The sequence below is a fragment of the Hypomesus nipponensis genome, chromosome 14 (genome assembly GCF_054491055.1).
Source record: "Hypomesus nipponensis isolate SF chromosome 14, ASM5449105v1, whole genome shotgun sequence".
Classification (NCBI taxonomy): domain Eukaryota; kingdom Metazoa; phylum Chordata; class Actinopteri; order Osmeriformes; family Osmeridae; genus Hypomesus; species Hypomesus nipponensis.
In genome coordinates this window covers 7,167,255-7,311,433 of record NC_140374.1, presented here as the reverse complement: position 1 = coordinate 7,311,433, position 144,179 = coordinate 7,167,255, and the positions used below count along the sequence as shown (strand labels likewise).

The 144,179-nt window shown below is 41.7% G+C and overlaps 5 protein-coding genes and 1 long non-coding RNA gene across 11 annotated transcripts; 1 reads left to right on the top strand and 5 right to left on the bottom strand.

Moving 5' to 3' along the window:
• Positions 1-24,656: 24,656 nt before the first annotated feature.
• Positions 24,657-27,877, bottom strand: LOC146258464 (uncharacterized). Its single transcript, XR_014729716.1, has 3 exons — positions 27,804-27,877; positions 25,801-25,896; positions 24,657-24,729 (listed from the first exon to the last, which is right to left on the bottom strand). It is a non-coding gene; the product is annotated as an uncharacterized LOC146258464 (long non-coding RNA).
• A 21,012-nt stretch (positions 27,878-48,889) lies between these two features.
• On the bottom strand, positions 48,890-58,627 carry acte1 (actin, epsilon 1). The gene is made up of 9 exons (XM_084671231.1): positions 58,488-58,627; positions 56,965-57,115; positions 56,370-56,498; positions 55,963-56,073; positions 55,697-55,781; positions 55,232-55,393; positions 54,822-55,013; positions 50,057-50,238; positions 48,890-49,261 (listed from the first exon to the last, which is right to left on the bottom strand). The coding sequence occupies exons 2-9, from the start codon at positions 57,091-57,093 to the stop codon at positions 49,118-49,120; spliced, it is 1,134 nt and encodes a 377-aa protein (XP_084527357.1). The 5' UTR covers positions 57,094-57,115; positions 58,488-58,627; the 3' UTR covers positions 48,890-49,117.
• Positions 58,628-67,138: 8,511 nt separating this feature from the next.
• guca1g (guanylate cyclase activator 1g) lies at positions 67,139-71,271 on the bottom strand. The gene is made up of 5 exons (XM_084672145.1): positions 69,986-71,271; positions 69,698-69,847; positions 69,529-69,619; positions 68,345-68,773; positions 67,139-67,244 (listed from the first exon to the last, which is right to left on the bottom strand). Exons 1-4 carry the CDS (start codon positions 70,181-70,183, stop codon positions 68,652-68,654), a joined length of 561 nt encoding a protein of 186 aa, XP_084528271.1. The 5' UTR covers positions 70,184-71,271; the 3' UTR covers positions 67,139-67,244; positions 68,345-68,651.
• Positions 71,272-71,351: 80 nt separating this feature from the next.
• Positions 71,352-93,676, top strand: LOC146258461 (transmembrane protein 263-B). Its single transcript, XM_084672146.1, has 3 exons — positions 71,352-71,549; positions 72,231-72,336; positions 91,842-93,676. The coding sequence occupies exons 1-3, from the start codon at positions 71,544-71,546 to the stop codon at positions 92,120-92,122; spliced, it is 393 nt and encodes a 130-aa protein (XP_084528272.1). The 5' UTR covers positions 71,352-71,543; the 3' UTR covers positions 92,123-93,676.
• A 4,138-nt stretch (positions 93,677-97,814) lies between these two features.
• chst1 (carbohydrate (keratan sulfate Gal-6) sulfotransferase 1) lies at positions 97,815-119,907 on the bottom strand. Of its 5 annotated transcripts, XM_084673234.1 has the most exons (4): positions 119,780-119,907; positions 119,549-119,639; positions 113,785-113,820; positions 97,815-99,593 (listed from the first exon to the last, which is right to left on the bottom strand). In XM_084673234.1, the coding sequence occupies exon 4, from the start codon at positions 99,550-99,552 to the stop codon at positions 98,272-98,274; it is 1,281 nt and encodes a 426-aa protein (XP_084529360.1). In that variant the 5' UTR covers positions 99,553-99,593; positions 113,785-113,820; positions 119,549-119,639; positions 119,780-119,907; the 3' UTR covers positions 97,815-98,271. The 5 variants fall into 5 exon arrangements, with proteins under 5 accessions (XP_084529360.1, XP_084529359.1, XP_084529358.1 ...); XM_084673233.1 differs by lacking the exon at positions 113,785-113,820; XM_084673232.1 differs by lacking the exon at positions 113,785-113,820 and having other exon boundaries at positions 119,549-119,871.
• Positions 119,908-134,972: 15,065 nt separating this feature from the next.
• On the bottom strand, positions 134,973-137,701 carry LOC146258459 (uncharacterized). Of its 2 annotated transcripts, XM_084672837.1 has the most exons (3): positions 137,299-137,701; positions 137,047-137,132; positions 134,973-136,756 (listed from the first exon to the last, which is right to left on the bottom strand). In XM_084672837.1, exon 3 carries the CDS (start codon positions 135,720-135,722, stop codon positions 135,327-135,329), a length of 396 nt encoding a protein of 131 aa, XP_084528963.1. In that variant the 5' UTR covers positions 135,723-136,756; positions 137,047-137,132; positions 137,299-137,701; the 3' UTR covers positions 134,973-135,326. The 2 variants fall into 2 exon arrangements, with proteins under 2 accessions (XP_084528963.1, XP_084528962.1); XM_084672836.1 differs by lacking the exon at positions 137,299-137,701 and having other exon boundaries at positions 137,047-137,290.
• Between the last annotated feature and the right edge of the window lie 6,478 nt (positions 137,702-144,179).

The following is a 144,179-nucleotide window of genomic DNA, read 5'->3' as shown; positions in this document are numbered from 1 at the left end:
AATGCAAAAAACAACCCGTTATCTGATTTGATGTGCTTAAACATGGAAATCGGGAAGTAATATAGTGTGTGGAAATCTTCTTTCTCAATTTTGCATAGATTTTTGTGTTGTGACCCGGAAGTTGCTCCCACGAGCTTGACAGTTACATATTCAGGATGTCAGCAGAGGGCGCATAGGAGAGCAGATGAACGATAAAATTGCTCGCAGAGCAATAGAGCTTCAATGCAAAATTTGATTACATCGGACTGAAGCATGTTTCCAGAGTCTCATCAGCCACCTCACAAAATAAAGAAGGTTCTACCAAAGCCTGTTTAAGGATTTATATTAGTGCTGTCAAACGATTAAAATATTTAATCGCGATTAATCGCATTAATGTCATAGTTAACTCGCGATTAATCACAATTAATCGCACATTTGTATCTATTCTAAATGTCCCTGATTTCTTTTTGTCCCAATCTTTTTTCAAATTTTAATGCTCTTATCAACATAGAAAAGTGGTTCGGATTGCTTTGTGCAAATATTTTTTTTATTGAAAACAACATTGCAATCGCCTGGCTTTGACGAGGGGGCAGAGAATTCGCATCAGCTGTGTGCTTGGCCATCAAGTGGTATTTCAGACTGGACGTGCTGCGATGATAGCTCAGTTTACAACGACAAAACACACAGATCACTGGTCTTGTCAATAGAACCATTTGGCAACTTTTTAAAAGCAAACTTTCCATTCAGAATCTTATTGGCATCCATTTCGGCATCTCGCGCTCGTCATCCACTCAAAACGTAACGTTAGCCTACTACCAGAGAATGTCTAATATCCGTAAACGGGCTCTGCTATTACTCTTTAGCCAGCTTGCAAGCCAAACGAGTGTTTGGCGTGCCTGTTGTTTTGTTTCCGGTCTAGCTAGATCCGGTGTGGTGTTGTAGTTTTTCTAACGTCGGTAGTTGTTGCAACAGCATGTGAAAAAAACTACAAAGTTTGCTAGGCCAAAAAGAGCGTTAATCGCGCGATAAAATAATTGACGCCGTTAATTTGGGTTTGCGTTAACGCCGTTAATAACGCGTTAAACTGACAGCACTAATTTATATATTATATTAGACATATTATATTAGACATTCTGTGGTTCTACACCAAATTTGAATATTTTTCTAAGAAAGTCAGCGACCGGATATATTTTATAAATTATTTTAAAGTGAGTTTCTTTGACTTGGGGAAATGGGCCATTTACTGAATTTGAAATTGGATTTTTTTATGGACAATGCAACCATATTCGGAACCTGTACACACAATCCTCTGTTATAAAAAAAAAGATTTAGATTTCAAAGCATCACTAATATAGGTATTATTACATTTACTGTCAAATAAAGTACAATCGTTAATAAAAACATTTAGTAAAGGTCTTATTCTTACATATAACAATGTGCTTTGAAATAATGGTATCGGTATTGCTTTACAGATCTTGTTGTATTCTCTATAAGTACAGTTTAAATTATATTTTTTGAAGAATGCTTTATATTCAAAAAGGTTACCAGACATCTAAATTATAACATCATTCACAAACACAATGCATAACTAAACACAATTCATACCAATCTATTTAAACAATGATTTCCTATTGATTACAATGAACCTATTGTTCCATAAGGCTCACATTTTTTAAGATATACATTTTTAGGCTCAAAGTTGATAGGCTCTGAAATTTTTAAGGTCCAATTTTTTAGGGGGCTCAAATTTGAGCAACCTGAATTTCCGAGTCTTGAATTTTTGGGACAGATTTTTTTTTAAATTGAAATGTATATTCAGACGTAAATTCGGTATTTAAATTTCAATATTAATTATTCAATGCCTTTTAAAATTCAAAACATGTCACTGATTTGCTTTCGTACAAATGGCAGCGCACCCTCTGCTGCCATCCTGAATATGTGGACCAGAGTGACTGTCAAGCTCGTGGGAGCAACTTCCGGGTCACTACACAAAAATGTATGCAAAATTGAGAAAGAATATTCCCACACACTATTTTACTTCCTGATTTCCATGTTTAAGCACATCAAAGAAAATCAGATAACAGGTTGTTTTTTCGTTTTCCGTTTTCTATTGTCAAAAAATAAAAAACGGAAAATGGGTTGCTTTCCGTATTTTGTTTTCCTATTTCTAAATGGTAATCTCGGAATAGCTTGTTTCCCGAATCCATTGGCCGCGAAGTACACAGACCGTTTAGCTAGCTGCACAGTCTGTGGTTCACGAGAAATAGCTCGCCTCATCCAACGTTACGATGTTGGAGTGACTAAGGCTCTGTTCGAAATGTCTTAAAATGCGTCCTTCCTTCCTTCCTTTTAAGACAGCGAGGTCTGTTCGAAATGTCTTAAATTTTCTCTTCCTGTCTAATAAGATACCTTGAAATACGTCACATAACGGTCATTTTTTAAGAGATCATATGAGCTGCCTTGCTGTCTTAATGGCGGCACGTATTACCCATAACTCTGTGCGCGGGGTTACCGTGAGCAACAAGTTAAACAATTCTTTGACCGCCATTGCTCTAAGTTTTTACAATTCATATTTCAGCTAAACGGTACTTGTAAATCAGCATCTGAATAAAAATGTATCGAGAAGTGGGCAGTGTAGTTGCTGAAAATGTACTTATTTTATTGATGACACTCCTAATTTGTAAACTTGCTCCGACTTTTCGATAACGTACAGTAGCTAGCATCGCAGTGCAGACACTAGCTAGTTGCTGCGTTTTATCATAATCCTATCAAATGAGTGAAATACAAACACAAATGTTATGAGCTACTGAGCCTATATCTAATACATGTTTAAATACAGCTTAACTTGACTTAGTGTGACAATAAACTCAATGCAATTGACTGCCGTCTGACAAAGCGCGCTAGTGCGAGCACATAACTACATGCAGCGCGATGACATACATCCCGTCTTAATAGGCTGTCCAGAAATGCTTTTTCATTTTAAGAATGTGGCTGCATTATTTGACTCATAAATAACATTTGTAATCAATCATCCTATTTACATTTTAATTTTCTTCTTTAAGACTGCTCATTCTTTCACTTAATTAAAATGAAAACGAAAAAGACATCTGAAATTTAATTTTCAAAATATGCCCCAGCAAATAGATACCAAAATTCAATTTGAAATGTAAAATTCGAAAATGAAAATGCATTTCCAGAAATGCGTTTGCATTTTAAGAACGTGGCTGCAAAATCGTGACCACAATTCAAATTCATATGCATTTCCAGAAATACATTTTCGTTTTCGTGTTCTGACCGCAAAGAACTGCCCATAATTCGAAAACAAAAATGCATTCTGAGCGGCGCAGCAGAGTGACGTCAGTAGCCTCTCTTCTTCAGCTCCCTGCTGACCGAGCTACCCATCTTGTTCGGTAGGGGGCGGTGTGCACATACACATTGCATTACATGACAACATTTGTCGGGAAATTGACTGAATTGCCGGGTCTTTAGAGGATGCATCACAGATTATGGCGCTCCCTGAAATTGTGCAGATACTGAAAGAATTAGCTGAGCTGGTAGAAACCAATAATATATCTGAGTCTGATGCCCGTGACCGAGTAGAACAAGTCACAGAGAGCTTGGCTGCATACTGGGACGACCAACCATCCACATCCCGTTCGAGTCCATCGAAAACTATTTATTAAATGGTTTAAAAATAAAGGACAAAGCGGAGCTGTGTCGGAGGATGCAAAGCAACGGATTTATGGAGCTAGAAAGCTGACAAAAGTATCTGAATTTGAATATGAAATATCTGAAATATTTGTGTGTCGAATTTCATAAAACTGAAATATTTTGAATTATGGGCAGTTCTTTGCGGGCAGAACACGAAAACGAAAATGCATTTCTGGAAATGCATTTGAATTTGAATTGTGGTCACGATTTTGCAGCCATGTTCTTGAAAATGAAAATGCATTTCTGGAAATGCATTTGAATTTGAATTGTGGTCAAGATTTTGCAGCCACGTTCTTAAAATGAAAACGCATTCCTGGAAATGCATTTTCATTTTCGAATTGTACATTTCAAATTGAATTTTGGTATCTATTTGCTGGGGCATATTTTGGAAATAAAATTTCAAATGTCTTTTTCGTTTACATTTTAATTAAGTGAAAAAATGATTGATGATTTATGTTTGGTGATAATGTTGATAATTGATTAACCTATAGGCAATTGATTAACCTATAGGCAATAAATCAATAAAAACAGAAATGTTCCAGTATTTCATAAATATCTTTGTCAAAAATTACCTCAGAAACTTCAAACTTGTTTCACATTCTTCTACTACTATCTAAACAAGTCATCCAAGCTTTAGTTTGGTGATAAAGACGATTATTGATAAACCAGGGCCATAGAAATAAATCAATAAAAACACAAATGTTCCAGTATTTCATTTACATTACATTTATTCATTTAGCATACGCTTTTATCCAAAGCGACTTCCAAGAGAGAGCTTTACAAAGTGCATAGGTCACTGATAATAACAACAAGATAGCCCCAAAGCATTGCGGGTAGCCAAAACAAGAAGCACACATTGTGAACAACCAAAAAATAAGTGCCAAAGGGAAGAACCATAAGAGCATGTAGTTAAGCGAGTTACAATTAAACAACATGAATCTCTAAGTGCAAGTGTACCTGTAGAAAAAGCAGCAACAGTAAAAATAAAAATAACATTAACTAAAATAGAATATTTTGCAGCAAATACAACAGTTTAAATCAGTTGCCACTAACCAACGAGAGCAACAAGTCTCTAAGCAAGAGTCATTCTGATCCTTGAGGAAACTAGCATTGGGTTCAGCAAACCATTCCTAAGTACCGTTGTACTCCCGGAACAAGTGCGTCTTGAGCCTTCTCTTGAAGGTGGAGAGACAGTCTGTGTCTCTGATGGAGGTGGGGAGTTGATTTCACCACTGGGGGGCCAGGCAGGAGAAGAGCTTGTGTTGGGACCGGGCGGTCTTGAGCGGTGGGACCACCAGGCGGTTGTCTGAAGAAGACCGTAGGTGGCGGGTGGGGGTGTAAGGCTGCATTTCCTCAATATCTAAAAATTACCACAGAAACTTCCGACCTGTTTCACATTCTTCTAATACTATCTGACCAAGTTGTCCAAGCTTTGGTTTGGTGATAAAGTTGATCATTGATTAATCCATAGCCAATAAATCAATAAAAACACGAATATTTTAGTATTTCCTCAATATCTTTGTCAAAAATGAACATAGAAACTTCAAACTTGCTGCACATTCTTGTACTACTAGCTGACCAAGTTGTCCAAGCTTTGGTTTGCTGATAAAGATGATTATTGATTAACCCATAGCATATATGCAGAAATTGTTTACAATATTTTAAGGCTTCAACCAGTGCTGCTCAAGCAGAAAGACGGGATCAGGGAGAGAAAGAGGTAGATTTGTAAGGCTTTTAAGAAAGAGTAGGAGAGGATATAATACATATGTTGTAAAAAAAAAATAAGTTGTGTAACGTTCTGTGTAACGACCAGGGTCGTACTGGCCATCGGTAGACTTGGGAGATTTCCCGAACGGCCAGTCAAACAAATGGCTGCTACGGCCACGGCACTATTCAAGAAAAAAAATCCTAATAGTTTACGCTCACTGTGAGGACGGCCTTAATACCATTTCTAAAACTGGTTGTTCCCATCCTTGATTGTGATTGGCTATATCGCGTTCCATGCCGTTAAAATCCAACATAACCTTACAGGCAGTCCTCATAACATTCTTTAACATTCCATATGACTGCGCATCGAATATTTCAAATAAGAAAAGAGGGCAAAGGTGTCCCTCTGGCTGTTGCGTGGCAACAATTTATGTAGGAACTATACTTTGTAGTGGCGGAATAATGACGGTTTATTATTAAACTCCGCTTTGCGTCGTGCCTGACAACTCCCCTTACCTGTTCTAAAATCAGCGCAAAACACGGCCTCTTGGGGTTTATTGCTTAATCAACTGTTTAACTGGAGCAATCCAAAATCCAAAGGGTGGGGGTGGGCATTCCCCCCGTGTAAACTTGAACGGTGCACTTGTCCGTCCATTTTACAGATCGCGATTGGTCAATCGTTGGTCAAATCAATAGTTTTCCGAGTACAGCCAATTCGTTGGAGCTATTTTAGCTAACATCGTTGTTTCTAAAGGAGAGACTATGACAGGTGCAGCACTGCAACTGTACACAAGAGTCAGTCTGTTATCAGGGTTATTATATGGACATTTGGAATATGGAACAACTTATTATTGTTCTTTTGCAACATCAAATAGCAGATGCAGAAACAGAGACATGTATGGAAAAAGAAAGTGAGGGAGAAAGTGGAGGGGGGGGCAAGCCGGTCTGTGTTTCAAAGTCCCGGGTTGTTTTTCAGTCCCAGTCTGACCCTGGTAACGACCCCCCCCCCCCCAGTAGTTTGCTGCTGCTCGTCGGACGGCTTAAATCCGAATCAAGTCCAAATAATGGATGTTGCACCGGTCTTTTTCACCAGCTTTCGCTTTCAGCCATAGCTACTCAAGATGATTAATACGATGATGCGTTGCAGCTCGTGGCTCTAAATTTTGCGGGTAGATTGCGTCCTACATGTATAATCGCAATAGTGCAATAGAATTAAAATCTCTATAGTTGGCCAATGTTGTATCGTTTATATTGCATATCGTTTGTATCGCCCATTCCAAGTAAATATATTGTAATATTTACGATTACAGGTAAGAACGATATATAAATGTATCGACCCCCCCGACCTGTTGTTTTTACCTCTTTTGGGGGTGGGGGGGGGGTCCAAGTCCTAATTAGGGGGGTCAAACCCCCCCCGTAATTCGCACACTGATCTTATCACTATTCCCTCTTGCAGGGGAAGTAAGACAACCGTTTCATTCTACACATCAGTTTTAGTATTTTTAATTGTAAATGACCAGCAACAAATTTATGTTTTTAAATCTATGCAATATTCATTAATAATAAATAGGCATTTTAATATAAAATATACAGAGATATCAGTTGTAAAAATTAGTTAGTAAGCTGACCCATCTTCAACTGACGCAAGCAAGCACAACCTACAATTTCTCCAGAAATTGTACCCTGTGTAGTTTCCTGTTACAATTGCAGAAACACTCTGATTGGATATTTGAGTTCTACTTGAGTTATCAGAAGGTGTCATTCAAAGATGACTGGAGTAAGCTATGTGTGTGTGTGTCTGTGTGTGTGCGGCTCACTTGTCGGTAGAGTGCACAGATGTGCAGGGCTGTGTTTCCAGAAGCGTTTTGAATACTCATGTCTGCTCCGTAGGACAGCAGATATTCCAAGTGCTTTATGTGTCCATACCTACAGGCCTGGGACAACAGACAGACACAATAGAGTTTACTCATATCCAAGCATAAAATGCTGTAATGACATGTTCAGATCATGAGGTGTCACACTGCCCTCTGAGGATATTTAACAAGATGTTTCTTCACTTCAAATGATTTAGACCAGCTTGCTTATCCACAAAGGCAAACAATTAAACCCTTACTCTAGATGAATATCAGATTTTTTAAAGATCTTAAAACCAATAATATTTTTAAAGCATTGGTTTTGTCTTTTATTTACACACTGTGAGACACTAAAGGCCAGCTTGATAGTTTAAAGTTGTATGTATTTCTTCACCAAGAATAATTTATAAACACTCTAGTGGGTCTGTAAAACCACTTCACCTGTGAAACGTGCCAAACCTGCAATAAAATGTATGGTGGGGTAGGTACAGTAGGTAGGTTCTGTATTGATCCTCAAGGGGAAAATTGTGGCAAAGCAACCAGCAAGAAGTCACCAATTGGTGACCAATACCGATTACCAATGCAAAATCTGTGCAAAATATATATATTTGTAAATAATAGTTAGACACAGGCGCCACCTGGTGTATCTCATGCCAGCCGTTCTCATCATGGCAGCTCAGCGCGGCGTGGGCTCGGAGCAGCAGCTCACAGCAGGCTGGGTCTCCCCCTACCAGCACCGTGTGGTATAGAGACGTCAGGCTCTGGCTGTCCTTATAGTTGGGCGAGGAGCCCAGGTCCAGCAGAGCCTGCAGGGGGCGATAAAGAGGCTTAGAGAGGATGGTCAGCACAGAAAACTGAGGCTTGTAGAGGAAATTCTGGCCCTAAGTATGAAAAGTAATGTTAAATCTTAAATAAGGTTTGAATATAAGCTTCTTTGTTCATTGATAAAGGACTGCAAGTAACTAGTTTTAAGTGAAGTGTAAAAGGCTGAGGCTCTGCAGGATACTTTGCTCTGTAGAATGGATGTAGCAGATCCTCTTAAGGTATTTATGATACCTAACTAAGAGCCAGAGGGTCTTAGTTCAGTGTGTCTACAGGTATAAACAAGTTAAATTTAAGACTTTAAGACCTTTTAATACCACTTCTAAATGAAATTTAAGATCAAACTTACAATGGAAATACAAATCAAAAGTGGAAATATACAGTAATCTTTCCAAATAAACACACTGATGTCTTTTCAAAATGAACAGTATAGTAAAATGACAATAATCGGTTAAGTTTAAGAACATTAACTAAATGTTTGTAATTGCTCATAGGTCAGATAGCATTATTGGCTTTGGATTTCCTAATGTAACATCCACAGTTGTAGCGTTGACATCGTTGCTAGCGATGGAAATGTTGGAGCAGAAACTAGCACTTGCAGACTTCTGGCGTGCCCTTCATAGTCCTTAACCAACCTTAACCAAGAATACTCAAGTTTTGTCAAGCCATTTGTAATTGAACTTTCATTTCCCCGTGTTTCAAAGTTGAGTGGCTCTCAACCATTGCCAATGCTTTACGTCATCAAAATCTGCGCAGTAGGCTACGCTCTGACCTAACCATAGAGCAGTGGTTCCCAATCCTGGTCCTCGGGACCCCCTGCCCTGCATGTTTTAGATATTTCCCTGCTCCAACACACCTGATTGAAATAAATGGGCCTGATAACGACAAATGTCTAAAACATGCAGGACAGGGGGTCCCGAGGACCAGGATTGAGAACCACCGCCATGGACAACGCAGCAACAACAACAAAAATTCGACCTGACAGAACAGGTTGCCTGCATTTTTGCAGTGACATACTCAAAACATTTTTAAGACCCATCCAATCTGAATTTAAGACAATTTAATACTTTTTAAGGCCTTGTTTTAAGGAAAAGTGATTTAAGACTTTTTAAGGACCCGTGGCCACCCTGTAGTTAGGTCTGGGGGTTGGGGGAGATTGTTATCGCAGTTGAGCCAGCTAACCTAACCCTTTGGCCAAGGTGATGGCCAAGACATACATCCTGTTTGTAGAGTGGCCCACAGGTGCACACCACAGCAAGATTAGCGAAGCAAACAAAAGTTGAAAACACAACAACATTAACACACAACATTAACAAACACGAAACATTTATAAAAACACTACATTTCAAAAACCTAAAAAAATCTACTACTTACAACACAAGAGCATTGGTTCACACCCCCAACATCAGCAGAGAACATCGCAGCATTAGCCGAGAACACAACAGCATTAGCCAAGAACACCGCAGCATTACCCGAGAACACAGCATTAGCACAAAGCACAATGACATTTGCAGAAACGCTACATTTCAAGTTCACACCAAATTGTTCTCCAGACCACTAGGGGCAGTGCATGCAAAGTGGGGTGTTTTACCTGTTGATGTAAAATCAAGTGAAGTAAATTAACTCTACGGCACCCCGCTTACATACCTCTTGGAGGTTTGCTATCGAACATAACGCAGTACAACATCACTGAAACTAAGAGAGCGATTTTGTAAAACATATAATTATAATTCAAATAAAACCAACTTTCATTGGTGAATTTAAGTTGTGTTCTTGTTCTTGATTTGAATGATTTCAAATTGACCGACTGTCAAAAAGTTCGTTTTTATTTTGGTGAGAACCCAAATAATTCCACTTTGCACTGCCCCTAGTGGTCTGGAGAACGATTTGATGTGAACAGAGAATGTCTAATATAGAGAGAACTGCCACTCTCGGGAAACTTCCGGGTTCTGAACTGGTTGAAATTCCATGTGAGGGCGCTAACGAGCGAGTGCAGAAAGAATGGAGATCTATGGAGCGGTACCCCTCAAAATCCACTTTTCTCGGGATATAATTTTTTGTCCAGTAATTTGAATTCTGAATTCGAAAGGGGAGGCCAAAAAAATACACACTGCCGGGTTTTTTTTAGATTTTTTGAAAGTCGCCTTTCTGTTCTAAAAAGCTTTTGAAAATGTCATTGACGTCATATACATCGTACGACCAGAGCTACTGTTTGACGGCAAGCTCTGGTCACTTACTTTTTTCTCTCAGGGCATCGACAACACAGCTGACAGGTTAGGCTCTCCCTGTCAATACACATGCTTGAAAGAGTTTTGGCTTGCTAATGTTGTTGCTAATGTTGCTAATGCTCCGACATTCTGATTCCGCTTCGGATGCCATCAAGCGGGAGCTCTGGTCGTATCAGTCCTTTACTAACCAATCAGCATTCAGTAGCAGAATGCTAGCGTGTTATGTACAACAACGACTCACCATGTAAGAAATCAAAAGGACATAAGTACTCGTTCATTCAATTTTCGACCTATAATCCATGTTGAACATGCACAAACTACAATCAAATCGGAGGTTTTTCAACGACAATCAGGCGAAAGAGACAAATTTAGCCGTTTAGCTCCATAGACTCCCATTCAACATGCACTCGCTCGCAATCACCCCCAGTGGAACTCTGGTGGAACTGCAGCCAAATTCGGTACAATGGGGTTTAATAGGGAGTGGCAAGGCTCTCCTTAAACAGGCTCTGATGTGAACTTGAAATGCAGCGTTGCTGCCAAGCCCCCACCCCTCGCCCTGAAGCAACGGCCCCGGTGGATGTAGGTGGTATTGCATTTACGGTTAGGTTCCCGTGTCTTCCGGTCGTTTTTATTCTATTAACTCCAGTCAACAAATCCAAAACTATCTCCCCCAAAAAAATGTGTTCGATTTTCGAACCTGGCTCATACTACTAGCTTTTTCATAGAATAATTTTTCTTGATTTTTGCTAAGTTTGAAACCAATCCGAAATGGGTAATGAGCAGCCCATTTATTTGCTTACGTCAAGAAAAGTTGCCTGGAAACGTGTTCGCGGATACGAACAGGGGACGAGCACAAAAGGGAACATCAGCAAATCGCTGATTTAGGCTACCTGAGCTGAATGAGAAAGTGCTTGATAATCTACAGTTGCCTGCCTTTATTGTAGCACGTTTTACAAATGGTTGCATACATACATGACGGTTGTTTGTAGAGTTTATGTCCGTTATTTTAAAACAGATTTAACCATTTCGTAATGAACGCTATTATGCTCACGGCATGACAAACGTAATAATATAATTAGTTGTAATATCGTGGCATGTTACGGCGTCATTATTGATTGTTGACATGTTATTCTGGAGCAAAAACGAATATGAATAAATCATGTCTGATAGCCACAATATGGTCGTTATATTGTTATAACTTTATGTCAACACTAACGATGGCATTAACAATAAGCTAGTAATAGTAAACAACACATCATTATAATAGTAACATAGGTAGGCTAATAATAGGCTTAATTTAGCTTGCTTTGCAAAGCTAGAACAACGACGGAGCCAGATATATAATTTTACCGTAATACAGTTTATTTATCCGACACAATACAGCAGTCAAACTATAAACATGAAGCAAAAAGAACAACGTATAGGCCCTGCACGTATAATACTACAGTACTAATAGTATTGATCTTCGTAACGTTCACATGTATCTGCTTCTTGATCGGACTTGTACCATATTCTGACAGTTTTCTGCTATGCCTAAGCTCTAGCTCACAAGTTCGCGACTGGTTGTCGCAAAGTATGACGTATACAGCTTGCACGAGTTTCGTAGCTATGAACAAGCTTCTGCGCAAGACCGGACGAGTCGGTCTGGAAAGATGGCGCGGTCCATTTAGAGCTCTCGCTTGCCTCACTGCGCCACTGAGCACTTTTCATAGAAAATCTTGGAAGACAGAAGTAGCTGTCTCTAGTTATATTAACTCTATGGCTCGTAACCATATAAATCTATGCTCGCGACTAATTGTCGCAAAGTATGACGTGTACAGCTTGTTGCAAGCATGCACAAGGTCTCGAAGCTAGGGAAAAAAAGAGCCACTGGCTGTTTATCAATCCACGTTTTTTTCCGTTCTTGTGTTCTTGCAAACTCGTTTGACGTAATCTTTTATTGCCCAAGTACGGTTCCGATCCAAAGAACACAAGTCACCAAGAGCGCCAAAAATACCTGGAAATGTTCCTGATCCGCCCCTTTTATCGAGGATGCATCAGATGGTGACTTGACCAGTGAGAACGCTTCTGATTTCCCAGAAGTCATTGCAAGATGTCATGCGAGGCGGACAAACCTCACAACTGTAATTTTTTACTTTTCATATTTCAGCTAAACGGTACGTGTAAATCAGCATCTGAATTAAAATGTGACGAGAAATAGGCAGTTCAGTCGCTGAAAATGTTCTTATTTTATTGATGAAACAGCTAATTTGTAAATTTGCTCCGACTTGTCGATAACAAGTTGTCGATAGGTACTGTAAGTTAGCAAGGGCTACAGAAAACGTAAAATTACAGGGAGACGGACCATTTTTTTGCTTTGTTATCTAGTTTTTGTAGTTAGTCAGTGTTATCATAATGCTGCGAGTCCAGGAAAACCCTAACCATCTCAATTCATTTTCCGTCCTTGCAAGACCATTCTCGCAAGGAGGCTTGCCAGAACGTTCTTCAAAAGAATGTACTTGCGTTCTCAGCGTTCTTCGGATTGATAAACAGCCACTGTTTAAAGCTAGACCGGAAATACACTCGCGCTCTCGCTTGCCTCACTGCGCCACTGAGCACTTTTCATAGAAATGAATGGGGACGCCATCTTGGAAGACAGAAGTAGCTGTCTCTAGTTATATTAACTCTATGATTTGGACCCTATTGACTCGGTCTGGCCGTTCAGTGGGTAAGTCAGATTTTGCAAGTTACTTTGTAACTGGCCAATCAGCAAACAGAGGGAGTGGCTGAGAACGATGACATTGATGTCACGCGCTAGTTTGTGTTGTAGTTCCGTAATGGCGGCGGAGAAAGATGCGAGCCAAGCCATTCAGTCCGTTGTGGCAACGCTGCCGAATATCCAACAGCTAAAGCTGGAGTAAGAACAAGTTTTGTTGGTGGCCATGATGTTGTGGCCCTCCCTCCCCACAGGGTTCGGGAAAAGTTAGATTTTCCAGCTACGGCAGCTAGCTCTGTTACAGTAGTCGTGAAGGAATTGGTTAGGGCGGACGCTAGCAATTGGTTATGGCAGCTCAGAGTGGCTCTGGGCTGATCCAATAGTTTTAAACTTCAACAGAGGACCCGCCTTCAAGGATGTTAACGTTTGTCAATGGAGAGATCCCAGACCCTCTGTACAAATGCAGATCCAGATCCAATAGTTTTAAACTTCAACAGAGTACCCGCCTACTATGGAGGACCAAACTTGCCATATTTAAAAATGAATGAATGAATAAATAAATGTCCACATCCATGCATTTAGACATAAATAAATGAATACATGTACTAATTAATGCACAATTGTCAATCAATATTACCTTATAATTTACATGTATTTATGTATTTATTTGTGTATTTATTTATTCATTCATGTATTCATTCATTTATTAATTCATGTGTTCATTCATTTATTCATTCATTTATTCATTCATTCATTTATTCATTCATTCATTCATTCCTGTATTTCTTCTTCTCAATATGTTAATGAGATGTGTCAATCAAAATAGGTAGGCGGTATTTGACACACCATTGGCTAATCGTTTTCCACGCTTTGTATTTGATTATGTAGCCTTACATCCATCCTTGCTGTCATGGACAACATAGCCTACATGGACAGGCTGGCCGACCTTGTTGAAAATAAATATTTAATTCACCATATATGATATTTGGATAAACAAACATGTTATAAAGATTTTACTACGTTAGTTGTGGGCTATCACTTAACACCCAACTTCACTACGCTGACCGGCCAACCATGTGTTTACCCCGATAAAAACGTAAACATTTTAAAATAAAAAATCCTGATTGTTGATTGTCAAACCAACATATTTGTCCTGTGTGTAAGAGCGAGATAGACAAGATGAAAAGTAGCTTAGTCCTAAATGGAGTTGTATGCCCCATAGCACATATTTTACAAAGACTACGGCAACAAAAGCCAAACGTTGCCACGTTATGTTGGGAATGGGATGCCATTGCGACCGTTATTGTTGGAGCAACAAGTTGCCTAAATAGCCTGTAGCCTATGCCATGTTTATGTACATGTCAGCTTTACATGTAGAAAAGAAAATCTCAGAGAAGGTGAAAGGCTTGGTGACCGGCGTGGAGAAATGCGCGTCTAGTGTGAACAGCATCGCGCCATTCGTAGTATATTGTGGCGCTCCAGGGCGCTTTGCAGCCAGTGTGTCCCAGGCGTTAGCTAGATTGAATCTATGGCTCTGGATTGATTGCAATGTCTGAACATCAGTTTCCACGCCTACTGGCCTCCTCTCATTATCATATTGGGAAAAATGAATGAATGAATGAATGAATGAATGAATGAATGAATAAATGAATAAATAAATGAATAAATAAATGAATATATAAATGAATGAATGAATAAATCAATACATCAATAAATCAATAAATGAATACATAAATGAATACAAAATAAGTAAATACATAAATGTAAAAATATATGTAACTATTGATTGACAATTGTGCATTAATTAATATATATATATTCGTTTATTTCTGTCTAAATGCATGGATGTGGACATTTATTTATTCATTCATTCATTTGTAAATATGGCAGGTTTGGTCCTCCATAGCCTACAAGGAAGTCAACGCTTGTCAATAGGCTCTGTCAGAGAATGTCTAATATAGAGAGAACTGCCACTCTCGGGAAACTTCCGGGTTCTGAACTGGTTGAAATTCCATGTGAGGGCGCTAACGAGCGAGTGCAGAATGAATGGAGTTCTATGGAGCGGTACCCCTCAAAATCCACTTTTCTCAGGATATAATTTTTTGTCAAGTAATTTGAATTCTGAATTTTAAAAGGGAGGCCAAAAAAATACACACTGCCGGGTTTTAGATTTTTTGAAAGTCGCCTTTCTGTTCTAAAAAGCTTTTGAAAATGTCATTGACGTCATACACATCGTACGACCAGAGCTACTGCTTGACGGCAAGCTCTGGTCACTTACTTTTTTCTCTCAGGGCATCGACAACGCAGCTGACAGGTTAGGCTCTCCCTGTCAATACACATGCTAGAAAGAGTTTTGGCTTGCTAATGTTGTTGCTAATGTTGCTTATGTTCTGACATTCTGATTCCGCTTCGGATGCCATCAAGCGGGAGCTCTGGTCGTATCAGTCCTTCACTAACCAATCAGCATTCATTAGCAGAATGCTAGCGTGTTATGGGCAACAACGACTCACCATGTAAGAAATCAAAAGGACATGAGTACTCGTTCATTCAACTTTCGACCTATAATCCATGTTGAACATGCACAAACTACAATCAAATCGGAGATTTTTCAACGACAATCAGGCGAAAGAGACAAATTTAGCCGTTTAGCTCCATAGACTCCCATTCAACATGCACTCGCTCGCGATCACCCCCAGTGGAACTCTGGTGGAACTGCAGCCAAATTCGGTACAATGGGGCTTAATAGGGAGTGGCAAGGCTCTCCTTAAACAGGCTCTGGCTCTGTGCACAATCGTACTGACGAACTTCCGCTGTAGCCGCAATAGGGCAAATCGGCTTCAGGTTTACTGGAGACCATCACCCGAGTGTCCAAAGTGCTCAGCTTTAGTAGATGTCTTCAAGCCCTGCCTAAAGTAAGCGTCAGTGACGTCCATCGCATCGTAAATGCTTTCTCCCCTGCTCCAACAAGCAAGCGGGACAAGGGATTCAAACTGTACATATCCAATTATCTGCACAACTATGAGGGTAAGTAGTTTAATGTGGTGTTCCGGTCGGCTAGCGGCTAAGCTAGTTAGCGATGTGTTCATTTTTAGTGTAGTATAGAAGCTTGTTTTTCTTTATTTGAAACGCCAACTGTCCGTTTTTATGTATTATCATTTGGATTTCTGCCCCTCTCAGTTTCTAAAAAAAATCAGGACACAGGGGAAGTTGTGGTCAGGGCATTGTGCTACAGGTTCATGCGGAAAGCTGAGAAACCTCACAGTCTGAGTGTATGGTGATGGCGATTGATAAGTTCAAGTTCAGCCAACACTCATAAGCTTGTTACTTTAATAGCCCGGCGTTCCTAATGTTCCTGGGAATTTAGCTTAAGTCAGTTACGTTTATTATAACTCCCAAAAATAATGATCTTCATTAGGCAGGTAAGTTTACCTAGCTGATCCCCTCTGGGTTAAATGCGTTCCTATTCAAGTTTTCCCCAACTCAGTCATTTACTTCGATGCAATCTTGTGTTTAAGGTATTAGGCTATCATGTTTCAAAGAAAAACGATTATGGATCTTGATTTAATGCAGTTGGCAATGGCATATTATACAACATACTGTAATCCAACATATAGAAATGAATGACATTTGATCTGTCATTATAGAATATTAGATATAGAACATATTGTAATAACAAGATTGTGTCCTAAAAGAATGGTTAAACAGTGAAGAATGGTTAAACAGTGAAGTTAAGATAAATAAGTATTTTCTCTGACATTTTACTTATGCAGGTGGTACTGAAAGATTCCAGTCCTGTGGAGCTGCTTCATCACAGCTGCACGTGTTGCTGGAGCATTAACTTGTAACTGTATTCTGCATAACTTGATAGGGTGTAAAGCCAGGCCTTTTGATGTGCTTTCTGCTAAACCAAAGTGTAGAGCAACCAAAGATGGTGTAAGGTAAAACCTGAATATTGTCTATGTATTCCAATATGTTGCCTGTTTGAATTAAAATACCTGTGTGGATTGAGTGTTAAGTGGCACAATCCACAATCCACACAGGTATTTTAATTCAAACAGGCAACATATTGGAATACATAGACAATATTCAGGTTTTACCTTACACCATCTTTGGTTGCTCTACACTTTGGTTTAGCAGAAAGCACATCAAAAGGCCTGGCTTTACACCCTATCAAGTTATGCAGAATACAGTTACAAGTTACTGCTCCAGCAACACGTGCAGCTGTGATGAAGCAGCTCCACAGGACTGGAATCTTTCAGTACCACCTGCATAAGTAAAATGTCAGAGAAAATACTTATTTATCTTAACTTCACTGTTTAACCATTCTTCACTGTTTAACCATTCTTTTAGGACACAATCTTGTTATTACAATATGTTCTATATCTAATATTCTATAATGACAGATCAAATGTCATTCATTTCTATATGTTGGATTACAGTATGTTGTATATTCTAAAACTAGTTGTTCCCATCCTTGATTGTGATTGGCTATATCGCGTTCCATGCCGTTGTAAAATCCAGCATAACTTCACAGGTTTTTAACATTCCATATTACTGCGCATCGAATATTTCAAATTGAAAAACACTGCAAAGATGTCGATCTGGCTGTTGCGTGGCAACGATACGTTAGCATAACTCCGCTTCGCGTCGTGCCTAACAACTCCCCTCACCTGTTCTAAAATCAGCGTAAACCACGGCCTCTTGGGGCTTATTGCTTTAATATGCATTATATGCATATAATGGCAATATTGCCATTGCCAACTGTATTAAAGGGGCAATTGACTGGGCTTTTGGGGTATTTCACACTGTTCCTTAAAGTCTCCAAATAGGGTATGTAACATTGGTTGGGTTGAAAATGGCCCGGGTGCTGTTGTATGCCCACTGACAGATCCTCTGAAATGTTCCCTGGAAAAAACACTAGCTTTTCTGCTTTTATGATATGCTCATTAATATTTAGATAAGCTGCGCGCTGATTGGTTGGTTTTCAACGAGTGAAGCTGGGGAGCAAAAACGCAACACGGCCAACAGCAGCACTCGCTGAAACACCGAAGTTGGAGACTTGAAATAAAAACGTGCAAATAAATCTATTGTGTCTACACAACACTGTTTTCAACAGATTGACTGTATATAATTTGAAATTATAACATTACTTGTTTCCACTTCTGTTGTTGAAGCAAACTGGATTGACTTGGGTGGGTAGAACGTTAGGCTACAGCTTAGCAACCAAACCATATCGTGATTCTACTCGGCTTCAGTTAGCTAGCTAGCTCTAAATAACTTGCTGAAAAATAACATGACAAAGATCTGGACAAACATGCATCTTGAATTGTAGATTTACATTACACAGGTTATTTATTTGAATGAAACAGTCAGGAACATGAATCAACGTTAGCCTAATTTAGCCTAGTTTATTGGCAATGGGGCTATCACACATTCTACCTATGCTCTTGCGTTAGCAAGCTAAACTTGTTTACATGCCTACAATCTAGGTGTTACTAGTAACAGTTACTAGCAATGCTAACGTATCCTGTATCAAGCACCTGCCTTTCTCCAGTTCTTTCAAATAGATTATCTAGACAGGCTTTAGCAATAAGCCAGACTGCTGTTCGTTTTCTGGCTATTTTTCGGAAGCTTCCCTTCTAATGCCGACTACAGCTAGTCTAGCTAGAGTCATTTGATGTGTGTAGAAACTTGTTTAGGATTCTACCTGGTATGCTATATACAGTAAACGTTAGCATTGCTAATAACTGTTAGCACAACATCATACTGTCTGTCCTTATAGCTTGCGGTTGCAATGAGCATACGGTCGGAACAGCACCTCTTTCCAGGTTCAGTTACCTAGCAAATCCTGCTTGCAATTGTCCAAGGTTGTCAAAACTGTCTTTGGTGAAATTTTCAGAGCAACTGAATGATTGAGTGTTGCAGTTAACTTCGCCGGGATCTTCTCAGACAACAGCAGCCATGCCTTTTGAATGTTTGGCTCCTTGGGAAGAACGTTCTTCTTTGTAATTCCTTATAAGTAGCCTACACAGAGCAGCGCGTAGCTAAACTGGTATTGGACTATAGACTAGGGTGACCAGAAGCATGACCCTGAAAAGGAGGACACTTGGGTCCAAAAAGGAGGACAAAGGGTCAAAAAGGAGGACAACCCCAAAAAGTTGTTGACGGGGGGGGGGGGGGGGGGGTTAATGCGTTAATGCGACAGAACTTACAGAAGGTATGATATTGATCTTTGCTGCTCTTATGGCAAAGTGGAGTTCTGAACTCCACGTAGGTTAGAAGGAAGTCTTCCTTTTTGGCATCGGAAAACTTATGCGAGTGGTAAATTGCGACGGTGGGCAGGAAGGGTCAAAAAGGAGGACAAGAGGGCGAAAAGACGGACACGCAACAGCGGTCCGGACAAAAGGCTGGAAAACCGGACTGTCCGGCCGAAATCCGGACGTCTGGTCACCCTACTATAGACGCTACCTCGGGCTGGTCTGTATGTAAATTCTGGGGCGTAACAAAGATACAGACCAGAGCCAAAAATGGCGGTCCCCGGTCCTACGTCAGACCGGTAGCTTTGTTGAAAAGCTAGCGTTTTACAGCCAAATTGTTTCTTTTTGAGATTTTAATAGGAAAGAAGTGTCAATGGACTTGGATATTCATTTTTTGGTACACAACTTTGGTATGTTCATTTTACCCACCGAACTGTCGTTATTCAACTATGACAAGGTAAAATCGGTTTTGCAGTCAATTGCCCCTTTAAATCAAGATCCATAATTCTTTTTCTTTGAAACATGATAGCCTAATACCTTAAACACAAGATTGCATCTAAGTAAATGACTGAGTTGGGGAAAACTTGAATAGGAACGCATTTAACCCAGAGGGGATCTGCTAGGTAAACTTACCTGCCTAATGAAGATCATTATTTCTGGGAGTCATAATAAACGTAACTGACTTTAGCTAAATCCCCAGGAACATTAGGAACGCCGGGGTTATTAAAGTAACAAGCTTATGAGTGTTGGCTGAACTTGAACTTATCAATCGCCATCACCATACACTCAGACTGTGAGGTTTCTCAGCTTTCCGCATGAACCTGTAGCACAATACCCTGACCACGACTTCCCCTGTGTCCTGATTTTTATTAGAAACTGAGAGGGGCAGAAATCCAAATGATAATACATCAAAACGGACAGTTGGCGTTTCAAATAAAGAAAAACAAGCTTCTATACTACACTAAAAATGAACACATCGCTAACTAGCTTAGCCGCTAGCCGACCGGAACACCACATTAAACTACTTACCCTCATAGTTGTGCAGATAATTGGATATGTACAGTTTGAATCCCTTGTCCCGCTTGCTTGTTGGAGCAGGGGAAAAAGCATTTACGATGCGATGGATGTCACTGACGCTTACTTTAGGCAGGGCTTGAAGACATCTACTAAAGCTTAGCATTTTGGACGCTCGGGTGATGGTCTCCAGTAAACCGGAAGCCGATTTGTCCTATTGCGGCTTCAGCGGAAGTTCGTCAGTACGATTGTGCACAGAGCCTATGGAGCGAGGCCAGACTCTCTGTACAAATGAAATGTAAGAGAGTCTGGTTAGGACCAGGCTAGGGCTTTATGGTTGTTCTCCAACACTACCGAACGACCTGTAGCACGACCTTCGGTATTGACTGATCACAGAGTACTCTGTGCATTCTTAAGTTGTAGCCTACAAACTAAATAAATTGTATTGAAACTGCCATTCTTGACTACATCTATTTTCTTTCACAGGCTCTCACTGGTATTTGTGAATATACCGTTTTTTCCAGAAAATAAACCGCATTTTCTATAAGCCGCACCCCACCAGAATGGGAGCTTTGTGTTTGTAAACCTGAGTATAAACCGCACTGGAATATATGCCGCGCTTGATTCTGGAACACTGATACCAAGCAATGCACGTGTATAGGCGATCTTACAGCATGCCGTTGTGTAACACACGAGTGTAACACTTCGAAAACAAAAGTAAGTGCGTAATGAATGTTTCCTACTGCCCGGGAAAACTAAAATCTACCTGTAGAGGGAGTTCAAAATAATTCCAACGGTCACCAAAGCGCAAGTTATTTTTTCGAAACATTAGCTAGCTAACTTTAGTTAGCTTCCAGGCTAAGTTAGCTAGCATAATACTTGTAGCAATGCTACTACCATGCTCGTGTTACGGTAGTCTTATAAACATCAGTCAAACTTCATAGTTACTGTTTACTCATTAATACACTGTTGAGATTGTATAACACTTTCTCAATAATTTATTAATTAATACCACATATGTAGCTCAGACATCCATAGACATGAAGAGTAGACGCCGCATTGACTGCTGAGCGCGAGAAATGCGGCCGCCATCTTGGAAAGGGAAAATTCCGAGTTGCTTAGCATCAGAATAAACATGATACCAGCACTGTGCAGCATATTCCTGCTCAAATTGGCAGACAATCGCAAACAGGGCTCTGGGGATTACTTTTCACAGGTAAAATGTAGCATACTATTGGTTTTATTTTGTGAAAATAATAACCATGTCCTGTATCCTGTATGACCTTTGCAGCAAAGCAAACCGCATGAAAATGAGTTCGGTATGATTATTAAAATGTGCTGACAGCTCATTGCCCGAGCCAAACAGATTACACTGAGTGGAGCGGTTGACCTTTCCAAGTTGGCGGCCCAACGGCTCGTCAGCGCCAGTAGGCAGTAGCGGTCGATGCAGCGTCTACTCCCCCCCCCCCTCCCCCATATGCCGCGCGATATGCACCTATCTCTACCAGAAATGACCATAAGACAGTCTCTCGCTCGGTCGAAATACTAAAACCCAGATTTCCGGGAGATTGTATAGCATTTGCGGCCGTCAGGAAGCCGCTATTGAAATGCGAGAGACTCCCGGACCTTCCGGGAGACTTGGGATGTCTGTGTAGTTTGCTGGTGTGTGAAATTTGAAAAAGGTGGTCGACATAATGGCGCCGCCGTTGATTACGGGATGGTGTTTACATAGTTGGACCGTTCAATACAGTAGGCTGAGAGAAAGTGAAAATTGAACTCATGAGCAGAAAGTGTTGTTTGGCAGTACTTTCCGTTAAATAAGGCAATTCAAGTCAAGTTACATGTTCAATTTGCAATGCCAATTTGTCTTGTGGTGGCAAGGACCTAAACAATACACAACATATCCGCTGTTCGAACATTTGCGTATGAAACATCCAAAAGAAATTTAAGAAATATAAAAGGCCAATATTTTGGATATTGATTGGATCTTGAGATAGGGTAAACATATGGCATATGGTAATTGTGAAAATAGTTTTTCCCCACTTGTCTTCCTGGTATAATGTTGCCTATACTTACAGTAAAAAAAAATACAAAAAACATTGCAAGGGCGTTGTTTACTTCAGTAATGGACTGAGGATGGGAGTAGGACTCGGTATTCGGTTTCGGATTCGGCCAAATCTTAACCAATGAAGGTAGAGAAAAGATAGAGGAAGTAGACAGAAGGTAGTAGAGGTAGAGAAGGAAGAGGGACTGTTGTGAAGGACCTTGAGAGTGGCCTGGTTCTTGGACCGGACAGCCTTGTGGAGGGCTGTCATGCCGTCCTGGGCCCTGAAGTCCAGGTGTGCTCCTCCATTCTTCAGTGCCACGATTATGGGCACTACACTGTCCAGGTGGGACGCAAAGGTCAGGGGTGTCTCTGGAAAGACACACAAAAAGGTCAAACGTACAGTTAAGCTTTTTAATATTATCATGTATCTGTTGTTTTGTAATTGTATGTATCTGGCTGCTACAGTATGACTTGTTTCTTTCCGGGAAATAAAGTCAACTCTACCTTTTCTATCTATACTTCACTTTTTTTTTTTTAAGAAATCAAACTGCCCGGTCTTACATCTCATGAGATGAAAGACACAAAATTACTTCCATTCATGTCCAACTGAGAGGGTGAAACAGTTCAGATTTTCCTCAGGATTACAAGTGGTGTAAAAAGAAGCTAAAACTCCCCTTCAGTAAAGACACTATAATACCATAGTTAATGTGTTACAGACAACAGAACACTCTGCCATCAACACCCTGCCACTACCAGTAGGAGACTGAGTATTGACTCCTGAATGTGTGTGAGTGTAAAAGAGAAACTGATGTCTGTGTGTGAGAGAGAAAAGGAGCGATTGAGAGCAAAAGAGACATACCACCAGTATCTGGGTCATGATAGTTGGGGTCCAGTCCTCTTTCCAGCATCTTTTCCACATTATCCAGCTGAAGGTACTGGATGTGGTCCATAAACTTCTTTAAATTGGCCTATAGGAGAAGGAGGAGAAAGAGGTGGAGAGACAGAGAGAGAGAATAAGAAAGATAAAGAGTGCAGGACAGAGAGATGGGGAGGGATGCGTCCCATAAAAGAGAAGTAAAAAGCAGATCAGATGAGGGACGAGGACAGTACAGATTCAGCACCTGTGGTCCAGCACCTCTGTACCAGAGAGGAGGTAGATTCATAAGAGAACAATCTTCTGCCAACTAATCACATGGAGGAAAAGATAAGACGTCGTAATTGTGCCCTTATCTATCAAATGGGTTAGATCTACAGTAGGGCTCTGAGCTTGATTTGGATGTCAGGGAAGGGGATATGAAGATGTGTGAGAAAAAGAGGGATGGGTGGGGTGTGTGGAGGGTTGGAAGTATGTGGGTGGGTGGGTGGGTGGGTGGGTGGGTGGGAAAGCCAATGGAGAGGACAAAATGAGAGTAGAGAATGGAAGAGGGAGGAGGAAAGGAGAAATTAAGTGGAGGGGAGAGGAGAGAAGCTTAGGGTGATGGGAGGAAAGAAGGAAAGGAGGATGAGGGAAGGAGAGGTTGATGAGATAAGGATAAAGGGAATGAGAGCACGATGGGAGGAGGGAAAGGGAGGAGGATGAGAGGAGGGTGAAGGGAATGAGAACAGGATGGGAGGAGGGAAGGAGAGAAGGATGAGACGAGGTTAGAGGGAATGAGGAAATGGGAGGAGGGAAGGATGGTCACCCAGGTCTGTGCTCTCTGCTCCTTCTCCTGGCTCTTCCAGGGATATCGCAGTCCATGTGCTGTTTCCAGGCCAGGTATAAATATCTACAGTAGGAGAGCAGGTCCCAGAGAGGGAGGCTGGCCTGCTGCCTTCAGGCATAGCCCAGCACTCGGAGGGGACCACACACACACAAACAAGCACACGTGCACACTTATGTGTGATGTGTATACACACACATGCACGCACATCTACATTTCAACATCCAGGATTCACACACTTATGCATACACGGTAACACACAGCCTTTAGTGTGTGCACACAGACACCCACACGCAGAGAGGACACAGCAGATAAGCATTGGAGAGCAGCAGGGAAGCAGATCAATGAGGTTCTGGAAGTGTGAATAATTTAATGTGATGTCCTTTTTGATACAGGGATACTTTGATGGGAATTCTCCTGGAAACTGGTTTCCTGTCAAACTCAGTATGTGCCTGCTGAACAGCACAGTGACGTCCACAGCTGATGGACATAATATTGTCTTGAAAATGTGGCTTAACAAGACATCTCTAGCATCCCTCTAATCCAGACAGACATTTAGAAAGCATTACTTAAACTTTAAGCACTACTGATCACAGACTAACAGATGCAAACTAGTGTGTGTTTTACCTTTGTGTGTGTCTCACCTGTGTATGAATCTTGGCAATCTGTTTCTCGTTGACGTTGGGTTGCTGGTAGACTCTGCTCTTGTAGCGGAACTGACAATAGAAGGACAAAGATTGTGGATATATATATACACATACACACACACACACACACACACACACACACAGGTGATACTATTGCAACTACAGACATAAGTAGCGTGGGCCTTCAACACGTCCTTCCATCATCCTCTTCATCATCCAGATCTCTTCCACAGAGTCAACCACTTTTGTGAAAGTGATGCAACAAGGCTACTTGATCCTGAAGACAAGGTGTTGAGTGGGACCAATGTAACCATGAGCCTTAACACAGTAGCTCTCGGGCAGCCAACCAATCCCTCAGCCAGTAATTACTGCAGCCTCCCTTTAATGTAGCACCACAACTACCATGGGACTACACACAGAGGATGTTCACAACGAAAGCTAAGATGTCCATGAGGGACTCTCCAACTTCAGTATGCTGGCTCATCAGTATACAATACACAGATGCATGCACACATGTACACACACATACACACTGCTTTGACAAAGAGTTATTTCAGGGCTGTGTATCCTTTGATGAGGTTTTAGACGTCCTTGCTGGTGCCTCAGATCCAGGTCTCTGATAATGATTTGAAAAAAGCCTTCCAGGGTTGAGGAGGAAGTGAAAGTTTGTCTTGTGGAAACCAGATGGTTTTGGGCTCAGCTGGATCTCTTCTCAATCTCTTCTCAGGCCAGCCCTGATGGAGCCCTGAACATATGATGAAACTGCCTTCAATCTCAAAATAATGGCACATCTCTCCTTCACCTCCACCTCTCCTTCCTGTAGAATGCTGCCTCCTGATCTGTAGCTAACCTTGGAGTGTCCATGAAATCAGGATGGCTTCACAAAGCTAACTTGCTTCCACAATCAGCAGACTTATTTGGACTGCCTACAGCCAGCTTGGGGACGCCTTTGGGGTAGCTTTTGAAACTAAGGGGTTTTAGGTGGAGGTGGGGGTTAGAATATAGATTAGAGTGGAAGTTAGGGTAAGGGTTTGGGTGGAAAGTAAGGGTAAGGGTGGGTTCAGGCAGGGGTACCTGCAGGGTGGGGGTTAGGGTGGGTGGAGGTTAGAGTGGGTTTAGGGTGTTTTCAGGGTGGGATACCTCCAGGGTGGGGACCCCTTTGCAGGTGGGGGAGGGGTAGCTCCTCAGCAGCCTCTCCTCATCCAGGAAGCCGCTCTGGCGTCCCTCCACGGCCGGCTGGAACAGACCATAATTCAGCACGTCTCTCAGCGGCTGGGTCAGACAGCACAGGATCTGCTGCTTAGCAACCCACACCGTGGTGTCTGGATCAAACCTCAGACATGTCTGCTCCGAGACAGGGACCGGAAGGGAGAGAGAAGAAGAGAGCAAACAGAGAAGAAAGAGAGGAGAGAGTGAAAAGAGGAGATGGAAGAGAGGAGCCATGTTGGGAGATTGAGGGGAGATAGATCAATTTTAAAAAGAGGGAGAGACAGAAAAAGAGAAATAGTAGAGATAAGAAATAAAGAAGAGAGAATGAGAGAAAGATGAAGAAGTGAGAAACTGAAAAAAGGAAGTACTGTTTTTTTTTCTTTCTTTCAAAGCCGTTTCTTCTTACAAGATATGTTAAAGGTGTTGTGACAACAGTGCAAGCTGAAACTGGTCTTGAACCGGGAATGAAACAACACAAGCAAGATTAGAAGACATTGTCTCAGACAGCATGTGACCATTTGCAGTCTACAGTGTGTTTCTGAACCTCACACACCTCTGCTCCAGAGTAGGACAGAGAAATGCATACACCTATCCCTATTTTTTGGCAGGTTGGAGAGAACAGATGGGCCTGTGGAAACAATAGCTTACTTCTGTGTTGCCAGGGTGTGTGTGTGTATGTTTGTATGTGTGTGTATGTGGATGCATGTGCGTGTACATGGGTGTGTGGTGTGTGAGAGAGTGTGAATAAATAGCTTTTATTCACAGTCAAAAGGACTGGGGGTGCTCAGTGTAACCCAGTATGAAAACTTGTATTAATGATATTCTGTTACAGTAATTACCTATCCTTTCTCTGACAGAGGCTAAACGAATATTGTCATTTCCATATTCATGAGCACACTGGCAGGGGTGCTGATTATTGATGAAAAAGAGAAAACAATGACCGGAAGTAGTTCAATCAATTAGTTGGTTTCCAGCTTAGCATTGTGCTTGTTATTCAGAGAATAATTTAATGTATGAATGGCTTTGTATGACTGGGTATGTTATCCTCTGATAAGATACAGACACATTTAAAAACACAATTAAATTTAAATACAAGAAAATATTTTTAGTTTCAACGCGCCACCTCCCTAGTGATTGTCCTTATGAAACTGTGATTGGCTGGCTGAAAAGCAGCCTTCCTTGAGCCATGTGACTGTTTCCTCCATGTCATCCATTATGCATAGGTGGGTCTGCTCGATGTATGCAGGGGCTATGGCAGCCATCCCTACATCCCCACCCATGGCCTCATTATAGAAGCGCTTCTACTGTACCCTTCAAGTGCCAATCTGTACCATCAATATTTCAAAAAGTTGACATCAGTATACATGTGTAGTAGGCGTAAGCCAACATACAGGAATCCATTGATTTTTTATAAAACCCATTCTTGGGGGGATTTCATGCTGAAAAGCAGCCTCTCTGATGGCGAGGTCGCTGTTGATGGTGTGGTGCAGTCTGTATCTAGGTCATGGAAGCCAGCCTCTTGAGAGGAACCATCAGCAACATCACTCATCCTCACCTCCCCCCCATCGTCCAGGGACCAACAGACCAAAGACTTGTTCCGGACCCCTCACTTTCAACCCCACCTCTGTGCCTCAGGACAAAAACTGTTATTGTGCAGTATCTGTGTTGGTACTGTCTCTACAGTGTTACTGTTCTGTATCTCAATTGTTATTGTACTACATGTAACACATTTAGCACCTGTAGTGTTGAACAGAACCCTATCAGGTCAAACTGCATTTTGAACAGAGTTTACCATATGGAACCACAGTTCCACTTGAAATCCATATGAGTTATAGCAGTAACTTTCAAGGGTTACCCCACTAGGATAGGAAAAAGGCTCTTTGTCCTGGACATGTACAGTAGCTGTAGCCTAGTCCAGCCTGGGCGGTACTCACAGACTGCTGCAGGTCAGGGATAACCACACAGATGGCCAGGGTGTCCTGGGGGGTCCGGCCAAGCCTATCTGCTCTCCTGCTGGGCCTCTCCACACGGGCCTCGTCCTTGGAGCTGTCTGACTCGGACCCTCCAGAACCCTCCGACAGACTCTGGGCCATCTCTTCCTCACTGGACGTGGGGCTCCGAGGCATGACTTCTGGACACACTACTGGGGGGAGTGGGTATGTGAGATAGGAGGGTAAGAGGGAGGGAAGGGATGGGAGATGATAAGGGGTGATGAAGAGGAGTAAAGAGGGAGATAAGAGAGATGTGGAAAGGGATGGGGTGAGGAATGAGGAGGGAGAGAGTGAAAAGTAGGAGGGAGGGAAGGAAGGAGTGGGAGGGGAGGAGCGGAGACATGGAGGTGGGCAGGAGGTAGAATAAAGGAGAGAGGAAAGAATTAGGGAAGGAAGGGAGAAGGGAAGGAGAGAGGTTGAAAAGGGAGAGGGAGAGAGAAATGGAGGGTGAAGAGTGAGAGAGAGACAGAAAGAGAGAGAAAGTGTTGCAGAGAGGCTTGTTCAGCTTTAACTCCAAATAATGCATACTCCATGAAACACACACTTCCATTCCTACACACACACACACACACACACACACACACACACACAGACATATACTTTCACACAAATACACACTTGTAGACTTTGCTATTGTTGCCCTAGTTTGGAACTCTGGTGACACACTTTCACAGAGTACCATTTTTAAATAAGACATGCACTGCTTTCCAAATTCCATACTGATGGTGGTTGAAAGAAAATACAAAATGATGCAGCCCCAGTTTCCCCCAGTATGACTCATTAATGCTTTTCAAATCAGACTGAATGGTTTAGCAAGCTCACACCGTGGCATTTTAATCGTCATGTGAAAAGCATATTACAGATTACTGGAATAAATCAGTGTCTTGCATACAGTGTAAAAATTGAAGATAGATAGCTGATGAAAAAAGAAAAAAGGAGGTAAGAGAACTTTTTTTTTCAGGCAGACAAGAAACTGACAGGTTGCTTAAAATCTACTGCCATGATTATGTCATCAGTGCAAAACTGGCCTCAAAAGCGCTTGACAGTGACGAGAGGAGTGATCCATCCTGCGACACAACAACCACCACAAGAACAAGACGGCCGCATTAGAGTTGTAATAACATCTGTAACCCTGCAGCCACACAGGTGAAATAAGGTTTTAAGTGGAATAATTTGATGATGACCTTTACAGAAAATCTGCCCCAAATTGAAAAGCTGCATTGCATCATCAGCATTCTGAGCATTCTTGTTCAGGATTTTAAAACCCTGTTCCTGGACAGCTACCCTCCTGTAGGTTTATACTACAACCCTGTTCCCTCCTACCCTAGTCGTAACTAACTCGATTCAGCTTATCAACCAGTTCCTTATTAGAATCAGTGTAGCTCTCCATGAATAGGGCTAGAGTATCCTGTTCGAGGTAAAGACAGAGAGGGAGCAGGGGCCTGAGGAACGCCAGTGTTTTGCCACCACATACTGTAGATCAAATTCACTATGGAGCCTCTATCAAGTGGGGACAAGGCAATAGCCACTGATCAGTCAATGTTGGGAGTAAAAATAAACTATTTCAGCAAACAAACCAAAAACATCAGCCGTGTCACAAACACCACGCTGATTGAGCTGCGTCCCAGCTGGGTGCCTGTGTCCCTATGGCTGCTCTGATTGGTCCATCCTGCAAATTCAGCCCTGAGCTGCCACTCCTAAGAGAGTGGAGGGCCACAGCCCTAAATTATTTGATCAAAAGTACTAATCCACCAGGAAATGAACCACTCTCCCCACCGGCACACCTCCAAGCCCCTTGTCCCACTCCTCACCCAGAGCCAAGCATACAGACATCCTTCCTCAGAGCTGCCTGGGCCATTTCCTGCAGACCCTGAGTCTCCTGGACCAGACAGACTAAGGTTTGGGAAACAGCAGCTGTTGTTTAGCCTATAGGTCAAAGTCAATTGCAGGCTGGGGAGCTCTTACAAGGTCTTACACCAAACCCCACAAGACAGAGAGGTTCCATCCAGACTGGGAATCAAATCAGGGAGTTAAGGCTGGGAGTCCAACCCTGCTCACCTCAGCACAGTCCAGTGCAGTCCAGCAACATCCAGTCCAGCAATATCCAGTCCAGCAACGTCCAGCAACATCCAGTCCACCAATATCCAGGCCAGCAACATCCAGTCCTGTCTAGTCCAGTGCAGCCACATCCAGTCATGTCCAGTCCAGCAACATCCAGTCCTGTCCAGTTCAGCAATATCCAATCCAGTCCAGCAACATCCAGTCCAGTCCAGCTATATCCAGTCCAGAAACATCCAGTCTTGTCCAGTGCAGCCACATTCAGTCCTGTCCAGTCCAGCAAATATCCATTCCAGTCCAGTACAGCAATATCCAGTCCATTTACTCAGAACGCTTATTGAAAGCCCAGAGGAAGGGATCAGGTGGCTGATGTAATGAGTTTAGTCACGCAACAGAGGTCATAACTCCAATATCACGTCTCTGTCAATATGACTGTAACAGGGACCATAAACTCTTCATCTCCCAAGGTGACTGCTGCCTGTAGCCAGACACTGTATGTTCTGACGCAAACAAGCTTTTACAAGTTTTGTGTACAGCAACTTTCAGAGAAATGGGCTGAGATGCACATAGCCCTAATCCTGGAAGGTAATACTGCAGTAGGAGTACTATCCCAGGTGACTAGCACCAGAACCAGGACTAGGAACAGGACCAGGATTGTTACCCAGCAAGGCTGCAGGGAGTCTAGGGTTACTGACCAGGTTCTCTTCCCCCTCCATTGTCTGGCTCTACCTACCCTCTGCCCTCTTCTTTCCCTATTTCTCTTTCTATATACCTCTCCCTGTGGCCATCTCTACCTCCCCCCGCCCCCTTCTTTCCTTACGTCTCCTATACCTATCCGAGTGGGCATCTTTTTGGCAGCCAGCCAAGCCCGGTACAGAGTGTGACAGTCCCAGCTCTGTCTTTGTGTCCTGGTAGGACTCATTAACCCTACAGCTAGTTCTGGCTGACCCTCCATGCTCCTCTCACCTTAGGGTCACCACCCAGGCCCCCCACCATGGAGCCTCTCCTCTAGGCTAATGTACGGACTCCCACCTCCCTTCATTCCCTCCATCCCTCGATCCCCTCCCCACCCCCATCCCAGAGAGGCAGAAGACATTGAGTCCAGATGATGAGAGATATTGTCTGAAGGTCTGTCTGCTCCAACCTTTACATAGCCCTCCCTACAGCTCTCAGGTCTTTGCTGCTTCAACAGATGCAACAGGATCCACATAGTAAAGAAAGAACAGGATCCACAGAGTAAAGAAAGAACAAGGCCTACACAGTTATTTTGGGAAAAAAACTGAATGGAATAGAGCTTAGGATGAGTGCTGGGAATGGAATAGAGCTTAGGATGAGTACTGCGGTTATAGCTCTTGTAACATACAGTAACACACAGTGCGGCTCTCCCATGCTGAAGAGATATACCTTGGTTCATTCAAATACACAAAACAACAACATTTTGTTCAAAATTAAATATCCCTTTAACCAGTACAGTATCATTACTGCTGTTGCTAGTTGGTACACAGCACCTTGGAGCTGAGAGGAGAAGTCTGCTTCTTGTACAAACCGATACAGACATGATAACCTGAGGGCAGAGGCGTTGTCATGGAGAACATCCTGTACTCCTCAGTGCTAACACTGTAGTCAGCCTGATCTAGGCCGGAGACCGTTCCTCCAGTGTTCATGGCCGGTCCCCAGAGAGCAACCCGCTCCTACGAGGGACAACATCACTCACTGTCTACCTGGAAGACTGCCATCTTGGATTCCAGTTTGGCCTGTCTTCTGAATCTGGACAACTTAAAAGCCTCAGCGGTAGCCCTGCTTCCACTGCCAATCTTGCTACAAGAAATAGGGCAGCCATCGTTGGGCAGGAGTTAGACCAGTTAGACCAGCTGCTTACTGCCAAGACAGAACCAGAACCAGTAGTCTAGTCAGCCTGGACAAGGAGCTTGTGGCTAACACTGAGGAGTGAAAAGATCTGGGATGCTGTCAGATGAACTAGCCAGGACTACCCAAAGTCCTGGCTGGTTCACTGTCCACTGTCTATTACAGGGAAGCTTTGGACGGCTAATGTTTCAAACATTGTTGATGTTAGCAGTAGGGATAGGCATAACTAATCGACGATTGATTATCGATCATTAAGAATTTCGTCTATGGCATTATTTGTTCATCGATAAAACTAATGCGTGTTCTGTTGCGTAGTGCGTATGGAAGCAAATTGTGACCAAAATTAAAATGCATTTCCAGAAATGCACAATGGCTGTTTATCAATCCACGTTCTTGTGTTTTTGCAAACTCGTTTGACGTCGTCTTTCATTGCCCAAGTACGGTTCCAATCCAAAGAACACAAGTCACCGAGAACGCCAAAAATATCCGGAAATGTTCTTGATCCACCCCTTTTATCGAGGATGCATCGGATGGTGACTTGACCAGCGAGAACGCTTCTGATTCCCTAGAAGTCATTGCAAGATGTCAAGCGAGGCAGACAAACCTCACAACTGTACTTTTTAACTTTTCATATTTCAGCTAAACGGTACTTGTAAATCAGCATCTGAATTAAAATGTGACGAGGAATAGGCAGTGTAGTCGCTGAAAATGTTCTTATTTTATTGATGAAACGTCTAATTTGTAAATTTGCTCCGTCTTTTCGATAACCTAGTTAACATTAGGTATTTTAAGTTAGCAAGGGCAACAGAAATATGGAAGCAAATTGTGACCAAAATTCAAATGAAAATACATTTCCAGAAATGCATTTTCATTTTAAGAATGTGGCTGCATTATTTGACTCATAAATAAAATTAGTAATCAATCATCCTATTTGCATTTTAATTTTCTTCTTTAAGACTGCTCATTCTTTCACTTAATTAAAATGAAAACGAAAACGACATTTGAAATTTAATTGTCAAAATATGCCCCAGCAAATAGATACAAAAATTCAATTTGAAATGTAAAATTAGAAAATGAAAATGCATTTCCAGAAATGCTTTTTCATTTTCAAGAACATGGCTGCAAAATCATGACCACAATTCAAATTCAAATGCATTTCCAGAAATGCATTTTCATTTTAAGAACGTGGCTGCAATATCGTGACCACAATTCAAATGCATTTCCAGAAATGCATTTTCATTTTAAGAACGTGTCTGCATTATTTGACTCAAATAAAATTAGTAATCAATCATCCTATTTGCATTTTCTTCCACAAGACTGCCGATGTTATGCCATAATCAAAAAGAAAAGAGCGGACATTGCATTTCCGTTTTCGTGTTCTGCCCGCAAAGAACTTAGCCTGGTCCTAACCAGACCCTCGTACATTGCATTTGTACAGAGGGTCTGGGATCTCTCCATTGACAAATGTTAACTTCCTTGAAGGCGGGTCCTCTGTTGAAGTTTAAAACTATTGGATCCGCCCAGAGCCACTCTGATTTGCCATAGCCAATCGCAAGCGTTCGCCTTAGCCAACTCCTTCACCACTACTGTAACGGAGCTAGCTGCCGTAGCTGGAAAATCTAACTTTTTCCGAACCCCGTGGGGAGGAGGGCCACAACATCATGGCCACCAACAAAACTCAGCAAGGAATGTTCTTGCTCTGGCTTTAACCTATGGATATTCGGCAGCGTTGCTGCCACAACCGCAGAATAGTTTCGCTCGCATCTTTCTCCACCGCCATTACTGAACTACTCAAACTAGTGCACGACATTAACATAATCGTTCTCAGCCACTCCCTCTGTTCGCTGATTGGACCTACAAAAAAATTGTTTCTAGAAACCTACTTCAGAGCCTAGCTCCCAGACCTAGTACAGAAACAAAATCCAAATTGAGCAGAAGTATGTAGGAGGGCAGAGCCAGGCTACAAAGAACTGCCCATAATTCGAAAAAGAACCAATAGGGTCCAATTGCAGTGCTCCCTCCTCAGGCCCCTCTAAACCGGAACTCGTGACCACATTTCAAATGCATTTCCAGAAATGTATTTTCATTTTAAGAATGTGGCTGCATTATTTGACTCATAAATAAAATTTGTAATCAATCATCCTATTTGCATTTTCTTCCACAAGACTGCCGATGTTATGCCATAATCAAAAAGAAAAGAGCGGACATTGCATTTTCGTTTTTGTGTTCTGCCCGCAAAGAACTTAGCCTGGTCCTAACCAGACCCTCGTAAACCGGAACTCTCTCCTCAGGCCCCTAAAGCCGGAACTATCTCCTCAGGCCCCTTTTTTCATGTGTATCCGAGGTATTAGCGCCACCGCTGGTCGGAGGATGCTGTAGGCAATTTATATTAATAGGCTAATTTACATTGAACTTCGGTTTTAGCATAAGTCAATAGTGTTTAGCAAAGCAGAAATTAGCATTGCGGCTAGCATTACGTACAGGGTTCTAAATAAACACCCGCCAAATGCGGGCTAAATTTCATTTTCATAATAAAAGCTTGCCAGCCAGTTTGGCCGGTGATAGCCTACATGAGGCATTTCATGAACGATACATAAGGCTATGTTCTCGGCATGGTCTATATTAGACATTCTCTGGTTCCGGCTTCAGGGGCCTGAGGAGAGAGTTCCGGTTTAGAGGGGCCTGAGGAGGGAGCACTGCATTCGGACCAAGCCCCCACCCATAGAGTTAATATAACTAGAGACAGCTACTTCTGTCTTCCAAGATGGCGTCCTCATTCATTTCTATGAAAAGTGCTCAATGGCGCAGTGAGGCAAGCGAGAGCTCCTAACGGACCGCGCCATCTTTCCAGACCGACTCGTCCGGTCTTGCGCAGAATCTTGTTCCTAGCTCTGAAACTCATGCATGCTTGCAACTAGCTGTATACGTCATACTTTGCGACGACCAGTCGCAAGCTCGTGAGCTGGAGCTAAGGCATTGCAGAAAACTGTCAGAATGTGGTACAAGTCTGATCAAGAAGCAGATAGCCTACATGTGAACTTTACGAAAATCAATACTATTAGTACTGTAGTATTATACGTGCAGGGCCTATACGTTGTTCTTTTTGCTTCGTGTTTATAGTTTAACTGCTTATGTATTGTGCCGGATAAATAAACTGTAAACCTAAATATCTGGCTCCATTGTTGTTCTAGCTTTGCAAAGCAAATTAAGCCTATACCTTTACTATTATAATGATGATGAGTGTTGTTTACTATTACTAGCTTATTGTTAATGCCATCGTTGTGGTGTTAACTGACAAAGTTCTAACAATATAACGACCATAACAATATTGACGTTATCAGACATGATTTATTCATCTTTGTCTTTGCCTCAGAATAACATGTCAACAATATATAATGACGCCGTAACATGCCACGATATTATAACTAATTAGATTAGGCTATAAGTTTGTCATGCCATGAGCATAGTAGCGTTCATTACAAAATGGTTACATCTGCTTTAAAATAACAAATTAACTCTACAAACAACCATCATGTATGTACAACCATTTGTAAAACGTGCTACAATAAAGGCAGGCAGCTGTAGATTATCAAATCCTTTCTCTTTGTTCTTTTTCAGCTCAGGTAAATCAGCGATTTGCTGATGCTCCCTTTGGTGCTCGTTCATTGTTCGTATCCGCTAGCAGTAGCACGTTTCCAGGCAACTTTTCTTGACGTAAGCAAATAAATGGGCTGCTAGTTTACCCATTTCGGATTGGTTTCAATCTTTGCAAAAATCAGGAAAAATTATTCTATGAAAAAGCTATGAGTATGAGCCAGGTTCGAGAATCGAACAAAAATTATTGGGGGAGATACTTTGTTTTTAGCTTCTTTTAATTTTGTAAACGAAAATACGGTAACTGGTACCTCTAGGCTAATTGTAGCTAGCTCTCAAGTCTTCTCATGCTGTGTTTCATGTGTTGCCTAGCAACTCATTACTTTTGATAGAAAGCGGACAACATGGTCCTGCTAAAATGGCTTCAATTTTCAACACAAAATAACGACACAAGTGATTAAAAGAGTTTAGTCTTCATCCTCACTTTCGATGACAAATCTTTTCAGCATCATCTGGATAGTAAAACTCAGCAGCTGACTCGTCGCTCATTTTGAAGATGACGTCAGAGGGCAATACGGAGCCGTATTGACCGCTGAGGAGGGCAATACGCGTCTGGCATGACTCCCCATTAGCCAATCAGAAAGCTCGTACCGTCGTTGCCATATAATAATAATACTTAATTAATACTAACAGTTAACCACAATAGGAAATGATATATATTTAAATAATATTAGTCTTGCCTTCAGAAGCTTTTGTTAAACACACCCATTATTCTTTTTTTGATTGTGTCATCAAGCCAGACTGCTTTTGTGGGACAATGGGTCCTCAGTGACTATGTTTCACCCCCTTACATCTGATGGAAACGTATTGTAGCCTATATGGTTCAATGAATATGCCCCTTTCAAAGGCAAATGTTCAATAAAGTATATTTTAGACACACTTCTCGAGCTTTTATTCATTACATTATTAACACGTCTTGTTAGATCACGTTATATCCATTAATAGACGTTTGGTTTTCTAGGTTGAACATATAAAACACAGGTCACATTTCAACACTGATGTGAAATTGAAGGCAGTGTGAAATTCGTGGCATTTCGTTTGAATATAAAAGTTGACAGTAAGCTATGGTAAGTCTGCATTATGGAAGATTTTGGTTACCAAAATAACATTAAGCTTTCTTTGCCTGGCGAGAACAACGACGGAGCTGTTCATGTTAACATTTTATTTCATCCGATACAATGCGTTGGAAATCATACTCATATCACGAAGAAAAAAAGCTCCATCCATCTAGAATAGCCCTATATTTAGCCCTATAGCCTAAAAAACAAGTGAAAGGAATACTATACAGTGAAAGAATACATTTCCATTAAGTTTGCATCATGTGTCTGATTCTTATCGGACTTGTACCCCATTCTGCCCATAGATTCTGCAACTGCAATGCCCACACACTCGTAACCATATAAATCTATGCTCGCGACTGGTTGTAGCAAAGTATGACGTGTACAGCTAGTTGCAAGCGTGCACGAGGTCTCGGAGCTAGGGAAAAGCTAGACCGGAAGACACGGAAGTGGAAAAATGGTCGCGTCCAGTCTTGCGCTCTCACTTGCCTCACTGCGCCACTGAGCACTTTTCATATAAATGAATGGGGATGCCATCTTGGAAGACAAAAGTAGCTTACCCTAGTTATATTAACTCAATAGGTGCGTTCGGCAACGACTGCAGCTGCATGAAACGACCGGCGAGAGTAGCCGCTTGCAGTCGGGGAGGAGTTGAAAACGGCTCTGTGAAGTCGGACATTCCAGCTTCTCGTGGTTTGCTGCGTTGATGTCAGTCATGGCCGATCAAGCGCTGTTTGCTTACTTTATTTTATTTATAATTAAACTTAGTCTTTACGTTAGTAAAGAGGCTGACTAAAACCCTTTCTTCAACACATTTTTATTCAATTAAACTTTTTTGATCGTTGGCGAAACTGAAGGTGTCTGAATATTACAAAACACACGTCAAAGTTGTCATATGTGAGTCTGACCAATCATGAAATAGCTGTGTCGTCACTTGAACCCGTGCAGTGTCTCTTGAGAAAATGCGCTCGGCTACACAGCCGGCAGTTCTCGTATCAATCTCACGGTACTTTGATGGCGACGTTTTGATTCCATAAGTGCGAGTCTTGAAGGAATGTAATGGATTTCGCTGTGGCAGCAATTAAACGTTTTACCAAACAAAGACAATGTTTGGAAAAAAAAACGCCACAAGCCTACTCAGTTACCGGCGAGTTTCCATTTAGGCCTATTTCAAAAGTAAACATGAAGAGGTCACGGCGAAGTGTATCGTGAGACCATTTTGACTTAATTACTTTATTCACTGCCAACACTGCAAAGCTGAGTATAAATACAACTCCTCCAGGACTCAAATTATGTAGGCTACCACTTGAAGAACGTACATCCGACCCTGGTTAGTGGCGGTGCATCCTGCTCTCGGTGTAAGCACAGAGGAGCTGCGATGCACAACGAGCAGAGAAAATTACCCAACGGATCTGCAAGTCCATCGAGATGGATATGCTACCTTCAAATATTGTTGAGGGCAAAGGTTTTTATGAAGCTTTGTTAATTAGCCAGAAAAAAACGAGCGTCAGTTGTGTTTGAGCACCGGCTTCTAGCTGTCGGCTCCGCTTCTAGGAGTTACAGAAATAGTTGTTCTTCTTGTAATAGCTACAGATCTCAATGTGGAAACACGCCGTTTTTTCTATTTTCACTGCATTTTAATATAGCTTATAAATAGAATAGTGAATTTTAATATAATTGTTTTAATGATTAATCGAAAATCGATCGTTAATTCTACCGACGATCGATTTAGACAATTTAATCGAATGCCCATCCCTAGTTAGTAGACAAGCTAAGAAACTGATACTGTACAGAAAATAAAACCATAACATCCACATGATTGCTGTATGAACATACATGCATTATGCATTCTGAAGTACTGTAACTCAGAGCAGGAGTTTTCTCTTTTCCCCAGAGACAAGTTAGAGAAACACATTTAGGCCCATCTCCTTTTCTGTCATTCATCTCCAAAGAAACACCAGCAGTTTGTTAGCATTACCTAATCACCCCGCAGCCTCCCATTGGCTGAGGCAACATTCCACCCTCCCCAGGTAGTTGCTGTGAGAGAACACCATCTCTCATAACTGTCTGTAAAGACTCCATATGAAATATTACGTGAGAGATGTATAAGAGCAATTTTAGGATTCAAATCAATATTTAGACTGAATCGCAGAGCTAGGGAAAGACGCATCCAAGGACAAATGACTAGTCACTTCATGTGGATATAGAAGTAATTAATTCTTCATAGACTTCGCTGTGGGGGAATTGTGGCCAGGAAAGCAAGCAAGCATCCCAAGAGAAAAGTAGAGGAGAGAAAAGATACAATTTCCTGTACTATTCCTCAGTGATTCAATGACAACGAATGGCCAGAAAAAGAAGAATACTTACAAATTGCCTCACTAAATTACAACTACTGATTTAAACCTGTAATTTCTAGTTGAAATACATGAGAATACATGAGAAACAGTGACCAGGTGTTATGTCAGTTTCACTTTTTCCAATACAATCAGCATTCATTTGTGCCTTGATGCACCTCTCCCTATGTATGTATGTGTGGGTGTGTGGGTGTGTGTAAGTGTGTGTGTGTGTGTGTGTTAAAACAATCTGGAGATCAGATCCTGCATGCTGACTGGACTTTGTGTGTGAACCTGTCTATTTTAACAAAGGCAGTTTGAGATAAACACCCTGCTGGGTGCCAGCCCCAGCCTCAGCTTCAGTTCCATCCCCAGTCTTAGCCTCAGCTCCAGCCCCCAAAGCCCAGCTCCCGCCCCCAATTCCAAGCATCAACCTTAGCCCCAGCTGCCAAACCCCAGCCTCCAAACCCCAACCCCCTTAGACCCAGTCGTAGCCCCCTAGACCCAGTCGTAGCCCCCAATCCCCAACACCAGCCTTAGCCCCAGCTGCCAAACCCCAGCCCCAGTCCCAGATTCAGCCCCTAAACCCCAGCCTCAGCATCAGCCCCAAACACACACACACCAGCCCATGATGTGGGCAACCGTCTGTCCCCCCCACACACCAGACCATGATGTAGGACACCTGTTTGCCCCCCACACACACACCTGAAAATGATGTAGGATTGAGGTAAGATTTAGGGATGTTCATCAAACAACCAAGATTACTTTTGGTCCTTCTAAGAGACATTTTGGTCTGGCCCTGATGATAACGTCTATTGGAAATCGGAAATCAACTGAAATGTTCCAGACTTATACTTTTTTGAAAATTGGTCTGGCAATGGCAGGCAGCCCTGCTAAGTGATTTAGACAATGTGATTATGGAGTTTGTGTCTCAGCTCTTAAGATCTACCAGATGAGCTGTCTGTCAGTGGATTATTTCTAAACCACATCTGTTCTGCATAAGGCAGGGATCAAACCACCAATCTTCTGTGTCAATCCTGTTCCCATACATCTAACCACGAGACCAAAGTGATTTCATACACAATCTGCCAAAGATTTGTGGGCTTTCTCAGGTCTTGCTACCCATCACGTCAGTGGCGGTTCTAGCACATTGTGCGCCCAGGGCAAGTTTATCAGTTTCGCACCCCCCCTGTATACCTTCCACTAGTTTCTGTACTATGTGTGCTGTATACCTCCAACTAGTTACTTTACTGTATACCTCCCACTAGATACTGTAGTACATTGACACCCATCTGCCATCCTTGCTGAACTGCAGGGTCTGAACTCTGTTGCTGTATCGTGTATGATGCCTACCCCTCCTGCCATCCAATTTCCAGCTGATCCTCCGCACCCTGGTTCTGGGGATGTGTTTGGATGTATTATGCATGGAGGCATGTGGAACGGTTCATTAATGCATTTAAATATTGATATGGCTCTGTTCGTTAGCTGGGCTGCTTTACTATATGAGAAGCCTGGCAGCACATTTACTACAGTTTAACCCTGGAGGTCTGGGTACATTGTACAAAAGTACTTGAGTTTAGTAATTTCTTGACTTTCTTTTAGGAATATTAAAGTGATTTGAATTGAAGTATACCACCATACATCCTGTTCTTCTCACCAGTTAATGGCAACAGTTAATGGCATTGTGTAGGCAGAATGAGATATCTGCGTCATGTTCTTTTATTGGGAATAATACATGGTAGAAAAGGGAAGCCGAGCTCTCTACCCTTTTGTAGAAAATGTCTTCAAATTAGTAGGAGGCCTAGAGGCACGGAGAGAAGTACAGGGACACAGGTAGAATGTGTTCATTAGCATTGGACATGGCAAAGAACATTCAGCAGACCGGGAGGCTGACCTTCTCCCAAGTATCTGAGGATGAAACTACCAGGTCTGCCTGGAGATGACAAGCACATCACCTGGCCCACGGAGGTCAGAGGCCGTTGTGACATGCAGGCGTTGGTCGCCACAGCATTCATTCAGCTTGTAGGATTTACTCCAGATTAAAAATGCCAACGTTAGAAATCCTGTCCTCATCCTCTGTTGCTATGGAACCCCCTAGCCCCTACCCCCATGGGATTCCACAGTCCATATTTCCTTTCCTCCCTGTATTTCACTTTCTACCTTTCTATCTCTCCTTCTTTCCTCCTCCCTCCATTCCCCTATCTCTTTCCTCACTTCTATTCTTCCCTCTCTCCACTTTCCCTACCTCCATCTTTTTCTCATTACCTCTCTCTCCTCTCTTTATCCTCTCCATACTCTCTTCTTACCTCCTCTCTCCCTCCCTTATACTCTTCCTCTCCTTTTCACCAATCTCCACTCTCCTTCTCTCTCTGCTACTGTGCATCTCTTTCTCCTCTCTCTAACTCCCCCCATCACCCTTTATCTCTCTCCCCCTATCTCTACACATCTGCATACCTCTTTCTCTCTGCCTTTCCCTCCATACCCTTCTCTACCAGGATAGGGGGGGGGGGGTGGGGGAGGGATCTCAGAGAAGAGGAGCAAGTGACCATAATAGTGCATTCCTGAACAGTGCTGTCCTGAAGCCTCAGTGAGGAATAAAAACATTGTGAGACGCTGTGGTACTCCTTGTAGACTGAGAGGTCTACAGGGAATACACTACTGAACACATCTGTGGGCTTTCTTAACAAGTAACCCCTTACAGTGTGCTTACACATTAAGTAACATGATGAAGTGTACTAATTAGCTCCACTTTTCTCAGGTTTTAATGTACTGAGGTAAATATGTATTAGCATAAAACCACATTAGGTTTGGGTGTTAGATTTGTACTTCGTTTTATTGATGATATAGTTTACTTATGGGTTTGGCTTTCAGGTACATTGTAGAAGGCTGAGAAGGGCCGTGTACAAAGAGTGCTCTGGTTCTAACTGATTTTAGTATCGAGAGCCGAAGACCCCAGTCAACACTGTGGCATAAATGTGTCAGAGAAGGATGGGGACATAGAGGTTCTCTACCCCCCCCCCCCCTCCTACTCCCAAACACACACATGCATACATCTCCATCCACCTCTCACCAATAGTGGCAATGGCAGCCAAGGATTCAGCCAGACTGTTCATCATCCAGAGAGAGTGAGGCAGCCGCCTGGTCAGGCTAGGCAGATTTATAGAGCTGGCCTAGACACGGCACCGTGGGCAGCACACGGAAACCTTCTGATACCTAGACAGCTGTGTGAATCACAGGTACCATGTTGTAAACTGGGAGGAGATAGTATGGACAGCTGCTGTTGGCTGCCAGGAGTTATAAAGGAAGCTCTCAGTATATCAGTGGGTTGCTAGATACTAGTGCTGTCAAACGATTAAAATATTTAATTGCGATTAATCGCATTAATGTCATAGTTAACTCGCGATTAATCACAATTAATCGCACATTTTTATCTATTCTAAATGTGCCTGATTTCTTTTTGTCCCAATCTTTTTTCAAATTGTAATGCTCTTATCAACATAGAAAAGTGGTTCGGATTGCTTTGTGCAAATATTTTTTTTATTGAAAACAACATTGCAATCGCCTGGCTTTGACGAGGGGGCAGAGAATTCGCATCAGCTGTGTGCTTGGCCATCAAGTGGTATTTCAGACTGGACGTGCTGCGATGATAGCTCAGTTTACAACGACAAAACACACAGATCACTGGTCTTGTCAATAGAACCATTTGGCAACTTTTTAAAAGCAAACTTTCCATTCAGAATCTTATTGGCATCCATTTCGGCATCTCGCGCTCGTCATCCACTCAAAACGTAACGTTAGCCTACTACCAGAGAATGTCTAATATCCGTAAACGGGCTCTGCTACTACTCTTTAGCCAGCTCGCAAGCCAAACGAGTGTTTGGCGTGCCTGTTGTTTTGTTTCCGGTCTAGCTAGATCCGGTGTGGTGTTGTAGTTTTTCTAACGTCGGTAGTTGTTGCAACAGCATGTGAAAAAAACTACGTTTGCTAGGCCAAAAAGAGCGTTAATCGCGCGATAAAATAATTGACGCCGCTAATTTGGGTTTGCGTTAACGCCGTTAATAACGCGTTAAACTGACAGCACTATTAGATACGTATGAATACATGATGTATTTTCATCCAGGTCTGACTGTCTGTTGGAAGATGGTTTAATAGCCTTTTTTATCACAAAATAGCAGAAGACCGAATGATTCACTGACAACTTGATGCAACTGCAACGCGACTTTGATCGTACAGTGCTAACAAGTGGCTCAGTGTGCAAATTACGGGGGGGGGGGGGGGGGGGTTTGAATAGCCTGGTCCTAACCAGACTCTCGTACATTTCATTGTACAGAGGGACTGGGATCGCTCCATTGACAAGCGTTAACTTCCTTGAAGGCGGGTACTCTGTTGAAGTTAAAAACTATTGGATCTGCCGAGAGACACTGATCTGCCATTACTAATGGCTAGCGCTCGCCTTAGCCAACTCCTTCACCACTACTGTAACGGAGCTAGCTGCAGTAGCTGGAAAATCAACCACGTGGGCTGGAGGGCCACAACATCATGGCAACCAACAAAACTCAGCAAGGATTGTTCTTGCTCCAGCTTTAACTTGTGGATATTCGGCAGCGTTGCCACAACGCACCGAATAGCTTCGCTCGCATTTTTCTCCGCCGCCATTACTGAACTACACCTCAAACTAGCGCACAACATCAACATCAACATCATTGTTCTCAGCCACTCCCTCTGTTTGCTGATTGGACCTACAAAAAGTTGATTTGAGAAAACCGAGTTATATGCCAAATTCCCAGACCTAGTACAGAAGCAAAATGAAAATTGAGCAGAAGTATGTAGAAGGGCACAGCCAGGCTAGGGTTTGACCCATAGAGTTAATATAACTAGAGACAGCTAGGCTACTTCTGTCTTCCAAGATGGCGTCCCCATTAATTTCTATGAAAAGTGCTCAGTGGCGCAGTGAGGCAAGCGAGAGCGCCAAATGGACCGCGCCACCTTTCCAGACCGACTCGTCCGGTCTTGCGCAGAAGCTTGTTCCTAGCTCCGAAACTCGTGCATGCTTGCAACTAGCTGTACGCGTCATACTTTGCGACAACCAGTCGTGCAGCTTGTGGGCTGGTGCTAAGGCATTGCAGAAATCTGTCAAAATGTGGGCCGATCAAGAAGCAGATACAGTGCCGCCGCTAGCCATTTTGGTGCCCTACGCATAATTCCTATATGGTGCCCCCCCCCCCACCCCGCCACCACCACCACAGCTGCCCTGTCAATGCATCTACATTCTGTGTTTGATACGATGCTAGTTACGGAGTTAATGCGAGCGCGCAATGCACGCGAGCAAAATTTTGGGGCCTTTATTTGAGTGCATAATAGTTTTTGGAGCATAAACAGAATATGTAAAATAAACAGCCGTTTTTCAATTGGTAAAACCTTGTCTAGTTAAGGTGATGTATTTTTGTCTCTTAATTTGTCAGCCCCACCCTTACGTTTCTTAGCATGGTTTTCCAAATTGATTATAAACATTTAAAACTGAAAGCAAGCAGCCAAGGAGCTCTCCACCTTTATTACTAATTTAAAAACTATTTGATCAATCGAATATAAAAGCATCATAGAATGTACAGTAAAGTAACATCTAGCTGGCGTCAGTTATTTCAAATGCATAGATAACATATTTGAGTGTGTCGTAACATTTTTTGAGCATTTAAATATGCCTGTTTTGTGATTTACATGCCTAAAAGGTGCGTAATATTTATATAGGCCTACTGAAATAATATCGACATTATAAATAACTATGATGATTTTTCAGTTGGCATTATTTTTTTGGTGCCCCCTCAGGACTTGGTGCCCTACGCACAGCGCGTAGTGCGCATTATGGGAGCGGCGGCACTGAGCAGATACATGTGAACTTTACGAAAATTAATACTATTAGTACTGTAGTATTAGCTATACGTGCACTGCCTATACGTTGTTCTATTTGCTTCGTGTTTTTTGTTTGACTGCTTAAGTATTGTGTCGGATTAAAGAAACTGTAAACTTGAATATCTGGCTCCGTCATTGTTCTAGCACGGACGGCAAAACAAGCTAAATTAAGCACATGTTATAATGATAATGAGTGTTGCTTACTATTACTAGTTTATTGTCAATGCCTTCGTTATGGTGTTACCTGACAAAGTTTTAACAATATAACGACCATAACAATAGGGTTATCAGACATTGATTGATTTATTCATCTTCGTCTTTGCTCCAGAATATCATGTCAACAATCTATATTGACAGCGTAACATGCCACGATATTATAAGTAATTACATTAGGCTATAATTACGTTTGTCATGCCATGAGCATAATAGCGTTCATTATACTATAAAATGGTTAAATCTGCTTTAAAATAACGGAAATAACTCAACAAACAACCATCATGTATGCAACCATTTGTAAAACGTGCTACAATAAAGGCAGGAAACTTTAGATTATCAAGTCATTTCTCCATGTTCTTCTCATTCAGCTCAGGTAATTCAGAGACTTGCTGATGTTCCCTTTCGTGCTCGTCCCCTGTTCGTATCCGCGAACACGTTTCCTGGCAACTTTTCTTGACTAAGCAAATAAATGGGGTGCTAGTTTACCCATTTCGGATTGGTTTCAAATTTAGCAATAATCAGGAAAAATTATTCTATGAAAAAGCTAGTAGTATGAGTCAGGTTCGAGAATCGAAAACAAATTATTGGGTGAGATTGTTTCAGATATGTTGACTGGAGTTAATAGAATAAAAACGACAGGACGAGGCGGGTAGCAAATCGGAAATGCAATACCACCTACATCCACCGGGGCCGTTGCTTCAAGCCGAGGGGCGAGGAGTGGGGGCTTGGTTTGACCACCCAAATTAAGACTTGGATCCCCCCAAAAGAGGTAAAAACAACAGGTCGGGGAGGTGGATACATTTATATATCGTTCTTACCTGTATATGTAAATTTTACAATATATTTACCATATGCATTCAAAAACAGGTTGGCGATACACAGAAATGTTGACTTTATAGAGCAGGGAATATCACACACATAAACACGGCGCGCGAGTGATAAGTGTGCAATACAGAAGCTGGTTGAATCACCTCAGAGTGTATTGTGCAAGTGCAAGAAAGGTAAGTTAGCTAGCTAATACCAAAACAATTACTAATATAATTTAAATCTATAATATCTTTGTCACGAATGTATTTGTAATGGCAATTAGCTATAGAATATTCACTAGAATGTTAATGATAGAAGCACGCGCCTGCGCTGTACTGGGTTCCCTTTACGCCCTGGAGAAAAAGTTGACCCCCGATTGTCCTTGTATAATTCGCACACTGACGTGGGTCATCATGGTTTCATAATGAGACGTATTGTTGCTTAGGAATTATGGTAACTTGAGGTAATTAAGTTATCATCATCCTAATGGGAGATCATTTGATCCTTTAGGCCACCTTGCTTTCTGCTGATTAGCGTTCCTTTCCATAGAATACGGTAAATTAATGGGCTGGTAGTATCACACCGATTTTTTTGTTGTTTGTTTAATGCGCGTTTTCATCTTAAGCATGATCACAATAGTCTATCTCTTGATTTTTCAAGTTCTATGCAGGTGATTCTTTCATTACTGCTCATAACCAACTTTTCTCATTACGCAGATTTTATAAGGAAATGTAGGTCATCAGACCCCTTATCATTCAGCAAATGCGTACTGGACGTTGGTTAGATTCGTTTTACAACGAAACAAACCACAAAAAACTGTGTAGCGAAATTAACAATAGCGGAGCTTACCTTGATTCATGGGAGGTAGGCTACTGTCCGTACGGCACTTCTCCTACTTATGCACCTTTGCTTGAGGATGTCGGTAAACTAGCGAACGTACTGTTCGGTACTTCTCAGAAGGCATAAACAAATAGCACGGGTAGTTTTCCGTTTTCAACAAGCACTGGGGTATCGTATGCTGCGGTGCGGTGGAGAAAAGTGTGTCCAGCGATTTATCTCGGGGGTATCAGAGGGGTAAAATGAGGTTTGAGACCTGGCGTTGGAGCAGCGAGCCTCGCACAGTGGAGGGAGGAGGGGTTTATAATGGAGGTGCAATTAAACCACTCACTGTAATTCTTACCGAAGCTAATCCCGCAAAGAAAGAGCAATCAACCAAAATACACGCTCAAAAATAAATAATTTCTGCATGACAATATGACTGCTCTATAATATTTGTTGTGTAAACTGACTCTTTAAAAGCTCTATGTCTTCAATTACAAGCACCAGGAATTATACTTGATGAGAAAATGTCTCACTTGATTTATCATCCTTCTTTGTTTTGAGTGCAGTCAGTAGCAGTGTTTCTTACCCTTGTATGTCTCCAGAAGTTACCTCTGGTCCAGGAGAAGTTGGAGAAGAGAAGTTGTCATCATCTGTTCCCCTGTGATTGGTGGTGGAGCAGGAAGTGGGGAGGAAGGCAGACCATTTACATTTAGTCATTTAGCAGACGCACTTATCCAGAGCGACTTTGCTGTAAGTACAGGGACATTCCCCCGTGGCAAGAAGGGTGAAGTGCCTTGCCCAAGGACACTAGGTCATTGGGCATGGCCGGGAATCGAACTGGCAACCTTTAAATTACAAGCCCGATTTCCTAACCACTCAGCCACCTGGCCCCCGAGACCATTACTCACTCTGGCCTTCCAGATGCTTCCCCACCTTCATTTGTCTTTGACTCCTGTACTGGCCCTACACAGCTCAGCTGAGCATGCCTGAACTGGGTCAGACAGACAAGGCAGGCAGGCAGGCAGGCAGACAAGGCAGGCAGGCAGGCAGGCAGACCAGGCAGGCAGGCAAGGCAGGCAGGCAGGCAGGCAGGCAGGCAGGCAGGCAGGCATAGACAGACAGACAGACAGACAGACAGACAGACAGACAGACAGACAGACAGACAGACAGACAGACAGACAGACAGACAGACAGACAGACAGACAGTAGTTTACAGACAGGCAGTACTTAAACTATTTTGTACTTTCAAAATACAATATATTTAGGATTAATCCCATAGGGGCAATTCCTGGAAGCAGGCATAGCAAATAACACACAACTTTACGCAGAAGACAACACATTATGATAAACAGAGGCCAAACCAGACATTATACACTGTACATGATATGAGATACAGTAAAAGTGGGTCAGACTGGATCAGAATCTGATTATAGAGGCTTCCTGGTTGATTGGGCAAATCAAAACCAGTTGAAATGCAATTTCCCTTTGAGCCCACCAGACTGATTGAATTTTTTTATTTTTAGGAAATGAAAACTTGGTGAGATGCACAACACTCAGCGACAGACAGAAGCGGTTGCTCTGTAACATTTGGGCGGATGTTGTAGATAGCCCATTACAGGTGAAGAACAACTTCACATGACAATCCCATTTTAACAATCAGGGGACGGTAAGACAGTGGGGCCCTTTGGACAATGGCCCTGCCACACATCCATCCTCTCCAGATTATCATCAGATGAAGGGCTATTGTTTGTTCCAGACAGGGCTAGCATCTGTGCGAAACTGTAGTAGCAGGACACAAACACACAGGACACACACATACACACTCACATACACTCACAAATACACACAGGCCAGAAGTGTATGGTTATGCTGTCCTAGTTTGTGTTGGCCTGTTTTTTGCTGCTGAGGGAAACTCAAGACCCTGTGTTGTTCTGTGCATCTGACAATTAAAGACTTGAACTTGAACACAAGCCTTCTAGTCTGTGGATGTCTAGCAGGCCTGACTCACCAATGGGTGCAGGGCTCAGAAAAAAACAGTCTCCCATCTCTGGTGACACTTTGAACACTTGCTACAGACTATATGGTCTGTAGCAGGTGTGTGTAATAGCTTGTGTGCATCTTCATGTCATATCTTAATTACAATGAGGAAGTTTCCATGTGGGGCACACATATATGAAGACTGTGGGAGTTACTACTGTGAGTGTTTTCTCTCAAACTTGCATGAACTCTTTCAATGTAAACCACTGGATCTGTCTCACACAGATCCAGACAAAGTCAAAACCACCCAAAAAAACACACAAACCAAGAGTCAAAAGGCAGATGTCATTTATTTAGCAACATATCCAAACTAGAAAGTCTTTGAAGTGTTTGGGGACATTAGGATCGCACATGGGGCTCAGTGGTTTGGAGGAACAAGAAATAGGTAAGCCTGGGGGGAACATGGCATTGGTGGGGTTGGGGGGTTTAGAGGAAGACAGAGGGTAAGTGAAAGAAGAGAAAGAGATTGGGTAAAGAGCAAAGGGAGGGGTGGGGGACTTTAGAAGCACTTTCGGTGGACGATTGAGGGTCCGGCCTCCTCGTACTCATCTTTGCTGATCCACATGGCCTGGAAGGTGGACAAAGAGGCAAGGATGGAGCCTCCGATCCAGACTGAGTACTTACGCTCAGGGGGAGCAATCATCTGGAGAGGGGAAGAGTAAGAAGAGAGAGGGAGGAGAGGGGGAGAGGAGAGAGATACAGTCAGAGATATGACAGACTATGATGCATTATCCACTGTATGTACCTGACTGTGGGCTACGCTGCTGTGGAGGTACTGTGTTCTTGGTTTCATGTTCCTGGTCCTGTTATTTTACAGTATGCATCAGGATGTGTAAGACTGTTTGTGGGACTTTGTGTAAGTGAGTGTTGTGTATTGAATGATATAAAATTCCACTGTGGTAGAAAGTGTTATATTGGTAAAAGAAGGCAAGGCTCGAGGACTGTTCAGGTGGTGCATTCTGGAGGATTGATTTCTTTTGTGGTGTGTTTGTTTGGAGGTGGGGTTTGAGAGCAATTCAGCTGCTGGATTGTGGGAAATTGATTTCAGTTTTTGTGCGTTTGTGTAGCTGATAGTGGGTATATTGGTTTGTGGGGTGGGTGAGGGTTGGGGGGGAGTGATGCAGTGTTAGGGACTCCGTCTTGTGCCTTTTGATTAATGTGGTTTGTGAGACATTCAGTTTGGCCTAAGGGAGATCAGAAGGGATCGGTATATAGGAGACTAGTGTTTCTGAAATAGAAATATATTTTTTGTAATCGTATCTATTCTATCCATTGTCAGATGTATGTGTGTATGTCTGTGGGTGACCGCATGTGTTTGGTGTGTGCATATATGTATGACTGTGAGCGACAAAGAGAGAAAAACAATGAGATTATGTGTGTGTGCGTGAGACGGAAAGAGAGTTGTCATGATCTTGAGTGTGTATGTGTTGGTCCACACCTTGATCTTCATGGTAGATGGGGCAAGGGCTGTGATCTCCTTCTGCATGCGGTCACCGATACCAGGGTACATGGTGGTACCACCTGACAGGACGTTGTTGGCGTACAGATCCTTACGGATGTCAATGTCACATTTCATGATGCCATTGTAGGTGGTCTCATGGATGCCAGCAGACTCCATTCCTGAAGAGACAACGGTCATTAGACTCACATTGGAACCATGCAACACTTCTCTCATCACAGACAGGAGGTAAGGAACCCAACACTGGAACTGCTCAACACTTTCCTCAATACAGACAGGAAACAAAATGCATCACTACATAGTACAATCAGGGGTTGGATGGCTGGTTAGGGAGTCGGGCTGTTAATCAGAAGGTTGTTGGTTCAATTCCTGGCCATGTCAAATAACGTTGTGTCCTTGGGCAAGGCACTTCACCCTACTTGCCTCAGGGAGAATGTCCCTGTACTTACTTTAAGTCGCTCTGTATAAAAGCGTCTGCTAAATGACTAAATGTAAATGTAGTAAAGAATATAGTTTCCATATTGCTTGTGACTAAGGCCTAAACGTTTCTCCTCTGACCAGGTGTGTTGGAGTTTGTACTGACTTTTTGAGGGGATCTCAAAAAGACACATTTAGGGAAACCCTGGTGATTGTGAGAGACATCAGGAGAAAGGTGAGAAAACAGCCAAGATTATGTCCTGGTTCTCCACAACCCTGCGTGATGGAGCCTTCAGTCTCTCCCATCCCCACATTTGCATTGACCTACATTATAATTAAGATCTTCTCTCTGAACTGCATGTTTAAAGTATCTACTAGTTAGGCAAGGCCAGGGAGACTATTCAATATTCCACTTTTGCATATTCTGTGGAAAAAGTACAGTTGAATGAGAGACGCTCTGAGAGAAGGGCTTGGACGAATAGTGATAGATGGAATGAAAAAGTGGTAGCAGAGCGGTGCTTTTATGAAAAACCACACCCTTCATAAATTATATATGCTGTTGGACTGTGTGTGCTGCTGTCATTTCCAGAGATTAAATTAACTCTGAGATCCCCTCAGAGATTCCGCTGCGCAAAACCTCCCAAATTTAATGTGATAAAATCTAAAACGGTTCAATAGGCCACGCCGTTTGTTTGTTTGCCGTTATACGTTTGTTGCTGCTCATACATTACAGTGAAGTGAAGAGAGAAATGTATAATTAAACCGTTCTCTTCTCATTTCCCTTAATGCAAGAAGGAATGGTGATAGGCTATGTGGCAGCCTTACACATTTTAAACAGTTGCATCAAAACGATAGCCTGGTCCTAACCAGACTCTCGTACATTTCATTTGTACAGAGAGTCTGGCCTCGCTCCATTGACAAGCGTTGACTTCCTTGTAGGCGGGTACTCTGTTGAAGTTTAAAACTATTGGATCTGCCCAGAGCCACTCTGATCTGCCATAACCAATCGCTAGCGTTCGGCTTAGCCAATTCTTTCACCACTACTGTAACAGAGCTAGCTGCCGTAGCTGGAAACTTTTCCCGAACCCTATGGGGAGGAGGGCCACAACATCATGGCCACCAACAAAATTCAGCAAAACTTATTCTTGCCCTCAAATGTTTTCTTCTAGTGATATTTTTAAGCATGGACTCATATTGAATTTCATTAATACGGAACCCCCTTTGAAACAAGCTGATTCTAGTATCCTGGCAGTATCTTCGATTGCTCTACATGATTTATGATCATCATTTGATAGCCCTCTCATGGTTAATTGCTTGAATAATCTATCAGTCCCACCACTAGCTCAACAGAGCAAATACAGGGAAAACAAAGCTGACTAGCCTAAGTATTAGGTAACTGCTGTAGCTGGCTAATATAATTCTGTACTTTGGAGAACACACATCCTAGCAGGCATAATGTACAATTTTCCTCACCTGGAGCAGCCGGCTCTGCTCCGTTTTGCTCAGAGATTCAGACCTGACCCCCTACCCGTAAGTAAGTTATACAGCTGAGGTAACTACTAGACTACCGCTGTGTGGGAACCGCAGGAGCTAACCAGTCGAATGGCGTACAAAATACAGGGAGTTGATATCAAGGGTTGCCCAACTTCCTCCACCCCAAATGAGGGACACTTTCTTTCAGGCTGACCAACATTAATGGAAATCGCAAAGTTTCATTGATTAGCCATACCATAACCTACTCATTTCAGTGTAATTTTGGCAAACCTCTACTGTATTTGCTTGGAAATATTGGTCATACCCTTACAAAAAAGTAGTATATTAATTAAAGTATACTATAAGTACCCTTTTAGGTCACTTTTGACATACTTTTAAGAAATGTATGCCTAGAAAATAGTTCACTTTTGATATACTTTTAAGTATGCTTTGAAAATAGTTTACTTTTGAAAGAAGTATACTAGAAAATAATTCACTTTAGATGTACTTTTAAGTTTGTTTTGATAATAGTTCACTTTTGATATACTTTAAAAAGTATGCTTAGAAACAGAAGATGGTATACATTTCTTCTGGAGTAGGATGTAGGTACGTTTTCGAATATTATACAGCAAAAACAGTCCAAATAATTTTAGAGTACATTACAGGTTAGATTTTTTAGATCCATCTCATTATAATTATTAATGTCTATGAAAATCTATTATGCATTGCACATTGAATCTTTTTTGGTATAAGCTGTAACCTTAATTACTGCCAAAACATTCTGAAGCCCTATAATCTTATACTACTAATTATCAATTTATAATCAATTGGAGTATTAATAGAAAAAAAATGAAAAAGCTACTTGAGAAAGAAGCAGAGAGAAGGGTTGCATTATGCATTTGAAGGTTACACTGTCAAACTGACTGAAGAACGAAATAACGACGTGAAATAATGAAAATAGTGTGGCTCATTGGCTAGTCAATTCCCATAATGCAAGGCGGTAAATAGTGTTAACATTTGCTGATAAGTTTGCAGTTTGTTCGAAATAGCCTACAAATGTAACTTAATGAATTTCGTTTTTTAAATTTGTCTGCTTAAAATGTAGTGTTTTGTTGGGTGGTAATTGTCATTGTTGTGCGGGTTTACCATTGTAACCATTAGTTAAATTACTGTTCTAAAACTGTTTATTCCCATCCTTGAATGAGCTTACCGCTGTTGAAATTCATGCATGTGTGAAATCCAGCATAACCTAACAGGTTGTCGTCATAACATTCTTTAACATTCCGTATTATTGCGTATTGAATGTTTCAAATTGAAAAATATGGCAAAGATGTTCATCTACTTGTTGCGTGGCAACGATTTATGTAGGAACTATACTTTGTAGTAGCGGTGGAATGACCGTTTATTAAGCCTATTGAATTATTTTGCTTCTAAATGTTTTTATTGATGAAACCATATAAAATATTTGTAGAAACAGTTTTAGAAAAGCAGTAGGCCGCGCGAGTTCGCGTCGTGCCTAACAACTCCCCTTACCTGTTCAAAAATCAGCGCAAACCACGGCCTCTTGGGGCTTATTGCTTAATTACATTTCATAAGAACAGCTGGATTCTTGCAACGGTAATGCTAACGCAGTAAATAGCTCCTTTCAGCTAAGAATCTGCAGTGAAATGTTCGAAAGGCCCGTTTTTTCCACGTGACTTAAGATCTGAGGCGTTTGAGGGGCCCCTAAACATTTTAATAGGCCTACATGAGTAAGTAATAGTAAAATTACATTTAAAAGTTTACTTTACGTTTTTTACTTACATTAAATGAAAGTGCACTTGAAAGTATTGCAAAGTATAGCCTAGGCCTACTTTGAAGCTCTTTAGGAAGTATAGGCTACTTGATGAACTGAAAGTGCACTACACAGGCTACTTTGTAGTATTCAAAAGTAAACCTTGAAATACACCAATTCAGTTCACTTAGCACAAAAAAAGTATATAAATAAGTAGGTCGTACACTGCTAGTATACTTTAACTAACATGATAATAGTATACTTTTTATACTAAGTAGGCTATACTTAAAGTATACGTCTTGTTTTGTAAGGGTAGAAATGGTCAAGACAAATTATTACTATTATTATTTAAGTTTCTCTTAAATTTAATGCTGTTTTCTTGAAATAGCATTAGACCATAACCATATAGCCTATATGCTCACCTCACCAGTGGCTAGTTCACACATACTTCACACACACACACACACACACACACACACACACACACACACACACACACACACACACACACACACACACACACACACACACTGTCACCAACAAGCTACAACCGTGTCCCATAGCAACTTTTGTGTGAGTTTTGGCGCGTTTACAGTAGCCTATTATTGGCCTGCGAGGCTGTGATTGGAATTTGGGACTGGAGCTGTCCCTGACGGAATAAATCAAAATCACCCATAATTCAGGATGTCCCGGACAATTCGGGACGGTTGGCAACCCTACAATCACAGCTTGGAAAAAATGCATAGTTTTGTTTCCACCCTGGCCTTTTCCTGTGGCGTTTCTGCAGCTGACTTGTCGTTTTAGGTTGCTAACTATCTCCCAGAAGTTAACAAGCTACTAAACGGGCTACATTTTTGATAGTGCAAACAATTGAGAGACGAGTTAGGATGGGAAAATAACAAAAACATAATTGAAAAATATAGGCCTATATGAGAGAGAATAGCCTTGCCAAATGCACACACACCCAATAAATGATGAACATTAAACACGATTAACTGTATGCAAATCCGTTTTTACATCAGTTCATTGCAATTACTACATTACTTGTCTCAGGGTATGGTGGTTGTGTTTGAGACTGACCGATGAAGGAAGGCTGGAAGAGGGTCTCGGGGCAACGGAACCTCTCGTTACCGATGGTGATGACTTGACCGTCGGGAAGCTCGTAGCTTTTCTCCAGGGAGGATGAGGAGGCGGCGGTGGCCATCTCATTCTCAAAGTCCAGAGCCACGTAGCACAACTTCTCCTTGATGTCACGCACGATCTCACGTTCGGCTGTAGGGTGGACACAAGCAAATATGAGAACGTTTCCATCATTCAATGAATACATGCTGTTACACTACGTGGCCAACCGAGGGCGCTGTTAGTATATGCAATAATCATAGGACTGTGGTGAATCAAATGAAACTACAACAACCCAGCTTTAAAGTATTTTAAATGACACAGAATTATGAAAAAGGAATTATGACATTTGTTTTTAGATTTTTTTATACCAGTGGTGACAAAGGAGTAGCCTCTCTCAGTGAGAATCTTCATGAGGTAGTCAGTCAGGTCTCTGCCGGCCAAATCCAGTCTCATGATGGCGTGGGGCAGGGCATAGCCCTCGTACACTGGCACGTTGTGGGTCACACCATCACCAGCATCCAGCACAATACCTGGCAGCAGTCATAGCATCCACAGGTCAGAGTCTCTGAGATGTTGAAGTCATTCTAATTTGAGTGGTGAGGCAGAAGCATGTGTAGATCCAAACACACGCATACTCACAAACACACCAACACACCCAAACACACACACCAGTCTGTCTGAGAGCCCTTAAGGCTGACAGATGTTCACTTATTTATAGATTACGAGCTGCGTCTGCTTGTTGGTTTAGGGCCCCAGATTTACAAGCAAATAAAATGAATGTGTTGTAGCAGTGTGGTAGAGTGGCAGTGTAGCAGTCATGTCTGTGGGCTCACCAGTGGTACGACCAGAGGCGTAGAGGGACAGTACTGCCTGGATGGCCACGTACATGGCTGGAACGTTGAAGGTCTCAAACATGATCTGAAGAGGAAGGAGAAGAAAGTCAGACAAATTATTTGTCTGAAGAAAAGGCATTAAGAATGCACGTGTTTTGACAGGTGTGTGTGTCTGTATGTGGTCAGTTGTGTGTGGTTGTATCTGTGTGTGTATGTGTGAATGAACAGGCGTGTATGCATGAATATGTGTGTGAGTGTGTGTGGACCTGGGTCATCTTCTCCCTGTTAGCCTTGGGGTTGAGGGGGGCCTCTGTGAGCAGGGTAGGGTGCTCCTCAGGGGCCACGCGGAGCTCGTTATAGAAGGTGTGGTGCCAGATCTACAGAGAGACGGGTGGTGGGGGTTAGACAGGTATGTTGACACAGAGACAGGTCTACTGACAGAGGTCAACTGACAAAAAGGTCAAAACAGACAGATAGATAGATAGGTAGATAGAGACAGAAAGACAGACACAAACAGAAAGACAGCCAGGCAGGACAAACAAAAATATTCAAGCATCCGCATCTTTAATCTGTACAGATTATTTCTTATTGTTCATGAGACTAGATAACCTTTCCATCAGAACTGATTGTCTCCTTGCAGTCCTCAGGTCTGTGGTCTATGGCCAAGCCTCACCTTCTCCATGTCGTCCCAATTAGTGATGATGCCGTGCTCGATGGGGTACTTAAGAGTCAGGATACCTCTCTTGCTCTGGGCCTCGTCTCCTACGTAGCTGTCCTTCTGACCCATACCCACCATCACACCCTGGGGGAGGGGGGGGGGGTGCACAGAGGTGGTCAGGAACAGGGCCATCGTAAAGAGGCTCAAGAAGAGGGATTTACAAGGTCACCTGTTCACAGGGCCCGCCATAACTGCTGACACCCCTGGTGACTCTAAAACTATACATATACCTCACACATACCTCATACATACCTCTTACAGCATGTGTTCTATGCACCAATACTGTGCATTACAGGGATTAGCAAGCACATTCCCATAACGGCATTCTCACAGCACATAGCACAGGCATCCATTATGACCTTTCAAGTAAAGTGTTGATGACTGTGACTTAGAAAAAGACAGAGATGACAGAAACATCTGTTTGTTTGGTGTGTGTTTGTGTGCGTGTAGACATTGTGTGTGTGTGTAGGTGTGGATTCTAAGTTTGTGTGTATTTGTGTATTTCAAGTGTGCAAATTAATATACGTGTGTGTGTGTGTGTAAGCATTACCTGGTGACGGGGACGGCCAACGATGGAAGGGAACACGGCTCTGGGGGCATCATCCCCAGCGAAGCCTGCCTTCACCAGGCCGGAGCCGTTATCACACACCAAGGCTGTGGTCTCCTCCTCATCGCACATGTCTGCTTAGCTAGCTGTTGACCTGTAGCATAAAGACACACACCAGAGGAGTGTTTACATGGGGCGAGGTGTTGCACAGTGTTTCATGATTCAATCTTTAACTATATCAGAAACAATTCTTCACATGTAGACAAGTTTGAAGCCTCTGTTGTACTGACATACATGTTCTTACAATGGTGTTAATCATGACAGGACACTCAGTTTCTGAACAGACCCTGGGATGTATTCAGAAGGCAGAAACTCACGGTTCACCTCATATAGACCAAGGCTGAACAGATCAGACATGACCCTGGCTCTGTGCTGTGAAAGAGGAGGATATCTGGTCTAGGTCTTGTGTTTCTATCTGAATGGCCTGTGGAGTGCTACTGTTAGCCCCAGGTGTTGCTCATAACTCAGAGTGTCAGAGACACAGAGAACACCACGTGTCCTGTCTGGGAAACCTGACACTGCCCTGCACTCTCAGACACTTTGATCCCTATTTTTGCTTGCTGTACAATTCTAAGTCACACTTGATAAGAGGCCAGACAAAAATGTTTAAACAGTTAAGGTAGTCTTTATAATCCTTGTCGACAGTGGGCATTACCCAGAGCAAAACACACCTTTATTGACTTTATTCATCACATAGATCAGAATGATTTACATATAGCCTACATGTTATACATTAAGGGGAGGCTTTTATCCAAATGATATTCAAATAGTGAATATAGAAAATACAGCAGAAAATCAAAGTTCAAAAGTGTATAGTTCTTACTGTATGTCAGTGGTCTGAGTCAAGGAACAGTCTACTAGGCACAGTGCAAAGTAACCACATCTCAGGTATCAAGCCTGGTGCAGCAATAATATCTAAACTACAGGGATATTATAATCTCAATTACAATCTTTCATAGTACAGCAGCATGTATAGTGCAACATCAACCAAAGTTGTTTGAGCAACAATGTAAGATATATAGGTACAACAGGTTAACTGATGTTCTGATGAGACATGGCCTTGGTTCTAGTCCGACATGGATCAGTTACTATTTGAATAAACGCCCAAAGAGTTTGGGTGCCCTTTATTTTTCTCTCTTGGTTTAATAAACCAATGGATCAGTCCTTTAGAAGCCCAATGTGAGACACATCAAACACACTGTATTAAACAAACACCTTTCAAGTGCCACATCTGTCTAACTGAGCCAGATTTGGTTGAAGTACATACAGATGTTCTTCAGTGCTAACCACAATACTGTTCGAACTGTGCACTTCTGGTTCTAATTATTATATTATTATACTGTCATATTATTGTCTGCTGAATGTACTATGTGCACTAGTTGCATGTTGCTTTGGATGAAAGCATCTGCTAAATTAATCAAATGAAAGTTTTTAAAATGCAGTAGCTGCATGATAATTAGACTTACCCTGAGGTTCCGGAGAGGTAATGAGGAAGGGAAGCTCCCTGGAGAGACAGAGACAGAGAACAAGAGAGTGGCTGGCTTCACCTGCTCTCTGTATTTAAATAGGGGGAGCAAGGACCCATGGCCTCACATACCTCCCCAAGCCAACTCCTTTTTAGGAGACATTGTCCCTCCTGATGGGCCAATGTGTTGCCTACAGGTAGGTTGTCCTCTTTAAGAATAAGGAGCCTGGATGCATGCCCGCTCTGCCTGTCCATCATGCACTCTTAATTTAATATTAGAAGGAAATCCATAGCCGGAGGATCCACTTTGGAGTATTGATTTGGATAGGTGAAAAGCTACACTGTGCGTATGAATTGAATACCCACCTAGCAGTCAATTATAATAGAGTATTCAACTAAGTCATGGTGTGATAAGATAATTTATTGTTGTGGGGTGTAAAAGGAGGGTGAGTGTGTGCTCAGTGCTGGAGGTATGTTGGTTGGTGACTATAAATAAGCCGACTGAGGGTGCATCTGTCATAATGGAGCCGGGAACGTTTGTCTTGTCATTCAGGCTCCAACCACCACAACAACCCTACCACATAACCTTCTCAACATACCATCAAAGGAAGTTTCGAGGCGGCCTGGGTCCTGGGGTGTGGATGGGGACTGACATAAAGACATATAAAGACAAAGTCTATTCTGCCAATAGAAAGACAAGGCCCTCCTCGCTGCCCAGTGCCAACAGCAGGTCGGAGGATACAAGTAAACTACGCCCCCCATTCGCTGTAATGCCCTGTCATTGGACCGTGGCCCAGTATCTTTCTTCAGTTGGCACAAGACAGCAGCGCTGTGGCGGGCTATGTTCAGAAAGCTTGCTGATGGTAGTTAACCAGCCAGATAGGCCTGCTGATGCCACAGTTGTTAACTTGCCTGTTAGGCCTACTGATGCCACAGTCCTTAACCTGTCTGTTAAACCCACTGCTTTGATGGGACTGTCTGAACCAGAAGCTGTTTTTCGCTCTTTACTGATAAAAATGTGCCTGAGTGTTGAAGAGGGATGAGTGGTGAAGAGGATTAGTGGTGAAGAGGGATGACTGTTGAAGAGGATGAGTGGGTTAAGAGGGATGAGTTTTGAAAAGGGATGAGTGGTGAGATAACCCGCGAAGGACCATGCCTTCTCATTCTTGTTTCTTCCAAATCTATCAACTCAGCCCCTTTTACACAAGCCATTCAAGGTGGGAATGTGGAGCCTTCATGCCATCTCACAGTTCTGTATAAAAAGTTCACAGAATGGGGGGTCATTGTTGTACCGGCATTAAACCGGCAACAGGGGTAGTCACAGAGCCAAATTGATATCTGTGTAAAAGGGGAATATGTTTTCATCCTTTCTCGTCCTATTTTGACACTTCAGGGGCGCAATCTCCAGAGTCACAATATTGATGCCTGAGGCAGCCTTCTGCGTACTATATTGACGTGGAAGGTTAGAGTTAGGGTATAGGTTATGAGTATGGTTTGGAATAGGGTTGGGGCAACCATATGTGGGTTAGGGTTATGGTGAGGAATGTTGTGTATAGGTAAATCAAATATCAATATCTTTAAGCACATTTTACTCCTGCTTTGTTTTAAACAGTTGTCATGATTTTCAATATTTTAAAACATGGGACAGCCAGGTCCAGCCAGTTCTTCAATTACTCAGTGTGAGTACTTATCAGGGTTGTAGTAAACTAGGATAAGACATGCTATGTGTCATGAGGTGAGGGTGGAGGTTAGGGTTAGCATTAGGTTGGGGGTAGGGTTTTACAGAGGACAGAGGAAGCCCCTGTCTGTTCTTAATGGGGTATTTCATTTTTTTTTTTGCCCTATTATTACCCTTTTATTACCCCTAGTGTCAACAGTGGAGGTGTGGAGGTCATGAGTGCAACAGTGAAGACACCAGGGTACCTAGTTATTTCAGCACATGGGTGATCCTCTCATGTCCACTCCTACTGCAGGCCGCTGGCCTTGGCCCTTTAACAGCTGGACCACATCCAGGACTGGCACCCAACAACAACAGCACACAAACAAACACACACACTGTTAAACCGATACATACAGAGTAGCACACACACACACACATACAGACACAATACACTGTCAGATACCCACAACACAGATTCACATGCTTACACAGGCACACAAATATACAAACACAAAGACACAGAGGCCCACACACACCTACACCCTCACACTCACATACACGCATACACACATACACTCATACACATACATACATACATACATACATACATACATACATACATACATACATACATACATACATAGTCACAAACCCAGACAAACACACACACACACACACCGTTTCCCTCTGCACCTCACCGCACCCCTGAGCCCCTCACAATTAAATAGGCATGACCATGGTGGCCCCAAATAATTAACGATAATTGAAACAAGCGCTGTGTATTGTTCCATTAGAGATCCACTTCCTGGAACCCTGGTTGCTATGCTGGTCATGTGACTAGCCTGCCTGTGTCAATGCCACCCCTTGTCATAGTTACCATTCTTAACCACTGAAAATAGCACCAGCTTCCCCAGATCCTTGCTCAGATATATACACAGACGGTCTCTACTATACATGACACAGGACTGAAACCATTAGATCCTGACAGAGTGAAACCTTGAATTAAATACACAGGTTAAGTATGAGGGGGCAGGTTCACAAAATACAGCTCTGAGCTTTGGTACAGCATGTTTTTTTTATTATAACTCCTCATTATTCTGTTGCTAGAATACATAAAAGACGCACACCTTTTTAGAAACAGATCCCACTTACTTGTCTACCTATTAAAATAATGAGATCATGTGTTTTTCCTGGCTTCAGAATGGCGGGACTGCAGGGATATCTTGGGGTTGGTATGGCCTTCTGAATCTGTCACAGCAGGAATGGTCAGAATGCTGCAGTACAACAGACAGTTATACTTCCACAATGTCACAGAAACCTTGTTTGTCAATCAACATGGCATCTGTCACTGAGCGATGTGGTTTAAATACATACCTCCACCGGAAGGTGTATATAAAAAGTGCCTTTTAAAATGTTTGACCTTTTTCTCAATTGTACTCAAACATATGTTTGAAACTACAAATTTGGAAATCAATCAACCTGTATCTGACATCAATTTAAATAGATTCAGTGTATCTCACAGTGCTGTTGTTGGGGCATGTATAGCCTTTGTTATGTAACCACTATAGACAGAGATGGACAGAGAACCCCAGAGGACGCCTCTTATTGGCTAAGAAGCCCCCTATGTCTTTTATTGGCTAAGCCCCCAAGTTGGGTGACCTCTGACCTCTACCCCTCAGTCAGACCAGGAACTACCTATGGAAAGGTAACAATGTTGTGAAAACTTTCGATAAGTAAATTGTCATAGGTTATATTTACAGTGGATCATAGGTTTTTTTACAATTCCAAAAAAAAAACAACTATACGTTCATTGAACGTGCCTGTGTCAGCAGTAGTCATAGTAATCCTTTGTACACACTATTTACCTCCCCATATAGTCTGCTAATTAAGAAGGGGCCTGCTCTTAATGCTGCTTAATGTCAAAGATCACACAGGTACAATCCTATTATGTGATTATCCAGAGGGATGGAAACACACAAGCCAGGGCTGGACTTAAAAATACTTTTCACCACACGTCCCCCAGGAGTATGTCACTATGGAGCACATAGTAAGAATTTCATAATTTGTACTGTACATTCCCAATGCAGTAGAGTACATTACTAACAGTGTCACTCTCCTGGCATGGCAGGTATTGCTGGGAGATCGATCCAACCAACTCTGACAGATCCAACATAGATAGATCCAACACAATATATCGTGGCTTATTTCTTTGATTGAACGCTGCCCTCAAATAAACGCCGCCCTCAAATAAACGCCGCCCTCGAATAAACGCCGCACCAAAAAATCTGAAAACGGTTATTTCATTTGTTTAAACTAAAACACAGTATTTATTACACAAGTAGATCACAAGTGTACAATGTAGCTGACTTCGCCACTCGCGAATTCGCCTGTCATCAACCCAAAATTTGCGTGCTACAAATCTGTTGCTGCTGGTGAGTGCTTTCTGCACAGCTTTCTGTTTGAACATTTCGGCATGCTGCTTCTACGGTGGCGGACATGTACAAACGCCCTGCAACTTAACAAAACAAATGCAAATAGACAAAACACAAGCACATTAAGAAAACATCTTCATTAATTTGACACAGAGAACACATGCGCAGCATTCAGCAAACGCGCTGCAAATACACACAACACAACCAAATACATAAACGCGCTGCAAATATATAAACGCGGTGCCAATATATGGAACGACGAGTTATGAATAGATACATACATAAATACATATGGCTATGAAATAAACTCTGAAATAATACAAAGATGGCAATAATTATATTAATATAGCATTATATAATTATATAGCTGAATAAATTTACCGACATCAATAAATAAATACAGTATTTATTTCAAAATGACGTTTCTGTAAAGACAACATTTATTTATTTCATGGGACTTTTATTTCCTTATGCCACATTTATTTTTTGAGACTTTTACACACCACATTTATTTCCACACCACATTTATGTCTGTGCTGTATTTATTTCCAATTTCACATGCAAACAAGAGGGCCGTGGTTATCTTCAGACCAACGCAGCTGCCCACCTAGATTCCTAGATAGCTATGCTACCTGTATGGGGGGTGACAGTGGCATTGCATATTGATTAGTGCCAGGTAATGTTAGCCAACACAACTAGTAACTGTTGCTACGCCTAACAAAGAAGACAATCACTGCCACCGCTACATCGCTCTGCTATTATGTGGATAGCTTGGTCAATAAGGCACCTAGCTATAACTACCGAGCCTCACCATTATGCCATATTACCATTTAGTGAGACGAGACCTGAAGTGAAGCCAGATCATTCCATACCCATACCTTTGGATTTACAGTACTTAGGTTTTTTTAACGCTTTGTTATTATTGACAATTTAAAGTTGCAACTAACCAAGACGTGTCCAGACCAAGACCCATTCAACACGGTACACAATACCCAAACCCAGATATTATAATGTATATAATTATTCAATATTAAATCAAACCACTACCACTAGACTCGTTTATATGACCATTCAGTGACAAAACGGGTTTGGCTGTTCAATCAGTCTGTGCCAATACAGCACAACACTGCTAGCTCTACAGTAGCTAGCTCTAGCTGAAATGGCCACACTGATGTCCTCCTTTTATCATTACGCCAGCTAGCCAGCCGGCTAGCCAGCCACTTGGCCTAGAGTTGCCGACATCAAAGCCTGTTTAAGGAGAGCCTTGCCACTCCCTATTAAGCCCCATTGTACCGAATTTGTCTGCAGTTTCACCAAAGTTCCACTGGGGGTGATCGCGAGCGAGTGCATGTTGAATGGGAGTCTATGGAGCTAAACGGCTAAATTTGTCTCTTTCGCCTAATTGTCGTTGAGAAATCTCCGATTTGATTGTAGTTTTTGCATGTTCAACCTGGATTATAGGTCGAAAGTTGAATGAACGAGTACTTATGTCCTTTTGATTTCTTACAGGGTGAGTCGTTGTTGCCCATAACACGCTAGCATTCTGCTAATGAATGCTGATTGGTTAGTGAAGGACTGATACGACCAGAGCTCCTGCTTGATGGCATCCGAAGCAGAATCAGAATGTCAGAGCATAAGCAACATTAGCAACAACATTACCAAGCCAAAACTCTTTCTAGCATGTGTATTGACAGGGAAAGCCTAACATGTCAGCTGTGTTGTTGATGCCTTCAGAGAAAAAAGTAAGTGACCAGAGCTTGCCGTAAAGCAGTAGCTCTGGTTGTACGATTTGTATGACGTCAATGACATTTTTAAAGGCTTTTTAGAACAGAAAGGCGACTTTAAAACAATCTGACAGCCTCCAGTGTGTATTGTTTTTGCCTCCCCTTTCAAATTCAGAATTCAAATTACTAGACAAAAAATAACTGCCTGAGAAAAGTGGATTTTGAGGGGTACCGCTCCATAGATCTCCATTCATTCTGCACTCGCTCGTTAGCGCGGTCACATGGAACTGCAACCAGTTCAGAACCCGGAAGTTTACCGAGAGTGGCAGTTCTCTCTAGCCTGGCTGCCAGCCCAACTTCTCCCCGCCCACAAAAAAATTTGTTCGGGAAGTTGGGTCTGGAGGGTCTCCTATTGGGAACAACTACATAAAACCAGGATCTGGGCGGACCAATGAAATTGCCAGGGCGGGCTTTATACGATGATGGACAGATGATCAACAGTAATGTAATCAACAACGTCACGAAAGAGCCCTTGGGTTGAATTTGTTTTCAACAAACAACATATTACGTTGCTCTGATTGGTTGTAGGTCTATCCAATTGAGCGAAGAGGCATTTGTTTTACGAGTTCGGTTGAAACACGCCCCATAGTCACAGCCCAACGGAGAATTTTCAGACTCATATTCTGACTAGAATTATGAGTATGACAACGTCAGGCTAAGTTCTCTCTAGATTAGACATTCTCTGCCGACATTGAGACCAGTGATAGCCAACATACCTGCTAGGAAGACGTAGTGGTGGCAGTGATTGTTTGCTTTGCAGACGAGTTACACGTCACATGAGCAAAAGCAATGTTTACAAAGGTAACTTCAGCACTACCTCGTAGCTATCAAAGACCAAGTCCACACAGGCTACTAGGTCATTGCCATCACTCCCATTGGGAACCAATGATAAAAAGCAGAGACGACATAGACATTATGGGCAAAGCTTGTCTACATTGTATGCTTTTCGGCAGTGCGATGCCACTGTCACCCCCCATACAGGTAGCATAGCTATCTAGGAATCTAGGTGTGCAGCTGCGTTGGTCTGAAGATAACCACGCCCCTCTCGTTTGCATGTGAGATCAGAAATAAATACAGTACAGAAATAAATATGGTGTGGAAATAAATGTAGAAATAAATTTGGTGCGTAAAAGTCTCAAATATCAAAATATCAATAAATAAACGTGGCATTAGGAATTAAAAGTCCCATTAAATAAATAAATGTTGTCTTTACAAAAAGAATAAATACATGTATTTATTTATGTACATTTATTGATGTCGGTAAATGGATTCAGCTATATAATTATATAATGCTTTATTTATATATTTATTGCCATCTTTGTTTTATTTCAGAGTTTATTTCATAGCCATATTTATTTATGCATGTATTTATCTATTTATTTACCTATTTAATTTTGACTAATTCGGCGTTCCATACAAATACACAGAACACAACCAAATATATAAACGCCCTACTACCGGCGAATTACTGGCCTGTTTGGACTGAAATAGAATTATCCCTTTCTTGTAAACACCTTTGTTCGAATAATTGCGGTCTGACTACGATCCGATCGACACCCCGAGATAACTCGGTCCGAGTCGGTTGATAATTCAGACATCGCATGCTTGTAAAGGGAGAATTGGGCTATGAACTGGACTCTGCGTCTTTGCGCATGCATGAGATCCCGCCGCCCTGCCACCAACGATGAAAACAAAGTACTATCTTAAAACGTAAGGCTAACCTGGGTAACCCTAACTTTCGAAGCTAATATGGGTGCCAGTTGCTAGCTGGCCCTTTGTCAATGAGAAACGTGTAGACTTTCCCCGTAAATTGCAAGGAATTCAATTTAGGATGAAAGGTAATAAAGTGTAGGCCTACATTAGGAAAGTGTACTTTCTACATTTTGTTTTGCACTATATCTGAGTGGTGAAGAGGTCAAGTGGAAATGGCTGTATCACCACTAGTTGTAATGAAAACAGCGCCACATATCGTACTGGGATATGACATGCTTTCGGCCAATGATTCGCTTTATTCACTGCCTTATATACTAGGAGAATAGCAGTTGCCCCCCAAAAATTGCCTGGCTCTGCCGACCTACATCCTTCCGCTCAATTTGGATTTAGCTTCTGTATGCGGTCTGGCCGTTCAGTAGGTAAGTCAGATTTTGCAGGTTACTTTTTAACCGGCCAATTAGCGAACAGAGGGAGTGGCTGAGAACGATGACATTGATGTAATGCTCTAGTTTGTGTTGTAGTTCCGTATTGGCGGCAGAAGAAAATGCGAGCAAAGCCATTTAGTCCGTTGTGGCAACGCTGCCGAATATCCAACAGCTAAAGCCGGCGCAAGAACAAGCTTTGCTGAGTTTTGGTGATGGCCATGATGTTGTGGCCCTCCTCCTCACGGGGTTCGGGAACAGTTTGATTTTCAAGCTACAGCAGCTAACTCTGTTAGTGGTGAAGAAATTGGCTAAGGCGAACGCTAGCGATTGGTTATGGCAGATCAAAGTGGCTCTGGGCGATCCAATAGTTTTAAACTTCAACAGAGTACCCGCCTACAAGGAAGTCAACGCTTTTCAATGGAGCGAGGCCAGACTCTCTGTACAAATGAAATGTATGAGAGTCTGGTTAGGACCAGGCTACTAAAAAATAGCATTGTCCGAATAAGGCTAGATTCAAATTGATACCGTCATGGAAACTTACTGAGTGTTTTGAACTGTTAATCAATTCATACCGTTTTATTCTCGCCTTCAAACTTTACTCTACAGAAATAGTACGAAACTGCTTAGAAATAGTCAAGTTTAATATTCACACATGGTGTACAGCAGTTTGTTGATAGAGCATCTGTATCCAATCTTCTGTCCAAAGATTTCAGTTTGTTTCTTCAACCCTCCTATCCACTCATCCTAACCAGATAAACAGTGCAAGTGAAACATTTGGTTAAATTAGGTATTACATTGAGGATAGATTAGCATAAAACAGTGCATTTATTGACTAGTTATTGGTTGTGATAATAATATAGAGACAATATCATTGAAAAACTAATCTGAATTAAATGTTTTTCTTTTAAAAAGTTTTTCTTTGGGCATGGATGGGTCCTTAAACAGAACAAAAAGTTTGGAACAGGGAATTGATTAGGCACCTTATGATCCATATGTCGAGCTAGCAGCTCTGTTCCAGACTTGCTTACTTCTCAAAACACAGCTGACAACTCCTGCTAAAAACTCAAGAGTTTCACAAGTCTACACAATGTCTGTAGACATTTCTGTCCTGACATCCCAGAATCTATCCACAGCCAATTAATGGACTCAGAGGAAGTGTATTTCTCACCGGGCAAGGATATGGGTGTGGTTCAACTTTAATAAAGCGATCACTTACATTTTCCTGTGTACTCTAATGTGCTGGTAAAGTGAGCATGTCAAGAGGCTTCAGTCATCAAATTAGTAAAAATGCTATAGCTCATTAGATGTCACATCACAACAGAATGGAGCAAATTTAGGGATGAGAAAGGTTACCATTGTTCCCACTGCTCCTGTTGCACCTTTCCTATTTAAGAAATGTCCTATTTAAGTTATTCGTTACTGAATTTGTTTTTACTGTAAATTTCAAATGAACTAAACTTTCAAGCTCCAAATGTTTAAGGAAAAAATATGAATATAGTGATTTGCCATTTCTTATTGCCAAATATTGGAGAACTTGAATGTGAATATTTAAATGAAATATGTGCAACATGCCAAATGTACCTTGTTTGATTTCAAAAGTTGATGACAGTGACAAATTGATGTGAGAATAATGATCAATGTTTTCACTTCACAACAAGCTTGAATCTTCACTGTGCTACATTCAGCACCATCAATCGCTCATTGCTGAGTAGTTGATGCTGATGTTCAGTGTACAGTAGTTCACCTGCTACAACAGGTAGGCAGGGTTTACATGCCTGGTATACTGAAACCTTATCTGTGTGATCTATAAACATGGCTGCTGCCAGTCTTCACCCTGAACTTACGTCCTTAGCAGAACCACAACGTTTTTCTGTCAGGCAGCAAGTCTTGTTCTTGTGTAATGAATTGAATTAAAGCCAAACCAACGATTTAGCTCCGCTTTTCCTTGATTGGGAGCCATGTTGGATTGACTGTGGCATCAGCTTTTCAGAACTTATGATGAGAACACCATTGGTACAAAACAGGTCAACCAGCATATGTAAAATTGTGATGTGTTGAAGAAAGACTTGGATGCGGCAGAAATCTCCATCCATCATTGTGCTTCAGTGTTCTCTAGTTCTACCAGTCTGTCTAGGTATGGCACAGGGAACTTCATAATGTCCTTCTCCAGTGTTCTTTGAACCATCCACTGGCATTCATGTCCAGTTTGAGGATATTCATGATCCACTCATTTCTCTGAGCCCCCTCCATGAACTCTGACAGAGAGATCTGACCTGATGAAAGATGAGCAATCTCAACATCTACATCAACATTAACATCTACATCAACATCTACATCAACATATATATCTACATCAACATCTACATGAACTGGAGTTGAATATAACTAAAGAGAGAAAAAGAATTGTTTGAGAGCCCCGTCACCCTTTTCCAGTCTCTATCTAACATCCCATCCTCCTAAACTAGACAGTGGGTGGAGTTTAAGACCATGCAGCTCCATAAAAAGACCATGATCTGTTCCTGTATTCAGCCCTCCTTTAAGTCTTGGAACAAATTACCTTAGCACCAAGCAGACCTCAATTTAATGTCTAAGCTTGAATAGTTCTTGTTTTCTAATATAATAGACTGCTTAGACCTAGGGCAGAATGTTTCACCTGTGTTAACCTACAATAGGCTGTCATACTTTTAAATGCCAATAAATATATTTATTTAAATATAGGGCCTACTGTATGCTGTTTGTGTCATTAGAATGTAGTCAGGAGGCTTTTCCTTATATACACAGTTATAAACTCTGTAAACTATTGCCCAAATATCACTCATCAACACAACTTTGTTTTTTTTTGTTGGATAGTCCATCTGTGGACAGTCTGTAGATTCTATATAGGCCTAGATGTTCTACAAACTAACCCTAACACTGTCCAGATAGTGTTAACTGGATTTGTATGTGTAGTAATAGCCTCAGTAATAAGTAATGTCATTAGGAATAAGTAATATACTTATGAATGTAAGTAAACCACCAGAAAATTTACCATCTTGGTTTTCATCCACAAGTTCGAAGAGTTTGTCGCAAACTTCGTTTGGTGTCATACCAGTGTTGTTCTGGTTTATTTTATAAATGATCTGAAAAGACAAAGTAAAACACATTATCACAGTAGAGTAACACCCCCAATAACATTTACAACTTTGTTTGCTCTGTACCTTGATGATGTGCCTGACCTCTTGTCGGTCCAGTTTGCCATTGCCATCCCTGTCATAGACTTTAAAAGACCACTTTAATCTATCCTCGAGTTTCCCCCGTAGCACAAGGTGAACTGCTGCCACAAACTCCATAAAATCGATCACATTATCCTGAAAACAAGGAGGTATTGTGTTATCAAGCAGCCTGCCCAAGTATTCAATTTATTTTGCAATGTTTTAGGATATGCTGATAGAAAAGATATGCCACAACTGAAATCCTATTAAAAATACACTTTCGCTTTGGCCTACCCTGTTTGTATCAAAAGACCGGAATATCAATTCCATGTATAAACTCTCCTCCACTGACGAACTTGGAACTCCAAAAAGACTCCTGAATTCATGCAGGTGTAGAGCTCCACTCGGGCATTTGTTCATGAAAGCTGTGTAAAGAGCCTGTATCTCTGCCAGTTCAACCTCTTCATCCACCGCGCTTTGATTTTGTCCCATGGTAGCATCCGAATGATTTCAGAGCTAAAAATTACTGCTATTTTTTACGATAAGAATCGGGGCAGTAGCCTCTCCCTAGTTTGCATTGGCACCGTATTGCAGCACCATCTCACCTTTCACACAATACTGAACTAACCTAATCCGCTTGAGTTAAACTCCAGGTGAATTAGCTAATTTGTCAAGGACCAAGACGTTATTTATAGACATCTTCAAACAAAAACCTCGCGCTCACAGGACCCAAGAAAACCTTTGGGCACCTTTGAACACAACACTAGGCTAAACAAAGAAATATTCTTAATTCATATTTTAGTTCGGATTAATTACATTGGGTTACATATAAGATTAGTTCTATGGTTATAGAATATCATGGTTTTTCTAAATATGATATTATGTAGCCTACTTATATGATAGCCTTTATTTTTCATTAACATATAGGCTAATTTAACACGTTAAAAGTCAAGAGAGAAAGAAGGAAAAAGATAGATATCCATATGGAGAGACTGCGAGAGAGATAGAGAAAGAAAGAGAAAGTGAGACAGATATCCATATCCTTGTGAGTTGAGGACCATTAGTGTCCTAGGTCATTATCATGTAATGAACAAATAATGAGGCAAATTATTGGCATCTTTCAGCTACTCTTGCTGCCAACACTGCGATGTCACACTGCCCAGGTCGAGGCAGAGGGGGGTTAAAGCTCAGGAGTTTGCAGGGGTGAGTTTAAAGGTGACTTTGTTGTTAGTTTCTTTAAAGCGTTCATTTTTCTAGATCAAAGCATAGCTGATTAGTTGGGAAACATACGTTTCTAAGGTTATTAAAGTTACTGTCTCACTAGGGGAAACATTTTCTGCATTAGGGTAACAGAAAATAAAACAACAGTAGGACAGAATCAACACAAAAAAGCTACGTCGTTTTCTCGTTTCTACCAGACAGGCTGTAAAACTCTCCATAAAAGCGCATTCCCATTAATAAGCACGTAGTACACACTGAGATAAAACCGAAACGTTTAAGTAACATTCACCTGATTAAATGGTTCGTGTTTAATAGCTAAAATGTCTAAAAACCTGCATAGTTGGATAGATCAGATTGACTTTAATGACTCGGAATGGGGCTACCCCCTTGTGGCCAAAATTAATAACTGCAAACCATGGTGGTTTCCACAAACAAAACATCCTTAACGTCACATCCGCTTACATTTTGACAGCAAAACACTGCAAAATACGTCCAATACAACACATATTCAGTGTTATATGGTGTTTTTACCAGCTGCTGCGTACACATTCAAAGTTGTGTAGCATCGTGGACGTGTGGAACGTATTTTTGAATTTAGGAATAGAGAACGCAGCAATTTTAGGGCTAGACGATGAAGGTGAGTTGGGGGGTCGGTAATGGATCGTGTTTTGTGTTTTTCGCTCTCTGACGCGTTAGCTAGCTAGTTAGTACTAGTCTGGTGTCACTAACTTGGAAAGTATCGGCCTCTATTTTGTGGAATCTTAGTTCAAGATACCATTTTATACTATGAATGCACTGGTGTCATCATCATCACAACATTTGCTCCGAGTTACTCATCATTTATGAATTTACGACGAGCTAACTCTGATCTTTCCTTCCACGAATAGCTAACCTCTGCTCACAGTCACAACGAATAATTACAGATTATGTTGCTGCCTATTTTAAATTGTTTATTATCTGAGGAATCCTGACACGTTGTCACTTAGACATTGTTCCTGCTGTCTTTTGTGGGGTGTCAGTGTGGTGATATGATAATTGTTTTTGCATTGCGTCAACAACAGATGTTGATAACAGATTATCAACATCTTCTCTAACACAGCAAACCACAGATCAATTGACCACAACATACACTTGTTCCAACTGTGTCTTTAATCTTTAATCCCCATATACTTTGACCATACTCACATTATAACAGCATTGTGTCACAGTAGGTAATTGGCCATGATGTGTTGCCACTGTAAAACAACCCAGCTATTAGAGACTATTAGAGTCTAATGCAAACTGAGAAAATAGCTTCAACATTCTCTCTTTTTTGCAGGTTCCCAACACAGAGAATGAGGTGGTTGAAGAAGCTAGCTCCTCCCAGGTGGACTCCAACCAGGAGGAGGAGATTCCACCATACCTCCGTGAAGAGCCCCCAGAGGGTGAGAACAGCTAGTGGAGGGAGAGAAAGGCGTTAGTAGCATGGAAACCACCCAAGTACAATTTTTATGTTTGGTTATCTCTTTTGTTGGGTCCCACCCCCCTCCTAAATGTAAACACTGACCCATCAATACTTTGTACCTCTGTCCATCCTCCACCCATGACCCTCTGTCCACAGACAACTGAGCTCATATTCTCTTCCCTCTCAATCTTTTTCATTGGTTTTGATAGCTGCATGCAGTATTGCTTGATAGAATACACATGACCCTGAGTTTTTGTGTGATTGACAAATTACTTCAGTTCTGTTCTGATGAATCACCAGTGTAAGTCATACAGTGTATGCCAATGCATCTGTCAAATGACACACACGACATGCTGTGTTACGTGAGTAAAAGCCTTGGGCCAGACAGCATGGAGAGATAGAAGTCTCTGAAGGTGCAGTGTGGTCTTGTAGCCTACAGAGGGACATGTAACACCAGTGTTTTATTGTTAGTTCATGTTTATGAAACAGGCTCTCAGATTGTCCTGTGGCAGAGGGCAGTGTAGCCTGTATCAGGACAGTGATTGGTTGGAACCAACTACCTTAACTAGCTTAACATGTAACTAACCTGATTTATCTTGTCAGCCAGTTCATTATTAGAATCAGGTGTATTGAATTGTAGTTGAAGCAAAGGCTTACTGGATGGTTCTGTAGCTCTCCAGGAGCAGGCTTGGAGGGCACTGACCCAGGTGTAGTAGTATTTATAAATACAAGTTTGGTCATAAAACACTGTCAGGAATACAGCAATACTGTATAGAATCAGCCATAATTAGTTGGTACTTGGGGTAGTTGGGTCGGGGTCGTGCATTTAACATATGTTTTATTTAGACGATCACACACCTGTCTATGTTGTTATTTGTAGTAGTCACGAACAACTAGTCTAGAATTTTTCCTCTCCACTATTTTGGCCTGCATGAGTTGACCTTGTCCTGGTTATATGCTAGGCAAGCATGGAATCACTCATTTAGATATGTCATTGCTGCTATTCATATTTATATTTAATTGTGTGTTAACTCTCTCTTCACGTATTTTGTAACTGCACACAGAATTACTTGAAAGCTTGAATTTCCATCATGGTTAATAAAAATAACTGAATTGTGGGGTCCATTTGTCAAAGTGGCCTTGCACTAATGCAGGTAGCAGCAGCCAACCACCTCAAGATTGCATCTACTAGGCTGCAGAAAGGGAGCAGTAAAATAGGCCTTGGATACAGTGAAGAGACATAAAAGAGAATATGAATATAAACGCCGCCTTCTTCCTCTTGACAGGCCTTTTTTTATAGGCCTACCTATTTTTTTGAATTAATCTTGACACTACAAAGAAACTAGGTGATGCTCTTTCGGCATTAAACAAATGCAATTTTGGTCAAGGACTAGGAAATTACGGTAATTTGTTTCACCAGTACAGTCGTGTGCCCGTCTGCAACCCTAAGGTGTTAGTGTTTTGTGGTGTTTAAAAACATTTTATGAAGATGTTTAAAAAGCTTTTATGTCGATTCTAGATTTTGTACCTCCCCTTGTAATTAACGAGACTGTAATTAACCACATTGTCCATCTCCATTGCATAAAACCATACAACAGCCAACCTCTTGACCTAGCTTGGACTTTATGTAATAAGATGTTGCTGTTTACTAGGCCTCATGACTGTGTAATATAGTAGTCAGACCACATCTTTACCTGTCAGAGACGCTCAGGGCCAGACATTCAGCTGAAACTGTTAAAACTGTTTGAATGCATGTCATCAAATGACCACCAGGGCATGTCTGAACACAGTTTCATCATTTCAGCTGAGATCAGCAGAAAAGAGGATGGCTCATTTGTCCAAACTTCTTGTAAACATGTTTCTGAAGGGTGCTGCAAAGAATACCACCTGTTATGAGTTATTAATAGGACAAAATGAAAGTTTTATCGACGTGTTTTTTCTCTCGTCTCCTGTCCTGTCCTGTGTTGCATGCTGGTCTCTCCATCATCGTGACAGATCCAGCACACACCAATGCTGCTGTTTGATGCTGTGTGAAACTGTGATGGATGGACTGTCAGGCCGCAGGCAGCCCTGTGTGGTGTGTGTTTGTGTGTGTTTGTTGGTGTGGTGTCTTGTCTCTCCTGTGTTTTTGCTTGATGTCTGATGAGGACAGCCCTCCCCTTGCCAGCCTTTTGTTCCAGTCACTTGCATCATGGGAGTATTTCCATCCAGCCCCACCCCCTGTCATTATCACATACTAGTAAAGCCTAGTTGATTTCAGGGATTACAATTATGGGCAATCACAGTGTTGTCAGGGTAATGGTTGTCGTGATTAGCCTGGTGACCTCTACTGAATATTATTTAGCTTTCGTTCATTGCATGATTAGGATCTAAAGCGAAGTAAAATGAGAATGATGGGCCAAACAGTGGGTGGCCAGGTTCGACTGTAATGTAGTATGGTGGGTTGCCAGGTTCTACTGTAGTATAGAATTGTGGGTTGCCAGGTTCCAGTGTAATAGAATGGTGTGTTGCCAATTTCTACTTTATGCTGCCCATCAGACAGGTGTATTTATTGTACTTGAGGGCTGACTGAGACAATGTGATGTAGTCTCATAGTCTGCCAAGTTTCCTTTACACGTTTGATATTTACGGTGCTATGGAACAAAAAGTAATTTTTTTCAACCCAGTTAAATCAGGACAAACCCAGAACTGGACCAACCATAAACCAGTTTAGACCGACCGAGTCAGAACTGACCCATTCAGAACAGGACTTTTCTGTCAGGGGACAGGGAGGTACTACTGTATATCCTTCACTATGAAACAAGCAGAAACACGCTGTTGTTTAGCATAGAAATCTGATGAACTACTGTCTTGGTTTCAAGAAATGGAATCTCCATGCCCTTACCTGCCACAGTACATTACTTCATACAAACACCTATACACTTACACACAAATGCATACGTACACATACCTCTATGCACACATACCTCTGTGTTCAGTCACACATGCAAACCCTTTATGTTCACACAAATACACCCTCCACTTAAGTCTACACACCCACACACACACACACACATACACACACACACACACACATGTACACACACACACAGTGCTGGCACACTGTCACTAAGACAAACCCATACACACACTGACACACATAAATACACACACTACTCAAAGCAAAGAGAGAATGAGATCTATGTCCCTGAGGCAATACCTCCATGGACTCTGTGTGATATTGTCAGACCCTGTGATTCTATGACAGAACATGCCTGGATGCCATCTGGAACTGTCTTTCCCGCTCTTTCCCTCTCTCCCTCTGTCCCTCTCTCTTTCACCCTGTCTCCTTCTCACCCTGTATCCCTCTGTCTCTCAGTCTGTATCTTCTTCCAGTATGATCTCACTTTCCATTAGTCTCAGCTCAGTGCGTCGTCAGCTCACTGACGGAGATGTTTATCCAGCCATGAAATGCAGCGTCATGCTGTGAGTTTATACTGTGTCTGGTACAGGGGACCAGCCAATCAGACCAGCCATTCAGGCCAGCCTGATACACCAGCATGTTAGACCAGCCTGCCTCTTCCCAGAATGTTTTATCAAAGAGAAACGAGGGATTAGCACTTGACTACCTCAGCCTTGATCTTCTTCTGGTCCTTAGTCCAGGCTATGAGTGAACCTAGGGCAGATCCTCAGTGCTTAGACAGACAGTATGGTGAGGTTTTGTTTGTACATCACTACCAACATGATTATCCTGCATACTCTGTTCTAAGATTGCAGTGTGGGGTATTATTGGTATGTGTCATGGCTGGGGGTGATGGGAAGAGGAAATGGGGGAGTGCAGCCATGATGTGGCTGATTATTATGTAGTGAAAGAGAAAAACGTGAAGAAGGGAAGATTTGTTGGAAGTGTTGCTGACTATGTTAGCATCAGATGCTGACAGGCTGCACAGACAGGCTTTAGTGAAGACATCCAAGGGAATGGAGTTTTAAAATGTCCATGTTAAATCCCCCTCAGGGATCCCTGTCAGCACACAGCACAAAGATGCCAGGAGGCATTTTAAACAAACAAGAAAAACAACGTTTGCTGTCTATTGAAGATAGAGAGAAAGTGAAAGTGAAAGAGAAAGAGAGAAGATACGACTGTCTTCCTCTGATTTGTCAAATGCAAAGCATTTAGACTTAAGATAAAGAGGAACGGCAAGCTGCTCCTGTAGTGGTTATTTTTCACATCCAATTATTTTCTCCTGCGGTGTGATTTCCTGTTATCATCTGGCCTGTATTCTATCAGAGAGGATAAACAATGCTGGAGAGATGACAGTATCACACAGACCTCTCTCTTTCTCACCCCCCCCCCCTTCTCTGCCTCTCTCTCTTGGTCTCTTGCTCTCTTTCTGTCTCTCTCTGTCTTACCTTTTCTCAACTTTTTTCTTGTGCTGTCTCTCTTAAGAACAATGGAAATCAGCAGGGATTCAGCTCGCCATCTGCACTAATATTTACAAATTTTGACACCAACTTCATTTATCAGCTCTTCCCACCTCTCTCTATTCTTCAACACAAACACTCCACTTACACTAACACCAACAGTCCCCCCCCATATTATGCTGTACCTATTGACAGAAAGTTACACAGCATAGAAGAAGCCTGAATATTGAAGCAGTGAGATGATATTCATGACCTAGTCCCTCAAACCATGGCAACGTGTTGAATGGGCCTGTCTGGTCCAGGGGGGCTGTTTCCCAGAGCCTCCAGAGAGTCTTTGTGTGCCCCAGGTGAGGACAAATTAAAGACATAAATCAAAGCTAGCTGGAGACAGTGCGAGCAGGGAGCTTAAAGGGCCGATACGGTTTTTGAAAGACAGCGTGAGGGATTAGCTGGGGCTAAGCCTAAAATGTGCACAAGTACGAGCACACAGGCATGCAGACACACATGCACAAACAGACACACACACATGCACTAGGCACACATGCAGGCACACACATGCACACTTGCATGCAGTCACACAGATATACACACACTTGCATGTAGACACACGCACAGACACACACTCACAGACACACACACACATAGAACAGACACACGTAAGCATACGAACATTATCACAAACTTGTTAAAAACTCGCTCCAGGGTTCTATTCAGTCCAACTGGGAATCCTCAGTGTTTCTCAGCCATATGGCGGCTTCACAAGGACACAGTTGAGAGGAATGTTTTGCTCGGGGGACACAAGGCCAACACAACAAACACGACTGTCTGTTGCATTATTGAAAATCAGTTTTCACCCCTTCCCCTCTCACCTGTTGTCTGATGAGCCCAGGTGTAGCGCCATGCATTATTCATGTACTTACCCTGGAAATAGAAGAGGTCTCTAAAATGGAGATTAGGTTGCATTGAAAGTTGTTTTTTGTTCATGGTTTTTGATTATGATTCGTTTGGTTCAGGTTATGTTGCTACTACTTCTTGGTTACCACCAGTGGATGGCCTTACTTGCCATAGAACATTAGTTTGATCACACAGACAAACATACAGACACACACGCATACACACACACACACACACACACACACAACACTCAGACATCTACCGGTCCAATAGATATTAATATATCCTGTAATAAACAGTGTCATTGGTTGGTCTCTGCCCTTTTGGTACCTCACGATTCGATTCAAATCAATTCTTGGGGTCATGATTCGATTAAAAATCGGTCACGATTTTAAATCTTTTTATATATATATTAATGAATAAATAAAAACATAAAAAACAAACACAATTTGTGAATCGCTAGAAGACTGAATCGCCATTCAAAAGTGAATTGATTTTTTCCCCTATCACGCACCCAAAATTGCACACACCCACATCACACAGTCCCACACACATACACACACAGCGGATGTAGTCACCCACAGTAGCACACTTACACACAACATACCCAGCCACACACAGTAGCACTCACACAGACTACAAACTCGTTTTTCTACAGACGGCCTTCTGTCAGTGAAGCACAAACTCACGTTTATTTTTCCTGCTGACTGTCAGGGACAGGCACTGGTGCACTGTAGACCATAGCTAACTATATATAACTAGATAGATATAGCATCAGAGCTACGTTACCAGTCCATGACTGTCCTCAGTATCTGCCTAGGGTTAGGTCACCCTTTCCTCCCCCTCCCCCTAAACCGCCCCAATCATCGGACTAAATGTTCATATTTTATGGAGAGACTGACACAGAACTGTCTGACTCAATCCCATGACCCGCTTACAGGAGGAGAAAGCAAATGTAGTTCTGCCTCATAACATTAATGGGCTTTAAAAACAACAGCTGCAGTGAGATGGGCTTCATGTCCCTCTGGATTAGCAAACTAGGCCATCCTCCCAATGACATATTCTCTACTTCCTGTCTGGATGATAGACCACATTCTATATCCTGTCTTTGAATGATAGACCATGTTATCTATTTCCCCTCTAGATGAGAGACCACATTCTCTATTTCCTGTCAGTGGATGATAAACAACATCCTCTATTTCCTGTCTGTGGGTGATAGACCATGTTCTCTCTTTCCTGTCTGGATGATAGACTAGGTTCTCTATTTCCTGTCTAGCTGACAAACCACATTCTCTATTTCCTGTCTGGGTGATAGAGCTTGTTCTCTACTTCCTGTCTACATGATAACACATGTTCTCTACTTCCTGTCTGGATGATAGAACATGTTCTCTTCTTCCCATCAGTGGATGATAGACATGATAGAGCATGTTCTGCACTTCCTGTCTGGACATTCTCTCCTGTCTGTGGAAGGCCTATCTGTGAAAAAACAGTCCAGTCATGGTGCTGTCCCATAGTCCTGTCAGTTAAAAGCTATTTTGATGCCCCCATGCTAGCTTTCAGCCTGACTAAACTACAGGTTCCAAAGGAAGCCGCTCTGCGCTTTTTATGTGAACAAACATTTATTCATGACGTCCTCTCTTGTCAACCTTTTGTCCCTCTGGCTCTGGGTCTTTTGTGTTGGTGTACACCGCTCTGCTGCTGATAATAGCCTTCAACCCAGGGGCAGAGCAATAGTCTTCACTGGTTTCACTGACTGTCTGGCTACCTAGCTGGTTGTTTGTTTTGTTTGCTGGATTTTTGTTTGGCTTGCTATTTGGGTAACTGGCTGACTGACTGTCTATCTGGCTGTTTCTGTATTTGGCTGACTGTTTCTCTGTCTGGTAGTTTCTGAACTATCTGGATCTGGAGGCCTGCTTGCTAATTAACTAGATGGCTGGTCAAACTAGATGGTTTGTCTTGCTAAATATGTGGCTGACTGGTTGGGAGATGATGCATTCTACAACTTGCCTGGACTCCACTGTTGATAAAATAGTATTTTACTACTGTGTTTATGTGACAGAGCTGTTGCTCCTTATCATCTAAGGGAATAGCAGCAGATTTCCCTTGTCTCGCTCGTTCAGTTTATGATCAATGGTGAAGCCTTCCATCCCAGCAGGATAGCTTCTGCTAGACAGGAGGCAGGTACAATACAGCTCTATATTCAAAGACTTAGGTGTGCTCCTTTCTCTTCTCCCCCTCTCTCCCTCTCCTTTCTCTGTGCCTCTTTTCTTGTCTCTACTCTCTCCCTCTGCGCCTCCTCCACTCAGACTGATTACTGCTCCTCAGGAGGAGTCTGCTGGGAGCTTGGGAGCTGTAATGTAGCATGGAGGAGGAGGAGAGCAAGAGTTAGCTGTTGTTTGTTTCGGACAAATTTATCGTTTGGTGTCTGCTTTGCGCAGACGAATTTGCTTGGAGTTGTGGGAAAAGGTGTATGTGTGTGTGTGTGCTGGGTGGTGGAACTGGAGGGGCTAACAACTTGTTAGCGTGACTTTCTCCTTTCCAGGGTTTGGTCCCCAGCAGGGACGTGCACAGGAATTTTGAAGGGCATTTGCTCTGCACCCCCCCCCCCCCCCCCCCAGCCTACTAATGGTAATAATTCATGTTATGCATTACTTCCAACAGTTATTCTTCTTGTTAAAACAAAATGTTATAAACTAACCATCAGCAGACATGTAGCTTAGTTTTCCTACCAAAAAATTAGCATGTGATAACGGGCTGGTTGTCTGTTGGGCAAGCTAGCCGTCTGATTATTTAGGCTAAACGTGGCAAACTGAGCCTGGATTTATGAAGATTTAAATTCATAAGACTTGATGATGATTGTTCGTTTGTTATACATTTCTACAACTTAAAACTCACCTTTTCTGACAACTTCAAAGCAGTTTTTTATTGACACAGAATAAAACAACCGTGAACGTCTCTTAAGTGCAAGAAAATGCAGGCTCAGGTGGCGGTCGCGTGCAGTACCGCAGAGTAAACAGAGTAGGGGGCATACCCCCTCCCCCTTGTGACTTCCAATCTCGTTGCCCATAGGCTTATTGATTGGATGTGATTAAGGCTACTTTATTAAATGTTTCAGGTGGCGATTTTTAAAATCTAGGTCTACATGAAATTCTGCAGCTGTTTAAATTCACTATTATTTATTTAGGGGCACTTTGACTCCAGGAGGGCAAACAGGCAGTTGCCCGGGCAACCTTAGCCATAGCATGTGCACATCCCTGGTCCCCAGACAGAGCCAGGTCTATCTCAACCTTTACGTTCAAGCTTTCACATGGCACTGGGCTGTGGGGCTGTCCCAGGACATACTGACATTCTCTTTCTGACTGTGGAATCAATCCAGACTGGTACTTCCTTTGGATGGGGTGCTTTCTACTCCGTGCTTAGGGGATGATAACCAGGAAGAGAGGGGGATGATAACCAGGGAAATAGGGGTGAAAACCAGGGGGATGGGTGATAAGACGAGAGAGAAGGGGGTTAACCTGGGAGTAGGTGATAACCAGAAGGCGATTACCAGGGGATAGACAGGGTGTGATAACTGGGGGGGGGGAGGGGGGTATTGAGCCCTACCAATCACCTTTAACTCCAAGGTATTGATGATGATGATGATGATGGTGACAATGATGGTTATTATGACAATAATGACGGTAATGAAAATGCTCATAATGGCAATGATTACAATGATGGGGATAATGATGGTGACATAGATGAAGGTGATAAATACGATGATGATGATGTAATTCTACGGAACTTGAAACATGCTGCTCGAGCTCTGTGAAGGTGTTGTCTAGCCCTTGTCTAGCCCCTGCTTGAGAGATGTGGGAACACATGTCTTATAGTAGGTCAGGGTCTTCAGGGTATTCAGGGCTCTAGTCGTCAGGGTTCCAGTCGTCAGGGCTCCAATCTACTGTGCTTCAGTCTTCTAGGCTCCAGTCTTCAGGGCTCCAGTCTTTAAGGTCTTCAGGGCCATAGTCTCTAGTCTTCAGTGGCCCCTGGATGTCTACCTGTTAAAAGTCCTGCTGTCTAGCCCCATCAGCACTGCTCTCTGACCATAAGCTGCTACCTGCTGATATTACAGTTTACTTAGGGACCTGTGTGTCTACGTGTGCCTGCTTGTGTACGTGTCTGTGTGTATGTGCTTGTGTGTATGCATGCGTACATGTGTCTGTTGGGGCGGTCTGTCTATCTGTAGAGTGGAAAGTGTCCGTAAATGTTTTCAGAAGTTTGACCTTAAACTAAATTGCTTACCCTATGTTTAGTGTTCAGTTGTTTTCTTTTGCCTGGCTGACTGTGTGGGGATCCTGTTAAAAGTTTTATGCCTCATACATAAACTATGTGATGCAGCAGTTGTGTTATGCCTTTAAGGTACAAAGAAACACAATAGGAGTCCGATTTTGCTTGTGCAAAAATAAGCATACACATGTAAGGGGCAAAAAAGTATTAAGATTAAGAGGTCATTGAGTCATATGTACGTACAGTATATTGCAAATGTGAAGTAGGATATACTGTTATTATTTAAAACTTTTAGTCTTGTCCTGGCTGTAATAGATCTTATCCTGGATTTGTTCATTGTTCAAAATCAGAAAGTTTGTGTTCAAGCTAGTTAGAGAAGCACACAATAACTCCACTTAACCAGAGAGAGTTGAAGGGTGAGTGTATCGATGCTCAGAGTATGCACAGAAGAGGTAGAAATGCATAATTACCACCTGCCAGGTTTAAACACTTGCAGCAAGCTTTTAATTGCACTGCGGAGAACACGGGATGTTGAGGAGGAAAAGATCACGCAGACACCAGTATCACCTTAACACGGCCTCGTCTGCTCTGAAGCCTCTGATAATTAAGACTGAGAGACATGGAGAGAGGGATAGAGAGATGGAGTGGGAGGGGGGGGGGGTGGAGATGGAGAGAGAAGGCAGAGAGAGAAAGGGAGTGAAGAATAACTAGAGAGGAGAGAGATAGGAGGAGACATAGAAAAAGGAACAAAGAGAGAGTAGGAGAGAGAGGGAATTGGAGAGAAAGAATGGCTAGCTCCTAAATGAGGCTACTAAGACAGGTTCAGAGTGCACTGACAGGCTAGTGACAAAAGCAGTGTCGATGGAGCCATGTGCATCCGTCACCATGCTAGTAACTACTATTTATTATTACTGTGTGGTTTGATGGTAGCAAGGCTGAGCGTTTTATCATTCAACCAGCCTCAGATTAAGGAGAAAATTGTCTAGGAGATTGAGGTTTATGTGATTTGCTGAATTTACAGTGCAGTAGTTACAAACAAAGTTCTCTATAACTGTCAGTTATCTTCAAACTGGTATCAAAGCTATGATTGGCCTGCATCCTAGCCTAACCCAGTATAGCCTATTCCAGCATAGCCTACCCCAGTATAGCCTACTACATCCTAGTCCTAGCCAAGCCCACCCCAGTCCAGCCTACTCAAGCCTAGCCCACTTGACTTGGCCTACACATTCATATGTTCCTCACCACTAGACGTGTTTACTAACAGCTGGTAGTTCAACCTGGAGATATGGATTTCCTCGGCTGTACAGCTGCTATCACTCCTCACCTCACCCCTTCACATCTAACCTCCTCACCTGTGTGAACTGTCATGCTCGCTCAAACAAACTCAGCACTTCACTAAAGCATCAGAAACACCATCCACTACTGTGAGTTAACCCCTCAAACATATTGAAAGAGAGACTCAGCTCCTCTGGAGTAAATGGTGATGACTCCAGGTGACTAATCAGAGCCCAGGCCAGCGCAGGTCTGGACATTGCAGCCTGACATAAGAGGAGTGGGTCTCTGTTTTAAAGGTGATGAGGTGCTTGCAGAGGTGGAGTGGGTCGCTTTGTTCGGAGATGATGTGCTTACAGTGCAGGAGGTGGGGAATGCTCATGCAGTGATTTAGGAGTCTCCAGGGCTTGTTATCCTTCTATCCCATCATGCACCATGAGGGAGGGAAATGCTACCATCAGCAGCAGCTCCCTCAGAACTCATTACCCTCGTTAAAAACTCTCCTCTCCTTTCCTCTCCTCTCCAGCTGCTCTTCACCTCCACACAGGGCCCTCAACAGGTTCATTCTTTATTGTCTCTCAGTTTTATGAAAGTTATTTATTTCTGGCCATTATAGCTTCCCCAGACAGTAATATAAGCTACAGGCTGGGTGAAGACACAATGCTACTGTGCATCTCTCCTCTGAGGGAGTCTTGCTAATAAGGAGAATAGGATAAAGTGTGTTAAAGAGTGCCTAATGTCTTGTGAGTATGTGGCTCTATTTGACTTAGTTTAGTTTAATTTAGTCTTTATGAAGAGTTGTTTAATTGAAAGATAAGGCAAATTTGGGTGTGCTTTGCCTTTTGGCAAGGGCACAACATTTGTTCTCTCACATATATATTATTATTATTCTTTTCCCACCCCTAAGCATCTGTCAATATTTGGACTACATAGAAAACGTTGGTGTCAAAGGTTTTGTCTTGGTAACGATTGAGTTGCTTGTATTGTTATTTACGTTTTGTTGCATGGTTTAAGTTGAAATTACGTTTGTGGCGAAAAATGAAGCTAATGGAGGTGTCAGGAATATTAATCTATCAAGCATTGCACAGTCAGTCGGTGAACAAGTTTAAGAACGCTTTATTCCTTGCGGCCGGCCCACAAGTAGACAAAAACATCACACACCATTGTGCTACAAAGTTTGTCTGCTAGCATGTTGTGCTAGCTAGCTATTTAAGCAGCCCTGCTCTTTACAATCATTGGTTAAGACAAAGGCATGCAAACTATATATATATATATATATATATTAGTGCTGTCAAACGATTAAAATATTTAATCGCGATTAATCGCATTAATGTCATAGTTAACTCGCGATTAATCACAATTAATCGCACATTTTTATCTATTCTAAATGTCCCTGATTTCTTTTTGTCCCAATCTTTTTTCAAGTTTTAATGCTCTTATCAACATAGAAAAGTGGTTCGGATTGCTTTGTGCAAATATTTTTTTTATTGAAAACAACATTGCAATCGCCTGGCTTTGACGAGGGGGCAGAGAATTCGCATCAGCTGTGTGCTTGGCCATCAAGTGGTATTTCAGACTGGACGTGCTGCGATGATAGCTCAGTTTACAACGACAAAACACACAGATCACTGGTCTTGTCAATAGAACCATTTGGCAACTTTTTAAAAGCAAACTTTCCATTCAGAATCTTATTGGCATCCATTTCGGCATCTCGCGCTCGTCATCCACTCAAAACGTAACGTTAGCCTACTACCAGAGAATGTCTAATATCCGTAAACGGGCTCTGCTACTACTCTTTAGCCAGCTCGCAAGCCAAACGAGTGTTTGGCGTGCCTGTTGTTTTGTTTCCGGTCTAGCTAGATCCGGTGTGGTGTTGTAGTTTTTCTAACGTCGGTAGTTGTTGCAACAGCATGTGAAAAAAACTACAACGTTTGCTAGGCCAAAAAGAGCGTTAATCGCGCGATAAAATAATTGACGCCGTTAATTTGGGTTTGCGTTAACGCCGTTAATAACGCGTTAAACTGACAGCACTAATATATAGTCAAGACCCTTAGCCCCAAGATAAGGGTCTTGAATGTTTACTCAGAGTTCAGATTTGGGGTTAAGCCTTTCTTTGCACCCAAGTAATACTGAACACAGAATCATTTTTATGCAGGATAGCAGTTACATCTTAAATTTTGCTTTAAAAAACTTGCTAGCCACTGACGTGACGTTATATGTCACTTATGTCACAAAAACACGCGTGACTACCTCTAGCAGAACAATAGGTGCGTTCGACATGGACTGACTTAATGCAGCGCAAAAAAAATTGCCGGTAACGTCGTTGTTGGAATAATCTTCAAAGGGGGTTCTTAATTAATGAATGAATGCAATATGAGTAGGCTAAATGCCTGAAAATATCACGAGAAGGTAAACATTTTAAAGGACGTTCAAGTCATGGAGATTAGGTCAATTTTATACACAGGTCTGCCAAATATATTAGTTTTGATTCAGCTAACTTTTTAATATAAAATATACTGAAATATCAGTTTTTTAAATGTCATTAAAAAACGGCAACCGACGCAAGCAAGCACCTTACAATTTCCACAGAAATTGTACCCTCTCTAGTTATTAGAGTGTTCTCTGTTAGCTTGTTACTCTAGTATAGTATAGTTACTCTAGAATAGAGAATGTGCTGCCTCAAAGTGACACCTCTGAAGACATGCATACACACACAGTTCTCTTTGATAAGGCTATCTGGATCTGGGTTGAGCTAAGATGGCCCAAGACTGGAATGAGGCTGGGCCGGGCCAGCCTCTCCCGGAGATGGAGGAGAGGAGTGGGACAGAGGCAGAGAGGAGACAGAGACAGGGGATTAGGCAGATCTGGGGAAGGAAGGATGTCTCTTCAAAGCTCCCTGTGCTCAACTTCCTGTCTCCCAGGTGCACTCTGGGAAAGGAGGCTGCTGCTGATGAGCCACCACAGAGGAAAGGTTCCTCACCCCTCCCCCCTCCCTCCCCCTTCTTTACCCCTCTTCCCACCTCTTCTGAAGCTCTGATGTTCAAAGGGAAGGAGGTAGACAAAAAGTAGATAAGGGGGATCAGTCTTTTCTTCTGGCAAGTTGTATTTGTGTCTCCCTTCCAGGGCTCTAGAGTGCGATCAATTTGGTCTATGCAACCAAAATTTGTACGGGGTAACTCAAATTTTTCCTAGGTCGCACCGGTGCACCTAACCTCCTTGCATCAGCTGCCTCTCCACGAACAGAGACTGAGATGAGGCGGGGATTTGTCTCTGATTGGTCCAGATATTCCTGTAGGTCAGGGGTCACTAAATGGCGGACCGCGGTCCGAGTCCAGACCAGGACCTTTAGCCGATATATTATTAGCCAATGGAATTAATTCATTTTGATGGAACGTTTCCATTTGAACCGGAAAATGTTTTATAGCCTTTACGCTATTTATTATGGTTTTCCTACTAGATGTGGTTTCTATCTTCTGTGTCGAATCCAGAGATCCAATCAGGAGCTGTTATAGCAATCACCATGACAACTCACTCACTCAACGTTGGCCGCAACCTCTGTGGGTCACGCAGGTTGTGTGTGTCATTCGCAACAACGCAGGCTAATTTGCTAACGGTAGCTAGCCTACCGGTAGCCTGGTCCTAACCATACCCTCATACATTTCATTTGTACAGAGGGTCTGGGATCTCTCGATTGACAAACGTTAACTTCCTTGAAGGCGGGTCCTCTGTTGAAGTTTAAAACTATTGGATCCGCCCAGAGCCACTCTGATTTGCCATAACCAATCGCAAGCGTTCGCCTTAGCCAACTCCTTCACCACTACTGTAACGGAGCTAGCCGCCGTTGCTGGAAAATCAAACTTTTCCCGAACCCCGTGGGGAGGGAACATCATGGCCACCAACAAAACTCAGCAAGGAATGTTCTTGCTCCGGCTTTAACCTATATTCGGCAGCTGCTGATGAGCCACCACAGAGGAAAGGTTCCTCACCCCTCCCCCCCTCCCTCCCCCCTTCTTTACCCCTCTTCCCACCTCTTCTGAAGCTCTGATGTTCAAAGGGAAGGAGGTAGACAAAAAGTAGATAAGGGGGATCAGTCTTTTCTTCTGGCAAGTTGTATTTGTGTCTCCCTTCCAGGGCTCTAGAGTGCGATCAATTTGGTCTATGCAACCAAAATTTGTACGGGGTAACTCAAATTTTTCCTAGGTCGCACCGGTGCACCTAACCTCCTTGCATCAGCTGCCTCTCCACGAACAGAGACTGAGATGAGGCGGGGATTTGTCTCTGATTGGTCCAGATATTCCTGTAGGTCAGGGGTCACTAAATGGCGGACCGCGGTCCGAGTCCAGACCAGGACCTTTAGCCGATATATTATTAGCCAATGGAATTAATTCATTTTGATGGAACGTTTCCATTTGAACCGGAAAATGTTTTATAGCCTTTACGCTATTTATTATGGTTTTCCTACTAGATGTGGTTTCTATCTTCTGTGTCGAATCCAGAGATCCAATCAGGAGCTGTTATAGCAATCACCATGACAACTCACTCACTCAACGTTGGCCGCAACCTCTGTGGGTCACGCAGGTTGTGTGTGTCATTCGCAACAACGCAGGCTAATTTGCTAACGGTAGCTAGCCTACCGGTAGCCTGGTCCTAACCATACCCTCATACATTTCATTTGTACAGAGGGTCTGGGATCTCTCGATTGACAAACGTTAACTTCCTTGAAGGCGGGTCCTCTGTTGAAGTTTAAAACTATTGGATCCGCCCAGAGCCACTCTGATTTGCCATAACCAATCGCAAGCGTTCGCCTTAGCCAACTCCTTCACCACTACTGTAACGGAGCTAGCCGCCGTTGCTGGAAAATCAAACTTTTCCCGAACCCCGTGGGGAGGGAACATCATGGCCACCAACAAAACTCAGCAAGGAATGTTCTTGCTCCGGCTTTAACCTATATTCGGCAGCGTTGCCACAACCGCAGAATAGTTTCACTCGCATCTTTCTCCGCCCCCATTACTGAACTACTCAAACAAGTGCACGACATTAACATCATCGTTCTCAGCCACTCCCTCTGTTCGCTGATTGGACCTACAAAAAATGTGTTTCTGGAAACCAACTTCAGAGCCGAGCTCCCAGACCTAGTACAGAAGCAAAATCCAAATTGAGTGGAAGTACGTAGGAGGGCAGAGCCAGGCTAGCCTACCTGTTCTTCCTTCGCAAAAATAATGGCGTGACAAACCCCAGCGAAAAGTTGATTCCGAAAAATTGCAAATTTCAGAGAGAATGGACTGACAAGAACGCATTTGTGTTGCCGGTGGGGAGCACAAAACCGATGTGTTTAATCTGCAATGAGACGGTTGCCCTTGTCAAAAATGGTCGAGCTAACGTCACTAATAGACAATGAACAAAATTACCCCCAGAACTCTGGTCTATGGGAGAAAGATGCCCAGGGGCACAGGCACTGTGCCTAGTAAACTTAAGTCGATTTTGAATGGGAGTCAATGGGAGAGGTAAGGGCCAGAAAAATAAACCATGGTCCGTTCTGGACCCTCGACTGAATGGATATTTGGTGAGTGGACCTTTTGAGTTTCTAATTGATTACCCCTGTAGGCCTACACTGCTCTGTGCTGTGTGATTGAAATTACGACCTGAGCACCAGAGAATCAGTTACGGCGGCAGACCTGGGCCACAACCGGCCCACGGACTGTCACAATCCGGCCCGCGTGAGGTAAATAAAAAATAAAAACATGTGTTGAGCGGTATTAAATATGTAGTCCTGAAAGACTACAGTGATCAGGCGATTTACATATGTGTGCTTGCACAACCTCACCGACAGTAGTTAGCTGTTGGTTAGCCCTTGAAAATGAAAAACTAAAAGTTGATATACTACAGAATGTAGTTTTTAACAATACATGGACTTCTAAGTATCTGTTAACTAAGGTCAAAGTCAAAGCTGTGTTCTTAGTTTGTGGAGAACAGGTCGCCGTGTTGAAGGATTACAATTTGAATCGGGACTAAAGAAAAAAACGAACACGGACATAATAAGAACTTGACTGATTCAGTCAGCGGGCCGCTGATGGTTTGGTAGTTAAACTGCAGACCTTGATCATCACCTGTCTGCTCTCCTTCGCATATCCACCTCATACATTCAGCCAGATTTTGATGCACTTGTTCAAACCAACAGGATTCTCTCACATAACAAAATGAACTAAAAAAAAGTATTGCTTTTCGTATGAAGTTGATCAATTGCATATCTTTAACATACTGCAAAACAACTTTTCAGTGTTTGGGAAGATTAACTAGTTACAAATAAAATGAAACACTCATGTAATGTTTGTTTTTGTTTTTACTGTTACTTCTATAGTCTTTTCTTATTTGACCTACACCAAAATTTAAAATATTTACAGAATATCCTTATTCTTCTGATAACCAGCTAATCAAAAATTGTAAAAATAATTTCCCAACCCTGAGTTACGGAGCTGGGCCATGGAGCTAACCCATGGAGCTGTAATTTTGATGTTAGGGAGAGTATGGCAAGCTGGTTTAGCCAAGGCTAAAAAGGCCAAATTACAGGTGTTCTCCATTTGAAGGGCATGCGACAGCAAGGGGGGACCCGCTATAAGACTTTGAGCCATGAAATGTTAGGTTTCAGTTTAGGAAGGCATTTTTAAACAGTAGCACTTTATATTTTGAAATGTTTTATTTTGCCAAAAATGTTTTAGTTTGGCAGCTCAGTGAAGCACTTAAAATATTAATATAATTGTGCTTCAAATTAAAAAAAAGTTTACCTACACCTTATTCTTGTTTAGGATCATTTACACATAATATATCCTTGATGAATGTATATGGAGGGTGATAAAAAGATGACCTTGTAATTGTGGCGAGGCAAGGAAATATTTGGGTGCACCTAAAAAACGTTAGGCGCACCAGTGTAACCAAGGTAAAAGTTAGTCTGGAGCCCTGCCTTCTCTCTGGACCAAATCACAGATATGAACTAATACTTTATAGCACTAATTGTACACCAGCTGAACTCTACAGTCTGATTGTCTTTCTTTGTTCCTCTCTGGGATTGATAGCGAGTTACTGTACCCTGAACTGTAGGAGTTAAGTCCCTAGGAGTTAGGACCCTGGGAATAGAGAGCAAAAACATCTTCTGTATCTGGATTGATCTGAACACTAGCCCACTCCCTTCTAGAGGGCCAGCATTATGTAGCTAGGTGTGTGTGTGGGTGGTGCTGCTGTTGCTGCTTTCAGTCTTTCGATGAAGGCAGACCTAAATAGAAGCAGCACTAGCAGCGGGCTTGCCAGCATCCCAGTGTTGTGAGTAGAGAGAAGGAGCTGTTCTAACGTGCCTGAGAAGCTGCTCTACACTCAACCATCCTTCCAGGTTCTGCCCTGATCCTACTAGGGCTGCCAAAGTGGATTCCACACTTAAGTGGGTGTGTGTGTGTGCTAAACTGGATGGCCTTCATGTCTGTGTAGAAGGAATGACAGACAAGTCGCGGGACATCTTCCTCTGCTCTCATCCTCCTCTCTCTCTGCTCTCACCCTGCTGTCTCACTGCTCTCTCTCTTCCCCTCTCTTTCTGTCTCTCCTCCTCTCTTTCTCTCTCTGACACTTGGGGACAGAGGAAGGAATGGGGAGGGAGAGTTGGAAAAACACATAAGGCTGCCACCTCCATGTTCATGCTGGGTTGAGGGGGAAGGAGATATATCATGGCACCACATCACAAAAGGACGTGACAGGGAATAGTTTAACACTTGGGCAGGGTTTAAGCAGTCTGCTGTCTGCTATCTGTGAAGAGATAACACGGGGGGGGATAGAGAGAGGTAGGGGGCATACTAAAATCAATGGACTATATTCATCCAAAATATGATGATCCATTACACAGAGCATGAACATGACTTCAGTGAACATTAAACACGTTTATTAGCATGGTGCACTTAGAAGAGAGATTGGGTCAGTTCCAGTTCAATCACCTCTCTTTTCATCACGTACACTCTCTTCTCTACCCTTTTATCTTGTCCCCTCTTTCCCTCTCTTGCCTCTCTTTCTTTCTATCTTACTCTCCTTCTCTTCTCAACTTGTGCTCTCTCTCTCTCCTCCGGTCTCTCATACAGTCTTCCCCTCTATCTCCTTTTCCTTGTTCCCTATCCTTTCCATCTCTACCTCTCTTTCATCCGGCCCCATTTATCTCTCTTCTGTGTTCTTTTCCCCCCTTGAGGTTTAATTTAAAAGCTTTATCACACATATTTCTTTCCTATATGTGGATGCCTATGAGTCATCCTGGCTGATGGCTGATCTAGTGATGGGACTGAGTTGTAAACAACCAAACACATGTTGTTATTCACCACACAACACAGACTCACAGAAACAAAAACATTTTATATTTCCTTATTTACCTCTCTCACTATTTCAAGGTTCCCAAGGGGAAGTCATACGCTATTGTTGTTTTACTGCTTTGCAGCCATAATATAACCATTCCTTTTTTCTCTTTCTCACCTATTTTCTTTGTTTCTTTCTCTATTCTTCCTTTGTTCCCTCCTTCCTTTCATTCTCTTACTTTTTGTTTCTCCTTCTTTGTCCATCTCTCTCTCCCTCACTTCTCTCTGTCTCTCTACCTCGCTCTTTCCCTCCCTCCCCCTCTTTTCCTCACAGACCTGGAGAAAGATCATCCTAAGACTGAAGCTGGCATTGTGTGGAGAGTGGGAGGTGGCCTATTCAACATTACCAGGGGTGCAGTGGGCGCCACGCTAGGGGGTGTGGCCTGGGTGGGCTGTAAAAGCTTTGAACTCACAAAGACGGCGGTGACCAGTGTACCCGCTGCCGGAGTGGGCCTGGTCAAGGGCAGCGTCTCCGTGGTGACAGGCGGCGTCGGAGCGGTGGGATCAGCGGTGGCCAATAAAGTCACACCAAAGAAGAAAGACAAGTCTGATTAGACCACGCCCCCACCAAGACACCCTGCCCATTTCCTGTTTACTATGTGTTTGGATTGGTTTGTGTGTGGGAGACCTGGTTGCTAAGGATGAGCGGAGGAAGGGTTTTAGAGGATGGGATGGGTAGGGAGGGGGGTTATTAGGATGTGGGAGGTGACATGAATGTTTTAGCTCACTGCCGAGGTTGTCCTGACGTTGGAGTCTCATTTCTGATTGGTGAGAAGCAGGGTGGGGGAGTGAGTGGGAAAGATGTACAAGGAGAGGGAGTTGGGGGTCAGACATATTTCTGGATAAGGACAATGTTCTGTTTGCTGTCTTGCACAAGACAGATGAACAATTTGCACCAGATTCAGAAAGTAGGAGTGAGTATGTTGTAATGTTACATTTAAAATAGACAAACAAGGATTTGGCCTTAAAATCAGTATAACACTCAAACAAAACAATTGTTTATCCAAGTTTTGTTTCCAGTGACAATACACCATTAAAATCAGTGTGCTTGAAAGGATAGTTTTTAGGGATAGTTATCAAGGATAGTTATCAAGCCTATACGACAATAAAACTACTTTACTTTTGATTGTTAGACATCAGTGAAATGAGAACACCAATGACCAGTTTTTATATGTGAATCGTGCTGATACAGTGTAACGAAGTATGTACCTTGTTTTGAGGCTTGCCTGCCACAGTGAGTCCTACAGTGAGTATAAGTGGAGCTCTTTTTCTACTACTTTGTATTATAGTGGAGGTGGGGATGGATCGTTTTCTTGCTTCATAAATCCATGGACAGCTTCATCCAGGGGGCATGATGAATAAGTCCTGCTCTCTGCACTTTCTTTCCACGCCGTGTTCAATTATCTAAGTTTGAGCTTGAGCTGTCCAAACAAACTTTTCCACCTCTAAGCAGTCACACCCACATAAACATCAGTAAAAAAAGTTTGCTCATGTTTATTTTCTTGCCGTCTGTACTCCAGTGTATGTGCTTTTGGGGATTAACTAGGTACTGCTACAGTAGTTCAGCCCAACATAGCCGGAGGTGAAGGGATAGTTATCATTGACACACCCACACACGTGTTTTCCACAACTCTTATCCCATTCCATTTAATTTTTTGTTTACTAAACATTGACAACTGAATTATTGTCCATGGAAGTGAGTGTTATCTTACTGTAGACGTACTCATTTGGATTTAATTGGTTCGGTTGCATTTAACACTACAAAATTGTCACTGTTACCATTTTCAGTTGGAACATATAACACACTCCTAATCTGCATCGTTTTTCTTTTGTTCTTGTGTCGCATGCTTCAAGGTGTAGTTCTAAAGCATACAGTATCTACAATGCTAGCATTAGCAGCCTGTATTTCTGTTTCATTTTCAATGCTTTCTGACCTCCCTCTGTGTGTTTTTATCACTTTCCTCTGCACATTTTATTCAGCTACTGTAGTAAATATGTCTTGGAGACTGTTACTTCCAACTGGACTTTAAGACTTAGTAGATTTTGTCTATCATAGAACTATTTTTGCAAAACTGATGCTGTATTCTATATAAAGCTACTTGTATTTTACATTGGCCTTGTGTTTTATTTCACCCCTAGCCTGCTTATTTTGGTTATTGTATTTGATGACACACCAGCTATGCATAAAAACACTTCAATATAAACAAATAAAATGTATATATTATACAAATTATTTATATATAATGTATATATAATAGGGCTGTCAAGCGATTACAATATTTAATCGAAATTAATCGCATTATTTCACATGATTAATCGCATTTAAACGCAAACTATTTAACCTTTTAAAATGTTACCCCAATAAAGGATAAATTTTAAAAAAAAACATTAAAAGGTGACATGACATGCTGTTTTTGGATGCTTTTATATAGGCCTTAGTGGTCCCCTAATACTGTATCTGAAGTCTCTTTCCCGAAATTCAGCCAATGTGCAGAATTATAGCCACTACAAGTAGTCCCACAATCAGCTTTCCTTAGAACGCGCTGTTTCTGTGTCTGTAGCTTTAAATGCTAATGAGGAGGAGAGGAGCGGCAACATGCGCTAATGTTTACAACAGATGTATTGCAATGGCTCGTAGCACCCGTTGCTGTAAGATGCCTCGAATTTAGCCATTCTCATCTTATCACCCTGGTTTGCAGAGGTGCACACTCAGTCATTTCAATGTGGAGAAAGGCGGATATCGCGAGCCATAACACCAACAGCAGAACGGTTATCCAAATAACAAAGAAGTGTACAACACTCGCGTTACAGCGTTTGTATTCACACACACACTTGATGCCATTTATCTTTACGTTAGCAACAGTAACTCAGCTGTTGGCTGCAGAGCTAATGTTACAGCCACATTCTAAGGGTAGCAAGCTAGGTAACCATATACAGTAAAGCAACAAAATGATATAGCTTTAGTTAACTTACTTGTCCAAGGTTTGTAGCTTGACCAAGGAGATTTAGTAATGATCCAGAATTTAATTTCAGCAAGGCCAGCTTTGTGTTGACTCAAGTTGAGGAAACAGTAGTGGCTGAAATGTTTGGCGCAGACATGCAAAACTTTGGGGAGTTGTGTCGGAGCATTTCCAGCGAAAATAAAATTGAGATATTGGTTGTGCAGAGGCTCGGATGAAGGAATTAAATAAAGATTTGTGCTTGCATTTGTACATCCAAGCACTGAGCAACTGTTGTGCTTCGTTTGTTTGCTCCCCATGATGTCTCTCCAGGAAAAACCGATATCGCACTTGCCCTTGCACGGTGGTAGCTCAGTTTCTCATGGGTGGGCCAGATGATCTGGGCGGGCAAAGCAGAGAGGGGGGGTAACCTTTTTCGTATCTACATCACTTGGAGGAGATTTTCAAACAGAGCGTTTGAGCCTTCATTTTGTCAAAGGCGGAGAAGAACACCCAGGGCTTTGTTTAGACCTATCGAAAATTCTAGCCACTGAGGGACCAAAGGCAGGCTAGGGGAACTCATATTAATGTTAAATAACCTCATAAAATGAAGTTTTCATGTCATGTCACCTTTAAAAGGGTGTACTTAAAAACTTAAAATAGGCCTAACTGGATGATCATTTTCATATAAGAAGTTCAGATGGAACACACCTTAAATTGTGAGGGAGTTTTATTCACTCACAAATTATACTGCTGTAGCTATAATAAACATCTAAAACATTTGACTTCTGGAACATAAAATACATTTAAGACATGTTGTCTCATAGCCTACTACGATATCCTGCTCCAAAATATTCAAATCTCACTCAAACATACTTCAGATACTTAAAAACCACAGATTGACCTTAATATTGAACAAGACTGTTTCTATTTTGTTGAACTCAGTCAGATGCTCGCTTCATGTGAGTGTTGTCTGCCATTTGTCACAGGAGCGAACGCTGCTGCTGCTACTGCTACAGTGCTAACGCTGCTGCTGCTAGCCGTGTGCTTTGCTTGCATGCGATAGTTTAGGCTGGAAGTACTCCGGTGATAACTAAACTCAGCCTGACAATCAGTAGACACAGCCTTAGTTTTGTCAACGAGCCGTCTCGCAACTTCTTGAAAAGTTCTTCTTGGAACTCCCATCTAAAAGCCCTCTCCATCATTCAGCTACCGTCGGCAGTCGAAGTCATGTGACGACAGCTCGCCTAGTATAGGCGATTCCCAGGGTCAATAAGAAACCTGCATTAACGTCACGCGTTATTAACGCGTTAACTTTGACAGCCCTAATATATAAATATATTAACTACTTACTAACCGAGAGTGAGGTCATGCCGGGAAATATTAACTGACGCTGGAACGTAGCCTATCGACCGAGTGATAGCGAGGTTGATACGGCAAAGCCGAGGTTTGATGTTTCCTAACCTTTTTCCTAACCTTTTTTCTAACCGAATCCGCTTTCTATCAAAAGTACTGAGTTGCTAGGCAACACATGAAACAGCGTGAGAAGACTTGAGAGCTAGCTACAATTAGCCTAGAGGTACCTTTTATTTTCGTTTACAAAATGAAAAGAAGCTAAAAATGCCATATAATAAACTACTTACTAACTTCGACCGTACGGTTTATCAAAGGGAAGCTGCCTTTTCGCGTCGGGGTGCTGTTCGCCCTGTCGGGGCTTATTTTCCCGATAATGACCGGCGTTCTATACATTATCCCTTACATATCATCCAAACAGTATATGGTCTTGGTATAGAACTATAAGTGTCTGAACAACAGCCTAAGCCATCCAGTAGTTCCAACAGTCATGGTAAAGTGAATCTCTAGAGACCAGATATGATTGGATGTCCAATAGGTGTGATCAATAGGTTTGATTGGATGCCAGTATATCTGACTAGTAGGCCTAGAGGAAGTGGGAGGGGCAAATACATCTTAGACTAGCCCTTCCTCTCAGTTGGGCAGCTTGTTGCCTCAGCACACAGGAGAGATGAGATACAGCATGAGCCTTTCCATGCATGTCTGACTTGCCTGTGTGTGTACCTGTCTGTGTGCCAGTGTGTGTGTGTTTGCATGCACACCTGTGTGCTTGTGCATGTGTGTCAATGAACTGATTAGAAGGCATGACTGCAGCTGAAATCAACCAAAGAGCTGGATGAAAAATTCCAATGTTTTCACACCTACGGAGTACTTGAACACACCTGAACCAGGGCCCTGCTGGGCCATCTCCCACCTGCAGAACTGTCCCCTTGATGGGAGGAGGGAGTGAGTAGAAGAGAGGATGGGTTTGGGGGATAGCAGGTCATAGCCGTGAAGGAAAGACACCAACTACTGCAGAGACAAGCATCTCCAGATACTCCAGGAAACTATTCAACATCCAGGGTTTGATATTGTTTACTGCGCACAAACAAATCAACTCGCCCAGAGCAGTGATACATTTTTTAATGGGGTTCAGCGTAGCAGCTCATTTACTGGCAGGAGCCGGGCAGTGTCGTTCTCACTGGGGCGGAAAGAGCTGGCAGGGACTTCCTAACAAATCTGTGATCAGAGACGTTTCTAGAACAACACAGAGAAAGAACCAAATCCTGCGGGTGTCTGCTTATCAGATTTACCATATGGGTGTGACGCATCTCTCCCTGGCAAATCAGTTGTTTTGGCGAGAAGGTGCCAGGAGGGAGGATTCAGAATGACGGATCCAGATTGAGTGAAATGCCTCATGATTACATTTGGTTTGTTTGACCAAGCCTCCTCAATCAGTTCCATCTTCAAGCTAAACCCTCCTCCTGAGTTTGCACTGAACACAAGCTGCTCTGAGTCTGGACCTGCTAGATCTGCTTTAGGGAGCCATGCCTGGCTGTGAGTGACTGACACGCTGTCACCATCTCACAATCTAACTTGAGGAGACAGCTAGAGAAGAGGTCAGCTTTGTAGGGAGATTGCCTGAAACTATTTCCCTTCTCTCCTTTCACGCATCCTTTCAACATGGCAGACACCTCCGTGACATGCCCTTCCAGCCTAGCCACTCATCTGGTTAAAGACTGTGTTGTCACCTGCAGCTTGCAGCCTATATCTCCTGACCTGGTGCAAGGTTAAACATATCACATACTGTATTGATCCTAGGTCTAGCAGATAGCAGGACAATGACCTGGTCTAACCTTACCTCAGAGACTGTCACATCAGCCTTGTTGTCCTGAGGTATCTGGCTGTCTGGATGTGACAGGGACCGAGATGTGAAGCTACTGAAGCACTGAGGTGGACAAAAACATTCACTTCTCTTTTATTGCACATAGTATCCTATCATACATTTCAGTAACTCAGTTATGAGATCTTCAACCTTTATTGGGTACAGTGAGTAAAGACGTTGTAGGTCAGTTGAACTGGATGTACAAATAATCAACATTCACATTTGTCAATGCAACGGTCAGCATTCAGGAGATTGAAGTAGGATGGTGCTTTTTTTCTCTTTTTGTTCATGTCACTTGAATTGAACACCTCTCATCTGCTTCACCACTAGATGCACACTGGTACACACTGAAAGTCCTAAACAGCGTTTGACTGAATGGGTGTTGTGCTGATATGGACGTGGTTCAGTAGTATATTACCACAGGATCACCTTCAAGGTTCTGGAGGTTTAGTGCAAATATGAAAGAAGGAAATTAAGGCTACAATATAAATATATCAAAAATAGTTGTGCAGTAAAGTTTAATAAGGATACGATAAGTAAGACCTTTGCTACAAAAACGGTATAAAAGTTTTCTCCTCGATAAGCGTGATGGACAGGTTCTTCAGCTCTTCGGAGGAGTTCACTGTCTTGTAGCCCAACTCCTGCAGGGTGTGCTGACACACCGTCTGGGTGTAATCAACCATGTCATAAGGCAGCTTGAGCCTCCAGCTCTCCGCGTTGGCTGCAGAGTCCCTCACCGTACCGTACTTGTGCTTGGCCGACAGGTCGCTGCTCCCTCTTGTGTTGTTCTGGATCCAGTCGGCCACATTCTTGTCCATGGGCAAGCCCAGGAACTCGTAGATCTCCCTGGTCTTCTGCAGAGGGCTCCGAGCCAGGTCCTCGTACCTCACCAGCATGTACCTCCCTCTGAGCCAGGTGGGCCTGCTCAGCCCCGTGGTGATAGAGCTCAGGAAGTCCTCACACATCATGCTGAGCTGGGTGAGGTCCAGGTTGTAGGGCCTGCGCCCAGTGGCCCTCCAGATGCGCCACAGGCGGTAGGTGTCCCTGAAGGTCTCGATGCGTGAGGCCAAGATCCCCCGGGGGTCCCTGACCAGCTGCACCACCTTCAGGTTAAGCCTGGGGTCCTCTACCAGGGCTCGCAGGTTGCTCACCTCTGGGACTCGCACTGTCTTTATTGCCACATGGCGCCTCTCTCGGCACGCCTCAGCCGCCAGCGTCATGTTCAGAAAGGCACACTTCCTTACACACTCGCCCTCGTCTCCGTTTGCCTCGGCGGGGCCGTGTGCATCGCACACAGGAGGGGAGCACAGTGCCCGGCTGGCGCCCCGGCGGAACAGCTTATCAGTGCTGTGATTTGCCGGCTGGGGCTTGATGTAACTCTCCAGGAAGTAGAGGTCGCAGTCATAGAGGCTGCGGAGGAGGTCGCGGCTGGCGCCCAGCATCACCCGGCGGTCCACGGTGTTGCGGCTGTGAGAAAGGCGCGGTATGAGCGCAGTCTGGACGTGGTAGAGGGGCTCAAACAGGTAGAACACGTTCTGGTGCTGGTTGAACAGCTGACCCACAAAGGAAGAGCCACTGCGGGTGGTGGCCAGGATGAGGATGTGGGTCTTCCGGGAGGCGTTGTAGTTGGAGATCTCCTCACAGCCCCGGAGCTCACCACCCTCTGCTTCCTGCCCCCCGAGACCGAGCCCCAAGCCCAGGCCACAGTTCACAGGGCTGGAGACTGGGCACAACTGGAAGGGCTTAGCGGTGAACGTCCGTATGGCTGTGTATTGTATGGCTATAGAGGCTAGGGCCAGCAGAATCACGGCCTTCCAAGAACATTGCATGGCTGGATAACTTCATCTAGACGACGAGGGATGGGTAGATCCTGCATGGAGGACAGAGAGATTGAAAGCGAGGAGAGAGTGAATAGTGACGAAGAGAGGAGTTATAAGGATCCCTCATTACGTTGAGATTATTCATGTTTTAGGCTATACAAAAGAGTCACAGATAACAGAGCAGGCAGATAACAGAGCAGCAAAGTGTTTACCACCAAAGACAAAAGCGATGACCATTTCAAAGATGTATAAATCTACTATTTTATATCCTAATAATGAGGATTTCCTCTGAAAACAAAACAATATTTCTCTAATTGTATTTCGGAATTCAAATATCTGTAAGTGTTGTTAAGCATAATATAGACTATGCCATTGGCTTGACAATTGTTCTTGTAATCATTAAAAAAGCCAGCTTGAAAAAGATATGCGTTGACGTTTGACAATATAGCTTGTGATAGACATCACAAGATTTTCAGATCAGAAAACTGTATCATATATTGACCTGAGATATTCAAACAAATCCATAATGGGTTTGTCTTAAAAGCAATTATTTTTCTAAGCCAAGTGACTTTCTTTATGTACGAATGAAAACGAATTAAACAAAAGCGCAAATTTCCCCATACATTTAGTTTGTTGATTTTTCCAAAGTATAGGCTACCGCTGGCCTACGTGATATCCAATACAGTCAAGTCAAGGCTATACATGTCCTGTTGTACTTCAAGTAAGTACTAAATATTTCCCAGCCAACACCATATAGGGCTGGCGAGGTGGCAGCACCTGTAGAAAAGCGTCCAGCAATGTCTCACGCAACGCCAAGTCTGGCACAGAATGGATGTGACAGCGAACAATTGACGACAGCGCGCACCGACATCTGATTTACCGCAGTGCAACAAAATACGGTCTCATTCGGGGATGATCAGCCCGCTCAAATAAGACGTCAGGTCATATATCACGAAGCATTTTCGAATGGTTATTCATCTTGTAAACTTGAACACTCCGCCATTTCAGAGCTCATGTTAACACACAATGCAAAATGCAAAAAAAGCTAACATTAAAGGCAGCCAACAAATAACACGTTCTTACCTTATAAATGCATATTAGGCTAGTAAAATCTACATATGTTATGAATTGAAGTAAAAATCCAAACGTTATTGCCATAGAAATCCGGTGTTTTCGGTCTAGACATCGTCGAAGGGCAGCTGCCCTGTTGTCCGCGACACATCTGAGCATTAAACGAGATGAAACGCTCGAACAACACCACACAAGCAAACAGAATCAATGCTTGTTTCCCGGTAAGGAAATCAACAAATCACAACGCCAGAAATAAGTCGGGGGTCCAAGCGGACGTTCACGAACATAGCGAGGATCGAGGCAGATCATAGCATCACACGCAGAGATCAGTTCTCTGAGAAGCGCCTAATCTGTATATGACTTTGTGGTTCGTGTACGGACTGCCAGGGCTCGGCAGGCTGGTTTCGCTGTGTGAGGTGTGCCAACTGCCAAGCAGAGCCCTAACTGGACCACCCCACACCTCCCATCATATCCTTCTCTCCTCCTCCGCATCCCTCCCTTCGTCCATCCCGCCCTCAGCTCCATACAGACGCTCACAGATGGCCAGGGAAGAGAAGACTACCGGAGAGAGGCATTGAATCTAGATGAATCAATGGTGATTTAGTTAAATATCAAACCACTTTTCTTTCAACCTACCATTCCTCTTAAATGATACATTCCTCAACAATCCCCGAAACAATAAAACCTGATCACACTATTATATGATTATGAAAGCATAATGACAAACATGATTCAGTCTCTCTCATTAGAATGTGAAAGGATATATATTCTTCAATAACTGCAGGAGAAGAGATGGCTTGGCATTAGTAACGAGTCATGAAACTAACAGTATGATGTGCTATAGCCACAAAAGAAGAACCTGTCTGGCCGTGGCAGTATAACCCATTTTAGCGTTAGGAAAGTAACAAAAACACTCCCTGTGTTTTGCTCCCTGTGCCAATGATTTCTGAAATAATGGCTGGTAGATAAGAGTTAGGGTATACTTGCAAAACAAGCTTCAATCACAGTGAATGACTAAACCCTGCCTGCAAAACCATGTCTCATTTATTCACACTCGAACAGCTGACACTCCCACCCACTGCCAAATAAAGTTGAATAAAGATGCAAAGCCAAGCGTGTAACCTTGAGGTGAGCAGGGTTGTTAAGGGATTTCAGAGTCTCCCTGCTCATTTTTGAGATAGAGTGGCAAAACGGGTCAAGTAAAGAAGCCTTGCTTTTCCTTTTTTTGGGGGAAAAAAGTACTGAACAAAAAATAAATAAACAGGACAACCTTGACATTAAATTAGTACATTATCTTTTAGAACATTTTCTCTTGTTTCTCTCAACCGTAATGAATCATTCAACGGAGCTTTCTAACTGGTAAGAACGTCAAAGGGTTTAATCTAGGAACTCTGCTAAAGGTGACTGGACACCAGAGCACATACAACACTAACACTGTGACAGTATCTCGGAGGGAAGCTGTAGCCAAGCGCCTCTCTTGTAAAAACAAACTTGGATGTTATCCAACATTTGACTGTAAATTCCTATCTCATATTCCAACTACAAACAGTGTGTACTACTTGTTTAAAGGCTGTCCAGATCACACAGATGCCTGCTTAAATTGCAAATATCCTCAAATGGGCGCAACAATGATATATAAACCCATATCATTGTTATAACCCTGTTATAAAATGGAGGCCATAGACAAGCGAAACAGTGTGTGCTACCTGTGTGGCTCTGGAGCTATAACCTTCCTGTAGCATGTATTGCCCCCAGAGAGAATGAAGACAGCAGCTCAATCAGCCTCACAGAAGCAACACACTTGATTACTGCATTCTCATCAGTGGTCATGGTCTGATTGGGGAGAATTCAGGATGAACACTTCCCTTTAGGCTGAGTGCTCCAGACTAGTGACAAACACTACGATGACATTTATGATAATGATGATATTGGTGGCTAGAATGACAATAATGGGGATGCAGGATATATGGATGGCTGGATAGACAGACAGAGACAGATATATATCATAGGTGGTTTACGGTGATGAGGATTAAAGATTGCCAACACATTGATGATGATCAAAACGCTGATGTTGATGATGAGGAGAATGCAGATGACAATGATGGCAGGGGATATTGGGCAGCACCCAGCTGCACCAGGGTATATGCAGGAATCCTGAAGTTAATTTCAATACCTTTTTAAGACTCTTTGAAGACCTTCTCAAAATATTTTAAGACCTCATCGCCACTTCAAGTTCTAATCTGCAAAAAACCTTAAACTTAATAAACAGTTGTAGTTTGCAAATAAATATATAGAGCACAACCATACAACAGAACTCAGATAAGCTCGGAAGAAACAAAGCTCAAAATAATAAATTAAAGAATAAAAGGCAAGGTTTATAGAAATGTTTGAATGTTTGAGTTCAGTGAGCGGTGATTCACCGCAGTATTGAGACACCAGATAACCTCCGCGCGCATCGTTGATGTGCCACCCTGATGTCGGCAGACGATGGGGCAAAGGTCGCTGTCGTAGCTGTTTTGACAAGTTCAGCTGTTTTGTTGGGTGGTGGTGTCGCTGGTGGAGCACAGAAACTGGCAATGGACAGCTGGGGCTGCTATCTGCGTCCAATGGACGCAAATGTACATTTCCCCATTTCGGAGTTTGTTTCGCGGCATGTTGAGGGCGACACATCACCTAACCATGCATTTTGCAAAATACGTGACTCGCAGACCGAGCTTGTTTATAATTGTCATTGGGAGGAAAATAAATTCATGCATTCTTTTTGGAGTCAAACTCTTGGACAAAGCGTGAACAAAATTTAATACTTAAAATCGGGACTTTTTAATACCTTTTAAGGGCCTTAATTTTCCCTAAATGGATTTATCAACTTTTAATACTTTTTAAGACCCCGCGGATACCCTGTGCACTTCCTGGCCTGAGATTTTCTATGCTGAATAACAATGTGACACACAGAACCACATCACAAAAGGATTAACGGTGCTATGTGGAGTGTAATTCAAGCCCCTTCCCCGAGCTCCTCATTTTGAAGCAAAGGCCCCAATGGAGCTTTGTGGTATTGGCTATTCCGTTTTGGCACCCAGCTCTTACGGTCATTTCATTCTACTGGTGCACAGTTCCCATGATAAAATTGGTGGCACACACACAAACACACATTTAGTCATTTAGCAGACGCTCTTATCTAAGGTGACTTAAGTACAGGGAAAGACACACAGATTCCTGGAATTATAGATAGGGCACAGTGCCTGCGATAATGTCGGTGACGCACATATGTCTGAAATCATAGATATAGTGCATTGCCCGTGATGCAGCTGGTGATGACAGTTCTTGTCAGTGGCTTTGGTACCTATATTTCTCAGATCTTATTTGAAATTATTTGTCATCTCTGAAGTAGCCTACTTAACTTAAACTTCAGATACATTGATGATAGTTTCAAGTACGTGCTGACTACCAATGTTCAGCACACACATGTCAATTTACATATTCAACTAGCCGTTTTTAACAGAAGCCATATTTAAATATGTTACTACCAACTGGGCAGGCCGACTTGGTGGAGATGTAATCACTCCCCGTGTGTTTGTACCAGCCAATTGTGAAGTCTTTGTAATTTCCCGATTATTGGTTCATTTCAAAATACACAATACATGACCAATTCATTTATTTATTTTTTACAAGCCGCTATGCAAGCTGAAGCGTTTTTGACGCAAATAGGCATGTTTGAATTGACTTTCCATGGACCGTATTTTAGGAAATAAAACCGCGGTTTATACCCCAATTGTACATTTTTCTTGTGGTTGTGAGGCTTATATTTTGATGCGGCTTATAACTCGCCACGCAAAAAATCGGTCAGCATTAGAAGTGTTTGCTATGTTTACATGAACATTTGTATTTTTTTCTTTGTGCTATGCAATGCTGTAAAATAGTATTTTCTGTATCACATTCTCATAAATAAGACACAACAACTGACTGAGGAGACTAAATTTGTACGAATATTGTTCCTGTCATATGCCCAACTATCCATGTCTCAAGAAAACCAGCCATTGGTCCCAACGACTAGAAATTTCGATAGGTGTAAACAAAGCCCTTGGTATTTTCCTCCGGTTTTGAGAAAATGAGAACTCAAATACTCGGTTTTGAAAATCATCCTATCATGACGTCACAATAGGGAAGGTTACCTCCCCTTTCTCTGCTTTGCCCGCCCAGAGAATCTGGCCCGCCCAAAATAAACTGAGCTACGACCGGGCAAGTGTTTTTATCCTCGAGAGACATCATGGCTTGCAAACAAACGAAGCACTACATTTGCTCAGTGTTTGGATGTACAAAGGAGAACAAAAGTATTTTTACAGTTCCTTCATCCGAGCCTCTGACAACCTAGTGTCTTAATTTGATTTTCTGTGGAAATGCGCCGACACAACTTCCCAAAGTTTTGTTTGTCTGCGCCAAACATTTCAGCCACAACTGTTTCCTCAACTTGAGCAAATACAAAGCTGGCCTTGCTGACCGTCTGAAATTAAATTCTGCATCAGTACTAACTCTCCTTGGTCCAGCTACAAATCTTGGACAAGTCAACTAACGCTATATCATTTTGTTGCTTTACTGTGTATGGTTACCTAGCTTGCTACCCTTAGAATGTGGCTGTAGCATTAGCTCTGCAGCTAACAGCTCATTTACTGTCTAATGTAAAGGTGGATAGCATCAAGTATAACGCGAGTGTTGTACACTGTATCAACAGCACCCCCCCCCCCCCCGGGAGTGCAAATTGTAGTGCAGCCCGCCGGTTTTGTATTTTGCACACGGCACAAGCACAATTGGCTGCAGAACTACAAACTCTGCCATAGCATACTTTGTCGGTATTATTAGTCAAAATGGCAAAGAAATATGTGGTAAGGCAGCATTTCATTAAAGTACATTTACATTTACAATGTACCGGGTGACTCGAAAAACGTTGAATGCAAACTCTGCCAACAACGGTTTATTTTTCCATAGTTAAACGTTGAATATGATGTAGCCTACCACCTGAAAAACGTAAGTTGACCTAGCCCTACTTCGCTCATGCTAACGCGCTGGGTTGAAAAATAAATATGCCTATTATAAGAATCACATCCAAATCGAATGACATTATCTTCTCTGGCCAAGACAACAAAATCTTTCTCTGTTGCACAGTTCCCCACTCAGCTTCTACGTAGGGGAGAGCGGGGTTATGTGAGACATCGGGTAATGTGAGACACCCCCTGTATCTAGGCAATGGAACACATTTGTGGTCATGTGACCATTATGTTTTCAAGCCCCTCCCATTCCCCCATTGCCATGAAGGAGAAGTTGGTGCTGGTGCTGTGGTAAGTATGTTTTTTCACAAAAATGTGTTTTTTGCATTTAAAAGAACATTTTCTTGTTGTGAACTTAATCAACTGTTGTGTCAAAACAAATTGATTCAGGTAGAAAAACTTATATCATACATGTCAATGAACTTTCAACATAAAACCATGTGATTGATGCTAGCTGAACATTAGCCTGAATTGCTAAGAGATGTTGTTTTTTCTAAAATAGTGGCTATGGGGTAAAGTAAGACAAATGCTATGGGGTAAAGTGAGACACTGTCTTACTTTACCCCACCATGAAGCACAAGTTTAGTCTTAAACATAATTTAGTGTAATATTACATGACATATGTTTTATTTTTATGTCATAAACATTGTAGAAAAGCCATCATACCAAGGAACTACATCAGGAAGACAACCTGGGGCCAAACACCCCTCGCAGAGATGGAGAGTGCAGCCGCTAAGGTCATGCAAGGAAAGAAGTCCTTAAGAAAAGCTGGAAGGGATAGAAATATTGACAAGTCAACTCTCAAAAGATTCATACAAAAAAAAGAGAAAGGGAAAGTTAAATCAGTAGCCTGGGGTGCAGTAGCTGAGGCAAAGAGAATATTCACAGATGAGATGGAGGAGGAGCTTGCCAAACACTTGAAACAACTAGCTGACCAGTTCCATGGCCTTTCTCCAGTTAAGTGTCATGAACTGGCATTTGAATACGCAGAGAAAAATAATATCCCTGTCCCTGACAATTGGACAGAGAAACAATGTGCAGGTAGGCTAGGGTATGCAAGAGATCACATGATTCTGTAGGTTAACTTAGGCCAACTGATCTTGCCACAAAGCTAAATCTTAGAGATATAAATGTTAATTAAAACATTTTGAATTATATTATGTTGTATATGATTTTGTTCTGAGTTACTTTCAAGTGTTAAAATATATGTGCTTAATTGACCAATCCCCATGATTCTGTTACATGTCCAATATTAGTTTTGGAATGTGTGGTTGTCAATGTAGCTGTCAGGATTTTAACGATTACAACATGTGTTGTTATGGTAGTAAGTGGAAAATGTAAGTGGATCAGTTTACCCGTAGCTGGTTCACTTTACCCCCTTGATTTCTCTGGTCTGTCTCACTTTATCCCTAAGCTGGGGTAAAGTGAGACACAAGACCACTTTTTTTTAAACAATCATATTTTCACTGCCCTTTGTCCTGAAGACATTCTGATAATTTCCGTTGCTAGGAGAAATCTTGAATTAATGGGAAGTGTGTACATTTTACTGATACATAATTTTAGCACGCCTAGAGGGGAGCAAATGTAAATAATGTCTCTCATTACCCCGCTCTCCCCTAAGTTTGCATGCTGCAAGTTCAAGCAGTGATAAGCGCTCTCTGATGATTTGCATGTTAAACAAACAATATTTTTAATTTGTAGTACATTGTAATACACTGTACTACACTGACACTAAATACCATCGGCATTCGGTTACAACAGGACTGGTGATACGAGTCTTATTATTAGTAGGCTATTAGCGGCTGAATCTGCAATGTCCAGCAGCCATTGAGTCGGATGCGAAAATGTTTGTACGTTTTTTGTTTGTTTTTTTGTGAGAAAAAAAAAAAGCGTTTCAAATTTAGATCAGTCGATTTTCAGACATTGTAGTCGAGTCTTGGTCGACCAAAGAAAATCTTAGTCGGGGACAGCCCTAATGTCAATGGACCTTTAATCTGTGAAACATAATTCACTGATCTATAGGCCCACTGAAAGTATCCACTTTATATTGTCAATGAAATCAATAACAATGTCAATGACAATGAAAATCCAATCCTTGTTGTCTTTCTATAAGATAAACCGTTGTAACTTTGTGTAGTCCAGAGCCATTAAGACAGCACACCTACTGAAATAAACCTTTAAATTAGGGCTGCCACTAAAGACTATTTTTCTATTGATTAATCTGTAGACTATTTTATTGATTAGTCGATTCATCTAAACGATTAATTTTCCTAAAACAATTGTCACTTTTTTGACAATTTCAGTTCATTTTATTTTGAAAACAACAAACTGTATATGTCATTGACAAACAAACAAAGGCTTACAAATTAAAGTGCAAAACTGTAGGTTTAAACTATCAACTCCAACATTAATTAAAATATTTTGATAAGGTACATAACATATCCCAACATACGAACACACACCCCTTTTAAACCAAAAATTCCAAAGTGCTGGTTCTGGGCTGGTGCTTATGCCAGTTCGGTAATGATTCGATAGCGATACTCACCAATTATCTAAGAACCAGGTAGTCTACATTTACCACACACTAGAGCCGGAGAAGGGCTAACGTCTTTAAATCACTTCATACGCCTCCATTGTCCTAGCAACGCGTCATGGTTACGGTTAACAAGTTAACTAGATAGCAAAAGCTAACCTAGAGAGCCATTCTATCAACCAACGTAGAATAAACCCAGATTCTAACCTACCTAAACATTTATTCAATGGAAACTCTAAGGTAGCAGGCAGACAACTTTATAGCTTTAATAATGCGTGTATTTAGCAGCTACAATGACAACATATATTAAAAAGGCTCTCCCTTATAAACATGAATAGACATCATGTCTGATGTCCACAACGGTGGTTTTGCCTTTTCTGGCAGTCAATCATCCAGTATAGCGCCTGTATGTTTTCTTTTCAGGTGCTCGTGCATAGCGCAAGTCGGTTTCTGCTGCAGCTGCCATGATATTTGAGCGTTGACTGGAGCCGACCAAAGACTTGAGCCAACAACGACTGACGTCATGCAAGCACCAATTACGTTGTGATATTGAAGAAGAACATTTGTTATAATGATTTGAAGCGTTTATTAATTATTTTTTTTATAATTAAAAAAAAAATGCGTTTATTTAAAATATTGATGTCGACGCATTTTCAGCGTCAACGTCGTCGATGACATCGACAAATTACGGCAGCCCTACTTTAAATATAGTATTTTTCTTAGTGAGCTAGCCAGTATTTCATCAGTAAAATAGTCTTGAATTTTCTGTATCGAACTGACATAATTAATATTGTTCTGTCTTATGCGAATCCAGATTTTTAGGGTTCGGCCAAATACCGAATCCACTGGTTAAGATTCCGACAATTCCGAAACCGAATACCGAATCTTACTCCCATCCAGAGGCGTTGTAAGACGTAAGACACTACTGGGGCACAGGCCCCTATACATTTTTTTCTTCCAAGCGTGCTCTGCACAATACACTTCTCAGCTATAGAACTTTGCCTTGCTTAACCCACTATACAACAGTTCAGGGACGCAGGTTTGACACTTCTGTGTACGCTATATTTAGGAAAATGTATGTAGGCTTCCTTTTCTATGATTAAATAATTATGCATAGGCCTAACTAATATCATACTAATGCATCAGAGTTAAAACAAAGCCACAAAATCAAGCAAAAAAAAAAAAAAAAAAAAAAGAATAATTCGAGCCATAACACCGGTCCTTTAAACAACGGTGGTTGTCCATGGTTCGCTCCTCTTTTGAACATTTGCACATAACGTTATTGCTCACGAACTGCAGCAGCAGCCAGCTGTTTATCAATAGAGAACTGACAATGCCAAAACAGAAACAGAAATCGGGACGCCAAAAAAGAGAGGAGAAGAAAAGAAAGGCCAGGAGCACATCAGGAGCCCAGAATAGTTTTTTTTTCGAAGAAAGGTGAGAATGTTAAGCTAGCTGGCAGCTGCACAGGTGCCCTGTGAGTCATAAGCAATAGCATAGCTTGCCTCATCCAACGTCAACATGTTGAGTGCTTAGCCAGCAACTAACATTACTGCGTTAACCGAATAACACTAACATTTAACGTTACGTGTGGTCAGCGGTGTAAAATAATTGCCTGACAAGGCTGACATTACAAAATTATCCACTAAATATAATCCACAGAAAAGATCAGTAAGGTTATAATTCACCAAACGTTATAATACGCTGTCAAAAAATTCCAGTAGCAGTAGGACACAATTTACCATTCTTACATGAGTGTTTGCTAAAACTAAACTGCTATGGTAGCCTGTTGACATGAGTCTTGTTAATGTTAAGCAGGGGCTAATCTTACAGCTTGCTGTCCTCAAACAATAATAAAGTGAAGCTGTTTCTATGCTATGGCATTGATAAGCCAATTTACATTTATTTATTTTTATGCCAAGACAAGATATGTAGTTCTTTATCAGTTGTTCCATGAAACATAACCATAATTGTTTACAAAAGCAATATGAAATTAAATAATTAAACCTTTATGTGCTGCTACTCCAGAATCAGCTGTAGCGTCCTCTGACCCCCACCCCCAGCACTCCAAAGATGGTGAGTGTGTGAGGTAGACACTTGTTGGCTATTTTGACTTATTAGTGAACTGCTGTACCACGCTTTTATCCAAACTTATACATTAGTCTCAGCTCTTCCAATTTTGTAATGAATGGGAAAATATAGATGTATTTATAAGTCTACTTAAGTCACTGACTGTCCTTGCTGTCTACAGAGCCAGACCCCACCCAATAACAAATACCAGAAAGTAGGGCTACTACAGATACTAGTGAAGGGGATAGTGAAGATGCTGGTGATGGTGGGTGAGTGAGGTAGACACTTGTTGGCTGTTTTGACTTATTAGTGAACTGCTGTACCATCGGCAATTACTTACACATTAGGGCACTTTCAGCTCTTTCGATTCTGTAATGAATGGCAAAATGTAGATTTATACGTAAAAAATTTATAAGTAAAAAATAAACAAAATGGGTGCATTGCGTCAGGAACTGTCAAGAACATAGAGAAACAGAAAAATAAAGAAAACATTTAAATACATATTGTCTTATAGAAAAAAGTGGTGTAAAATTGATCTTTGGCGAAGAAAAGTCAGGGAGCAGGGCCCTCACCGATATTCTTTCAGGGGGCCCAGAATTCCTAGCAACGGCCCTGTCCTTCTCTATGTAGTCCTTGTAAAATTGGTGCTGGGGGTAATACATGTCGTCCATCTCCTTGAATTTCTCGCTAATTTTCAAAATCGACTTGGGGGTTCTCTCTCGGTAGACTGTCTTAACGTGTGTGTGTTGTGTGCAACGCGTGACAACTCGTTTCTCTCAAACACACAAAACAACTACGGGCATGCTGGCTCAACAGATCAATCCGTTCATTTTTATCAGGGTAACCACATGGAACGGCCGTTTGTTACCAACATTGTGTAGTTAGGTTTTATACAGAGTGAATATTGTACGTAGGCCTCCAAAGTAATATTTTGAGAAAAAAATTATAAAGTCTACAACTTTACAAATGTTCACCGTAGTCTACAATTAATGGAGTCAAATCCTAATAACATGTTTTTTTATTCAAATATATCAACTAATATGTTGTATTTTATCATCCTGCAGGCGATTTCGCAAGCATCTGGCGGTAAAATTTGACCAGCTGCCAAAACGATCACCGCAGATCGCAGGCAATCAGCGAGGAAAAAAAAATCTGCGAGAAACTCAAGGAGAGACCACCACAGCTGCCCTGTCAATGCATCCACATTCTGTGTTTGATATGATGCTGGTTACGGAGTTAATGAGAGCGCGCAATGTGCGCGAGCAAAATTTTTGGGCCTTTATTTGAGTGCATGTTGTATTTTTGTCTCAATTTTTCAGCCCCACCCTTACGTTTCTTAGCATAGTTTTCCAAATTAATTATAAACATTTAAAACTGAAAGCATGCAGCCAAGGAGCTCTCCACCTTTATTACTCATTTAAAAACTATTTGATCAATCGTATATAAAAGCATCATAGAATGTACATTAAAGTAACATCTAGCTGGCGTCAGTTATTTCAAATGCATAGATATTGTTTAACAGTAAAATCTAAATTTAGTTTGCACCTAACATATTTGAGTGTGCTAAAATTAGCAATAACGTCAGCTAGTTCGAGGTGTATGTATAGGCTAACTATAAGTTAGCAGCATATTTCCCGTATTTAACAATAATTAAACATGGACTTACCTGAATGTGATGCACAGGCATCATCTTGCAGTTTATTTCTTTTTCTGCCCCTGACTCCTGTTGTCTTTTTGAGGCCATTTTCGAAAAGTTTACCTAGCCTACTGTCAAAGTTCGTCAGACCACTGAGATAGAAAAGAAGGGCGAGCTTGGAAAGTTGAGTGTGTATTAGTTTTTTTGTGGGGTGGGGGTGGGGGCACCATCGTAACGTTCTTTGAGCAATTAAATATATCTTGTTTTGCCTGTTTTGTGATAAACATGCCTAAAAGGTGCGTACAATTTATATAGGCCTACTGAAATAATATCGGCATTATAATTATAATAACTATGATGATTTTTCAGTTGGCAAATTTTTGGTGTCTCAGGACTTGGTGCCCTACGCAAAACGCGTAGTGCGCGTTATGGGAGCGGCGGCACTGGATGGACGACATTACATTATTTCTCGAAGTTGAAAAGCATAGGGAGTTGTATGACCCCCAGCACCAATTTTACAAGGACAACGTAGGGAAGGATGCTGTTGGGGCGGCTGTTGGAATAACACTTTTCCCAAATAAAGCCTATGCCATGTTTATGTACCATGTCAGTGAAAAAGGAAAGCTCAGAGGAGCTAAAAGTAGTGATGTGTCGTTCGTGAACGATTCGTTCATTTTGAACGAATCATTAGTATGACTCGGGAGTAACGAGTAGTCTCAGAGAGCAATTCGTTAATTTTCTCGTGGCCGAGAAGTTAAAATAACTAAACCTATAATTATCATCTGTAAACGAATATTAGTCACGTCTTACTAAACCTTGTCAAGCAAAAGTGAACGAGGTAAACAAATCCTTTCTGTTTCCTCTCACGCAAAAGTGAACGAGGTAAACAAATCCTTTCTGTTTCCTCTTCTGAGCCTATGCAGGTCATGTGAAAAATGATCCAAAGATACGTCCGAAGACCCAGTCAAAATGAACAAATCGTTTGTTTCCTATAGTTACCAGTACTGAGACTATGCAGGTCACGTGAAAAATGATCCAAAGATCGGTATCCAAAAACCCAGTCAAAATGAACAAATCGTTTGTTTCCTCTAGTTACCAGTAGGCCACCTGAGCCTATGCAGGTCATGTGAAAAATGTTCCAAAGACTCATACCCGGCAGATGAACAAATCATTGATCTGAAGACACGGTTGTCAGAAGAACGAAACATAGATCCGAAGACACGGTTGGGAGGTGAACGATTCGTTCATCTGCCGGGTACGAGTCTTTGGATCGTTTTTCACGTGACCTGCATTGGCTCAGTACTGGTAGCTAGAAAAAACAGGAACGATTCGTTCATTTTGACTGGGTCTTCGGAGATGGATCTTTTGATCATTTTTCACGTGACCTGCATAGGCTCAGAAGAGGAAACAGAAAGGATTTGTTTAGTTCACTTTCAGCAGACTGGGTTTAGTAAGACGTGAATGATATTCGTTCACAAGTAATAATTACAGGGTTTGTTATTTTCAGATCATACAAACTGTCATAATCCGTGAATCTGTGTACCCTTTGTTCTTTCATTTTTCCGTTTCAAAACCAAATCGGAAAAACCGAAAAACAAACGTATTTTTTGGTTTTTCTGTTATAAACCAGAACGGAAAAATGGGGAAAAAGAACAACAGAAATCAGTAGTTCTGTTGCGGTTTTTGTGTTTCAAAACTGAAAAACTGGAAAAATATGTTTTTGATTGTTTCGTTATTGTAGTATTTTGATTGTGGAATTCTGGTGGAAATGTGTAGGTGCAGGCGCATCTAGCGCACAGTTCAAGGTGGCTGCAAGGCTTCATTGCTTTTCGGGGGATTTTCTGCATGTACAGGCACAGGTAAAACTCCTTTCCATGGTCGACCCTCACCTGGTCCCACATCCCATTGTTGACTATACTGCACATCTGGAACAAATGTATATGTTAATATAACATGTCCAGTTGGTGCAACAGTCATACACAAATCCATTAAATGCATTAGACTCAATGATATACAATTCATAGACCAGACATACTGAAGATATATTTAATTTGCTAAACACATTTTCAAATTCACTAATTCAGTGCTCGATAGGGAGCGCAAAAAAGCATATTTTAAATGGAGCTTTGATAATAAACATGTCTGGCTTGGTAGCTGGCCTACGGAGCCCCTAAAGGGACATGAAAAAAAAATCTGGTGCGCACAAGAACGTTTCTGGTGCGCACAAGAACGTTTCTGGTGCGCAAGAGAACGTTTCTGGTGCGCATGAGAAACTTTCTTGTTACCACGCTTAGGTATCTGGTGGATACCGCATGCACAGAAATGACTTTTAAGGACATTAAAAGTTTGCTTGCGAGTCGTCACCACTATATTATCTAGAAATACATTAAAAACACATTTTGAAGTTGTGTTTTTCTGTTTTGGCGCAAGGGATTCACCCGTCTTGACCAGGGGTCTCATTTATAAACGTGGCTGTCTCAACATCACATGGTCCACTATGGGTGCAGGAGGAGATGCCCTGACTGTATGGAATACAGGATAACATCATATATCCTACCTTTAGATAACTGCAGAACACAGTGTATAACCAAATATATGTATTTAATAATGTGCATATATCATCATGTCAAAAACTGGAAATACAGTTATAAGCCCCGGCGCAATCGCTACACTTTACGTCCTCGTTATGATTTCAAACTTTAATACTGTTCATAACAAAACGCTTTTGTTTTCAAATTGTATCTCGACTTGGGGTATCGCTGGCACAGTTGATGGCTGTAGCAATATGCTGCAACTCGCACAGCTTTTATTGGTGATCCACCAGCCACCAAATAATGTGGTTTTCGAGCCTCTACCTCGCCTACAAGTAACAGTGTCTGAGAAAATACTTTCTCTTGCGCACCAGAAAGTATCTCGTGCGCACCAGAAACTTTCCTGTGCGCACCAGAAAGTATCTCGTGCACACCAGAATTTTTTTTTCCATGTCCCTTTAGGGGCTCCGTACTGGCCAATGCCTAAAGGGGTGCCTACTAATTGCGGAGAGGGGTACTGTGTGTAAGTGATGTCCGCAGACACCCATGTGTATGTAGGATAAAGGGTAATGTGAGTTTAGATATAGTGTCATGGAGGAGAAAGGGGAATAGGTGAGATTCTCTGCAGCGCTGAAGCATGTGATGACAGGTAAGGAGGGCTAAAATGTTCTACAAAGCAGAAATGGGATGAGTGCTGTCAATCATCTATGTGCTCCTTTGTTAAGAGAAACAATATTACTTTTGCTTTGCATAGTATAGTACTCACCTGTACACCTCATCAAAAATAATCTAATTATTTCTAAAGGGCATGGTTACCATTGCCACAATTCTGGCCAAGCGGGTGCCCCCAAACATGCACATTTTTTCATTTTGGTCTATGTGTAATTTATGGCCCATGTATTCGGCATGGTAGGGGATGGGATTTAGATTACAACACCCTTTAAATAGAAGAGGAATATGCTTAACGCTGATTTGTCGGTCCTTCAGTGCATGCATATGTAATGACACAATTTAAAGGGGCAATTGACTGGGTTTTTGGGGTATTTCACACTGTTCCTTAAGGTCTCCGAATAGGGTATGTAACATTGGTTGGGTTGAAAATGGCCCGGGTGCTGTTCTATGCCGCCTGACAGATCCTCTGAAATATTCCCGGGAAAAAACACTAGCTTTTCTACTTTTATGGTATGCTCATTGATATTAAGATAAGCTGCGCGCTGATTGGTTGGTTTTCAACGAGTGAAGCTGGGGAGCAAAAACGCAACACGGCCAACAGCAGCACTCGCTGAAACATCGAAGTTGGAGACTTGAAATAAAAACGCGCAAATAAATCTATCGTGTCTACACAACACTGTTTTCAACAGTTTGACTATATATCATTTGAAATGATAACATTACTTGTTTCCACTTCTGTTGTTGAAGCAAACTGGATTGACATAGGTGGGTAGAACGTTAGGCTACAGCTTAGCAACCAAACCATATCGTGATTCTACTCGGCTTCAGTTAGCTAGCTAGCTATAGATATCTTGCTGAAAAATAACATGACAAAGATCTGGACAAACATGCATCGTGAATTGTAGATTTACATTACACAGGTTATTTATTTGAATGAAACACAGTCAGGAACATGAATCAACGTTAGCCCCATTGCCAATAAACTAGGCTAAATTATCACACATTCTACCTATGCTCTTGCGTTAGCAAGCTAAACTTGTTTACATGCCTACAGTCTAGGTGTTACTACCAGCGTCGGAAATACACAAGGGCAAAGGGCAAAACTGACCCCAAGAAATATAATTTTGCCCCTGATATCACTAGGAGAGGGGCAAAAAATGCCCCCAAAATTTCCTCTAATAGTAATGATAATTTAATTAACTTGTCAAAAACATTGTGACCTCGTCCAGTTTCTATATAATGCTTTTGATTTTTGCCTTGACTAATGTGCGTGTGCGTAAAGAACCCCACGTTCCAAAAAATGGAGCGCTTCTTAATCAGACCTGTGAGTGACTGCGAGTGTGAGGAGAACTGATGAAGCAGTAAACAGTCTCCGTCACCATCTCAGGTTCCAAAGATGAAATTCACTTGCAGCGACCATCGAAAAATGGAAGCTAGATTCCAAGCTGGAGTGGACCCGATTTTTAGCGAAGCATGTCGAACTTGTGGACAACGAGTTGCCAAAGTTGTTGTCAATCCGGCACAGGCGAGTTTTTCTTTTTAAATCTAGTTGAGCGAAAAAATTAAGTGGCCTTTCGTCACCAGCGACCAAGCAACACGCCATCGGCTACGGTGATAATTAGTAGTAATTATTTGTTAATTATTTAGTTCGCTTTAGCTCATTTAACGTTAGTAAGCTAACGTTAGCCAGCTCTGATAGTACGTTAGTCACAAAGGCTTGCTTGCAAGTTAGCCTAGCTAACTTGGCTAACGTTAGACAGAGTGCAGTCAGTCAATGATTTTCTCCCCATCCTCATAAGTAACTGCCATGTAGTTGACAACCAATCCTCTATTTGGGGAAAGTTGAGTGTGCAGTTGAAAAAATGTTTAAAAATGAATGTAATAATAACAATTAATAACCACAGAGAAATAAGATAAAATTGAATATGATGGTCTGATTTATGTTTTCTGTTAAAATAAATCGAAGAAAACTATTTGAATCTGTAGACTTCTGCTTACAGCAGTGGTTCTCAATCCTGGTCCTCGGGACCCCCTGCCCTGCATGTTTTAGATATTTCCCTGCTCCAATACACCTGATTCAAATAAATGGGCCTGATAACGACGCATTAATTTGAATCAGGTGTGTTTGAGGAGGGAAACATCTAAAACATGCAGGGCAGGGGATCCCGAAGACCAGGATTGAGAACCACTGGCTTACAGTAATAGTAATATTATTGCCATTTGATGAATATTGCTCATACTGTAAGCCTAAATAAGCAAATTTATAATCTTGAACAAAGGTTCGGTGGCTGAGCGGTTTAGGGAATCGGGTTAGTAATCAGAAGGTTGCCAATTCAATTCCCGGCCGTGAAAAATTATGTTGTGTCCTTGGGCAAAGCGTTTCACCCTACTTGCCTCAGGGGAATGTCCCTGTACTTACTGTAAGTCGCTCTGGATAAGAGCGTCTACTAAATGTAATAATAAGACATTCTAGGTCTATAGGTCTTATTATTACATTTAGTAGACGCTCTTATCCAGAGCGACTTACGGGAATTGAATTGGCAACCTTCTGATTACTAACCCGATTTCCTAAACCGCTCAGCCAACTGACTCCCTCTGGATAAAAGCGTCTGCTACATGACTAAATGTTGTTTCAAAAAGTGCCCCCAATTTTTAAAAAAAATGCCCCTGGATTTTTGTCAGTGGGGGAAAAAATTGCCCTCTAAAAAATATGTAAATTTCCTACCCTGGTTACTACAAGTAACAGTTACTAGCAATGCTAACGTATCCTGTAACTAGCACCTGCCTTTCTCCAGTTCTTTCAAATAGATTATCTATACAGCAGGCATTAGCAATAATCCAGACTGCTGTTCGTTTTCTGGCAATTTTTCGGAAGCTTCCCTTCTAATGCCGACTACAGCTAGTCTAGCTAGAGTCATTTGATGTGTGTAGAAACATATTTAGCATTCTACCTGGTATGCTATATACAGGAAACGTTAGCATTGCTAATAACTGTTAGCAGAACATCATACTGTCCTTATTAGCTTGCGGTTGCAATGAGCATACAGTCGGAACAGCACCTCTTTCCAGGTTCAGCTTCCTAGCAAATCCTGCTTGAAATTGTCCAAGGTTGTCAAAACTGTCTTGGGTGAAATGTTCAGAGCAAATGAATGATTGAGTGTCGAACTTCGCCAGGATCTTATCATAGACAACAGCAGCCATGCCTGTTGAATGTTTGGCTCCTTTGGAAGACTGTGAGTGTTAGCCTTCCCTGCACAGCATTTATGACCGTGGTCCATTTCAATATCCTTGTTATAATTCAAAACGTTCTTCTTTGTAATTCTTATAAGTAGCCTACACAGAGCAGCGCGCAGCAAAACTAGTATCGGAGATAGACGCTACCTCGGGCTGGTCTGGATGTAAATTCTGGAGCGTGACAAAGATACAGACCAGCAATTTACAGCAATTCTTTTTCTTTTTGAGATTTGAATAGGAAAGAGGTGTCAATGGACTTTGATATTCCCTGTATGTTCATTTTACCCACCGAACTGTCGTTATTCAACTATGACAAGGTAAAATCGGTTTTGCAATCAATTGCCCCTTTAAATAACAAAACATAAATATCAATTTGCCAAAGTTAGGCTGCTTACATGTCGTTTTCAGCAGCAGGTAATCGTGAATAGGATGGGACTTAGGTGATATGGCGGAAAAAGTTCCACGCATTGCATGTATGGGGAAAACCAAACCAAGTGAATTTATATGCCTTGATTTTCTGTCCGCTACAGTGATTTATGTTGTTGTTTTTCCCTGTTTCCCTGTTTTCATTATTTTAATGCTGGAATTTCTTTTAAAATAGTATCTGATGGTTTAAGTACTAGCATGATATGATGATATGATACGTGTTTGCAGTGGAAGTATTTAGGCCAGGGAATTGGCTATAAAATGAAATGTAAAATGATTCGAACTTCCCATCACCAGCTGAAAGGCTTGGTGACCGGCGCGAATGAATGCCCGTCTGGTGTGAACAGCTTTTGCTCAGTCGTAGCCGTTCGCGGCGCGTCCAGGCGCTTTGCATCAAGTATGTCCCTGTAATGCTATGTAGGTGTGGCTTGCTAGCCTAGAGCTAGCAGGGGGTTTTTTGCGGTTAGAATGTGTTGGCATACACAACAGTTGCCTAGTAACCAAGATGGCTAATCATTCATATTCCTATTTTAGCTTGTTATCTAGTCTGCTAACCTTCTTTAAATATGACCAATATATAACGTTGGCTTTTATGATTTTAAGACAAATCATCAACTGAGTAATTTAAGAAGATGCAGATTTTCTTCATTTAAGGGGTTCTTAAATGTTTTTCTTAAATGTTTTCTCCGACCCTTGCTCGGCGTAACTCCTTCAAACCCATCCTCTAAAGATTACCAAAGTTACATATATTTTGCTTGTATCCACTGACAGTAACCAGTTTTTAGCTTACCCTTTTCTTGCTTTGCTCTTCACTGGCGCTTTCGTGCTAATGGAGAGTGTGTAGGGTTGCCAGGTCCCCCCAAAAAATCAGCCTTCCCGGTCTGTTAAAATGTATGCTAAATAAGTAATGTTTTTGACGAAAACAACTAGCTAGCTAGCACCAGCTATCGAACGAGTGTAAACTTTAAATAGTAGAGTAGAATAAACTGGTTTAAATAAGCCTAAATACAAAACTTCCTACCTAGTAACCAGTATAGCAACCATGACAGTTTCCTGCTAGCACGCGTAGATATCAAGCCCCCACCCCTCGACTTTTGGCTTGAGACAACAGCCCCGGTGGATGTAGGTGGTATTGCATTTCCGATTTTCTACCCGACTCCTCCGGTCGTTTTTATTCTACTAACTCAAGTCAACATATCTAAAACTATCTCCACCAATAATTTTTGTTCGATTCTCGAACCTGGCTCATACTACTAGATAGAATAATTGAACATAATTATAATTATTCATAGAATAATTTTTCCTGATTTTTGCTAAGATTGAAACCAATCCGAAATGGGTAAACTAGCAGCCCATTTATTTGCTTATGTCAAGAAAACTGGAAACGTGCTCGCGGATACGAACAATGAACGAGCACAAAAGGGAGAATCAGCAAATCGCTGATTTACCTGAGCTGAAAAAGAACAAGGAAAAAGGATTTGATAATCTACAGCTGCCTGCCTTTATTGTAGCACATTTTACAAATGGTTGCACATACATGACGGTTGTTTGTAGAGTTAATTTCAGTTATTTTAAAGCAGATGTAACCATTTTGTAATGAACGCTATTATGCTCATGGCATGACAAACTTATAGCCTAATATAATTAGTTATAATGTTGTGGTATGTTACGGCATCATTATGTATTGTTGACATGTTATTCTGAGGCAAAGACAAAGATGAAAAAATCATCACTGCAAACACATATGATATTCTCATGTAGGTTAGTGCATGACATGTGCACCAAAGAAATTCCTGCATTAAAATAATGTATCATGAGTTTGTATGATTTGGTCATGTATTATCACACTAGCATTTAATTATCACGTCGAACAATTACACTGCACTAAACTGTAAGTGTAAATGTAAAGTGAAAATAACAAAACCAGTCAGTATGATGACTTGAGCGAATATCATTCACGTCTTACTAAAACAGCGGCCACGCGAAATGGAATAAGGAAACTGTTTCCTCTACAAAAAAATGCAATGCGGGTCACGTGAAAAAAGGATCCAAAGACTCGTAGAAAGACCGAGTTGAGAAATGAACGAATCGTTTTTTTCCTCTAGCTACAGAGCCTATGCAGGTCACGTGAAAAATGATCCAAAGACTCGTGGAAAGACCGAGTTGGGAAATGAACGAATCGTTCGTTTCCTCTAGCTGCCAGTAGGCTACAGAGCCTATGCAGGTCACGTGAAAAATGATCCAAAGACTCGTAGAAAGACCGAGTCGGAAAATGAACGAATCGTTTGTTTCCTCTAGCTACAGAGCCTATGCAGGTCACGTGAAAAATGATCCAAAGACTCGTAGAAAGACCGAGTCGGGAAATGAACGAATCGTTTGTTTCCTCTAGCTACAGAGCCTATGCAGGTCACGTGAAAAATGATCCAAAGACTCGTAGAAAGACCGAGTCGGGAAATGAACGAATCGTTTGTTTCCTCTAGCTACAGAGCCTATGCAGGTCACGTGAAAAATGATCCAAAGACTCGTAGAAAGACCGAGTTGGGAAATGAACGAATCACTCGTTGAGAGGACTCGTTACTCCAGAGTCCTTAAAAGGATTCGTTCACGAATCGACACATCACTAATAGCGACAGACGCGTCCTTGTGGCACTGTGATGTCAGGTAGGACACTGGCTGTGTTCGAAAACTTAGACAGCTGTCTTAATCCTTGATGTCTTACTAGACAGGTGTCTAACGAGACAGCTCTCTTCGGGGTAAGGTATCTTAAAAACCGTTGTTTTCGAACAGCCTATTAAGACAGGATTTACGTAATCGCGCTGCATGCACTTATGTGCTCACACTAGCGCGCTTTGTCAGACGGCAGTCAATTGCATTGAGTTTATTGTCACACTAAGCCAAGTTAAGCTGTATTTAAACTTGTGTTAGATATAGGCTCAATAGCTCATAACATTTGTTTGTATTTCACTCATTTGATAGGATTATGATAAAACGCAGCAACTAGCTAGTGTCTGCACTGCACTGCTAGCTACTGTACGTTATCGAAAAGTCTGAGCAAATTTACAAATTAGGAGTGTCATCAATAAAATAAGTACATTTTCAGCAACTACACTGCCCACTTCTTGATACATTTTTATTTAAATGCTGATTTACAAGTACCGTTTAGCTGAAATATGAATTGTAAAAACTTAGAGCAATGGCGGTCAAAGGATTCTGTTTAACTTGTTGCTCACGGTAACCCCGCGCACAGAGTTATGGGTAATACGTGCCGCCATTAAGACAGGAAGGCAGCTCATATGCTCCAGAGCCTGTTTAAGGAGAGCCTGCCCACTCCCTATTAAGCCCCATTGTACCGAATTTTGTTGCAGTTCCACCAGAGTTCCACTGGGAGTGGTCGCGGTCGAGTGCAAAATTAATGGGAGTCTATTGAGCTAAACGGCTAAATGTGTCTCTTTCGCCTGATTGTCGTTGAGAAATCTCAGATTTGATTGCAGTTTTTGCATGTTCAACATGGATTATAGGTCGAAAGTTGAATGAACAAGTACTTATGTCCTTTTTATTTCTTACAGGGTGAGTCGTTGTTGCCCATAACACCCTAGCATTCTGCTAATAAATGCTGATTGGTTAGTGAAGGACTGACACGACCAGAGCTCCCGCTTGATGGCATCCGAAGCGGAATCAGAATGTCAGAGCATTAGCAACATTAGCAACAACATTAGTAAGCCAAGACTCTTTCTAGCATGTGTATTGACAGGGAGAGCCTAACCTGTCAGCTGTGTTGTCGATGCCTCGAGAGAAAAGTGGAAGTAACCAGAGCTTGCCGTCAAGCAGTAGGTGTGGTCGTAGGATGTGTATGACGTCAATGACATTTTCAAAGGCTTTTTAGAACAGAAAGGCGAATTTAAAACAATCTAACAGCCTCCAGTGTGTATTTTTTTGCCTCCCCTTTCGAATTCAGAATTCAAATTACTAGATACAAAAATGATATCCTGAGAAAAGTGGATTTTGAGGGGTACCACTCCATAGACCTCCATTCATTCTGCACTTGCTCGTTAGCGCCCTCACATGGAACTTCAACCAGTTCAGAACCCGGAAGTTTCCAGAGAGTGGCAGTTCTCTCCATATTAGACATTCTCTGCCAAAGGTGAAACAGCTTGCTTTCACAGGTAAAAGTAGACGATTTCAGAACGTCCGAACTTCACCTCAGAACAAAAGCTCAGTTGCTCGTTGGAGGAACAGTATGGAGCAAGTGCTTATGAAACTTGTAAAAACTTATGTCTTCTCCTTTGCCAAAATCGTCAGTTACTGTTACCAAGTGTGTCGAGACAGACTCGGAGGGCGGCGGAGACCAATGGAAGACGTGGAACAACTGGCAAAGCTATAGCCTATGTATTTATGTTTCGTTGTTTTCTGTGTAGGAGTTCTTTTAAGAGCTTGATGCCATCAACATCCAGCCTGGTATAAAATCACGAACTTCAATTGTGTCTCTTAATTATAATACCCACACAGAAAATCCAGGTTGAATCAAGTCATGCTAGCTAGCTATCCAAAACCATCCAAAATTGGCTATTAGCAATACAGTATACTGTATTGCTAATAGCCAATTTTGGATGGTCAAGCATATTTTTCATTGTGTCCTTATTCCTATCAAAGTCAATGTTCAGCTTATAGGCTATGTTCATTTGCTAAGTGACATTTCATATTGGTTATGGATAATTAAATATTTGCTTTCTGAGAGATCGGACATAACCTAGTATTTAACAGCATATAAGGAGTTATCTATCAGAATATATCTGTAGTGCGGCCGGGTGTGATTTGATTCATCGTCCACACATCGTCTGGAAGTCAGTTTCGATCAAATACCAACTATCTCCATACGTCTTGCCGACGTATCTTCTACACATCGGGCCGACGTCGGCAAGACGTATGTGTGCTATCCCAGATGATCTGGGTCTTCCTCAAGCAACTAGCAACTCCGTTAGTTCTACTAGGTCACGGGCATCATACTCAGATATATTATTAGTTTCTACCAGTTCAGCTAATTCTTTCAGTGTCTGCACAATTTGAGGGAGCGCCATGATCTGTGATGCGTCCTCTAAAGACCCGGCAATTAAATCAATTTCCCGGAAAATTTTGCCATGTAATGCAATGCGTATGTGCACACCGACCCCTACCAAACAAGATGGGTAGCTCGGTCAGCAGGGAGCTGAAGAAGAGAGGCTACTGACGTCACTCTGCTGCGCCGCTCAGAATGCATTTTCGTTTTCGAATTATGGGCAGTTTTGTATGGAGGATTATAGGGGCCAAAACTAACTAAATAAATATTATAACACAAAGCTTAAATAAATGACTAATTATATAATGTAATGCCTAATTGACAGACAAAATATATAAATTACAAATTAAATGAGACACTAAATATCTAAATGTTACATGTATTTGTGTGTATATATAAATATATATATATATTTACGTTTTAATGTGTTCACATTTATTTATTTATACTTACATTTATTTATACTTACATTTATTTATTTATACTTACATTTATCCACGGTGTAACTTTCTGCAGCAAAATAAATCCGTCGTCCCCCGTCACCAAGTCAGGGGGCGGGTTAAAGCCTCTGATTGGTAAATGAACAGTATTACACACCAGGCAGACTTCACCAGTCGATCAAGCTCTCTTCAATCTAGAAGGATCCTCTATTGCCTCACTGTACAGCTGCTAGGGGTGTGCAATGGATAAATACAGGGCCAGTATTGCCAATACCGATACTTTGGCTTAGAAAAGCAGTTAATCTACTTTTGTGTCGGGGAAAGCAATGCCTCATAATTGATTAAGTGAATGCATCATCAATATAAATATTTGAATGAACTTTTAAAATGTTTCCTTTAATTAATTGTACATTATGATCCTAATAAAACACAGGACAACGAGTTTTGTAAAAAAAATACTGTTAATGTGTGCCGCTGAGTCGTGTTACTGCACGTGCACGGCAACAACTCAGCCTAGCAGGGGAGGGGCAAAGTGAGTTTGAGCGAAGTTAGACGGTGTTTGCACAACCACTATGATGTAAAGGGAGTTGTGTACTCAGTGTGGAATGAAACTTAAGTATCGATCTTATCACGCTATCAATCAGGCTATTGATACCAACGTTGGTATCGATAGTTGCCGGGTTTCCCAACCCGGCCACTGTCGGTCTAGAGATCTATTTGCCCACCCTAATGCTGTATCATCTCGCTGAGGATCGTGAACACATTTTCATTGATGTCTGTGTCAGTTAGGGCCAATATCATTCCGATAATTTCTGTGAAGCTCTCAATATGATGTAAAAGTGAATTGGCAGGCGTCCCCATCTCTTCAGCTACCGCCAACATTTCGACCACTGTAGCATTCAATATTTCATTCATTGAACACGCACAAGGTGCTGCCATCTTGGAATAGTCAAAAGCAGTCGATTCAAGTTGAACCACCAATCAGATGCTTGAACCCGCCCCCTGACTTGGTGACGTGGGACGACGGATTTATTTTGCTGCAGCAAGTTACACCGTGGATAAATGTAAGGATAAGTAAATAAATGTAAAGATAAATAAATAAATGTGAACACATTAAAATGTAAATATATATATATATATATGTACACACAAATACATGTAACATTTATATATTTAGTGTCTCATTTAATTTGTATTTTGTATATCAATTAGGTATTACATTATATACTCATTTATCAGTCATTTGTTTAAGCTTTGTGTTATATAATTATTTATGTATCCAAGTATTTATTTATTTAGTTTTGGCCCCTATAATCCTCCATAGTTTTGCGGGCAGAAGACGAAAACGAAAATACATTTCTGGAAATGCATTTGAATTTGAATTGTGTTCACGATTTTGCAGCCATTGTGGCTGCAAAATCGTGACCACAATTCAAATTCAAATGTATTTCCAGAAATGCATTTTCAAGAACATGGCTGCAAAATCGTGAACACAATTAAAATTCAAATGCATTTCCAGAAATGTATTTTCGTTTTCGAAAAAAAAATTCAATTTCTGGAATGCATTTTCATTTGAATTTTGGTCACGATTTGCTTCCATAGTAAAAGGTATCTGCTGTGATGGAGCGGCAGGTATCGGCTGTGACTGAGCTGCCGGAGCCGGAGGATTTCTGGTCAGATCTTCCTCTATCAAATGTGCTGCTTCTCTAAGCAGCTCCGGATGTTTTCGCCATTTTATCCTGCACCTCAAATGGCATGGGGGCTAGCAGGATCGAGTCTTCCCCTTTTATCTAACCCTTTCCTGCCGGACCATTCAAATATGGGAAATAAAATTCCCATGGTTCCCGCCTTAATATCTTTGCCGTCCAATCACCGATTGTATTTCTGAAAACTGACAGATACTCATGACAACTAAAGCCCAAAGCACATATCATTGGTTAAGGGGTTACAGGGTCCCCACCCCACTGACTTTGATGGGCGAGTTTGACAGATAAAACAATTAATGAAGCACTGCAACACAACTCGTTGTGAAATGTAGCATGAAATGTAGCATGAAATGTAGCATGAAATGTAGCATGAAATACTTAAATAGGGAAATAATTATATATAAAACATTAAATGAATCGGTATTTAATTAATTAATGACACATTTAAGTAATTATTTAATGGTGTATTTATTTAATGGTGTATTTATTTAATTCATTGTGGCACTTTTGATCCTCCATAAGGAACAAGCTTCTGCGCATGACCGGACGACTTAGTTTGGAATGACGCGCGGTCCATATCGCGCTCTCGCTTGCCTCACTGCGCCACTGAGAACTTTTCATAGAAATGAATGGGAAGCCATCTTGGAATAAAAATCTAGCTGTGGCTGTTAATATATAAGTCTATGGAGGAGACACTTTAGTAAAGGAAGGGTTTGTAAGTTATGAACTCTGAACTCTCTCCACACACTTTCCCCATCCGTGCTGTTTCCCTCTCTCCCAGCGCAGGCCACCATGGGGAAGAAATGCAGTGAGATTTAGAAGTAGCCCAGAAACCCGCCACCTACGAAATACATTTTCACCAGCGACACTGTTTTCAAAGTAGCCGAATTTGTCTAGAAAACCGCGGTTATGGCCACATACTACCAGGATGAGACAGTCACGTGACTTACAAACTCAAACTGAATGGGGATTTAGTCTTTTAAAAGTTCCAGTGGATACATTTAGTCATTTAGCTGACGCTCTTATCCAGAGCGACTTACAGTAAGTACAGTGACATTCTCCCTGAGGCAAGTATAGGGTGAAGTGCCTTGCCCAAGGACACATTGCATTTGACATGGCCTGGAATCGAACTCCCAACCTTCAGATTACTAGCCCAATTTCCTAACCTCTCAGCCACCTGACTCTGAGTTAGGGTTAATGTTACTGTTAGGGTACAGTCCTTGTACTTTATTGAAACGTTGACCAACGTTCCATCGCCTTCAGAAATGTTGTAGTTGAGAAACAAGCCTTGACTGCACCAGGAGTCAACTACCCTGACTAATTAGTTAGTTATACACTGTTAAAAACAATACACAAAAAGTATGTATAATGAAACATAGTTTCATTTATGAAACTAGGGCTCTCAAGTCTCAAGCATTCACACATTTTAACCATTTCTCATGCTGAGAAATAAGGGATAACTTATAACTTAACACTAATTATACTTGTCCCGCAATTGTATATAGCGGAAAATGGCTGAATTGCGTGAGTATCATGGCAGATGCGTGAGACTTGAGAGCCCTGGACATACGTTAATAGGCCTAGCATATCACAATAGCCTACCCTAGTTCATTCAAGGTTGTTGATTCAAACAGCTTACAATGAAATGCTGTCCCTCCCCAGACCTGGGGCCAGTGAGGTCTTAAATAAAGATGTCTGGAGAGATACTGGGATTCGCTTGTGATAGACAGCAGACGATACAGGATATCAGAGTTCCTTTCACATGTCTGTCTGTCAGGCTGGCAGTAGCATTGACTGGGGGTCAGAGCAGTGCGGGTTGGAAATTCTACATTTCAGCAGAGATTGAGCTGAATACCACTTGTCATTGAAATTACACAGTTACTGAATATGGCTGCAGGCCAGGAGAAAGAGGGAAAGACAGAGAGGGAGATGCAGAGAGAGAGACAGAAGAGGCTGACACTGATCCTGAATATGACAGCAGCTATAGCAATGCCAGAAGCCAATTTGCAGGTCATTCTGAAGTGATTTCAACACCATGTCTAGTGAGACTGCAAGTGAGAAGGCCTTCACACCATGTCCAGAAAACGATCTCATCTGGTTCCTCTTATCCGGTCTCAACACCTGTGGATGTAGATATGCTTTTGGTAAGGTCAGTGTGCTCCAGCACTGTGTTTCCAACATCACGGAAGGAGGAACAGGAAGTACAAATGAAGACTCAGGATACATGAGTCTGCTGGTCTGCTGTCATTATTTTCTTTATTTTTTGGTATTTGGTGTACCTGTGTGAAGCCAGCATCCGTGGTGTGTGTAGAGCTTATATGTCATACTGTATTTATTTTATTCTATTTACTGGATCCTTTTTCCCTTTACCTTTCCACTTCTCCACCTTTCCACCCCTCCCTCTTTCTCTTTCCTTCTCTTTCACTCATCAGCAGTCCCCCTCATCTGTCCCCCTCTCGTTCCCCAAGCCTCTCCTTTTGAAATGGGATTTTCTTTTTTCTCATCCCGGCCTCCTCCCCCTCTTCCAAGTAATTTCAACCCCACTCCGCCCGTCTTGCCAAAAGTGAGATTATGGTTGGCTTTAGCTAAATCAGTTTTATCTTTGTGTGTTCAGCGCTACTTCCATTTCAATCAGCATGTGTGCTCAAGCATTGGAAAACGTCTGCCTGGATATGGCTAGGCGCATCAAATGCAGTGGAGAGTGGGGGGTGGTGGGCAGGGGTTGAGCAAGGTGTGTGGCAGAGTGAAGATGGGCCTTGTGCTCAGTAACCCTCCCTGGTGAGTATTTGGTTTGTAACAAGTGCTCCATATGTGAAGAGCCATGGAGGCCTGTCTGGCCCACTCCACACTTCACTGCTCCTTATCTGCAGTAATGCAGAGAGACCCATGAGATAAATGCCTATGGAAATGTCCAAGGCTGGGGGGTGGGGGGATAGAAACTTACAAGCAGAGAAGACAAATAGACAAAGAGAAAATGTCGAAAAGTTGCAAGGCTTAGGCTACATGCCGTCTGTGTTTTAAAGAAGGATACATAGATAGCTTGATGCAGGTTTTGTGGATTCCTTTGCATTTATGTATTGAAATATGCATAATATGTCATAGAAACAATACATGCATATGTTTTGTGCTTTGATTACCAGTAGGGCAAAAAGAAGTTCAGGCCTGAAAAGGCTAAAACAGTCACAGACTACATTTGATTTTTATTATTATCATAAACTTTATTTAGAGCACTTTCTAGGTCCATAGATTACAAAACAACATACAAACATATAATAAAAAAACGAGGTACATCATTTTCTGAGGAGGCTCAGACGCCAGTGAGTCCACATATTTGAAAAGTAACGTATTGAGTTTAGTGCTGGATTGGTTAGTACCAGGATGATACTCTTCATAGAGGTCGTAAGTCTGCACATGCAGCTGTACATGAGTCTGCGCAGCACTGCAGGGCAGGTGGGCACATCCACATTGACAAACATTTGCAAGCCATCATTATAGGCAACATTCAGTTTGTGCATACTACTCTTTTTGTAGTGCCTCCACAGATGGGCAGTATACATGGGGGTACAGTATGCCTTGAACAGTTTGGTCTTTAATCATCGATAACATTTAGTTTGTTTCCAGACAAGAAGAAGTCAGGGGAAGAGAGTTTAGAGTCCCCCCTGCTCCGAACAATCATGATATTACTTTTCTTTGCGTTGTATTGGATATCAAAATCTGATCCATATTGGGAGGACACCCGTAACATCTCTTGTAGACCAGCACTATATGGACAGATAATTACTAAATCGTCAGCATACATTAGATGACTGATGATACTGTTACCAACCCTACAGCCCGTTGTACAATCATCTAAAAGTATTGACAAATCGTCCATATAAACATTAAACAGAGATGGAGACAATATACTACTGAAATGGGGCAGATATAGAGTTTCCCCATTTCACACACATACTTTGTTGGGCATACCAGAAAGCCAGGATTCGTATCAGACATTTAGGAACACCCCTCTTATATAATTTATCAAATAACTTTTCATGGTTCACATAATCAAACGCTTTCCTGTGAAACAGATGGCAAGCAAAGGATACAGTTTACCACTGGCATTTTTTAAATGCTCAGCAGATATCCTGTCTGCAACACATGACTTGTTATCAAGCCCCATCACTATATCATAGACCTCTTGTGGAGATAGTCACATCTTCACTTTTGTCAATATTACCAACTACGAATGAATCGCTTTTGACACAGTAAAACATTTCACTATAGTGTTTTTGCCACAGCTGAGCGATCTGCTCCACTTGAGCCGTCAATGTTAGTTGGTAGGGGCATTTTAGAGTTGTTTATTTTTTTATTTCTCTCCAGAAATCAATAGGACTATTGCTTTGTAGATTTTTGGCCAATGTATCCGACCAAAGATCGTTCTCATTTCTCTTGATGTAGCGCAGGGCATATTTAAAGGTCAAGTTAGCCCTCTTCATATTCTCAAATGTAGGGCCAAACTTTGGCCAGCTTGATTCAGCCCAGACTTTAAAGGCCCTAAAGGCCTCAGCATGAAACTCTTCAACATACTCATTCCAGCCTGGTTTTGCTTGAAATGTTTTGGTTTTATACATATGCTGACTAGACATGAGCAAGCAGTCCACAACACTATTATATTGTTCACCTGTGGTGTTGAAAATATGGGTTGCCTTGGGCTTCAACTTCTGAGAGAGAGAGATAGAGAGAAAATACCCCTCCATCAGATTAAACACCGGCAAGAAATGAACCGGCCACAGCTAGTCAAGGTCACTACCAGTTTGTTCACGGTCTCTGGACCAAAGAAGCTGACTCAATGTAGTGTAATTGAAGTCAGCCATTCAGCTATGGGAGAGAGAAACAGTCTGTCAGGTAGAGATGAGTGGTAGAAAAACTGTCTGTCTGGCGAGAGAGGAGTGCTAGAGAAACAGTCAATCAAGTAGAGGAGTGCTAGACAAACATTCCTGTTGAAAAGTTGACTTTTAATTAAGAGGCGAGAGGTTCCAGTGTTTTCCATTATCCCAGACAGAGGGCACCCGTATCTGATTAACCAGCCTGTCAGTCTGTCTCTCTATTTGTCTGTCTGCCTTAAGCCTAGTTTATACTTATGTCACCGACACTTTTGAAATGGTCGCCGACGAAGAAAAAAAAGTGTCGCTGAAGCTGCTGCATTTATACTTCGGCAAACACATAGCTATGGTTACATTGTTTACGCTTTGTAGCCTAGGTGATCGATCTGAGAAAAATGGCTGTAGCTAATTTTGAGAGGCATTATAAAGGTGTGGATATGTTCTAACTTGCTCTGCCAATCTCTCCTCTATTCCTTCCATCTTAAACAGCTGTTGAGTTCACTGAAAATTAAAAACAATGCATTCAACGACGCGTGCCGTCTATCTAGCCAATCACACTTGCGCAACACTATGACGATATCAGCGCAAGTAGAAATTTCTCCTGGTAGGCGACACATTCAAGCGACGGTTAAAAGTGTCAACCGTGACGCCATTTCTGTCGGCGACCTTTTCAAAAGTGTCTGCGACTTAAGTATAAATTGGGCCTTACTCTGCCTTCTTGCCTGTCTGTCAGTGTACTTTATGTCTGTCTGTCTGTCTGTCTGTCTGTCTGTCTGTCTGTCTGTCTGTACCTACCTACCTACCTACCTACCTGCATGCTTGCCTGCCTATCTGTCTGCAGCACATACTTTGTAGTTTCAGGGAATAACTCTATTTTGATGTCTGTGTGTCTATCTGACGCCAGCTCAGGTCTCATAGAGGTCAGATGCTATCTCCTATACACGGTCTGTGGGAGGACACTAATGCTGGGCCTTGCAAGAGACTTTTGTATTTCAGAGAGACATATCTGTATAAATAATGGGGGATAAATTATTACTGACAGTCTTTTATCTATAGACGGATATCTTTTGACAAGCCCTGTGAAGAAACACTCTGGTGCTTGGTTATTTATACTCTGAAGGCATTGCACTGAGTAATAGTTCCTGTTTTTGTGATGGCAAGTATAGGGACTGACATCATGCATGGCTTGATAGAGGTTGAGAGCATAGCCATGTTACTTGCACCCCAGAGCTTATAGAACTGGACTTTGTGTGCCAGCTTTCTCATGACAAACAAACAAAACAAAAACATAGGACTGTTTGCATAAAAGCATCTGAAAAATTAAGTAAATGTGAATCTAAGTGTTTGCCAGGTAAGTCTCAAAGGCATTTCAAGAAGAAGTTAGTAGGTAGCAGGAAAGTCATCATGCTACTTGAGCTAATCGAGGACAGAGAGAGCAAGGTGGACAGGGGATTCAGCCCAAGGGTGATTGCAGCAAGAAAACACTTTTCCTGAATAGGTCAGAGGAGCAGATAGGACTAAACTAGGAGAGCCTGGTGAATAATACATCTGTATTTCACTCATTTACTCCACTCCAGAAGATGATGAGTCTCAGCAGAAACGACTCTGATGAGATGGGTATAACAGGTAGCTAGAGACAGCAGGGCTATTCCTGATCATGTTTTGGTTCTATTTAATGGTTTGTGTGATTCTGAAACTATTTCTCATCTTCATGTTCGGTTAGGAGTGAGTTTGATGCACAGCCTGCTAATTCAGTCCCTAAGATGAGAGTTTTCTTGACTTTCATTAAATGTTAAGGTAACCCTGTCATATGACTACTGAAGAGAGGGAGTTATTGGATTCTTGGGAGATGGGAAACCTAAATACTGAATTTGTGCAAGAATTGTTGAATTACCCTTCCTGAATATCTACAGTGAGATAATGGACAAAGGGAAAGAGAGAGACAGGGAGAGAGAGAAACACAAAGAAGTAGAGAGTGACATGGAGAGAGACAGTGAGAGAAAAAGGCATTGAGAGACAGGTAGTCAGAAAGAGAGACTAACAGAGGAAAAGACAGTGGGAGAGAGATAGAGAGCGAGATGGCAAGACAGACGGACAGTTATAGTGAGAAGGTAAAATCAAGATTGGTTGTAAGGATGTTATATTGACATTTGCACTTTGTGGAGTACTTTGATTAAACATCTCAGAGGAATTAAAATGGAGGATCCTTCCTTGTTACTAATTAACCTTCCAGATCCAACAGGCGTCTCTGCCCTCTCATAAATTGCGGAGGGAAATATTATTCCTGGCTGTACGTGACTAGTGGTGGTAAAACAATGTCTTTTATAGCCACTAGAATTGATGTATCACTTCAGTGCAGATGCCTTTCCAGTTCACTGCTGTTGTAGAGCGTCTAATTGAAAGCAGGTTGTTAAGAATGTTAAGTCATTCTTACAGCTATAATAATGGTCCTCTTTTGAAAATCATCTTAAATTTTCAAGGCACTGTGATCCATTTATCTTTCTTTTTAATTGGCACATGCACAAAGCCACATTATGGAAACTGGTTAACTTTGTGTGTGTGGGTATTTGTGTGTGCGTGCATGTGTCTGCATGTGTACATGTGTGTGTTCAGGCAGAAAGGAATTGAAGTAAAACAGGTGTCAGCAGATTGTGAAAGCTAATGAAACTGCAAGCTCCTGGTGACTGGCTGGTATCATAGTTGTTTCACTGGTTTACAGTTGTATTACAGACTAACTGACTGGTTGGTCAGTTGATCAGTCCATTGGTCAGTTAGTTAGTAAGCTAATTAGATGGTAACACTTTATTTGAAGGGGTGTGAATAAAAGTGACATGACACTGTCATGGCACGGTCATAACCATGACATGACACATGAAAGGATGTCTATGAATATTTATGAATGTTGTCATTAGGCGTCATTTGGTTGATTATGTCATTTCTTATGCAAAGTTGACATTGTTTGTGATGTCTTTGTTATGACAACTTGACATTAGCTGAGACAAAATAACATATCAATGTCTTTGTCATGACAACTTGACATTAACTTAGACAAAATAACCTGTCACTGTCTTTGTTATGACATCTTGACCTTAACTGTAGGGGCAGATGGCTGAGCGGTTAAGGAGTCGGGCTATTAATCAGAAGGTTGTTGGTTAGATTCCCGGCCGTACCAAATGACGTTGTGTCCTTTGGCAAGGCACTTCACCCTACTTGCCTCGGGGAGAGTGTCCTTGTACCTACTGTAAGTCACTCTGGATAAGAGCGTCTAGTAAATGACTAAATGTAAATGTAAATTGAAACAAAATAACCTCTCATAAACATATCATAGTAGGCCTAATTTTCGAAGAACATATTTAGCTTTATGTGAGGTTGTCTTGCTGTTGCTTCTCCAGTGCACCTGTTGTCACTTTCATTTGCACCAAAACAGGTGATATTGATTCACAATTGCTTATGCTTCCTAGCTGGACAGATTGATTTCCCTGATGTTTAAGTGACGGTGTAATATTGTGGTGATTACGTGTTTCTATACATTTTCAAAGCAATGTATTTAGCTTTATGTGTTAGCATTAAATACTACTGTCATATGTGGTTGGTTTTGACAATGGTTGTCATGAGACCATTATAATTGTGCCATTAATATTTTTCTTGACCTCAAGTAAAGTGGTAACATTTTCACTTGTCATAAAGATGTTATAAAGTGCTATTACACTGTCAAATGCTTTTACAACAGTGTCATGAACATTCTTTTTACCTTCAAGTACAGTGGTAACATTTTCACTTGTCATAAAGATATCATTAAGTGTTATTACACTGTCAAATAGGTCTGCCACTAACGACTATTTTTCTATCAATTAATCTGTAGACTATTTCATTTATTAGTGGATTCATCTAAACGATACATTTTCCTCCAAAAAAGGCTCTCCCTTATAAACATGAATAGACAACACCAGACAATGGTGGTTTTGCCTTTTCTGGGAGTCAATCATCCAGTATAGTGCCTGTATGTTTTCTTTTCAGGTGCTCGTGCATAGCGCAAGTTCTACTGTGGTATGCTATTGCAACTTTGCACAATGTACAAACCACCTTATTGTTTGGTGATAGCGTTAATCAGAATCAGAAAGGGATTTATTCGCCATGAAAGTTTGCACAGACAAGGAATTTACTTTGGCAGGAAGGTGCATACAATAAAAATATAGAAACCTAAAATTGAAATATGTGGTTATATATAAGTTGCTAAATTACAATATGAAAATACAAAAAATACAAATATTACAAAAGATACAAATGTACAAGGTAGAATTGTGTAGATGTAATGTGTTTTTGCAGGAAGTCATTTAAAGTTAGTGTGGACCCTTGGCCTTGTTGAAGAGGCCAACAGTGGAAGGGAAAAACTGTTTTTGTGGCGTGAAGTATTGGTCCTGATGGACCGTAGGCTTCTGCCGGAGGGGAGTGACTGAAACAGGGAGTGGCCAGGGTGGGAGGAGTCGGCCACAATCTTCCTCGCTCACCTCAGGGTTCTCGAGGTGTGCAGGTTCTCGAGGGAAGGCAGATTGCAGCCAATCACTTTCTCAGCTATGCAGATGATACGCTGCAGCCTGTTCTTGTCCTTGGCAGTGGCAGCAGCGTACCAGACGGTGATGGACGAGGTGAGGATGGACTCAATGATGGCTGAGTAGAAGTGCACCATCATTGTCTTTGGCAGGTTGAATTTCTTCAGCTGCCGAAGGAAGTACATCCTCTGTTGTGCTTTCTTGATGAGGGAGCTGATGTTCAGTTCCCACTTGAGGTCCTGGGAGAAGATAGTGCCTAGGAAGCGGAAGGACTCCACAGTGTTGACTGGGGAGTCACTCAGGGTGATGGGGGTGAGTGGGGCTGAGCTCTTCCTGAAGTCCACAACCATCTCCACTGTCTTAAGAGCATTGAGCTGTTGGTGTACAGGGAGAAAAGCAGAGGAGAAAGGACGTGGCCCTGAGGTGATCCGGTGCTGATGGACCGGGAGACTTGTGTTCCCAGCTTAAGTCGAAGTATTCCCATACTTTTAAAGCCTCGGGTATTTGGGGACTCGGGTTTCGGAACCAAGTCGGACTCTTCTGCAGCTGCCATGATATTTGAGTGTTGACTGGAGCCGACCAATGACTTGAGCAGACAACGAATGACATCATGCAAGCAGCAATTACATTGTGATATTGAAGAATAACATTTGTTATAACGAATTGAAGCGTTTTTTGTATTTTTTTATAATGATAAAAAAAAAAGATGCGTCGATTTAAAATATTGATGTCAACGCATTTTCAGTGTCGACGTCGTCGATGACGTTGACTAATCGCGGCAGCCCTGCTGTCAAATTATTTTATAACTGTGTCGTGAACATTTTCTTTGACCTCAACTACAGTGGTACAATTTGGAATTGTCATAAAGATGTCATTAAGTGCTATAACACTGTCAAATGCTTTTATAACAGTGTCATTAATATTTTCCTTGACCTCAAGTACAGTGGTAACATTTTCACTTGTCATAAATATATCATTTAGTGTTATTACACCGTCAAATGCTTTTATAACTGTGTCATGAACATTGTCTTTGACCTCAACTCCCGTGGTACAATCTTTTATTATATGTGCACAACATTCCCAGGATGTACTTTTTGTAAAAAAAAAACAACAACCCCAAAACAATCCAGACATAACCTATCAGCTTCTTTTCATACAAATATGAAGCATAGAAGATCGTTAATGTAAGTTATGGGCAACTTTAAGGTAAGAAACCATGTGATTAGCAGAACGTTGTTTTTCAACTCCCTGTTGGCCTCCCTGTTGGCCTCCTCCAGGTATTTAACGCAGTCCTCAAGGTGTTCAACCTTTAGTCGATCCATCTTGGTTTGTTGTTTGTTGTCATCCTCCCACCATGTGTGCATTTGGTGAAACGAGTTTCCATCTACAGTAGATAGCAAGACAAAGTAAAGAACACGAGAACCATGTAATGTCAGCTTCATTAGTAAACTCACAGTTCCTCAGGTAACTTTGGCTAATCTAGCTGTTCAAAATGCGCTCGCTAGAAGAAGAAAAAATGATTCTACTAACATTAGTCTGATGCCCGATGATAAGGCCTATGGAGTTAGCTTAGCTAGCGAGCTAACGACAGCTAACTTTACTTCGAACAAGAAAGATTTATGTCAATGGTACAGTAAATTCCCAAAGATAATCCAAGTATTACGTTTAACTTACCTCAAATAGCTCTAACGTTTTGGCAATTTTGTCCGTTGACATCGTCTGTTCAAATCAGTCGGGAACAATTCTGCTCTGTCGTTGGTCTGGTAAAGAGCGACAAGGGAGAGTCAAATGATGTACTTTCCTGTCTAACGGATAACTCATTTTTTTGGCGCGACATTCAAGGAAATCCAGATCAGAGAAAGGTTGTTTTTGGTTTAGAAACTAGGCAATTACTGTTGCCAGTGGCGCCTTAATGCACGGGCTTACCTGGGCTTAAGCCCGGGGCCTCGACCAATCAGGGGCCTTAATAATAATACAAAATAGTAATGATGATAAACGTCCATATTCGCGGTGTCATTATTCTGCTCTACAGTGCATCTGGTGGTGGATGTGGAGGGAGCCCCCCCCTCCCCCTTATCTAAACAAAATGTAACAAAATGTAGCAAAAACTAGAGAGGGTACAATTTTGGTGTGCTTGCTTGCGTCGGTTGCAGATGGGTCCATTTAATATGAAACAAGCTGAACCCCCTTTGAGACAAGCTATTCTAACAATGTTGTCACCAGCAGTATTTTTCAGATGGAGTTGCGATTCAAACAGTATCTCCATCTGCTAACTGAAAATAGGCCCCCAAACGCAACTTTTTGGTCTCAGTCAAGAGCCCTGCGCGGAGAAGCTGAATTGTGCTGCGAGCAAGCTAGCCTAGCTGCTGTTGCTAGCCAAATTACACTGAGGGGATTGTTTGAATGCGCCGGAAATTAAAAACGTTTCTTTTACATTTTAGGCTGTGGCATTGAAGACGCACCACACAAGCTTGAGTTGAAATACATATTTAATGTGACATTACTGACTCTACATGCAAGTCTTGAATTGCTTAAATGTATGTTGTTAGTACACCATGGCACGATAAGATACTTGCTGTGCAGCAATGCACGTTGTATCATAGAGTTATATAACTAGAGTAAGCTACTTTTGTCTTACAAGATGGCGTCCCCATTCATTTCTATGAAAAGTGCGCAGTGGCGCAGTGAGGCAAGCGAGAGCGCAAACTGGACGTGGCCATCTTTCCACTTCCGTGTCTTCCGGTCTAGCTTTAAACATTGGCTGTTTATCATCCGAAGAACGCAAAAACGTTCTTGCAAGCGTCCTTGCGAGAATGGTCTTGCAAGTCCGCAAGGATTTCTGGGAAATCAGAAGCGTTCTCGCTGGTCAAGTCACCATCCGATGCATCCTCGATAAAAGGGGCGGATCAGGAACATCTCAGAGTATTTTGGGCGTTCTTGGTGACTTGTGTTCTTTGGATTGGAACCGTACTTGGGCAATGAAAGATGACGTCAAACGAGTTCACAAGAACACAAGAACGTAAAAAAACATGGATTGATAAACAGCCAATGGCTCTTTTTTTCCCTAGCTCCGAGACCTTGTGCACGCTTGCAACTAGCTGTACACGTCGTACTTTGCGACAACCAGTCGCGAGCAAAGATTTATATGGTTACGAGCGTGTGAGCTAAGGCATTGCAGTTGCAGAATCTATGGGCAGAATCGGGTACAAGCCCGATAAGAATCAGACACATGATGCAAACTTAACGGAAATGTATTCTGTCACTGTATAGTATTCCTTTCACTTGTTTTTTAGAAATAGGCTATAGGGCTGAATATAGGGCTATTCTAGATGGAACTCATCACATAAGTTGCTTTTTTTCTTTGTGATATGAGTATGATTTCCAACGCATTGTATCGGATGAAATAAACTGTTAACATGAACAGCTCTGTTGTTGTTCTCGCCAGGCAAAGAAAGCTTAACAGTTATTTTGGTAACCAAAATCTTCCATAATGCAGACTTACCATAGCTTACTTACGGTGGCCCTGAAGTGCAAAACACCCCCCCTAATATGAGTACATCCTCCAAATGAAAACACTCCCCCCCAATAGGACTCAACTCCCCCCAAATTGGATGACTTGTTCACCTCCCCCCAATACAAAAACAAGCTCCCTCAAATGGAAAACATTACATTAACTCAAAAACACATTACATTAACTCTGAACGGAAAGGGTAGGTACTACCAGTGTTGGGTGTTACTGTAATTAAATTACTTATCCACTGAAAAAGTAAAGTAAGGGATTACTGTTCATTTTTAGGTAATTTAATTACAGTTACTTGTAATGTACTTGCATTACATACCTACAGTAAATTAGTCAAACTGTTCTGTATAAATCAATATTGAATTAAAATCTAAATGTATCGTTTAAGGGTAAAAGTTGCACGGGAGATGCGAGTTATTGCTGCATAAGCGCGAGCTCTAGCGGTTTGAAGTGGAAGATTTCGGACTCGGCGGAAGCAAGTAGCTCTAGCTGTTTTACCAGATGGAAATTTTCCAAGTACTTTACCTTTTTGTCACAGGTTAACAAGAGTATTAATGTCAAGTGCAAGCTATGTCCTGGGGAGAAAAAACGATGAAGGTGAGCTTAAAAAAAGTATTGCAAACTAGATTGCAGGAAGAGATGCTACTGCTGCGTACTGTAGAATCTTGTGATGTCATGTTTAACTTAAAGTTAAGCTTTTGTGTTTTACACATATTGTTTGGTAACTAAAGATGAAAGGTTACACGTGTTACTAACATGTTAAGTATTAGTAGGCTATGTTTTAAAAAGGTAAAAGGCTAAACTGTTCCAAGTTTGACTTGTATTTAATTATTGAAAGACTTTCCTTTCTGTTGTCTATCCAGTCAAGGTTTACAGGGATTGTAAGAAGTAATGCATTATATTGCTTATTCAGTAATTAAATTACTTTTCAGACAGAGTAATTACAAAAGTAATTTAAATACAATATGGATGAAGTAATTAGTAGTTAGTAATAAATTACTTTTTTGAAGTAACTTACCCTACACTGGGTACTACACATCAGCGCTGATTGGATGCAGTAGGCTAACTAACAAGAAATAAGAAATTGATTGACAGAAGTACAACATGCAATAGGCTGACAGAGTTACATGCACCAGGACATTTATTTGGGTATCAAAGCATGTAGCATAGGCTACGTATGCAAAAGCATGAATTGCGTGTTAAACGTAAACATCGATAGCCAAGAAACTAGTCCACGTAACTCTTGTCATTATCATGAACTTGATCGTTTTGGTTGGAAGGAAAGAGGAAACATTTGTGTTAACAATTCAGAGTCACGACACTACTCTTTATTTTAATCAGGGTCATTCCTATTAAATAGTCTTAGATATGCTGTTAACGTTTCACAAGTAGTTGGGCACGCTAAAAACGCAGTCAAAGGAAGCAGGACTTTTCAGATGAAAAAACTAATAGTCCACTACAGAAGAACGAAATGCCACAATGACAGAGTAACATGGACCAGGATAGTTGTTTGGCTATCGAGTTTTACATTTAACACGAAATACTTTTGCCTAAGTAGCCTATTATTTGCTACATTATTCGATAGCCAAACAAATGTTCTGGTGTACGTAACTCTGTCAGGCTATTGCATTTTGTACTTCTGTCGATCAATTTCATGTCTTGTTAGTTAGCCTACTGCATCAAATCAGCGCTAAAGTGTAGTACCTACCCTCTCCGTTCAGAGTTATTTTAATGTGTTTTTGAGATAATGTAATGTCGTTTTCCATTTGGGGGAGGTGAACAAGTCATCCGATTTGGGGGGAGTTGACTCGTATTCGGGGGGAGTGTTTTCATTTGGGGGGGGGGGGGATGTACACATATTAGGGTGTGTGTTTTGCACTTCAGGGCCACTGTACTTACTGTCAACTTTATATTCAAACGAAATGCCACGAAATTCACACTGCCTTCAATTTCACATCAGTGTCGAAATGTGACATGTGTTTTATATGTCCAACCTAGAAAACCAAACATTTATTAATGGATATAATGTGATCTAACAAGACGTGTTAATAATGTAGTAAATAAAAGCTTGAGAAGTGTGTCTAAAATATACTTTATTGAACATTTGCCTTTGAAAGGGGCATATTCATAGAACCATATAGGCTACAAGACGTTTCCATCAGATGTAAGTGGGGGTGAAACATATCACTGAGGACCTTCATTGTCCCACAAAAGCAGTCTGGCTTGATGACACAATCAAAAAAAGAATAATGGGTGTGTTTAACAAAAGCTTCTGAAGTCAAGACTAATATTATTTAAATATATATAATTTCCTATTGTGGTTAACAGTTGAAGTATTAATCTTCGTCTTTGCTCCAGATAGACATGTCAACCATCTATGCTCGCACTTAACATAATATTTGCCATCATGTCATGAACGTTTCAATCGTTTATTTCAATCTGAATAAACTATATTAACAACATTTAATGTATGTGTGACAATGATTTGCTAAACTTGCTACCACAAGGCAGGCAACTCAGGCCATTTCTCCAGCTCAATGTAAATCGGCTATCGCCCAATGTGAACTTTTGTTCTCGTGCCCTGTTAGTATCCGCAAGCACATTTGCAGGCAACTTTTATTGACGTAGGCAAATAAATGGGGTGCTAGTTTACCTATTTCGGATTGGTTTCAAACTTATCATAAAAAAGCTAGTAGTATGAGCCAGGTTCGAGAATCAAACAAAAATTATTGGAGGAGATTGATCCAGTCCGATCAATTCACAAACATTTCTCAATTATGGTGTCAGTTATTCTCACCTGCCCAATAAACATTTTAACAATAGTCAGTTTTAACAACAGCAAATAGCCTAATTCATTTTGCCTCATTTTCCTTTCGCTGAATGAAACGAATCTCGTCTTTATAAAGTAATATTGTCTGGGTAATATGTTGTCAACGATTCTATAGCCCACCCACATGTTGTGATCGTTTGCCATCCTGTTGTGTTGCATTGCCTTGTGTGTTGAGTAATTGCGGTTATGCTACCCCATGCCCTTCATTCAAAAACACAAAAGTGGCTGCAGGAAGCGGCACGAACGCAAAGAGCAGGATGAAAAGGTGGCAAAGCTGTCAAAATTATCTTCATATGGATATGGCGAGGTGTTCAAGAGGACGCTACGTCTGACCCCCAGCCCAACAGCAATGAGTGAAACTCAGCCACCAGGGTAGGCTAACGTTTACTGTCTGGTATAGCCAATTGAATGCATTTAAACATGGCTATTAAACGTCATTAATTGCACGTAGAGCCATAAGGCAGCAGCCAGGTTAGATATTGAAAACAATGTGCAGGATGTTGTTGGAAAATAGCTACCGCTAGATAGGCTAATCACTCATCTTGGTAATCAATCAATTCACAATGTGCATTGTAATAAGCAGTGTTGGGAAAGTTCACTTTCTACATGAACTAGTTCAGTTCATAGTTCATCATTCAAAATGTTGAACTAAGTTTAATGCTCCAAATAATGAACTAAGTTAGTTCAGTTCTTTTTTTCAATATGTGGCTGCCGTCTGCAATACCGCTCTCTGCCTCTACGCAATTCGGCGTTCTCACACTTGCCATGCATAGACAGTAGAAGAAATAAATAAAGAACACGCAGCGATTGACAGGTTGGGTAACCCTGGACACAAGACTGTTAACGGTGTGTTTTTAGCCTGGAAGTCCCTAGAAATCTGGCATATTATTAAACAAAATTAAAAAGGGTGAACGCACCATTCACAGACACCAGAATGAATGCGTCCACTGCAAAGTATCGTTCATCAGGCAGAAATACAGTAGGCTACGTTCAGTTCACGTTCACCAAAATTATGAGCAAGTTCATGAACGTGTTCATAAGTAGGGTGAATTAAGGTAAATTGGGACATCAGGTAATTTGGGACAGCTTTTTCCATAAGGAAAAAGTATTTTACTTCTGCCTTGAACAGGCTATGGTAAAGTTAGGGGTGCTAATACATTGCTTAGGAAGCATATAACTAAAGTGACATGATATAACGTAGGTGACATCACACAGGGGGGGGTGGTCAGCATCAAACAGGAAGTTGACCCTGAAAATCAAGAGGTGAGAAGAATGACATGTGCTTTATGAGGATTTTAATATAAGCCTGTAAAATGTATAGGCCCAATTTAATGTGGACACCAATGTGATGTATTAGTGTACTAAAATAAAAATAAACATTTTTGAAATTATGTTTATATTTATTTAATTTGAACATTTTCTTGGTGTCCCAAATTACCAAACATGGTGTGGTAAATTAGGACAGCATGTTTCAGGTAATTTGGGACAATATTTTTAGGGTATAAAATGAAATGTGTCAATAGTTTAGTCATAAATAACCTGATTAAAAGTGAAAAAGTCACATTTATAACAAAAGAAAACCGAAGTGATGTATCCTAGGCAACTTTTGCAGAAGGAATTAGAGGCTAAGGTTGATAACCATCAGAGCTGTGTGTAGTGGGCCTTGTAATTTGGGTCAGATTATTTTATGTGAATAATATCCTGAAACATTAGTATTAATAAAGGCCATGTTATTAAACCTTGAAGTAAAAGCATATTTAGGCCTTGTGTGGTAGTCACGATACATATTAAGTGAGCTATCAAGCATTAAACCGAGCCTACTTTTAATGTATGTAGGTGTAGACTCTTCTGCACTTTGTCTAATCTACAAATTGTTCTCATTTATGAAACAAATTCATTTTGCGGAATATAATGGCACCTAGGAAAGAGACAGACAGACCAAGGGATAGTGAAGTGCAAGGGAGAGTGAACAAACAGAAACAAAGTAAAGGTCAAATACAAGTTTTTTGTGGAAGGGGAACAGAATGAAGGGAGCATTGCAAGAGTTCAAGGAGTTATATTTATGGTTAACAATCCATTAACATGTTTTTTAATTTGTTTAATTATTGTTCAATACATCAATCTACACCCATGAGTCTGTGTCCCAAATTACCAAACACACTGTCCCAAATTACCAAACAAGTTGCTTAAAATTTGTTTTTTGCCAACTCCACTAAAATAGTGAGCCATGCATTTCTAAAATATTATTAAGACTTATTTTTTTACACTTAAATAATGTGGATACCTTGAGGAATTCAGAAATGTCTCATTTATTGGGTTATGTTTGGAACTTGATGACAAACTTAAACTCAGAAGATAGAATTACAAAAAATGTCCCAATATACCTGAATTCACCCTACATTTCCATGCGCCTCGCTAAGATCAACACTCAATAATTTCGCCCGACGATAGGGGCCC

Excerpts from the sequence above, each read along its gene's own strand:
- acte1 (XM_084671231.1), bottom strand. The coding sequence starts at position 57,093 with ATGTGCGATGAGGAGGAGACCACAGCCTTGGTGTGTGATAACGGCTCC. Across the intron at positions 56,499-56,964 it reads TTGGCCGTCCCCGTCACCAG|GGTGTGATGGTGGGTATGGG; the intron begins GTAATGCTTACA and ends CCCCTCCCCCAG. Across the intron at positions 49,262-50,056 it reads CATCTACCATGAAGATCAAG|ATGATTGCTCCCCCTGAGCG; the intron begins GTGTGGACCAAC and ends TCCCCTCTCCAG.
- guca1g (XM_084672145.1), bottom strand. The coding sequence starts at position 70,183 with ATGGGACAAAATCAAAGCGCGGTGGATGAAGAGGTTGAACTGGCAGAG. Across the intron at positions 69,848-69,985 it reads GGTCTTTTGATACAAACAGG|GATAATGTGATCGATTTTAT; the intron begins GTAGGCCAAAGC and ends CCTTGTTTTCAG. Across the intron at positions 68,774-69,528 it reads TGTGGATGAAAACCAAGATG|GTCAGATCTCTCTGTCAGAG; the intron begins GTAAATTTTCTG and ends ATCTTTCATCAG.
- LOC146258461 (XM_084672146.1), top strand. Across the intron at positions 72,337-91,841 it reads CCGTGAAGAGCCCCCAGAGG|ACCTGGAGAAAGATCATCCT; the intron begins GTGAGAACAGCT and ends TTTTCCTCACAG.
- chst1 (XM_084673234.1), bottom strand. The coding sequence starts at position 99,552 with ATGCAATGTTCTTGGAAGGCCGTGATTCTGCTGGCCCTAGCCTCTATA.
- LOC146258459 (XM_084672837.1), bottom strand. The coding sequence starts at position 135,722 with ATGGTTGTGGACTTCAGGAAGAGCTCAGCCCCACTCACCCCCATCACC.